The sequence below is a fragment of the Periplaneta americana genome, chromosome 1 (genome assembly GCF_040183065.1).
Source record: "Periplaneta americana isolate PAMFEO1 chromosome 1, P.americana_PAMFEO1_priV1, whole genome shotgun sequence".
Lineage (NCBI taxonomy): Eukaryota > Metazoa > Arthropoda > Insecta > Blattodea > Blattidae > Periplaneta > Periplaneta americana.
In genome coordinates this window covers 165302310-165416102 of record NC_091117.1, presented here as the reverse complement: position 1 = coordinate 165416102, position 113793 = coordinate 165302310, and the positions used below count along the sequence as shown (strand labels likewise).

The 113793-nt window shown below is 35.7% G+C and overlaps 3 protein-coding genes across 3 annotated transcripts; 1 reads left to right on the top strand and 2 right to left on the bottom strand.

The window, feature by feature from the left end:
• Positions 1-409: 409 nt before the first annotated feature.
• LOC138703293 (pupal cuticle protein-like) lies at positions 410-32023 on the top strand. The gene is made up of 2 exons (XM_069831066.1): positions 410-505; positions 29769-32023. The coding sequence occupies exons 1-2, from the start codon at positions 494-496 to the stop codon at positions 30480-30482; spliced, it is 726 nt and encodes a 241-aa protein (XP_069687167.1). The 5' UTR covers positions 410-493; the 3' UTR covers positions 30483-32023.
• A 2820-nt stretch (positions 32024-34843) lies between these two features.
• On the bottom strand, positions 34844-63913 carry LOC138703289 (uncharacterized). Its single transcript, XM_069831053.1, has 9 exons — positions 63601-63913; positions 61369-63372; positions 58201-58422; positions 53707-53939; positions 48954-49145; positions 45089-45265; positions 41855-42067; positions 38136-38267; positions 34844-35324 (listed from the first exon to the last, which is right to left on the bottom strand). The coding sequence occupies exons 1-9, from the start codon at positions 63635-63637 to the stop codon at positions 35235-35237; spliced, it is 3300 nt and encodes a 1099-aa protein (XP_069687154.1). The 5' UTR covers positions 63638-63913; the 3' UTR covers positions 34844-35234.
• Positions 63914-67748: 3835 nt separating this feature from the next.
• Positions 67749-90985, bottom strand: LOC138694390 (keratin, type II cytoskeletal 1-like). Its single transcript, XM_069818116.1, has 6 exons — positions 90765-90985; positions 77196-77441; positions 76166-76554; positions 74459-74625; positions 72598-72860; positions 67749-69745 (listed from the first exon to the last, which is right to left on the bottom strand). Exons 1-6 carry the CDS (start codon positions 90983-90985, stop codon positions 69532-69534), a joined length of 1500 nt encoding a protein of 499 aa, XP_069674217.1. The 3' UTR covers positions 67749-69531.
• Between the last annotated feature and the right edge of the window lie 22808 nt (positions 90986-113793).

The window sequence follows — 113793 nt, the reverse complement described above, 5'->3', positions numbered from 1 at the left end:
TGAGAAAAAAGTTGAAAAGAAAGAAAGAAAGAAAACAACTTTCCAATTATTTCCCCGTTCTTGTTGGAAACCGAATCGAGAACCAGAGGAAATTCTATCCACCGGACCACGAATACTGTCTTACTTAATTACTCATATTATTTGGTGTTTCTTTCCATGTTTTATGTAGTTTTTTGAGCAACATTTAACATATTTTGCGTGCCAGTTTCTGTACATATTTTCAGGTTCCGCTGCGCATGACATTCTCGGCTGGAATGTGAGAGACCCACATGAGCGAACACATTCTCCCCACTCGATGGCAAAACGTATCGCGGAACCGATAGAAATATGAAACAATAGAGCGGTTTTTATGCTTTTCCTTACCCCCACCTGCTTTCACTCCTATGTCCTTAGTGCCCAGGGGCGTCGTCGGAAAGCCAGGAGCCGAAGGAGATATAAAGCTAGCAGACTAACAGCTACCATTATTGCTTTCTTCACATCCAAGCAAGCAGACATGGAGATCCACGTGAGTAGCTACAGTAGCTCTGTTATACTACAGACAGCTCTAAGGCATAGCTTTTTATTGGAATGAATTCCTATTTTTGGCGCTACGATATCAGAAAAAATGTATTTTTCACTTCATAGTACTGTAGGTTCATAATATTTACGAATATAACATTATTTATAATATAGATTACTCAGTATTAGAATATGCAATTTTTACTTCTCTACAAAAACCCATTTACTACTTTAATTAACCCGTCATAGCAAACAACACATTTACTTTCATGTTATTTATAGGCTTATTTCTCTGTTGCCATCTCTTGCTGAACTAATAAAAAGATGTATTAAAAAAAAACGTTAGTAAACTATGTAGAAAAAAAAACAACATTTTGAGCGAATTTCAATTTGGATTTGGTACATCTAAAGGTATAAATGATGCTATTTTAGCTGTTACATGGAATATTATGAGAAAATTAGATATGGGAAATAAATGTTTAGGATTATTTCTTGATTTGAAAAAAGCGTTTGTTACAATTAATCATGATAGCCCAGCCTTCCTCCAAAATCAGAAAACATTGGTATTAGAGGAGTTGTACTCAAACTTTTCGTTCATATTTAGAAAATAGATATCAAAAAGTCAAAATTGACAATTTTAATAGTAATTATAAATTGATCGATATTGGAATTCCACAAGGTACAGTATTAGGACCAATCTTATTTATAATATATATTAATAATTTGTTGAAAATTGAGTTAAAGAAATATGGTGGTAATATATTTTCTTGGCAGATACTGTACTAACATTTAATGGGGAAAATTGGGACAACACTTATTTAAGTGCTTGCAATGGAATTAAAGTAGTGAAAAATTGGCTTGACTCTAATCACCTATCCTTAAATACTAATAAAACTACCTATATTCCATTTTCTTTAACATTGCAAGGTTTACCTCCACCTATGAATAATTATCACTTAGTAATACATAATATTTCATGTAATGAATTAACAAATAATTATTGTAATTGCCCACATCTAACACCTTCCACACAAGTTAAATATTTAGGAATTATTATAGACCAGCATTTACGCTGGGATAAACAAATTGATTTCATGTGTACAAGTATAAGAAAGACAATTTATAAATTCATAATACTTCGAAATTTTATCATTAAGGAGGCATTGAGAATAATATTTTTAGCTTTGATACAATCATTAATACAATATGGTATAATAAATTTGGGTGGAGTAGCATCATCTGTAGTTAATCCATTAATTTTATTACACAGAAGATTAATAAAAATTTGTCTGACCAAAAATATAGATTACCCAACAAATTTAATTTATGCAGATTTTAAAGTATTACCTAGGCTATTGAAGAAATTTATAAATATAGTTTACTAACTTACTATCACAGAAATCAAATAAAGCATAAATCTAATCGACATGAATATCGTATACTCGAAGACACTTTGTTGGTTTGTTTCTTCTTTTTTGCCCAGGAAGCCAGTTTTAGTTTGAACCTCGCCAGTTTACGCTAATTGGCACATAATAAATAATGATGTTTTGTTACGTATTATGTTGAAGGTATGTTTCATAGATCTTTATACTTGGCCTTGGCCTATTTAAAATTATATTTTAAAAAATTTATAACAATAATTTAGGATAACAGTAAGTATTGTTATGGTGACTTTTTTGCTCTTAGTGTGTTATTTATTGGTTTGAATTAAGTTATTTACTGTATTTAGTAAACTGTCATAAATTATTCAACACGTTTCTTAAGTCACCACAGATGGGCACTAATTGCTTCAAAGAACTCAGTGTAGCACTGTAGCCTATTGGGCCGGTGTCCACCCAGCACCGCGATTATTATGGAGAATTAGTGAATACAGTAGCGAAATCCGGTTTCGCGAGCCAGCTATAATGGAGGGGGGAGGAAATCATTGTGCTAACCACGCATTACACCCGCACTTTTGCTGAGGTATGAGGTCGTGATCAGTCAGCTCGCAGATCCTAGCCCTCATTGAGTTGTCGCGTACAGCAGGATGATAATGACTATTATTATTATTATTATTATTATTATTATTATTATTATTATTATTATTATTATTATTATTGGTGATTCTGTATGAGACGGGCACATGGTGTTTCTGGATAAAAAGTGCCTAAAATTATGATTTTTTATTAACATGTTTAAAATGTGAGGATTTATACAGTATAAAGATATTGTTTTATAAACACTACATTAGGTCAAAAATAGGAAAAGTGACGAAGCTATAAACCTATACAGAGCGTAAGGGGTATAAGTGCCATTATTTTAACTGATTATTCATGTCATAAGGAAGAAAAAATGTCCTTATAATTTTTTTCTAATTGCAATATTTAACTGATTATTAAAGTTTACAATATTAGACGTTTTGCAACGTTGCTGGAGAGGGAGGAGGGAGTTCAGAAGTACACAGAACAGCTCAAGCGAGGAGGAGAGGGTTTGGAAGTAAACAGTACAGCTCAAGCGGGGAGGAGAGGGTTTATAAGTACACATTACAGCTCAAGCGGGTACAGACATACCGGTACAAAACAGATACTCTGTTCTAATGCAGGAGCGACAATGGCAATGCTGTTGTTTACCTAAAACGAGCAGAAAATACAAACTTTCAATCTCATTAATAGAACATTATGGTAAATTTACATTTTATGTAACAATATTCCTCTATTTTTAATTGTACGTCTAAAAAACAAAACAATAATGGTTTTCTACACAAAATCACACGAACTTTTTTCCTAATGCAACATTTTAATCTCTCCCGCTTCCGTAAAGCAGGAGGCTATCATTTTTAAACAAATTTCTGGTTGTGTGATTGTCGAAACGGGGTAAGAGACTTCTAGTTTCTAATAATCGTTGAGAAACTGCTACTAAAGTTCGCCGATTAGGTAACCTTCTTTGATGAAAACGTTGACGGTACATCCTTCTTGCCTCACTTGAATTACGACGACTTTCTCCACAAATTAATAATATATGATATTCCTAAACTGTGAATGACATTGTCGAATACCCTGTGCTGTATTGCCATCCGCTCGGCAGTATACCTATGGACAGGGAGCTTGAACTCAGCTGACATGTACGTACGTCTGTGCAGAGTACTGCCTGCTGAACACGTTGCTACGTCTCTCACGCCAGAATATTAACAAATATAAGCATGCATTTTGATTTAATTTCACGAAAACGTAATAGAACAGACAAATATTTATTTAAATTATTATTAACTCTTTGTTAGATATATCTACTGATGTAATTGTTTTCGTAATTTTACTAACGATATAAGCAGTACTTATAACGCAAATAGAATGAGAAAAGAATTTTTTTTTCTGGAAAAACTATCAAGTTTTGACCTTATGTTCTATGGACATTTTTTGATCCTGTAGACCGTCCTCGACGACTGTGAAAAGGACTGCACTTATACCCCTTACTCTCTGTATATGTACGGGCGAGATGTACAGTATACATACGATTATGGGTATGCATGCAAAGCGAACATGCGACGCGGAAAATATGTGCATCAAAAACTCTGTGACGTCATCATATCGTAACATAAACGGACACCTGTTTGACTGCAGAGCCCTGACCTACAAGACTAAGTCAGAAATTCGCCTTACGGGGTAGTATGTAGGCCTACAGTATGTAGTTTTTGTTTGCTTGGTTATTTAACGACGCTGTATCAATTACTACGTTATTTAGCGTCGGTGGGATGGTGATAGTGAAATGATATTTGGCGAGATGAGGCCGAGGATTCGCCGTAGATTACCTGACATTTGCCTTATGTGGGGAAAACCTCGGAAAAAACAACCAGATAACCAGCCCAAGCGGGAATCGAACCCGCATCAGAGCGCAACTCCGGTTCGGCAGGCAATACAGTATGTAAGCATGTACAGTTTATGCAGCGTGAACCATAAGTAATATAATTAATTTTCAGGGGATTATTCTTTGAGATATTTCAAACAAAAAAATGTTAATACAATTTTGCTCGTTTTTGCTTCCTTTTCGATGTAACTTTGTTGCATATGAAATATTTCATAGTGTTTCGGGAAAACCATCGATTGAATTCCCAATATTCTCAGTCAATTTAAGAGAGCAGTGAATTATAATAAATGTTTGAAACAATTTTAGTTTTGTCCTTAAAGGTCGATTCACATTATACATTACGTAACCTTTCCGTTTGCGTTACATCAGTTATCCGTAAATAATATTTACTAGTGTTTAAATGAACATATTTACACTTCACGTTGCCAATGTTTACGGAACGTGTATGGTCATGTTTTGACAGTATGCACTAAAAAAACGTTTCCGATCCGTCTCAATTGCAGCTAGAAGTTCTGTGTTGCTCTGTTTAAAACAACGTGCTATAATAAATATATCGTTTGTTTTGCACTTATAGCTTCTCTAAATGTTGTTTTGACGCTGAATTTATTCTTCGATATTGGAAAATAAATCATAAATTTGATATTTTGATATTCGAAAATACTGGAAAAATGTTGTATCATCATCTGTTAGCTCTTTGAATAAAGTAAAATATTCTCCTTCTGCATTTCGTTCTTTTAAGATATCACGAACCCATTTTGTTCTTTTCCTCTTTCGTTTAGTCCTACGTTCTTCCTCGTCTAAAATAATAGCACATGTAATTAAATTTTTTGTTGACTACATATTTTTATCTTGAGAAATGTATAGGTTCACCGTTTGAAATGTACTGAAATAGAATGTAAGTGTGAATACAGCACATTTTAATGGAAAGAATACGGAATGTAAACGGAAAGATTACGTAATGTATATTGTGAATTCACCTTTAAATGTACAGAAAATACGATCCAAACAAATGTAACTTTTCGTTCTGCAAAGGAATTTTACAATGTTACATATTTTGTATACTGTAGCCTATATGTACATGATCAAATGTTTTTAATTTCAAGTAACTACGTACAAGTAGGCCTACAGCTACATACAAATAGGCCTACAGCTGCTAATAGTATACGCATGATTATGGAACAGGAGTACAATAAATACGCAAATGAAACAGAATTAATAAAAATATTATGTCCCATAGCCTATCTAATATATTATTTCTGTGCAAGCAAAATCTCACAGAATTAAATTGGTTCGAATCCTAAGAAAGTTAACGGGAAGTGGTCGCTATATAATAGGTGGAATACGTACAATAGAGTGTGTTAGTAAGATGCTTCATGTGTCCATTATTTTGAACTATAGTTACTACTATAACCCGTCTGAAAAATCATTGCAGACGGCAGGTAGAGTAAGCTTGAACATAAACATGCGATCGATACTGCATTACGTCACCCTGTTCTGACGTACTATGCACAGTACTGCAGTAAAGAAATGCCTCAGTTCAGTTCGTTCAGTCTGCTAGTCGGTATCGGAAGTGTGTGTGTACACAAGAGCGAATGGAAACTCCGCCGAGACACTCGTCACGCGAAGTCTTACACTCGCAAAGCAGAAAGATTACATACAATGTGCTAAAATTTTGTAAAGAAGAGAAAAAGAAAGATCTTATCATTCCATTAACGAACGCTGTGAAAAGAACAGCAACGGCGGTGGGGAAGAGTGAAAAAACAAAACATACTATAGCTAAGGAGGTGAAGAAGCAAGGAGCATTGGAGGACAATTTTCAACTCCTGGTGAAAGCCGCTCACATCCAAAGAAAATTGTACTTGATGATTTTGAAAAACTGTGTCATCCGCAGAACTTTTTTGGAGTTTTATGAGAAGAGTAAAGAAATTCCGACTCTACGCAAGCTTCTGAATGCTGTTAAGAAAAAGATACAGTTTAATGATGGAAAAGATACATTCTGGAGGCTGTCAGTTTTGAAACAAATGACCGCACAATCAATAAGCGAAATCAGCAAATAAGTCTGGACAAAATGCTGCCAACCTGTTAAACATATCGAAGACGAATATTGGCGTCGTGACGCGTTAATGGAAGAGGAAGTAGAAAGGGTAGTAATAAATATAGGCATTGTGATTAGTGATGAAGAGTGTAAAGAAGATGAGATGGATTATGATAGGCCAGGTAGGAGCACATACACAGCAGACGAAGGCAGTTCAACTGATAGTGCAGATGAAATTGAGACCTCTGCCACGGGCATACATGTAATTCTGGAATAAAGTATGTTTATATACCGTACATGACAGAAAAAGTAAATTCAACTATGGTATTGGCAATTGTATTTATGTTCATAACAGCTGTTGATGTTTTTATTGTCAGACTGTCCAAACATTTCTCCAGCTGACTCGCCACGCATCGAGACTGAGCGGATCGCATTCGCGACACACGAGCGCCCTCATCTGAAAACTGCAATGTTTCATCAGACGGGTTATAACACAGCAAATGATTAAGTAAATATAACAACATGTGAAATTAAATTAACGTGGCTACACATCGTTTTCTCCTACTGAAGTCTTACGGATTGTATTCTATTTCATTCTCTAAAAGTCACGGACAGTTAGCTGAGTTACGGTTGGAACATCAGTTAATTTGCTTACTGATCCGAGGCTGCGCTTAATCAGGCGTGGGTTCGAATCCCGCTTGGGCTCATTGTTTTTTTTCGACGTTTTTCCCAACTGCAAGATGAATATGAGGTGATACCCTGACGAATACTGTGACTAATGTCGACAAATACCATCACGCTATCAGCGCTTCCATCGGCTTCATAATCTCGCAGTTGACACAGCGTCATTACATAATTGGGTACCGGTTATTATTAACGTTAGCTGACAAGATGTATACAGAACTTCTTGATTTGTCTTGTGGAATACGTACAAACTACTAAAATTGAGCGACAATAATAATAATAATAATAATAATAATAATAATAATAATAATAATAATAATAATATATACTAATAATAAATCTGTAGCCGAAATTTTTCTGGTAATTTTCGATTTTCCAAAAATAATTGGTCCTAACATATATAATTAACCACCCTGAAACCGAAAATCGCTTTTTTGAAATTTTTGTTTGTATGTCTGTCTGGATGTTTGTTACCTTTTCACGCGATAATGGCTGAACCGATTTATATGAAAATTGGAATATAAACTAAGTTCGTTGTAACTTAGATTTTAGGCTATATGGCATTCAAAATACTTTACTTAAAAGGGGGGTTATAAGGGGGCCTGAATTAAATAAATCGAAATATCTCGCTTATTATTGATTTTTGTAAAAAAATATTACATAACAAAAGTTTCTTTAAAAATGATTTCCGATAAGTTTTATTCTTTGCAAAACTTTTATAGGACTGATATTTAATGAGATAAATCAGTTTTAAGATTAAAATAACGCCATCTGAGATGGTGAAATGAAATAAGAACAAATGACTTCGTCTATAAGGAGCCTTGGACAACAACAATCGAAAGCTATTAAACATAGCCTACAGAGGATCTTTCTGTGTTTGTAGGATGTAATATCGGAAGCTAAATTAACCCATTTGTATAATTAATTATTATTTCACCATTGGAAAGTGTAGTTTCTCTAGATGGACATAATTCTATAATGTTATTACAGTAAATTCTGAGTAAATCGAGGACAGGTAAGATTAAAATAGCTTCTTATCCAGAGAAAATTTCATAGGCTATTTTGTACATTCGTTTTCTGTATTTCTTAAAATAATATTTATGTACACACTCATTTTAATCTCAGGGAATTAACAAACAACGAGAGTGTATTGATTTAGTATGCAGTAATAGTACGTTAGCTTAGCAATCCATTATTTTATAATTCAAATTTTAACTACTGTATGCTCAACTGAATCGTGTTAAAATACACACGATTTATCCTTCTAACAAACACGAATGTTCCCTGGATCAAACGTCCTATTTTAATTATGTAATTTATATTTATTTCTAACAGGTGCAGCGGAGCGCACGGGTACGGCTAGTAGTAATAATAATAATAGTAATAATAATAATAATAATAATAATAATAATAATAATAATGATAATAATAATAATAATAACAAATTTAATATCATCAGATTTCATCGAATTAAATTAAAAATCACAAAATATAGAAAAATTAGTTGAGTTAGACGTAAATAATCATACTCCCTGAGTTTGTCAGTTTTTGTAAAGGTTTCACTTTCATTATGGTTAATAAAGTTGTCGAATAACACAAATGGCAGTGTGATAAAATAAACTGAATGATAGGCTTAATTTGAAATAGTAATTTTCTGTACAAATGAATTGACATGACCCTAAACAGCATTATGTCCATGCTGTCAAAGCATATTCTTGCAAAAATAGCGGTTACTATATGACTGCACATTTCATATTGTAACGCCTTTATAAGATACCCGTTTGATGCGCTCAAAGCCCGCATAATATTTTCGATGTCATTTTCAGCAATGTACTGTAACAGCAATGAAACATTTTGGCCATTGAATGGAAATGTTTGCTGGTCAGTTTGTTGTCTTTTAGAGTAGGATAAAGTTGCCTATTTCCGTGATACCCCTAATCCCGTGATACTTTTTTAAAATTGAATGTCAGTCAAAGCTTTGCTGTTCGACCATAGCGCCATACATCTTTCTCGAAAGAGTGCATCTTTCGCCTTCTTTTGAGACATCGGTGAACTTCATAACAAGGTACCCAATTCGTGACATTCAGTGAAAGAAATGTATCACGGAATTAGGAGTATCACGGAATTGGGCAATTTTACCCTATTGAAGTGTCTGAGAGTGATTACAATGAGTGTTATACGAAAAGCGCTTTCTGTGTTGGAAAAATTGGATCTTACGAAAGTACGATGGAAACAGTACTCTTAATCAGAAACAACTCTCTGGTTCATTAGGAATCAAATCATCGACATTAAGGACGATAATAAAAAAAAATTACGACTCAATCACTGCAGCTGCGATGTCGGGAGGATGTAAGCGTAGGAAAGTGAAGTGTGGTAAATGAGGACTTCGAGAACATGCACACGACAAACAACTATAAATGACTTTTGTGCGAGATCGTGCGTATTTGCTTGGTTTCCGCACAAAACCAACCCACGGTAAGTCTAAAATTCCACATTCAGTATTCCCAACCTAACACACATAACAATTTCCCTCTTCTTACCGCTTAGGTGACATATTGATTTTACTGCTTTAGGCTTTTAACATATTATTTTTAGAGACGTTCAATATAGCAATAATTATAAATTGGAAACTTACCACTGCAATTTCACCTAAATTGCACTGTTAATTATTGTTTTTAAATATTTGCAAAAATTAAGTAAACTCTACAACTCCACTAAAGTTACTGCATTTCGTGATGCATGTAACATTAAGGAAGCCGTTTGTTTTAAGTTCGCATTTATAGACTGGGGGAAAAAAAAAAGACAGACGTATATCACGGCCTGCTGGAGTATAGTAAACACAGAAAACATTTTAAAGCAACAATATTGAAGATAGATATTTTTGTTTTCCAAAATTGCCGTCATTGAACAGAAACCAAGATGGAGATTTCATTGCAACTAATTAGAAATTCCTCTTTCAGGTGTGTAATAAACGATCTTCGCACAAAATAATGTACGATACACGTACAACTACGTTTCGCTTTTTCAAACTTTTCCTCGAACATGAAAACTTCAACATACCGCTCTTTTAACGCATATTACTATTTTAGAAAGAAGTACAGTACATATTGTAAATGTCTTTGACGTATAGTGCAGTAATTACATAATGGAGTAATAGGCTACTGTATTACTTTTGAATTATGTATTTCACCTAAAGAAAAATGCTAATAGACACTGTATATGTCAAAATCAGTATACCCGTTAATACGCAGTCCCAGTTAATTCGCGGTTTACACGCGGTCCCTTGAACAGCGTCTTATCGGAGTTTTACTGTATTAACCCATAAAATTTGAACCACGGGGAGTATAAATGTGATTTTTGTTTCTGTGTGTTCGAAAGCATTAAACATTCATCATATATACATGCAGAGTCTCTACAACGTACCAATTTTCCGAGCGCACTTGTTATTCGCTTTTGAGCCTTTCTAAGCGGCGAGTCTGCGTGCCCATATGCTGCAACGCAGCACTGCCGCTATTGGCTATCGCGATAGGCGGACACACCTGCAAACGTCAGGAGGTTTGAGCGCGACAGCTATCTCCTCATCTAACCCAACGTAAGTTTTAACTCGTAATATTTACGGAAATATACGCCGGCGGAGGGTAAAACATAGTGTAACACGATCAGATACTAACACTAATATAGGTACCTATATATATATATATATCTCTATGATAGTAAGACAAAATGACAGACCAATTAGTCGCTCCCTGAAAAATATACCGTACACCGAAGTCTACCCAAGAATATAGGCTACACCTTGCAAGTCGTTAATACTAACTAGGTAAAATGCAATTTATTTTTTCTTTCCGTTCACTTTTAGTAGTTTCTACGTACTGGAGTAAGACAAATCAAAGAGTTCTGAATAAATTAATTATCATTTAATGTATATGTCATTTATTTGGGGACATAATAAGAAAACTGCTTTGAGACCTTTACAAATTATTCAAAATAGAGCTTTAAGAAATTTATTGGGATTTCATTATTAGACTCCAGTTAAATATCTATATCAATTTTCTTTCGTTCTACCAGTTGAATCAATTATCAAATTAGGTGCTGCTATTTTCATGTACAAAGTTATTAACAATTTAATACATAGTAATATTACATTTCAGTTTAATAAAGATATACATACTTATTTAACAAGACAAAAAGACAATATATATTTTTCTCAATATAGCCCTGTAACTTATGGAACCAAAGGACTTAACCATTTTTAACAACTTTTAACCAACTTCCTTTAGAACAAAGACTTTTACCAAATTGCCGGTGTTTTAAGAATTGTTAAAAAATACGTTTTAGGGAAGATTATTTATTTTAATTCTCAGTTGATTTATTTATTTCATGGTTTCAAACTTTTCCTTCTTTCTAAAAAAAAACTTCATGTTATCTTACTATTTGTTCTTATTTTGCTTTCTTTCTTTCATAAATTCTTGTGTTATTGTTTGTTTTTCACAGACTGTAGTTTCATGACTTTTCAATTACATTGTACAACATATGCATGTGTTCTTGTATAGCTTCTACATATGAGTTATACTCCTTGGGGCATACTCAATAAATTAAAAAAAAAAAAAAATAAAATAAAAATTGTCAAGAAAGCGCGCTGTTAGCTAGAGTAAATAATTATAAACAACGGATTAAAAACACCCATCAAAAGCCACCTAGAATGTTAGGGGTGAGTTGTGACAATGTCAACTTTGTTAACTTCTATTATGATCTATGATGTATTATGCACAGTATACTTCATAATACATATTTATTCAAATCAACTATTACATGCAGGCGTTCATCCTTCAATTCCTTGAATCTCATATTGTAACTGTTGCATTAATTCTCCACATGTTACTCGCGAAGTATAGAACGTATGTAAACTTTAACATTTAGCTACAAACACTAAAAGGAAAAGAAAGCGTTAATTCAACCCTACAATGCTGAATTTTAAGAAATTTGATTCTCTGATAAGATTACAATTAATTTTACGCAACGTTGTTGAGGTTATTTAGCGTCGATGGGATTGGTGATAGCGAGATGATATTTGGAGAGATGAAGCCGAGGATTCGCCATAGATTACCTGACATTTTCCTTATGGTTGGGGAAAACCTCGGAAAAACCCAACCAGGTAATGAGCCCAAGCGAGAATGGAACTCGCGCCCGAACGCAACTTCAGACGCTCAGTCGGCTAAGGCAAGCGCCGGTGGCTGTTTCTCTCTTAACCCTGGACTGCTCACCCTTTTTGGATTCATTACGGCTCACCTGGGGTATGTTGTCACCCCACGACTTTTCTCTCCCCCCTCCACTACAGGTAATTGAAACTTTTATTGTCTTTGAATAGCACAAGTTATTATTAGATTATTAGACAAAAACTACAGAAGAAAATGGAGTCATTTGAGATGAAGCGTAGGGTTAAAAGTGAATGTAAGACATTCGGTAAATTGGTATTGAAACTAACATGTCCACAAATTTTATACCCATTAGTAAAGCTATAGCTCTTGAAAATATTTTCTTTATATAATAATATGTTTTCAGTCTTTTCATTCTTACTGCATTTACGCCAATTGATACTGTGAAAAAGTAACATGTAGAAATAATTAGTAATAGGCCTAATTATGTGTACATAACGTGTAAAAACTAGCAACGAACTAAGTCAAAAACGTTAGAATAAGTATTGCATTGCTTAGTTACAGCTTTACATAACAATGTTACGAAAAGATACAGCAAATGTTTTAGTAACGCAAGTTCGCAGAAAGAGATTAGCAATATAAAAAAGACAATCTACTTACCAACCAATGCTGGAACGCGTCTCCCCCTATACCGGTACACACATTTCGACTGCCTGACGCATACTGTTTTGTATTTTGATAGCTCAATCAACCGTTACCAACTTCTGAATACTGTTTATCGAGGGCATATACCAGAAGGGCGTATCAACAAATTTACCGTTATTGAAATGAATTAATAGAACTTATTTATGTTAGGAAACAAACGTTTAAGAATTAAAATGGACATGAGGAAGAATCAAAGAAAGTACAGTGTGATGTAGACAAGAATAGGAAACATTAGGGCCTATTCTATAATTAAATAGCTCTAATATAAAGTGGCTGTTTTGTTGATGCGCCCTTCTGGCATATGCTTCCAATTACAATACTATTCATGCAAATAAAAGTTTTCAGATTGTATTGAACATTTTCATATAAGTAAACTCATGGAATATGCAGTAAATATCACTTATTTGCTTGATATTTTCTGGTTATACCACAGTCCAGTATATACAGTCACGAAACTTGAGTTTTGAGGGTACTAAGAACAATAGACTGTGCTGGTACTATTTCGCATTGTCTGTAATGGGGCGATAGTAGCGATCCTAGTGATTAGCAACTATCTATTAATGCATATTTTCTACATATTGAGCTTCGTGACTGTATATACCAGACTGTGGTTATACATCGACTGCTTTGTTGTTTATTGAATATATTTCATTGAACCAAAAGAACCGTAAAAGTGGCCTGAAAAATATGGAACATTGTATATACCGTACTTTCGTCTCATCGGGGTCTACGTCAACCTTCTGGGTTGAAGTGGTCAGATCTGGCACAACCCATCTCCAAATCAATTCTAATTCTGATTGTCATACTAATGATTTTGCTGATATTACAGTATATACTGTACCTAGCCTATACACATAATCACCTCAGAATTTAATGAAAAATAATATGTAAATACTCAGAATTTCAATAAGTATATCAGTCATATCAGACGCGATCGAAATGTATAGTAGTATAATCATAGTCTAGTATATACAGTCACGAAGCTCAATACGTAGTAAATATGCATCCATAGATAGTTGCTAACCACTAGGATCGCTAATATCGCCTCATTACAGACAATGCGAAATAGTACCGCACAGTCAATTGTTCCTAGCACCCTCACAATTCAAGCTTCGTGAGTGTATATACTGGACTGTGGTATAATCTTATTAATCAACGGAGGTGGAAAAGGAAGGTGGAAGATAGGAAAGAATGGAGGCTCATTACAGGGTCGGTCGAGCCTGTTAACAGTCTGTAATACGGTGCATTCAACTAATCCCTCCGCAGGTCAAGTGTAGTTCTTAAGGTAAGCGCTCACTTACCGGAACGGATCCGTACGGCGCGCTCGGATTTTTATTCTTTGCATTATTTTAAATGGAGCATCGTCCACTTGGCCGTATCGCCTCTGTCCACATGACCGGATTCCGTCCAGAATTCTGGCCAGAGAATTCTAAACGGATTTCCGTACGGTCCAAGATCGAAATAGAGAATATCATGGCAAATAATATATCGATTGCAAAGCCTTCAATCGGAATAATATTGAAAGTATAATGAAATGGATGACGCGAAGCTTATTTTATTAAGTCCAACAGTATGAAGAGCTTTGTAATTCATGCAATTATAATTACAGCAATGTAATATGGAGAAAAAACATATGGAATGAGATTGGAAAAATACTAAATTAACCAAATATGTCCTTCATAGTTTATTTAAGTTACAGAGTTAGTCATTTTATTTCCAGGTTCAGTTCAGAACACTACAATGAAATAATGCACTCTAGCGGTAAATTACAACACTATTTGATGATTAGTTCGGAAATGCGGACAAGTGAGCGATAGTTATAATATAAATCTTAATGCAAAGATCGAATTTTTTTCCGGTTGGCCTAAGTGAGCGACTACCATTAAAGTTCATTTTCGCGTGTCCGCGCTGAGTCAAGTCTAGTCCTACAAGGATAAGGGTGGAAGAAAGAGAAATGTGTACCGTTCTTACAAGCAGGCAGTGCATTGCGGAGGGAATAGTTTAACGTACAAACAATGATTATGAATGATAATCTTATTAAAGAGGCAGTAAATTAAAATTTTAATATTTAATATCAGGAAAGTCTTTGATACGATACGATACAATACAATATATTCATCTATCATATTATATTTGTAAGACAGATCTGTTACAATTCTATATTACCCCAGATCTGCCTTACTTTACAATTTTAATCACCTATGCCAAATCTCACAACTAAAAACAATAAACAAAAACAAAACAAAAAACACACACACATACATACTACAAGATCAATTTAATACACCATTACTTTTAACTTTCTCTTCCCACTTAACCTTCACTCTCATTAAAAATTTGCCCAATTTATTTATATAGTTATATTACATGTTTTCTTGCATGCTACATATCTATTCATATTCAAAAATTTATTATTTATCCACTTTTCCTTGTATTGTCTGTTTCTTGACATTCTAATAATATATGGAACGCGTCTTCTCCCATCCCGCAAAGGGGGCAGATATCCTTCTCTATGGTACCCCTCCTGTTTTTCAATTTCCATATTCCTAGTCTCCATAGGGAAGTCTTTGAATATAACATTTTAATTGAATTTAGTAATGGCCACGCCCCTTCAACGTATTTTATTATTAAAAAAACAATGAATATAACGAGGGGGACCAAGAATCCGAGATTACGCTTGGGCGTGCGTTCGAATTACGCTTCAGCTAATTACTTGTTTTTTTTTTTCGAGACTTTCCAGACTATAAAGAGAAATTTAAGTAATTTTACTGCAAAAGCTCGGACTCATCTGGCTAAATACTATTTAGTTATCATCAATTCCACCGACGCTAGAAACCTCATAGTTGATACAGCGTTGTTAAATAATATACTTACTTACAAATGGCTTTTAAGGAACCCGAAGGTTCATTGCCGCCCTCACATAAGCCCGCCAGCGGTCCCTATCCTGTGCAAGATTAATCCAGTCTCTATCATCATACCCCACCTCCCTCAAATCCATTTTAATATTATCCTCCCATCTACGTCTCGGCCTCCCTAAAGGTCTTTTTCCCTCCGGTCTCCCAACTAACACTCTATATGCATTTCTGGATTTATTTTAAAAATAACAAATTGTAGCATGAAGTCCTTACAATAAACAGCGGACTTGCAAGTAGATAAAATAAATATTTCACGGAAAAGAAAATGTGTTTTTTTATTAACTTCATTCCTTTTATTGAGAAATAAATATTTAAAAGGCTTGCGAACAAGGAACATACAATCTCAAAGCCGATTTCTCATTTCAGTATACTCAGAAACACACGCTCCAAAATAGTAATGCTTGGAGCATAAAATGTGTATTTTTATTAACCTGGAATTTATAGCCTACTGTATGTACCAATTACTTTCTATTGAATATTAGATGATATTCAAATAAAACCTGTAAATACAGAGCCTGTTAAAATTATACTATGAGTAATATAAAAGTATGATTTTCTTCAATATACTTGTATAGTAGCTTGGTCTTTCTTTTCCATACCATTACACACGTTTGAAAATCTGTAGTTGAAGCCATAACTTTGGTTACTTTGGGTACAAGTTAGGTGTACATGGATCATACTAGCTTCGCTCTGCAAGTTAGAGTATGTTTGTGTGCGATTAACTACACAGTCCAACGACATACATTAGCGTTCGCAAATAAACTAATCAATTATATTAATTCAATACATTGCATGGTATTTGAGGAGACAGAGAAATAATTAAAATCACATCAGAAGGCCTATAGGCTACTGAGTACTGAATATCAAGTCCAGGACCAGTCTAACGTTAAACCAGCAATCTGTCCACGCTGTCCACTTCAAAAGTTTGACGCAAGTTACAGCAGTTAACGAAGTATACAATCGATAATTGTGCAACATTCACCGCGAAAGAAACCTTGAAATTCTATATAAATAAAAACGTTCCAGTTTCAGAATGGCACACGCCACACTGGAAATAAAAATGGTAATATGATTATATAACGCGGTGGCAGTGGTTGTCAGAAAAATAAAAGTGAAATCAGTGTATCATAAAGGCTGCAGGTGAGTTGTTTTTACGGTAAGTTGATTCGGTTGACTGGAGTTCACTGGAGGGTGTCGCCACGAATCACGCGGTGCTGGTCATGTTGGTATTTCTGAACGCTACCGATCGCAACATTGAGCTCAATCTACGGTTTCCAAATCCTATTGAATTTATCTGGTCATTCTTTTTAACATTCTTTTTCATTTACAGAGACTATGGTATGACAATACGGCGATAGTGCAACAACGGTAGAATGAGCCCAAATACTTGAAGAAAATCTTTCCCACGGTCCCTTTGTCCAACAATTCTTTATATTTTTCCTTTTGTTATTTATATTTGTATTTCCTCCTACTCTTTCTTTTTCGTTTTCGCCTAAAATTTTCCTATTAGTTTGGTCCATACAGACCCCTACAGTGGCTGTGTGGTCAGACCTCCGGTCTGTGACGCAGACGGACTGAGTTCGAGTTCCGGTCAGGTCTGGGATTTTTCATTGAAAAATCCATAGTGATATGATACTTATTATACTATAGTTCACAGAAAAAGTACATGCATATAATCATTTAAAACCTTACATTACACACTTTATAATTTTACACATACTTACCATACAGGGACATCATTTTATTTTTACTAACATTTTTAATATTAACCTGTCTATACCTTTAGAGAACCGGAAACACCGCTTGCTCCCCCCTCCAAGACTGGAGTTCGATGATACTGGCGTCAAACACGAATCACTCTACTAGGTATAGGAAGGAAGAAAAGTAGTTCATCCATTTACGTAAACTAGGAAATATCGCGATTTTGAGTTTGATAATTTTCATTAGGTTTTTCTTTAATCAAAGTACAGTACTGTATTAAGAATAAGTGTTTTTACTCACGAAGTGAGTTATCCATGCGAACGTATTCATTATGCAGTGTATATTATACTGTCTACAGCACATTAGCGTACAATATAGAGAAAGAAGTTAAATTGAAAAATAATCATAATATGAATATTTAAACACAATTTTGAAAATGGTGGCAGTTCATTTCGATACAGGCTTCAGTTCTTTTGTGCATATTATCGCACTATAGACTATTGCATCTAATTCCAATTGCCAGTTTCGTCCTTCATACTAGTAACTCATGTTGAAATAATTCTGTACCTACTCTACGTACTGTAAATTCAATCTTCACTTCTGCCCGACCCGAAAATATAAAATTACTCAGACATGCTATCTACTGTCCGTCCAAGTGGTTATGCCGCAGGATTGTAGAAAGGGAGGAAATCACGTGACAGTTAATTACTTAACGAGGCCCTTTTATTTAAGTTAAATTAAACAGCAGTATAATATTACGTAAACTTCCAATTCCTAAGAGAAATTAATGTTTTCAGAAAAGAGCTAAGACAGCCCAGCTTTTACAGAGGGGCGAGCAGAAGCAGGTGGGGGAAATCGGGATGCGACGTAGGCAAACGGACAGTACCTGTGCGAAAATATGATTCAATATTGAAAGCTCTTTCGTCACTGGAAAACGCGAACATATTTCTGGAACGTACTATACTCAGTAACTCAGTACTGCTTACTATCTGCGGTCTTGGTTCTGTGTGGAGTTGGAACTTCCTTAGTAGAAGGGGTGGGAGTGAAGTACATTCAAAAACTCAGGTACAATAAAAATTGAAGTAAAAATAAAATGATGTCCCTGTATAATTTCTACAATTTAAATATTTAATATAAGATGTTTTTGTTTTATCTTACACTTGCGTCCAGCATTGAAAAATCCATAGTGATACTTGTGGTGGACAAGGTCGCAGTTGGGGTTTTTCTCGAGATTATCCCGTTTTCCCCATAGGCCTATTAGGCATCTAGATCATTCCATCAACCTTTCTCCATTTCGTCATCATTCCATAGCATTCCCCGATCGCCGGCTGGCGACACACGGAGGGGGCTGGCCTAAGGACGAAGGAAGTTGCCTGCTCGAAAGCTGGGTACGCAGCGAACCTTAGTGTAGTCAGCCGATGTAGGTTTGGGAATGCGCCTAGCTTGAGGGTTAGCGCAAAAGATCGTAACAGGTCGCAGTGCTGGGCCATAGTGCCCTCCTCCCTAAATTCCATTCCATTGACCCATACAGGGATATAACAGACAACTCAGAAGGAAGTACAAACTGGCATAGATTGACTAGTTTAATTCCATTGTAATCCGCTAGAGCATGAGTGTCCAAACGCCTGTAGAACCAAGGGATATTGCACGTCAAGCATGCTTTGCTAAGGTAAATAACTTTCCATATAAAATAGGAAAAACTACCTTCAAGAATATGCGCTGCGGGTTGCTTACGCCAGGGGTTACCTAGTACGAGTTACAATTATTGGACATCATGTGCTAGAGCAAACGAGCTGCTCCCAAGGTATTTCTCGAAGTTCAGAATACTACGAGTAATCTAATAGGACGTCCGGAGAATGTCTCTCTTCCTTCCCGTACCATTATATACATACGATTTGGATACTACCAATCTCTTCAGACGACAGTGGCCTATGAGCATATTTATACGCTTTTCTTTTAATGATGAAGAGATTGATTGAATTCAAGCCACAGTGAGGAATGCAGCATATCTCACAGAAGATACTTTATACCAAACTCTTCGTAATTTCTTAAGAAGTTCTTTTATTTACCTGAATCCAGTAGGTCTACTTATAGAAGGTTAACAATAAAGAAATCCGGTTAAACAATGACGGTTTAAGTCCTAATTTTACTAAAGAATTAGCTCATTCGTTACTTGTGACATAAATGTGTTCAATAGGAAACGAAGTTTGGACATCAAAACATTACCAAGACGTGGCTACAGGTTTAAGGAGCACTGGCTATGGAGTAACGTCAGTTATTTACTTCACCGATGTACCTTACGGTTCGTATGCACAATGAAAGACGTCGCGTGAAGGCAAATCTGTTCATTCGACGTTTAATGGGTGCGGATTTTATATTCTTTACTGCATTATATTAGGTTGATTTACGACATCATGGTTATTTTATGTTCACAAAGTAAACCTTACATCTGATGTTCAGTTGTGATCTAAAGAAGATACTGTAAAGGTATATTAAAATGCCTCCAATAAAATCTTAGGGCCGTATTCATAGACATTCTTAGCGCGGGCTTTCGGTGGATGATCAGCGAACTAACGTTTTTCGTATTCATAAACCAGTGTCAGCGATATGATATGATATGAATCCTGTTTAGCACGCTCGTAGCCCGGGCTAGCGAAATGTCTATGAATAGCACCCTACAACTTTGCTTGTGCTTGTTAAAGAGTTTGGAGATGACTATTTTTCAGTCAAGGACAAAGATATATTATCGTGTAAAGTGTGCAAGACATAAAAGTAAAAATCTCGTGATTTACAAAAATATTGTGACATTAAAAGACGCATCGAACATCTAAAATTGTTTAGTGATTCGATTTCGGATCAGTCCACTTTTTATTATGACTTGTGTTTGATGCTGATATGTTCAAATATTCCGTTCTATAAACTTGAGAATTCACATTTCGAACATTTAATTCAAAAGTATTACTTACTTACAAATGGCTTTTAAGGAACCCGCAGGTTCATTGCCGCCCTCACATAAGCCCTCCATAGGTCCCATCCTGAACAAGATTAATCCAGTCTCTACCATCATATCCCACCTCCCTCAAATCCATTTTAAATTTATCCTCCCATCTACGTCTCGGCCTCCCCAAAAGATATTTTTCCCTCCGGTCTCCCAACTAACACTCTATATGCATTTCTGGATTCGCCCATACGTGCTACATGCCCGGCCCATCTCAAACGTCTGGATTTAATGTTCCTAATTATGTCAGGTGAAGAATACAATGCGTGCAGTTCCGCGTTGTGTAACTTTCTCCATTCTCCTGTAACTTCATCCCTCTTAGCCCCAAATATTTTCCTAAGCACCTTATTCTCAAACGTCCTTAATCTCTGTTCCTCTCTCAAAATGAGAGTCCAAGCTTCACAACCATAAAGAACAACCGGTAATGTAAATGTTTTATAAATTCTAACTTTCAGATTTTTTGACAGCAGACTAGATGACAAAAGCTTCTCAACCGAATAATAACAGGCATTTCTCATATTTATTCTGAGTTTAATTTCCTCCCGAGTGTCATTTATATTTGTTACTGTTGCTCCATAATATTTTTTAATTTTTCCACTTCTTCGAAAGATAAATCTCCAATTTTTATGTTTCCATTTCGTACAATATTCTGGTTACGAGACATAATCATATACCTTGTCTTTCGGGATTTACTTCCAAACGTATTGCTTTACTTGCTTCAAGTAAAATTTCCGTGTTTTCCCTAATCGTTTGTGAATTTTCTCCTAACATATTCACGTCATCCGCATAGACAAGAAGCTGATCTAATCCGTTGAATTCCAAATCTTGTCTGTTATCCTGAACTTTCCTACTGACATATTCTAGAGCGAAAAATTGAAAAGTATACGTCTAGAAAATTCCCGACTCCAACAACCATGCGTACACAATACTTACCCTCGTGTTGTGAAATAACTTTAAATTCTATACGATCAGCTGTTGCTAACAATAAAAACATTAAATATTGTCATAAGATTTTGTAAACCAACTCATGTTACAAGATGATATTTTAGCAACATGTTAATCTTAACTTAATCTTAATTTTTATTCAACTTTTAATTTTTTAACTTTAAATATAAGCATAAGGTTCCATCATGACTTTGTGTAAAAAATTAGACGTGTTGAGTCAAATTGTACAGATTCGGAATTAACGCCTGAAGCTTTAAAAAGATTAATTAGTATTGTTTTATGTAGTAAAAGATTTTTTGTTAATAATATTTTGTACTGCAATTTAAAAGACAAATATTTATAGCCCAAGTCCATCCCAAATTAATCGGAAATTAGGTCCTTAGTATTTATGTGTTTCTCTCATAAGTTCCATGCGTATGTGAAGATTATCTTTCGACCATCAAGTGTAAAGAGGAAACCTGTCCAAGTAACAGTGCTTTCATAAGTGTAATTAGCATGAGGGTTGTATAACTATTGCAAATTTCTCTTCTTTATTGGGATGTCGGAGTATTCCACATTGTGGTACATAGACGTTATCTAATGTTCCCATTCTAGTAAAACAGAAAGCTGTCCAACAGATATCCGCTATCTGGGCGAATATATCATTATAAAAGGAAAGAGCGCGGTTCTACGACATGAGAATGGTCACGGTTCAGGCAGTTACGTGCTAACATGGTTTTATGACCAAGTATTTACTCGTTACACTACAATGATTACAGTTCACTTTCTCCCAAAATTCACCAAGTACGCTAGTGTTATGCTATGCAGTGACCGTCAATTGTTAATGAAAGCATATCACTTTTTTTGTTGCGTCATAGCCGTAACGGGAAGGTCTCTGTACTTTTTTTTTTTTGTGGAGGATTCAACTAGTAGCTGTATGCCGTTTTCCGCTCTGTAAGCCATAATTAATGGAATTATAGGCCTAGACAACTTCTTCGATATGCAGCCGGTTAATTCATGCATATATATACCAACCTCAGACAGGTTTCTTCTTCCTTTCTTAATCGCCTTCTTCCTTTTCTATTTTTCTTGATCTCCTTTAGCTCCTATTTAAACTCCTACTGCAACTTGTTTTGCTTCTTCTTTCACTTCATCTTCTGCTCCTTTTGTTTCTACTACTTCCTTTATGTCTTTCTTTGGTGTTTATTTCTCTTACTTCTGTTTTACTGCTGTGTAGGTATATATTAACTCTGCTTCTTATTTCTTTTCTTCTTCTTTCTTTCTAATACACTTCATAGCCACCGGCGTAGCCCAATCGGCTTACACACTTGCCTGCGGATTCAGAGTTGCACTCGGGCATGAGTTCGATTCTCGATTGGGCTGATTATCTGGTTGTTTTTCAGAGGTTTTCCCTAATCGTTAGACCATAGATGTCCAATTGTAACTCATACGAGGTGGCCCCTGGCATACGCAACCCGCAGCGCATATTCTTTAAGGTCGTTTTTCTTATTTTATATGGAAAGTTATTGACCTTAGCAGAGCATGCTTGATGTGCAATATCTCCTGGTTCTATAGGCGTTTGGACACTCATGAGTTAGGCGAATGTCAGGTAATCTATGGCGAATCCTCAGCCTCATCTCGCCAAATACCATCTCGCTATCACCAATCCAATCGACGTTAATAACCCAGAGCTGATACAGCGTCGTTAAATAACCAACTAAATATATAATACTTCATATTTAAGTTCTTTTTTTATACTTTTACTTCTACTCCTGCATGCTCTTCTTCTGTTTCATTTTTGTTCAACCTTTTCCTCCTAACGTTCCTATATCTACTTATTCTTCTCCTTGCGTCTACTTATCTTAGCTCTATAAGTATTTCTATTTTTCCTCTTACTTCTTTTTCGCTTCCATTTCGTCTTATACTTCCAATTTTCACCTTTCTATTTTTTTTTTAGTTCCTGTCTTTTCTCACTCTTCTACTTTTATTCTACGCCTTTCTCCTTTTCTTTTCAAGCATGTAGATACTGCAAGAATTTATTCCATATTCAATAATTGCATGGGTAATTTTATCAGAGATAGGCCTATTGGTACTCAGACGAAAGGTTATAATTTCTAATAACCTTCTTCTTCTTCTTCTTGAGGTAGCTCAGTGGTAACGCACTAGACTCGCATTCGAGAGGTCTCTAGTTCAAACCCCTTGACCGGCCAATCTTACCGAGGTTCACATGGTTTTCTTCAGTTACAAAGACAAATGCAGGATTGGGAATTTACATACCGTGATTAATCACTGCCTTAATAACCACTGTTATAATCATTAATAAAAAAATTGAAACCAATTAAATCAATGACTGCCTCCGTGGTCTGTTGGTCAGCATACTGGCTTCCAGATCTGGAGGTCCCGGGTTCGATTCCCGGGCTTGGCTCTCGCTGAATTTTTCTTGAAGAAGCGAGTGTGACTGTGAGTGTGCCGGATTAATATTAATTAACCAATTTTCAAATATATAAAATACAATATATCAGGACTGTCGTTGGGCAGTAACCGAACACAAGTTTCAGCGTCACATTGTTCACAAGTAACTCTATCAGTCAACACAACCATAAGGCACTAATAGTTGCTATAGAGTTAACAACGGAAAAAAATAAATCAATACACTCCATAATGTGTAAAATACGACAATAATAATAGATTCTAAACAATAGTCAACGGCCTACTGATATGCCCAAAGATCCTACACATGCGATATGATCTAAATGTTTAGGCTGTATAAACTTGTAACAAAAATAAATATAGAATAAAATTGCAATTTACTTGAACTTCGTCTTCTTTTTTTTTTTTAAGAGGGTACAATGCCTATTAAAATAAGCAACAGATTCGAGTAATTTATAAAAAGGGAGCAACAGTTATTAAAAAACAAAAATATTTCTAAAATAGCAAACGCAGCACAAAATTTGTAAGACATAATAAGATTTCCATAAATTCCTTAGCATAATTATTGTACATTTATCCTTTTGAGATATAAATCATGAATGACGTAAGTGCTATTCATTTTCGTTAGTAAAGTTGTACACGCACTATCTTACTTTTTTTTTTTTAATTCATACGATATAGTAGCAGATGATAGATCCCTAACTATCCAGTGTCTAGTAATAGAGGCAGTTTGTTGTTAGTATTAACTCTAGTCTATTAGATGTCCTTCTCAGCAAGCTTCACTTAGCCCTATAATTTGAATATTAGTGAAAGTCAAGACATACGTACAGATACGGAAATAAAATGTGGGCCGAGTCTTGGTAGCAGTCCTCTTGAATGTAGGCAACACGCCTCGCAAGACTATCCACAAATAGCATACATTTAGGAGCTCTTGTTTACTGCACATGCGCACTGCGTTGTATCTGGAACTTAGTAAAATTAGGCGGCCCATTTCTTTCTGGGACCGGTCTTTTTTTTTGGGGGGGGGGGGTCTGTACAGTACATACGTGAGATGCATTCTGATTGGAGTCCGAAACTTTTAGCTGCTTAGTGCACATACAATCTATTGCTGTTAATGTGAATAATGGTATAAAATAAAATTATTATCTCATTGCTCAAATCTTGACTCAGGTCATGGTGCCTTTTCCTTTAAGAAAAAAAAAAACTGAATGTCAAAATTTCTGTCACCATAGTCACATCTCGACTTTTACTAGTAATAATGCATGTATATATAGGGACTAGAACTTTACAGCATTCTACTGAAGAAAACTTACCTGCAATAACTGTTTAATTATTAGTGCGTAAACGTGCAATGAGAAGGTATGCGAGATTTACATGGCATTGATAATTTCAAACTGAGTAACTAATTTTATGTAAACAGAAGTACTTATAAAAATTGCGTCACCCCATCTTCTTAGCCATTAATGAACTAATCCGTTAAACCTCAAGACTGATGAAGCTGAAAAAATGTAGTTAACCGCATTCTTTAGCTAACGTGAGAGAAACAGAGTCTCGTAAGTGAAGCAAATTGAGAAGAAACCACACTGTTTGACTACATAAGTACCGTAAATTGGTGACTAAACTTTCTATTAGAAACACCTACTGGCGCTGAATTTTCACAGTAAGTGAATTAACCAACCACTATATTCGTACCATACCTTTGACACCATTTTACTCTAATATCGTACACACTTACAATAAAGTTACCATGTACAGTACAAGAAAATACATTGAGATGTAGTTTAATTTTGTTTATGTTTATTTCTACTTTACTACATTTTTTATATTTTCAGAATATTTATTTATTTTTGAAGGTAGATAGATTAATTGAGGCGTTGAATGTAAGAAGAGCATGAAAGAGCAAACCCAGGTGATCAAAGGTTTATTATAATCATAATTTCTAATACGAATTATATATTATATTAATAAATTAATTTTAACGTTAAAATTTAGTATGTTTTCTTAAGAATATCAATCACAAAAATAAAAATATGTCCCCATTATATGTTGAATAATGGCGTGAAATGAAAACCCTTATTCACTTTTCATCTTTCAGGAAAGCCATGTTATTGTTTATACAGACCTTGGTTCATTGTACTTTAGTAAAAATTATTGCTTGAAAAGAATTAAGGTACGTCAGTATTAGGTCACGCTATATTTCAGTCAATTGAAGCATTTTCACAAAATCTAACACGATATAATCTGCAGCGTATTTATCAGATCTTAAATAGATAAAGGGAATATGGAGTAGGGCTTCGTCGAATATTTTTAATTCTATTAATTTTCCATAATTGCTCTAACATCCCCATTTAATGCACTATATAATCTATGGAATTTTACTCTCAACCAGTTTTAAATTGTTAAAAACCACTTTTTGTAACAAATATTGTCGCCACCAATGTCCATCAAACAGCTGCCCATTTATAGTTTAATACGTCAGGTGACTGATTCTTATAAAAGGGATCGGTTTTGATCTGGTAAGATTCTGAGTGATTTTTACTGGAAAAAATTAATACGAGACCTATTTTCTCCAACTACTTTAGCTTGCTCTCTTATTCTCAGTTCCTATTGTCACAATTTATTCAATTTTTACTCATGTCACGCTATATGTATTTTGAATACATAACTTCATTTATAAATCGACTTGTTAATGAAACTATCTTGATACGCAGGTTTATCACGAAAAGGCACAGCCAAAGCCAAAGCAATTTGGCGACGGTCTCCTCACCATGCAAACAATGATTTGATATCTAGGTGATTCTATGAGATTTGTAGTGGTAAAAGCGAATACAATAAAGGATTTCTCAATGAAGTTAGGCTTCCTCTGTAATTATCATTTCACTATTTCTTAATTATTGTTTTGCAATAGGTTTTCTACGGACACTATGATTTCCTTTGCCATTCTCATCATGATTGCTACATCAACAGTATAGGATACTTTTCTACTAGTACTTCAATTTCCCTTGCCATTCCCATTTCTCAATTACACTACTGTCGGGACGTATTATCTTTGAACAATTCGATTTTCGATACAATTCTCATTTCACCATTCCTCCATTATCGGTGTGGGATGTATTGTCTTCAAACAATTTGATTTCCATTACAATTCTCATTTCACCATTGCTCCATTATTGGTGTGGGACGTATTGTCTTCAAACAATTCGATTTCCAATACAATGCTCATTTCACCATTGCTCCATTACCGGTATGCGACGTATTGTCTTGGAACAATTCGATTTTCCATACAATTCTCATTTCACTATTGCTCCATTACTGGCGTGAGACACTGTTTTGGAACAATTCGATTTTCCATAGAATTCTCATTTCACCATTGCTCCATAAGCGGTGTCGTACTTATTATCTTCTAACAGTTCGATTTTCTTCAATTTTCATTTCACCATTGCTCCATTATCTATATGGGACGAATTTTCTTGGAACAATAATTCGATTTTCCATAGAATTCTCATTTCACTATTGCTCCATTACGGGCGTGAGGCGTATTGTTTTGGAACAATTCGATTTTCCATAGAATTCTCATTTCACTATTGCTCCATTACCGGCGTGAGACGTATTGTTTTGGAACAATTCGATTTTCCATAGAATTCTCATTTCACTATTGCTCCATTACCGGCGTGAGACGTATTGTTTTGGAACAATTAGATTTTCCATAGAATTCTCATTTCACTATTGCTCCATTACCGGCGTGAGACGTATTGTTTTGGAATAATTCAATTTTTCATAGAATTCTCATTTCACCATTGCTCATAATCGGAGTGGGACTTATTATCCTCGAACAGTTCGATTTCCTTTCAATTTTTATTTCACCATTGCTCCAGTATGGATACGGGACGAATTTTCTTGGAACAATAATTCGATTTTTTATACAATTCTCATTTCACCATTGCTCCATTATTGGTGTGGGACGTATTGTCTTGGAACAATTCGATTTTCCATAGAATTCTCATTTCACCATTGCTCCCCAATCGGCGTGGGACTTATAATCTTCGAATAGTTCGATTTTTCTTCAATTTTCATTTCACCATTGCTCCAGTATCGATATGGGACGGCTTTTCTTGGAACAATAATTCGATTTTTCATACAATTCTCATTTCACCATTGTTTTGTTATCGGTGTGGGACGTGTTGTCTTCAAACAATTCGATTTCCATTACAATTCTCATATCACCATTGCTCCATTATCGGTGTCGGACGTATTATCTTGGAACAATTCGATTTTCCATAGAATTCTCATTTCACATTGCTCCATAATCAGTGTGGGACTTATTATATCGAACAATTCGATTTTCCTTCAATTTTTATTTCACCATTGCTCCAGTATCGATACGGAACGAATTTTCTTGGAACAATAATTCGATTTTTCATACAATTCTCATTTCACCATTGCTTCATTATCGGTGTAGGACGCATTGTCTTCACCATTGCTCCATTATCAGTATGAGACGTATTGTCTTGGAACAATTCGATTTTCCATAGAAATCTCATTTCACCATTGCTCCATAATCTGTGTAGGACTTATTATCTTCGAACAGTTCGATATTCCTTCAATTTACATTTTACCACTGCTCCAGCATCGATATGGGACGAATTTTCTTGGAACAATAATTTGATTATTCATACAATTTTCATTTCACCATTGCTTCATTATCGGTGTCGGACATATTGTCTTGGAACAACTTGATTTTCCATAGAATTCTCATTTCACTATTGCTCCATTACCGGCGTGAGACGTATTCTTTTGGAACAATCCGATTTTCCATAGAATTCCCATTTCACCATTGCTCCATAATCAGTGTAGGACTTATTATCTTCGAAGTTAGATTTTCTTTCAATTTTCATTTCACCATTGCTCCAGTATCGATATGGTACGAAGTTTTTGGAACAATAATTCGATTTTTCATACAATTCTTATTTCACCATTGCTTCATTATAGATGTGGGACGTATTGTCTTCAAACAATTCGAATTCCCTTACAATTCTTATTTCATCATTGCTCCATTACTGGTATGGGACGTATTGTCTTGGAAGATTTTGATATTTCATACAATTCTTATTTCACCTTTGCTGCATTATCGGTGTGGGACGTATTGTCTTCAAACAATTCGAATTCCCTTACAATTCTTATTTCATCATTGCTCCATTACTGGTATGGGACGTATTGTCTTGGAAGATTTTGATATTTCATACAATTCTTATTTCACCTTTGCTGCATTATCGGTGTGGGACGTATTGTCTTCAAACAATTCGATTTCCCTTACAATTCTTATTTCATCATTGCTCCATTACTGGTATGGGACGTATTGTCTTGGAAGATTTTGATATTTCATACAATTCTTATTTCACCTTTGCTGCATTATCGGTGTGGGACGTATTGTCTTCAAACAATTCGATTTCCCTTACAATTCTTATTTCATCATTGCTCCATTACTGGTATGGGACGTATTGTCTTGGAAGAATTTGATATTTCATACAATTCTTATTTCACCATTGCTTCATTATCGGTGTGGGACGTATTGTCTTCAAATAATTCGATTTCCCTTACAATTCTTATTTCATCATTGCTCCATTACTGGTATGGGACGTATTGTCTTGGAAGAATTCGATATTTCATACAATTCTCATTTAACTATTATTTCATCATCACTTTGGAAAAAAACATATACAAATTCTTCGGTTTATTCTGCCACATTTATTTCCTTATCGATATACCGTCACCTTATTATCTGTTAATAGTTTGTGATTTTGAAAATAAGTTAAATGCAGAATGTCCTCTACTTTATTGTAGTCAATAAAGAGTGATGTCACACTATTATTTGTGTTTCACAGAGGTTTGCAGCAGTATCAGCCCTGCTCCTAGCTTTCACGGTGGCGGCGACCGCACAGCACCAACAATCCTACGAACCTCAGCCGTACGCCCAGCCTCAGCGCCCTCTCCCCGCCATCATCATGCACAAGCAGGCTCTTTCTCAAGACGGTGCATTCAACTACGCCTTCGCTGCCGACAACGGCCTGCAGCAGGGCGAATCCATCAGCCCAGATGGCACAAGAAGGGGCTCCTACTCCTACGTCGACCCTAACGGCAAGAAGATCAGCGTCAAGTACACAGCTGGCAAAGACGGCTTCAGGATCTTGGAAGGCGACCACCTTCCCAGGGCCCCCGCCCCTGTAGCTGCTGCCCCAGCACCCGTGCACTCAGCTGCACCTCAGAATGGCTTCATCCCCAGGGCATCGCCTTATGTAGCCGGCTCACCATATACGAGCAGCTACCAGTCAGCAAACACCAATGCCATTTACAGAGGTCAAGCAAGCCCCTACTACAAGGTTCAGGATGATTATGAGAAGGGTGCCGGCAGCCAGCAGGCTTACAAGAGTGTGTACCAGTCGACGGCACCTGCTACCTTCCCAGGGGGTGAGCAGAGGCGCCCTCGCCCCATCATCGCCCAGCCTTCTGCCCAGTACAGCAACGGCCAGCCAGACGCTGAGGGCAGGCAAGAACCCCACAGCTTTGGCAGCGGATACGCTTTCGAATTTGCAGGATAGATTGCACCAACCTTGTCATATACTCGTAAAAGCGTCTGGTAATACAGAGGCAAGGATATACCGATACGGGTGTCCAAGAGTTGAATTCCTTCATTCACGTCGTTATACTGTCATGAATTTAAGATGTTATACACAGAGTATTACAAAAGTCATAATGCTACTTCTAACACTTGCAGCTGAAGTTCTAAAAGGCGTGAACACAAAACTGTATTCATTGAATTTTAGTTAGATAATATTCTTCTCCTACCACATATGAGTATGGTTGAAGTTGTTTTTCGCTCCTTGTTAGAGTTTCCACTTCCTGTTTTTCAGCGACGTAAGTTTATCCTTCCATCATACCGATATTTCTCCAATTTTAATAAAAATTCAGATATACCGGTACCGGTATTCATGTTCTTTCGCAACAAACTATATAAAACATTTTTAATGTTCATAATATTTAAAATCAGAACATTTTCGCTCACAAATTTCATCACAGTTTCTCATTATTCACAAAAATGTGCATTAATATTAACGAAGTTACGTGGACAACACAAAAAATTATATCTATATCCTTGATATATTACAGGGTAGAAGAGTGGCAGATAATTATTCTATCTACAGCTTCGATTTAAATGTATTTCCATATATTGATTTGCCTGAATTTTTATGTAGTATGAAAATAATAGTTTCTGAAGTTCCTACACACTTGACAGCAAGATCTCAGTTTTATAATTATTTTATTGTAACACATTTTGCTACAATTTTTGGCTTCAAATAGAAATCCTCAAAATCATCTACAAAAGAAGTAGGCTATAGGTAATCACATGAATAATGTCACTAACATTAGTTGTTACATAAAATATGTTAATAGCTCATACTTTTGCATTATTTCAAAGTAGACCTATTTCGCATTTTAAAAAAAAATAAAAAAAATGTGTTTTAACATTGTAGTACATGAAGTAATATAAAGTATGTTTCTGTACTGTAGACCATGTAGTAAAAATGACGCAAATATCTGACAGGTATATAACGTTACTTTACTTTTTAAAAAATGCTTATTAATTGGAAAGTAAACATTTCTCATTACAGTTTAATAATTTTCCTTTACTTCAAATTTGTCATAAAATTATATTCATGACAAGTCAGACATTTTTGTTTGAAATATAAATTTCAGTAATAATAGCAATTAAATTAGTCGAAACTCCTGATACAATATGAAGAGAATATTTGAAATAAAAAAATAGAGATTTCAATTATATTCACAATATTTTAAATTCTCATGGAATATTGCTAAAAAAAATTTAGAACATTACAATCACAATCCAATAATTAATTGTAATTGTGACTTAATATGGCTAAAGCTACACACTTTTACAAAAACATATACATTGTCCAAACATACACACTAAAATGCAAATTTTTCCCAGTTTCTTCCTTCTTCATTACAGAACTTTAGCATTACAACATATAAGCCAGACGTTTATAACAAACTTCATCCTCGTTATAATTGTATAATTTATAAGTTGTTTTCAAAATAAAATATATTATTCTTACTATAATTTAATTATTTTAATTCTAACATACCCCTTGATTCTTTAAATATCCATATTTCCTAGACGAAAGAAGATAATCTGCATTTTAATTGTAATATTTGCTGGTGAAAGAACTGGCACGAATCTTCCTTAATTCCTTATTTGTATATATCCATATTTCCTACATAAACAGGAGAAGCCTTGGATTTTAAGTAGACTAGTACTTGTGAAATAATTGGCACGACTCATAATTATGTCTTATAAAGTGAGAATCGAAATATTTCAAATTGAAACAAGTAAAAATTATATTTTATTATAGATGCAATCAGAAATACGATGAAAACAGCTAGACACATCAAAGAGCAATTTTAGATGACAAATGTTGGCAGAAACAAATTCGCAGAAAATGAATTTCACAGCAAACTCCTCAAATCCACCAACAATTCCACAATTTAAATATAATTACAGAAAAAAAGATTATAGCATAGCGATACCAATATCTAAGAAAATAGATAAATTTTATTGTAGGCTACAGGAACAGTTTTATTAAATACATGTTGCAAAATTTATAGAAAATTCCTAATTGAAAGATGAACATTCTTTACAAAAGGTCTTCTTCATGAATCAATCAATCTTCTTAATGTATCCAGCTGTTTGCTGACAACATAAAGTCTACTATAGTCCACTGTAGTCTATTCAGTTTTTGTTTTTCATGAGAAATGAGTGGAATTTTGATCGGTGTTCACTATAGATGCCAGAGTTGGGGTGTAGTCAATATATATACTGCAGGACTGTTTCTTCTGCAACTGGTACTATGATTTTAATTTACTTCTTCTCTGGTTTATGGATGGACCGTATAGAAGAATGTGTTCCAGATCTTCATCATGATTATTACACCACAGACAAGTAGGATTATCAGAAAGGTGAAATCAGTGTATGTACAATTGTGTGACAATGTTACCTGTTCTCGCTCTTGTTAAAAATGTTTGAACATGTCTGGGAAAGTTTTTGTACATTTGATCTCTTTTGTACGGACTGTAAATTTTTTCCTTTGTCAGAAGAGAGCCAATCGTTGATCCATAAGTTTATAAAATGAGACTTTATTGAAGCAAAGGCACTGGATAGAGATATCACTTGAAGAGGTCTTGGCTGCAAATATGTTGCCTGTTTTGCAATATTATCGACTTTCTCGTTTCCAGGTGTACCACAATGACTAGTTATCAATTGAAATGTTATTTCCTTTTGGAGTTTTTTTAGTTTATTTAGTTGTTTCTGAATTGGAATAATTCTATGTGCGTATAGGTTTGGTACATATTTGATTATATTAAATATAGCCCCCTTGGAGACGGTAAGTATGCAAATAGATTTTTCAGAAATTTGAGTAACACACTGAAGAGCAGCAACAATAGCTAGCAATTCAGTGTCAAAACTGGAGGAGGATGAACATGGTATGAAGTATCTTTCTTGATATTTTGGAATATAATACCCTGCTCCTGATATCCCATTATTATGATTTAGATATCCATCTGTATAAATTTCAAGATGATTCTTATATGTGCTGCAGAGTAGTTCCATGGCATCTAACTTAAGAATGTAGGGAGGAGTGATTTCCTGGAATTTGTATGCTATGTTCTGGAATCACTTATTTCCATGGAGGAATTTCGTTAAAAATTTGAGTTTTTAGCAATGAGTGTGTCTGTGATATAGACTGATATTTCTTCTTTGTTTATTTTATAGAAATTACACAGGATATTATCTAACAGTTTTAAGAATATCTGAGATCTGGATGAGGCTTTTAATTTTAAGTGTATTTTTAGATCCTTTTGTAATACATAGTGTCTGATTGGTTGAATATTACATTCAATTTCTAGGGCAACAGTTGATTTGGTTTTTGGAACTCCTAGGCAGAATCTTAAGGCTGAGTTTTGAAGAACAGAAATTTTTTGTAGAGGAGTTGCTGATGCTCCTCCCCATATTTCACATCCATAGGTCAATTTTGATCGTATATAAACATTATAAAACAGACACACTGTCGTGATATCTGAACTGTATTTCAACTTTATCACGTTGGACTTGACATTTAGTAATACGATGGATTCTTAATGTTTTACAAATATGACATCAATAGTAAAAATTTAGGGCAGTTTTAAATAATCTCGCTCCCATTATGGCAGCATTTAATGATTAACAAATTTTAATTAATCATTGTCCATTGACAATTGAATGCAATGTTATCACACATAGGCAAGTCATTCTTAAAATATAATTAAGGATATGATGGCAACAACCCACTCTTAAGTTTATCTTCGAATTCGAAATTATATAACACACATTTTCTTATGCACAATATTGTTAATATTTTATATTTGATATTGTTACGTATTGCCTGATGTTGTCCCAGGAGGGCGAAAACGTTGGCATCTCTAAATAAATGTAGAGCAAATGTTATAAAATATAATTTGTTTTTTTATGTTTATTGTATGGTAAGTCATAAAGATTGATATTTTAAAACTTGATACAAATGCTTATGAAGTTAAATTTTACAGCAAATTTTATTGTAATATATAGGTTTAAACATTTCATTCAGGGCAGTACCTGTGTTAACAGTTGTATCGTGTTTTTCAAGTTAAAATTTTACAACAATGATTATCGTAATGTAGGCTTAAACATTGCATTAAAAACGGCACCTATGAAACAACAACATTTTATGTTAAAATTTTACGTCAAAGATTATTGCAATATAGAGTTAAACATGTTAATAGTAGTGCTTCTGATACAGTAACATTTTAAGTTAAAATTTTGCATCAAAGATTGTTGTAATTGGCTTAAACATTTCATTAAGAGTAGTGCCTATGAAACAGTAACATTTTAAGTTAAAGGTTTACAGCAAAGGCTATGTTTATTATTTTGTAATACACAACACAGCCCCAACTTTGATGCGGGAGTAGTCTGTTTACATCGTACATCACCACGCGCCACTACCCTTCGTCAACTCATTTGGTTCATTGCACAACTCTGTACTCACTCGACTTCAAAGAGTAGTGGCTAAGATCCCGGTCTCTACTTATGAAAGATACTACATTTATTACTTCTGTTTATGTACTAAGTATGAACAAATTCGCACATCGTAACACAAATACGAGTATATTTATTTATTGCAAATATTTTTAAAATGTTACAATTTAAACACAGTACAAAATTAACCGCAAACATTCGTCTATAAAAGAATATACTGGATTCATGATACAACTAATAACTCTCTGTTCCTGTATCGCCTTTCATCTTTGTAGTACATGTACAGAAGTAGTGCTACAACAGAAGACGAACACTGAAATCGAACAAATTACAGAAAATGATAAATAATAGATACTTTTAAATAAATTCAAGTAATACACTAGCGATATTACAGTGCAAAACATTATGTACCTACCACCAAACACAGCAATATTGATAATTTTAAAGTTTAACAGGGTTGCTGAATGTTTATTTTAAGTAACAGTATTTCTGCAGTATATATATATATATATATATATATATATATATATATATATATATATATATATTGCATTTTATCGTGCATTCTTTACGCAACTCCTAAACTGCAAGGAACTTTCAGAAGTCGTGACGTGGTAACAGGACGATAATAAAATAAAGTATGAGAAATAGGGCGTTGTACTACAAGTCGGAAGGTCACGGATTCGATTCTCGTGTATTTTTCCCATTGGTCTAATCCAATGCTGGACATCGGCAGCGAATCCAGACTCTAAACGGGGACGCTTAATATTCATCCGTCATGGCATCAACGCTGCGCGGTGTTCAGCGGAGAAGAAAGGGGGTTGATGAGAAGTCATATGGCTCCCCGTAAGAGAGCAGAATTCGCTCTTGGTGCCCAGCCCTGGTCTAATCCTTACAGCCGTGTTATGGTTCTGGGGTTCAATTAGCCTCAAACAGGAAGGAGTATCAGGGTGTTTTCTTGAAGCAAACGCGGCCAGCCCGTAGAACTGACATTCCTACTGCTACTCAATGCCGATTTTTTATGAGATGGGATTCTTAACTTCCTGCCACCCTAAGAGCCTTTCGAGGCTTGTAGTGTTAGAGCTTTGTTTTATAGTTAAATGACATGGAAAACAAAAATATCCAATCAAAATCATGCATCGCTTTAGCTCATACGATTTTACCGATTTCGAAATTCAGTTTTCTTTCATTTTACATGAATAAATGTCTAATAAATGTTAAGAAGTAATGTGATATGACGTTTTCATTTTCATATTTCTTTGCTATGAAGAAACATAAATTTAGTAATGTGATATCTTACAAAACAGGACCGAAAACGTTTCAAATGCTAGGTCCTATTTTTAAGAGAATTACGATGTTGTTATAAGTTTTAAGGAGATAGTGATTTTGTATTCGGTGGAGGTCCCGAAGAAATTCTTGTTCGACCTTTCTTCTATATCATTGGGATCGAACAATTTTATTGTTGTTCTTCCAAACATGTAGTCGATATTTCTTCATCATATTTTTTTATTATGTAATAAGTAACACGTAACAAAATACTTACACACTTCAAAATCTCGAAATAGGTTTTTGCAGGACGATGATATTTTCTCTCTCTTCGAACGAGATTTATTGCTTAGTTGTTCAAAGATTACATGGATAAACTAAACTGATTTGCATAATTCTCGCTCTGGCTCCTGGATATTGTCCATCTATGTAGGTTTACCGCAATTTTACAGATGGTTCTTATCTAATGCTGCTTCTGTTTCTTTCCGAAACATAAACTTATTCCTATGCAGACAGTTCAATAGGTGTTCCTCTAAACCAGAGCTGGGCACAGAGAGCAAATTCTACTCTCTCACGGGGAGTCATATGACTACTCTTCAATCCCTTTCTTTCCCGCTTAACACCGCGCAGCGTTGATGCCGTGACGGATGAATACTAAATGTCCCCGTTCAGAGTTTGTATTCGCTTCCGGTGCCCAGCCCTGTTCTAGACAATCATGGCCCTTCTTCATTTGGAGTAGGGTAGCTATTGCTTTTGTTGACACGGTCAGGCTTGTAAATTATCTTCTCATTAATATATTATTTATGAAAAAGACATTTGAATTCACCTCGTTCACTAAATTACAAAGGTGACAAAAATTATAACATCATCGACGTAATGAAAAGTATAATGAACATAGGTATCCAGAGAACGGTGGATGGAAATGTTCCAATATGAATCCATGAAAAGATTACAAAAATCGAACACATGTTGGCGTTTATTGTAAGGAGTTTTCAGATGAAGCCTAGACCTGAACAAATAGTATAATTACTATGTGAAAACAAAAACAGCTTCCTCCTCCTCTTCTTCTTCGTCTTCCTCAAATATTGGTTTGTAGATCCTTCAGGCTCCTAATTCTGAACTTTCCATCGCTTTCTGATTGTCCCAAACTTCTTTTACCTTGTAGTTGAGACTGCAAAACGTACTTTGAAATTATGATTTTCACCAATTCTCTTGACGCTTTAACTGGTCAACAGATTTAAACGTTTTCAAACAAGCTTTTTATTCTTAGGCTACGTCTTATGGTTTTTTTTCTTGCCATTTCAGTTATGCTTCACAGAATCTCGTCTCAGCTTCTTGCATTCTAATTAGAACATTCTTTCAAGATATATTTCATTCAAGATATAAATAAAACTTTAATTCCCATGAATTCAAAATTAACAATATATCGCAATATCACGATACAAAGAAATAAGAAAATAATACAATTGAAAGAAATATTAACACTAAAGAATAAACGAATTGTATTACGAAAATCATATACATAAATGGGAATAAGGAAAAATTTAATAAATAAATCTGCTGGAATAAAAAGAGCACTATAATAGAATTAAGAGTACCAACAAAGAACTACGCAAATAAATTAATACATCGCATACTGAGAAACTAAAAACAGAAGAGCATAAAACCAAATCACATTCTCCGGTCACAAATAAAATAAGTATAATTTAATTATAGATTCCATAAGGATACGGAAATATGTGATAAATGATTTTGTAAACAAAAAATATGTGTATATTATATACCGGTACTACTTAGACAAACACTTCAAATGTTTTAAAGTCTAGAAGAGAACATGTGATCTACTGTTAATATTTACCGCTATAATTGCACCTCCTATGCAGGTCCAATTATATATAACACCTGCGTAGCTTAAAACAATAGTGACTGGCTTCCTGCATCCCATTGTGTAGACATTATATGGCGTTGGATGTCGAGTGCATTCGGTTACCTGACAACATAAAGTTTTGGATAAGTTGTCTAATTCAATTATTTAAAACGGTGACTGTTTATTCCGTCACTTGGTGTTTTCACTGGTTTGGTATGCTTTCCCGCTAGATGACGCTTTCCATATTGCTTCGTATGCATACCCGCTAGGTGGCGGGTTAGGTATATTCAATGGAGGCACCACCGCAATGCACTTTTCTGTCTGAAAGCGTGGCTGTAGACGCCATGTTGGAGAGGGTATTGCTCTCTCTCTCTCTAACTAATGTGTTTCAATGAGTCTTTCGTGAGGTTCATGTTGCATATGCGTAGTAAGCAATAAAAATACAGTTATTGTATACAATAGCATTCACTGTTGAGAGTCCTCGCTGACTAAGAGCAGAGGTGGAGACCAGGGGCGGATGCAGGGGGGGGGGGAGATTAAGGGGATATATCCCCTCCCGAAATTTTGAGAAAAATACGAAACAAGAAACAAAATAATATTAATTTTAATTTGTGAATGTACATAGGAATTAGAGAGTTTTCGCGTAAATTCTCTTTGCTAAAATGTTAAATTCCAAGAACTGCAGGAAGATAAACACAGCGTTCTTATTTCAAGACAGAGAGTCATGAAGAGTATTTTAGGCTTTTAATTTTCCTTCTCTTAGGCTATTTCATTAGTCAGCTCAAGGACAGGTTTTTAAATCATAAGGGAATCCTAAAGTCCATACAAACTTTGCTGCCTAAAAACATAGTGCGAGCATCAGATGAAGATTTAGAAACTGCTGTTGAGGCTATAGTAAATCAGTGGCCCAGTGATGTTGATGCATCACCAGAGTCTTTCTTCAATGAATTAAAGATGTGGAGAAGAAATTTCCTTGATCAGAAAAATCTTCACCTAATACCTACTGATTTTATATCATCTTTGAACAGGTGCAATGAAATTATTTTTCCCTGCACTCGCAAGGCGCTGAAACTTTTCTGCACGTTGTCTGTAACTACAGCAACACCAGAATGATCGTTCTCAACATTGTGGTATTTGAAGACTTACTTGAGGAGCACAATGGGAGCAGACAGATTAAATGGACTGCCCTTGATGTATATATATAAAAATGTAGAAGTAAAAGCTCATGAAGTACTGGATGAAATGTCTAAGAAGCCTCGTCGCCTTCTTCTGTAAATGCCATTGTGTCATTGTTTTTGCATTGCAGTCATTGTAAATGTTAAAATAAAAAAAATTATGGTTTATTTAACAAAGCTCGCAATTGCCGAGGTTATATCAGCGTCGCCGGTGTGCCGGAATTTTTTCCCTCAGGACTTCTTTTACATGCCAGTAAATCGACTGATATGAGGCCTGTCGCATTTAAACACACTTAAGTCTACACCTGTGGAGTAACGGTTAGCACGTCTAGCCGCGAAACCAGGTGGCCCGGGTTCGATTCCCGGTCAGGGCAAGTTACCTGGTTAAGGTTTTTTCCGGGGTTTTCCCTCAACCCAATATGAGCAAATGCTGGGTAACTTTCGGTGTTGGACCCCAGACTCATTTCACCGGCATTATCACCGTCATCTCATTCAGACGCTAAATAACCTAAGCTGTTGATAAAGCGTCGTAAAATAACCTACTAAAATAAAAATAAACACACTTAAATGTCATCGAGCTGGGTTGGGATAGAATCCGCAACTTCGAGCACAGAAGGCTATACCGACTACGCTACTCAGGGCAACTTGTAAACGTTTGTGACTCGGAAACAAATTGTGAGTATATAAACTTATTTCTCATTACTCCATTTTTACTATCTCCTCAAATCCCTCCCCGAAAAAAAATCCTGCGTCCGCCCCTGGTGGAGACATCCCTAACTGAATTCTACCTAGAGCAGGTGTTTAAAATGCTGTCCATGCATCTGAACACAACGTTGTGGTCTTCTTCTCTGTAGTGAGCTGCGAATCCTCTCGGACAGTTTCGGAATACTCCTTATTTGCTGTAAGACACGTTCAATTCAAAACCGCGATTTATGTGGTGTTAACTAAGCTCTTTACGTGTCCCCAAACACAGAAATCTCGTATTTAAATCCGGTGACCTAGGAGACCACGGTACAGGTCTTCCTCTGCCTAAGGCAATGGTTCATAAACTTTTTGAAGGTGCGGACCCACGTTTGGGTGGGACATTTGTTTGCGACCCCCCCCCTTCATTACCATACCAGTAAGACTCCATTCAAGAAATACAAATACTTGTAAGATCGTGAACAACGGTAAATTTACTCAAAACCAGTAGATACCACCTAACTTCTAATGTGTACCTCCAATAATACCTGCAAGACGAGAAACTGCAATATGCTACATTTACAGCTATTGTTGTTAGGCCTTGAAAGTTGGAATTCTCACACAGAAACTTGTTGCTAGGGAAACCATTCTTCATAACATAAAACTATACTGAAATAGACCCATTACAGTGCACTTATTATTACTTAGTTACCATTACAGTGCAGTTTTGCAATGATTTTGGAATAATATTGCTCTAAATTTTCAATGCAATTTTAAAAATATGAACGTGCAAAAAATGTTGTACAATACACGAATACACGTTTGTGAAGTGCATTACAGAATCTTGGACATTGAAAAACTCGATCTGCTCATTTTTCAAACTTTTCCTCGATTTTGTAAAAAGTACTTCGCAATCTTGTATCGTAATATACTATTTCAATTCTTTTTTTCTTCTTACACTGGTCTTCTTTTCTCATATATTTTTTCAAACACTTAAAGAACTTGAAATAGTACATTAGTTTGCGAAGCCAAGATGTTAAAAAAATAAGGAAAAGATTTATTAAAATATGTGCTTACTGATGGAAGGTTGAAAGTATAATTTTTTCACAACAGATTAGTTTTAGATCAAAAGAATGTAAGAATACCTCGAGTTTGCACAAGAAACTCTTACAGTTTTGATAGCATTTGCAAACCCGTATTTATGCAAAATACGTTTCCGGTCTATGATTTCCATCAAAACAAAAGCGAGAAATCTCCTTGAAATTGTAAATGATACAATTTGTGCATACCGAATATAGAGCGAAGATTTCAGAAGCTACTTTGTCAAAAACAGACACATTTATAGCATTAATTATTTTTTTATTTTAGCTGTAACTACTGAAACTATTTATTTTATTTTTATGTTCATTTTTTTATGTTTCTGAATACAAAATAAATGTGTTAATAAAGCATTTTTGTTTTATTATTTTTTTTTGTAAATCATCTCGCGACCCCCTCAGCTTTTTACACGACACCCCAGGGGGTCACGACCCACACTCTGGGGAATGCTGGCCTAAGGGAATACCACATGACCAGTTAGTTTGTGGACCAATGTTTATTGGAGCTTTTTTGCTTCTTTCAGTTTGTAATTTTCATCTATAAATTATTATACTTTTGAAACATCCTGTATAGAAAATAATACGAATTAAAAATATATGCAGTTCTTTAAAACTGTAACATTTGTCCTCAGGGTTAAATTCTATAATAATAATAAGTACTGGTTAATCTATAGTTAGCCCTCTACATTTCTTTTCATTCTTACCCCTACGCTCTTAAATGTAGCTACTGTATATACTTATTGCATAATTGCGTTACCTTCATTATGTCCTCGTTGTCTAAGCAACAACCTGGTAGTATATGACAATCTGTGTAGTTGAAAGAGTTATCATAATCTGCCACAAATTCTTCAAAAATTCTGGATTTGACTGTGCCGTTTGCTGACGTATTGTCTAATCTCTCCGTTGTCACAAATGTGTCTTTATCTTCAGTGCACCAATCCAAGTAACCATGGATACCACAGCAATGAAGCTGAATATAAAATATAAGCAATTTAAGTTTCATTATAATTATATATTACATATAAACATGGTTTCCTTTAGAGTTGTACAGTAAATATTTTTTTAAAGAGGTTTAAATTTTACATTTAGTATTAATCACAGATGATGAGACGATAACATGGTGGTAATAAGAAACTACATATACAGGGCTTTCATTTCAAAACTTCCCAGTCTAAATAACTAATTATTTAAACTGAATTCAATTTAAACAAAAAACACGTCAATTTAGATATTGAGAGGAAAGTCTGAAACTAGGCTTAATTATATTTTAGATTTCATCCCCCATTCCGCAGCCACCCCTTTTAGAAATTTCAAACGGCACCCCTATAGTTTTATACTTAGATAAGGCTCCCTTCAGACGAGGCCAATTTTAGTGGCGCGTTAGTGGCGCTGTTAAATTTTTGTAGAAAATGTTTCAGTCTTCCAGTGAACATGGACGTAGAAGGAGATATACTAGTACTTTTGGAAAATTTGCTCATACGAAGAAAGAATAGACGTAAAAATAGAAGAAGAGTTTGAGTCCATCCATTAGTTTTGGAAAGACAGGATCGAGGACTATTCCATAACTTGTTTGATGATTTACATCAGGCCAATAAAAATATTAATTTAAAATTACGCAAATGAGGAACGATATGACATAGGCTAAAACATATTTTTGTTCACTTTTTAAGAATTCAAAATTGAATATAATAGGCACCAAACATGAAACCAATCATAGCACGTACGAGTAATTCAACCAATAGGTGTCTGTAGGGTAATGGCAAAGTCAAAGGTCGTGGTGTCTAATTTTATTGAACCCAGATTCGAACCTGAGATCAGCTAGCTAATTTTTCATCTCTTTGTTAATAACGCGCTATTAAAAATAGCCTCGTCTGAAGGGACACCAGCGAATAGGGATTATAAAGAATGGACACTTCGCGTCGGTACCTTTGATGTAGCCGGACTGATTTCAATGACCTTCAAGCCAGCTAGAGCGTGAGATTCTGCTTTCTCCCTAGAGTTGGCGCTGACATCACACCAGCTAGCAGTCGACACAGCGGAAATATAACACATATAATTAATACATCTAGGTACATTATGTACTCAAATAAAATAAATTGGATCCATAAAATAATAAATCTGTCATTGACTGTAATGTCTAGACTCTATAGAGTTCCTTTATAATGAGAATTGAAACGTTGACCCCAACAACAATTAAAATATGTGATGATTTGATAGCACTGAAAATGGAAAAACAAAACTCTTATGAGAAGTAAAACCATATACCTATGTTATATTATATACAAATACTCGTATTAAACGAATTTGATACATAATTTTATAATGTATTATATTATTTTATAATATAATTTATTATATCTGAAATATAAACAATCATTATTACAACTAGATCATCACTGAGAAATACACGTAAGGAAAAGCTGTTAACTTGAATTTATTTGAAGCAAAGCTTTACTGGATTATGCAATAAGGTAGGCGATGTTTGAATCCTGTGTCTCAACTCTATTCTCAATTATTATCTTAGCCTATGCTCGATTACACTAACCTCTAGCGCTTGAAAGTAGAACTAAACGCTGGCGCACAGAGAAACAAAACACAGGAAAATTCGCTCAGTGTCCATTTCTTTATAATCCCTATTCGCTGGGGACATTAAATATGAAAGAGCATTAAATTGTTTATACACCTCATTCATTTATTTCACATCTTATGTTTTATATCGTTGCCTGGCAACCTCAATTGTTGTTACTGTAGATTAGAGCTGAAGCACAGTCTAGTACAGTCACGAAGCTCGAGTTTATGAGGGTACTAGGATCAATAGACTGTGCAAGTACTATTACGCATTGTCTGTAGTGAGGCGATAGTAGCGATCCTAGTGGTTAGCAACTAGCTATGGATGCATATTTACTACGTATTGAGCTTCGTGACTGTATATACTAGACTGTGGCTGAAGCTACAAATACCATAGAACATTTCTTGTAATACTCGTAGTTGTAATAATTTCTAACGATTGATAATCAAATACGAAGTTCTGATTCCCATCGCATACAAATCTTTGACCACTGCACTCCAATGCGAACCCCTGATGATTATTATCAAATATGAGTCTATGACGACTATGAACATAGACTAAACTCTCACAATTCTCACAAAAAGCCACCGAATTAGTTTAGAATAACAAGCGTGATTTAGTTGAGTACTTGGTTGAGGTTTTTCCTATTTTCTTTCCAACTGTAAGGCGAATGTCACATAATCTTAGGATGAAACTAAAGACTTATCTCGCCAAATATTATTTCGCTATCACCAATTCCACTGAACCTAGATAACCATGTAAATGATACACAGTCGTTGCATAATCGATTAAAAAGATTTTATTAAAAAACATAATTCTGACAACTGTCATACAGCTCGACCAAGTTAAGTCTGCGAGCCGAGAGGGGAAGTTGGAGGCAGTTCTGTAGTGAAAGAGGCGGTAACGAAACGAGACCAGTACAGTCTCATATGACAGCAAAGTTTTCCTACTGCGCTTCAGTTCATAGAGCGGTAACAATTTAAGACGCTTTGAAATAGACTGTACTTCTATTTCTGCTTGACAGTGAGGTTTGGCGTTCTGATTGGCAAGCGTGGAGAAAGTTGCATGAGGGGGGGAGGCTGGGAGACAGCGTAATTGTTGCCTTTATCTGAAGACAAGGACAACAAATGCGTGGCTCCGTAGTGTATTTTAAACGATGTGCACACGTTGAAATCTGAGCGTCAAGTGATCTATGTGGCAACTGTGTTTTGCCTCTACATTCCTCTACATTCCATCCCGATATCCCCACTCGCAGACTTGACTTGGGCAAGCTGTAAAATGATATCCGAAACTGTCACGATTCTCATGAAATACAAAACTTCGATTATTCTCATGACATACAAAGTAAATTAAACAAGAATCTTTGATTATTTTACATCAAATATGAAACTGTGATTATTCTTACTAAGTATACACACGAACCGATCTCTGCAGCACGTCCCAGGCGACGGTGACAGTAGTGTCATGGTTCTGGGTGACGCTGGGCATGGACTTCTGCATGCGGTATTCAGCTCTGCTCTCTGTTGTCACCTGGTAACCCGCTTGCAGAAACGCATTGGCTAGCAACACTATCGCCATGATCGCAGCCATCACCATATGCTGAAACACCGAAATTCATTTATCACCTTACAAATGTCACGCGTTTTAAAGTAAATTATTATTATTACTAGCCGTACCCGTGCGCTCCGCTGCACCCGTTAGAAATAAATATAAAGTAATTACATAATTAAAACAGGACATTTGATCCAGGGAACATTCGTGTTTGATATAAGGATAAATCGTTTATTATGTTACTTAATTTAAATTGTATTTGCATAATTAAAATGCGATCATTTTGATCCAGAGACCACTCATTTGGTCATAAAAATTATTTTAGGAAATACAGGAAACGAATGTACAGAATAGCCTATCAAGTTTTTTGTACATAAGAAGCTATTTTAATCTTACCCGTCCTCAATTCACTCACAAGTTATTGTAATAACATTATAGCATTATGTCCATCTAGAGAAACTACACTTTCCAATGGTGAATTAATAATTAATTATACAAATCGGTTAATTTAGCTTCTGATATTACTTCATACAAACACAGAAACATTATCTGTAGGCTATCTTTCATAGCTTTCGATTGTTGCTGTCCAAGGCCCCTTATAGACGAAGTCATTTGTTTTTTAATTCATTACACGGCCTTAGATGGCAGTCATTTTAATTTTAAAACTCATTTATCTCATTAAATATCAGTCCTATCAAACTTTTTCAAGGAATAAAACTTATCGGAAATTATTTTTAAAGAAACTTTTGTTATGTAACATTTTTCACAAAAATCAATAATAAGCAAGATATTTCGATTTAATTCAGGCCCCCTTATAACCCCCCTTTTAAATAATGTATTTTGAATGCCATATAGCCTAAAATCTAAGTTACAACGAACTTAATTTATATTCCAATTTTCATCGAAATCCGTTCAGCCATTATCGCGTGAAAAGGTAAACATACAGACAGACAGACAGACAGACAAACAAAAATTTCAAAAAAGCTATTTTCGGTTTCAAGGTGGTTAATTGCATATGTTAGGACCAATTATTCTTGGAAAATCGAAAATTACCAGAAAAATTTCGGCTACAGATTTATTATTAGTATAGATTATTATTATTATTATTATTATTATTATTATTATTATTATCATTATTATTATTATATTATTACAGTGAAACCTCTCATTAACGGACATCGAAGGGACGTAACAATCTGTCCGCATCTGGGAGGTGTCCTTTATTGGGAGGGAGGCTCCCCAATCTAACAGTAAATTTATAATATGCATTATGTATCCCTTCACGCTTTAAATGAAATGTATTACTGTAGTTTAATTCTAAATACAGTAGGCTATACTATAGTAAATTCTTTGCAACTTTGAACTACAGTAGATAAGACCGAAAAAGGACACTACAGTACTGTGCCATGCAATTTTATTCTAGGGCTACAGTTATGCAGTACTGTAAACCTTTCTCAACTTAATCTTTACGTTCAGGTGCCATGTCTCTCGAAACAGAACAACTGATTGAAGTGAAGAGAATAATCCTACTAACCCTATCATGTGTCGAATAGAATTTCACGATCGCGAAAATCTTGGACCCGTCAGACAGGTTAAATTTTATGACTTTGTTTATCCACCCGCTTCCAGCTAACAAAGGATAGCCGTCTGGGTTAGTGGTAGCCTACAAGACCCTTAGGGTGCTATTCATAGACATTTCGCTAGCCCGCACTACGAGCGTACTAAACAGGATTCATATCATATCACATCGCTAACACTGGTTTACGAATACGAAAAACGTTAGTTCGCTGATCATTCACCGAAAGCCCGCGCTAAGAATGTCTATGAATACGGCCCTTATTGTCTTCTTTCATGTTAAGAAATTTCTGTAGAGTTCTAAAAACTAAATTCTCCATTATTGTAACACATTAGGTCTTGAAATCAAAGTTCTGTCCGCAGTCAGCTGTCCGTGTCCGTGTCTGAGAGTGTCCGTAAACGAGAGTTAAATTTATTATTATTTCTACATTATTTCAGTTGTGACATAAAAATCTGTCCGTATATGAGGAGTGTCCGTATCTTGGGGGTGTCCGTAAGGAGATGTTTCACTCTATTATTATTATTATTATTATTACTGATATAGACCTCTTATGGAGACATCTGTTATTCACCTGTAGGTATAGGTACCACAGCCTGTTAGCTTACGTAATTCATTGTCATATTTTCTGCATGCATTTCCTGTTATGTACAGAAGAGGTCTTTACAGGTTGAACGGACGGATAGGTATAGGCCCACTAACTTCTTATTACCGATTGGAGATGAGGTCGCTGCTATCTCTACAAATAGGAAATATGCAACGAGCTCAGTAGTTCGGACTCCTGCCGTCGGTAATCGGAACTTGGCTGGCCTATACCCGGTGATAATGTTGGTACAATACAAAAGGGAATAGATACAAAAAGAGAACAAATACAAAATAATACATGAATACAAAACAAATCAAACACCACAATAGTTATTTTTTTTATAATAACTGCCTCCCATTGGAGGTAGCCCAGAAGGACTCAGTATACTCTCCTACATGAATTTTACAATATTAAATGTTTACATAAATTTTGTAGAAAGAAAATTAAAATAAACATATGAATTATAAAGTGTAGAAAAGAAAAAAAAATTAAACAGAGTGAATATGATGACTCAGAATTTCGCAAGAGCGTTTCAAAACTGAAGTTACGATGTCAGCAGTAAGTGTCTGTGGTAGTTCAAAAGTCTTCCTGAAGCTTTCAAACAACTTGGGAATCACACCACGAGCTCCAATAAGAAGACCAATCACCTCAATGTCTTCAAGCTGGTATTTTGCTTCGAAGTAATCAACTGTTGGCAGATAAATATTGATCTTTTCTTTATTGACATCCTCCGGCTGGCGACTCCCCGTTTCAATCCTTACGGTAGGATCAATTATATATCCTTTCTTGGTAGTCTGGGAATACGCTATGATGTCAATACGTCTAGAGGAGCCATTAGTAGCAAAGCAAAAAACTTCCTCTTATACTATCCAAGACTTTTTTTCTTAAAGCAGTTGCAATTAAGGATCGAACATGATGGTGTCTGGCATTTCGGAGGAGTAAACCTCTGTTACACTGACCTTGGACGTGGGCAAGGGTTTCAGTCTCCGGGCAGCCATGTCTGCACCGGGATCCGTCCAAAGAGCGACCAGGTACTCCTCTAACTGCTGCTAAATTGGCATTCATTTTGAGTATAATTAGGCCTATTAGGCCTACAAAACAATAACACAAATATTACTCGACCTAGGCCAGTGGAGTCCTGCAGCCCGGAGCGCCATTTGTACTGCTCCTGCGTTCGTATAGCGTCATCGCGATAGTTCACATCATGCCCGCAGCTCCACTCGCCTCGGTCGAGTAATACTAAATAACGATACAAATACAAAATCATAATATAAACATGACTCTCAACACAAATAAAGACTTTGAAACACACTAAATCATCCTTAGCACTAAGCTGAAGAAAGTAGGCTACTAAACGCTTAAGCGATAGCTACCTATTACACCGACACAAATCTTACCCAAATTTAACACTTACAAAACACTTAAACACTTCGAATACTTACACTTCGCTTCAAAACCTTCCGCAGCACACATTCTACTCGCTGTCCGTCAGCAACACGTTCTATGTAAATATAAGCAGCAAAGTGAAGCTATGCAGCTTTTTAAAGCTTTAGTAATAAGCGAGGGTTTGTACTTACAATGATGAGAAAGAAATTCCTGGATTCCAGAAGGCCGCAGAAACCGCATATTGAGGCTATGATGAGAAGTGTTCCATTGCTGATGAAAACAACTATAGAGATGAGAAAAGTGAACGGGACCAATACGAGGAGGAGCGTTGCCTTGTGGATGAGGAACGACAAGCCAACTGCCATCAGGATAAGTCCCATTATCTGCAAAGGTGCACAACTTCCGTATACATGTTTACATTAAGGCAATCTATGAACTATAAAACATTGGATCAAAATATATGTAATCTACATTATTTATTTATTCATTTATTTATTCGTTCGTTCGTTCGTTCGTTCATTCATTCATTCATTCATACATTCATTCATTCATTTATTTACTTATTTATTTACTTATTTATTTGTTTATTTACTTATTTAGTTACTTATTTATTTAGTTATTTATTTATTTACTTGTTTATTTAGTTATTTATTTAGTTACGTTTTATTTATTTAGTAACTTTTTATTTATTTAGTTATTTATTTATTTACTTATTTATTTAGTTATTTATTTATTTATTTAGTTACTTATATATTTATTTAGTTATTTATTTATTTAGTTACTTATATATTTATTTAGTTATTTATTTATTTATTTAGTTACTTATATATTTATTTAGTTATTTATTTATTTAGTTACTTATTTGTTATTTATTTATATATTTATTTATTTATATACAGGGTGTTTCAAAAATACGGGGCATAATTTCAGGTATGTATTTCCCACATGTAGACAATCAAAATAGTTCATTACAACATGTGTCCGGAAATGCTTTATTTCCGAGTTATGGCCTTCACAACATTGAAATTCACCGGAACGTTTTTCTTTCCGCAGGTCGTTGCCGTCAAAGGAGACATTAAGAGGGCACTCTGACAGTTCATTCCGAGGCGAAGGTTACATTCAGTGTTGTGTAGGCGTTAGACTGTGCGACATGTATTCAAATCAAGAGCTGGCAGAGATACACTTCATGTACGGTAAAGCGGACGGCAATGCTGCGCTGGCTCGTCGTTTGTACCAAGAGAAGTACCCACAGCGACAATGTCCAGATCGGAAGACATTTGTACGTCTCCATTACCGTCTGTGCGAGTATGGAAAATTTAACTCTCCTGGTTTGGGAAGGGGACGACCAAGATCTACAACTCCAGAAGTACAGGAGGAGATTCTGGAGGCTGTGAACATGACTCCTTCTATCAGCACACGAAGGGTAGCGTTGCAAGTCAATGTTCCTCATACGACTGTCTGGAGACTGTTGAAAGAGTATCAATATTGTATCCTCATCATTTGCAATGTGTACAGGCCCTGTCACCAGCAGATTACCGTGCACGAGTTAGGTTCTGTCAGTGGTTCTTGCAGCAGTGTGGTGTAAATCCGAACTTTCCTGCCTTAGTATTATTTACAGATGAAGCACAGTTCACACGAGATGGCATAACAAATTTCCACAATCAGCATGTATGGACGTATGAAAACCCACGTGCAACTGTTCCATCTCATCACCAGGTGCGGTTCTCCCTCAACATGTGGGCCGGTATCATTGGTGATCGATTAGTTGGACCCCATGTACTTGTAAACAGATTTACGGGGCAGGCGTACACAAACTTCCTGGAAAACACCATACCTCATGTTTTAGAAGACACTTCACTGATCAATCGTCAACACATTCACTTCTTACATGATGCCGCTCCTGCACACTTCAGTCGTACGGCTCGCCGGTACTTGGATCGAAGGTTTCCTGATCGATGGATAGGTAAAGGTGGCCCAATTGCTTGGCCTCCACGCTCACCTGATCTGAACCCTCTCGATTTCTACTTGTGGGGCCATTTAAAATCATTGGTTTATTCGTCTCCGGTGCCTGATTTGGAATCCCTTCGGAATCGAATTGTGGCATGTTCTGAGGACATACGCAATACTCCTGGAATTTGGGATCGTGTTCGCAGGCCAATGAGACATCGATGTGAGGTCTGCATTCAAGCAGGAGGTGGACATTTTGAACGTCTTCTGTAATGACAACGATCTGCGGAAAGAAAAACGTTCCGGTGAATTTCAATGTTGTGAAGGCCATAACTCGGAAATGAAGCATTTCCCGACACATGTTGTAATGAACTATTTTGATTGTCTACATGTGGGAAATACATACCTGAAATTATGCCCCGTATTTTTGAAACACCCTGTATATATATATATATATATATATATATATATATGTATGTATGTATGTATGTATGTATGTATGTATGTATGTATGTATGTATTTAATCTGGCGGAGTTAAGGCCATCAGGCTTTCTCTACCACACCAACAGAATACAAATATACATAGGTCCTATACAAGAAACAAATGCAGAGAGAAGAAGCAAATAAGAAATATAAATAAAATTACAGATACAAATACAAAAAAGCACAAATGCAGAAAGAATGAGAGAAATAATATACAGAGTGAATCAAAAGTCTGGAACCATATAATTATCTTCCATATGCTTGATTTCTGATTACTATAGGTGTTACCAGTATTTGTAAGACCAAATGCTCTACCAGTGACACATTCGATGTTAGCTCTCAGCTATCACGAAAGCCACCATTTTGGATGCAACTTTGAAATTTTAAATGGAAAGAGGATCATGTAGGTACTCAAAACCATGTGAAACTTTCTGAAAAAAAAAAACAATGGTGCAATCTATTTTGAGATATCTCTAATCGTTTTCAAGTTTTTTAAAGATAAATATCATAATGACACAAACATTAGTGACTGCAGCTATAGATACTTTGTAACATGGTAAAGTACTAAGAATGCTTTGGAAAAGGTATTTTTATGTAATTCTGGTAATTAACTTTTCCATAATTGCTTGAAGGCTACAACTATGGTCGCTGCATTAGGCACTAACAGGGAAGTACAAGAACTTCAAGTTATTACGTCATTAATTTCATTTATCTTTATTATTATCAGAGTTCATATTTAGGAAAACTTAAGAAGGTAGTCAATGATGACCGTTATGAACAAGTAATGACCGACTAGAATTCAGAGGATGACGAAAAAACTATGTCGAAATTAGACAGTCAAGTAACTTACTGTCAGAATTTATATTAACACAGTGAAGTAGTCATTACTTGTTCATAATGTTCATCAGTGATTATACAAGTGTTAAAAGAGAGTATCCAAGAATGAAGAAAGTGGTCAAATTACTCAGGATTTTCTGCTTCCACAGAAGTTGAATTTTCGGCTTTCTTAGCCCCTGCATGGTTGTATAACTTATATTTTAATTAACTTTAAATATTGGTAAGTATTGGAACTTTCTATAGACCTGCATATGGTTACAGTTCACAGCCACCGTTTATCTCAATACAGGAAAAACACAGGATACAACCCAATCTATATTGGATATACAGGATGTTTCCGAGGTGGTGTTACAAATTTCCAGGGATGATGGGGAAGAGCACATGTATTAATTTGAGATATGGAACCCTGGTCGGAAATGACCGAGTCGAAAGTTACAAGCAAAAATAGTTCTGTGGAAATGAAATAATTTTATTCCTCTGCACATCTTATTTATGTGTATTTATCGGACGTTGTTTACGTTGTCTAGGAAATGAATTTAATTCATATATTATTATTATTATATTTCTATCTTTTTAGTTATTATTTTATTAATGTTAATGTTATGGGGGATAAGCTCTTTAACATAATTTTATAATTTTTGGTTACAGTATTCCATTCAGTGCGCTGTCTGAGGGCTGGTGACAGGAAACTACACTAAAGCAATGCAGATAGCGTAATATGTAACGGACATGGTCGGTCCTGACATGCACGTCTGTAGACAGCAGTGTATGTGTACAAGATGCAGTGTCCAGTCGATCAGTCCTAGTGAAATGGAGGAGTACACGAGAGCGGAATAAGCATACCTGATTTTCGAATACGAATGAGCCAATGGGAACAGCAGACAAGCTGACAGATTGTATCGGTTCAAGTACCCACTTAGGAGACATCCGACCCATACCATTTTTCCACGACTGTTCCAAAAGTTAAGGGAAGGAGGGCACGTGGTGCCAAATTACAATTCCATTTCCACACAACTATTTTTGTTTATAACTTTCGACACAGTCATTTCCGGACCATGGTTCCTTATCTCAAATTGATACATGTGACTTCGCCATCACCCCTGAAAGTTTGTAACACCATCTCGGAAACACTCTGTATATACATTTACCAGTCGGAAACTGGACATGGATCCGTTTCATTTTTAGCTCAACGTGGTTCCACTTCAGTCAGACCAGGGAATATCTTATTTGTAATTAATTAAAAACTATATAGCACATAAAATATAATTATATTGCCTTACGAAGCTTCGGGTCCACACCTGTGGAGTACCAGTCAGTGCGTCTGGCCCCCAAACCAGGTGGCCCGGGTTCGAATCCCGGTCGGGGCAAGTTATCTGGTTGAGGTTTTTTCCGGGGTTTTCCCTCAACCCAATACAAGCAAATACTGGGTAACTTACGGTGTTGGACCCCGGACTCATTTCACCGGCTTTATAACCTTCATATCATTCAGACGCTAAATAACCTGGATGCTGATACAGCGTCGTAAAATAACCCAATAAAATAAATAAAAACGAAGCTTCGGTTGCCTCCTGATTTTACAATGCACAGAACGATTGGTCTGCTAGGTACCATAATAATAGTGGATTACTCTGAAAATGGATACTTGGAAGACATAGCAAACCTGCTGTAGGTCGTACCAGTTCCAGGCTGAAGAGGACTACTCCAAAATAAACGAGGTATCTCCCGCAGGGGGCACAGAAGCCCTTCCTGCGAACCACTGACTGATCCTTGATCCCGTCCTTTTCCTTCTGGTCTATCATATCTTCGTAGAATAATCCGCTGCCTATGGCTTTGTCGATAAGATTCTTCTGGGGTGTATTCGTTGAAGAGCTCATGTACATTACAGGCTTATAGTCCTCAGATCGAAGCACTATACAGAGAAAATATTAATTATTTATCGTCGTAAATATGGAGTATTTATGAGGATATTATTATTATTATTATTATTATTATTATTATTATTATTATTATTATTATCATTATCATTATCATTATTATCATTATCATTATTATCATTATCATTATTATAACTACGTTATGGTATATTTATTAATATTATGTTTTTGAAATGCAATTTTTTCATAGCCATCCAATTTTTAACAAACAGGAAGTTTCATATTGTGTCGGCTTCATTTTATTACAAGGTCGGTACTATTCGGTAAGTCTCTCTATAATAAAGATAGCATTGTTACAATTCGAACGTGCCGCAGCACCAAGCATAGGGATTATATTGAAGAAGTGGCAGGATGACTATGCCTTATGTCGATATACAGCTCGTCCAAGTCAAGTCTGCGAGTGAGGATATCGGGATGGAATGTAGAGGCAAAACACAGTTGCCACATAGGTCACTTGACGCTCAGATTTCAACGTGTGCACATCGTTTAAAATACACTACGGAGCGCACGCATTTGTGTCCTTGTCTTCAGATAAAGGCAACAGTTACGCTCCCTCCCCCCCTCATGCAACTTTCTCTCCTACGCCCACGCTTGCCAATCAGAACGCCAAACCTCACTGTCAAGCAGAAGTAGAAGTACAGTCTATTTCAAAGCGTCTTAAATTGTTACCGCTCTGTAAACTGAAGCGCAGTAGGAAAACTTTGCTGTCATGTGAGACTGTACTGGTCCCCTCTCGATACCGCCTCCTTTCCCTACAGAACTGCCTCCAACCTCCCCTCTCGGCTCGCAGGCTTAACTTGGTCGAGCTGTAGATTTTGTTACTCTGACAGTGAAAAACTGAAGAAGGAAAAACGATTATGGATTTAAAAATACTCAGATCTAAATATGTAATTTTTTTTAGTTCAAAGGGGGGGGGGGAGGATTCATACGTCTCAACTTCGTGGCCACAATATTTTCTCTGGGCACATGTAATAAAAGCTGTAGCTTACCATACTACTAACAGCGACTGAGGCTTAACGTTACAACTAGGCATCATTGCTTAAGCGCGAATGGCTCGCGTTGTTCTGAGCTGCGAGTAACCACCTCTTGCGTACGCCCTTGTGTATAATATACAGGATGTCCCATTTATCTTGTGCACCTATTATAACTTTTTTGTTTGGATAGGTATTGGAATATTTGTTTTTGAGCGTTGTGTTAGAACGAGGGGCTAACGTGAGTGTAGAGATTTGGTGCATATAACTACATTATGATTAGACTTCGTGGAATTGCCACGAGAATCGTAAGGTTTACTGCGCACGCGGTATAGATTGTATGAGAAGGGGCCGTGCAACGTATGGAGTATGCCTCTAATGTAAACACTGAACAGTATACTGCGGTTACAATAAAACATGTATCCTGCATTCAAGAAATATAATGAATGATCATTGAAGTAGGAAATGTCTAAACATGTAAATACACAATTATTTTGTATTTTGAATATGTGCATGACAGTAAAGAGTTACGTACATTTTGAGCGACTGCAAAGTGAACCTCCTCCGATGGTCACTTAAACAGTTTTTATATTGGGAAAATGTACATTTGACATCACACGATGTAATAGGTGCATATTTGAAGAACAGGAAGTCACTACTTTTTAGTACACCAACTTCAGACCTCTTGTTGTGACCTGATAGTACATCATTTATAATACGAAGTTGTGAATAGCAGAATTTTTAGCAATAATATTTCTCAACATACATTCAACTTTTTCTGAAATTAGTGAATTGTTATTTTGGATAACGGTTTGTGATATTTTATCCACTATATTAAGGGCTTCTGAGAGTTGTAGTTTATATGATTCTAATTGGGTGATGCTTTTGGACACGATTTTAAAATCAGAATCAATGAACAGAATATTTTCCAATAGCTGTTCAGAAGGCAACGATTTTACAGCTGCAACAGCGGAACTGTCTGTGCTGTCCAATGCATCAATTACCTCCATTATTTGCCGTAATGTTCCGCATAATAATTAACAGCATCCAACCACTTTTCCCAACGGCTCAAGACTGGCTGCGGGGGTAAGGGTATTACAGGGGCAATTATTTGGAACAGCAACACTCTCATTGTAGCATGCTTGATTGAATTCTTGTCTGCACTGAACAAATGTTAAGCTTTGACTATTCCAAGCACAGTAATGCAAAAACAAGTGCTTACATAGATATACATTAGTTGTAGCTGCTCTATCTATTTGGACCGGTCACAACTCTTAACATGAACTGCTTATACTACGAGACCGGGAGGTCGCCCATCTCCTCTATACTACCGTACACCGGCAACCTGATTGCATGCTGCGTGTGGCAATTCAACGAAGTCTAATTATGATACAAGATACACGTGACGTCATCAATTTTTCAAATAGCACTACATACTTTAATCATGTTACATTGATTACACACATTAAGACGAGTTCAAAAATGTATCACAATGTCATCTTTCTGAACAATAACAGCAACAAAACGAAACAAAAACGTACTTCCAACATGATAATGTAATGCTTTGAAAGTCACAGATGATGATCCAAATAGTGACTATTCACATTAATGCACATTCGAAGGTGTTCCCCGAAAGACTGTATGACTGCCCGGCATGTTGCTGGCTGAATGGACACACAAGCCTGTCGAATGCGTTGCTGCATGTCGTCTGGTGTTGTCAGAATGTTCTGGTATACACTGTCCTTTACAGTTCCCCACAGGAAGAAGTCGAGTGGCGACAGGTCCGGAGAACGTGCAGACCACTGTTCGTGGATTGTGGCGTTGACAGTTGTTGTGTTTGTTTACATGTTAAGACAGCAAACACACAACACACGACGTGTACGGACGTCAGTCGTCTTTCGTTTTGTGTAAGTTAATGCACAAGATGAATAGGGCACCACAATAAACGGCACATTCTGATGGCATTCATTTTGCATTTTTTATTGTTATTGATTGGGAAGGTAACATTGTGACAGGCCTACATTTTTAACTCGTCCTAATATGTGTAATCAATGTAACATGAATAAAGTATGTAGTGCTATTTGAAAAATTGATGACGTCACGTGTATCTTGTACCATAATGTAGTTACATGAACCAAATTTCTACACTCATGTTAGCCCCTCGGTCTAACATAACTCTCAAAAACAAAAATTCCTGTACCTATCCAAACAAAAAAGTTATAATAGGTGTACAAGATAAATGGGACATCCTGTATATGTGTACAATACCTATACATATACAGTGGAGTCCCTTCATTGTTCATAAAAGGGGGTAAAAACGATTAGCCAATTAATGGTCATTATTACGTTTGTACGTACTGTGTACTACGTTATTGGTCTTCTGTGACTGCTCCTACTCGACGATGCAACCACTGCCCGAGCAATGAACTCAGTGACTCATAAAAAGAAGAGCCGGGTGAGTACAAACATTATTTTACTGTTTTAATACTACGTATTACTGAGGATGATGTACAGTGGAGTCCCTTCGTTGTTTATAAATGCGGATAAAATTATTAGCCAATCAAAGGTCAGTCATTTTAAACGTTTGTGTGTACCGTCTATTACTTTATTGGTCTTCTGTGCCCGTCCCTACCTAGACGATGTAACCACTGCCTAGTGGTGAATTCAGTGACTGGTAGACAGAGAACATGGTTGTAAGCAGTCGGGTGAGTACAAACACTGTACATACTTGTCTCTAAGCGTTGGAGGGATCACGCAGCAGATTCCCCACAAGTTTCAAGTTAATTTTTTGCCTGAGTAAATGTATTATGAAAGGATATCACTCTAAATGACTTAAAAATATCTTTGTCGTTAATGTTAAAATAATTATTTTATTTAGAGGAGTTACCACTGTAATTATTTACTCATATATTTGTATGTGTACACATTTAGATGCTAAATTAATTCCCATTTAAGTTTGTATTTTCATGTATAACTGAAAATAGATTTCTTTCTTCTTCTTTATGTATCTTTTGATATCAACGTCGAGGATGAGTCGTCTATTAGTAACGTATTGAGTGGTGTTTCTGTAGTGGGCGGAGTCAGCTAGCTTTCCAAATTAGAAGTTTCCAAAACAGAAGATTCCAACGGAAAGACTCCACTGTATTAATTTATAAGAATCGGACTGTCGGCTCAGTGACTACTAGTAGGAGAAAGAAACAAATTTTTAAAAATATTTTGTCCATCAAGTTTCTATTAATACATTTACCTGATTCCATTTTTTTACCTTCCTCTCGTTTGACTCGGATTTCCTCGATTAAATGTTTGTCTGCGTATGGCTTGATTGCCTTTGCCGATGCTAGTTCAAGTTTCAGTTGTTCTAAAAATTCAGGTTCGGATTGATACAAATTCTTCACTACTTCTGCATGGATCTGGGGTTCATACGCTGATGCTCTCATTTCCATGGGAGGGTCTTCAACCTCGACAAGCTTGAAACACTTCTCAAAACCTGTTAAGAGACGGAATGTTTAGCCTATTTATGTATTGCACATGGTATTATATTTCAGTCACTGAGATGATTCACCTATGAAAAATCTATGGTAATATAACAGGGACTAGAAGTTGAAATACATGTAGAATATAGTGTTTTTCAGCCCCTTTCTGCCACAAATTCGTCACACATCACGATATTTTTTAATCATATTCAATTAAAAGAAAATACGAGTTGAAGTTGTTCATGATTTATTCACATAAGGTTCAATTTTTTTTTCTAATGCTACCAGTCTGTCTTTCAACATTTCTGGTCTTTCCTCCTGGCAGTGGCTTAGGTGTAACCCACTTCTGACGTTGGGGCGCCTGAAAGGCGGAGTTACATTACCCCGATGATATGATAGGATGATCATGATTATATTACGCCAGGAGAGGTCTTAAACCTAAACTTAACCTAAATTCCAGACCATTGACGAACACAGGTATAATTCCTTTTAAGGAAAAATGCCTATGGTCTAACCGGGAATCGAACCTAGGACCTCATGAACCGTAGTCAGAAAAAATTGTTACCCATAATACAACAAGAAGTAAATAACAAATATGTTACACATACTTAGAAATAATTTTTAATCTAACACAAGATGATGGTGAACTGTAAAAAAGATTTTGGCGTTTTTAACTACAGTACTGTGTGTGCAGCCAGGCCTCAGTCACTTGGCTTAACTGAAATCAAATTTTGTGTTTTTAAATAATATATTAGTTATTTGAATGAAGCATAATATATCGCTGTAGAAGTATTTGAAACTTTGTGATGTATACAGACTTGTTTTGCAGTAAAATTTGTTCATGGGGCCAGGATCGCTCGTGCCGGGTCTGGCTTGTGACGTATATAGACCTGTTTCGCAGTGAAATGTGTTCCTGAGGCCAGGATCGCTCGTGCCGAGTCTGGCTTGTGATGTATATAGACCTGTTTTGCAGTAAAATTTGTTCCTGAGGCCAGGATTGCTCGTGCCGGGTCTGGTTTCTGGATTTCGTATGTTTTCGCGGGCTTTGGGATTGCGCTTGAAACGTAGCTGAGGCACAATTCGTCTGGCCTCGTGGCCTGGTCAGCTTTCACTCCTCCCATCCACGGGCCGGCCTCAAGGGTAGAATGGGGTAGGTATAGCAGTGGTGGCTTGTCTTCCTAAATAGGCCATAAATAACATAAAAATTCCCGCTCTTTGACAGGCAGAGACCCACACTGTTCTCTCCCCTTATGTCTCAGTTTATGACTTAAGCGAGGGTGTTGTGCAGTAGTACAGTAGTGAGTCTGGTCCAATATTGTTATATGCTTCGGGAAAATATATATAGAAATGGATGCGAGAAATAATGATTATGTAGTTAATTTATTGTTAGAGAGTCCTTTCTCGAGAAGAAATGATATTGAAAGAAAGGAAGTTTTAAATAAAGAGATAGCCTATCGAGATACTTATGCCATCGCTGATAATTTTTTCTGACAGATAATCTTAAAACGTGAGTTTCTATTGCATCCTGATATGGGCAACATAAATGGTTAAGTGGTAGGCCTAATGTGGTGCAAAATAAACTAAAAAAATAAACCTTGTTTGTTGCTGTCAAAAGAAAGAAAGAAAGAAAGAAAGAAAGAAAGAAAGAAAGAAAGAAAGAAAGAAAGGTGTGTCTACGGAAAGCTTCAGCGATGTGAAAAATATTTTCAGGGGAATTTCAACAAATACTTCTTTAGCTGAGCATAATATGGATTGCTTCATCACACTAACAATCACTGAAACAAACTTATAGCATAACAACTTATTTGGTGAATGACATTATTATTTGTCATTAATAATAATAATAATAATAATAATAATAATAATAATAATAATAATAATAATAATAATACAGTAATAATGGCATTAATAATATAACAGTACTAAAATGTATGTCATGAATAAACATTTCCTATCGGAGGCACTTAAATTAGTTGCAACTGGCCTCACCGAGGATTTCGGTCACCGGCTGCTACTGCATTCTTCTCAAGATATGAATGGGTTACTCACTCTGATTTATATAATATGCTTCGTTAGCCCTAAAAAAAACTGAACTGAATCATCATGTAAGTCTGAAACATCGTTCTACTTACAATTATTCCAGATTCAATTAAAATTTTATAAAAAAAAATATATGTGAAAAATGTTGTCAATAATACTCGTATTACGTTTGTCCAAGCAATATAAGCTTAAATAGAAAATAAACTAATACACTAGAATAAAGCAAATAACCATATGATTTCTTCTAATATATGTATAATAATAATTATATTATACCACACTATGCCATATTGTCGGTAATATTGTACAACAGGGATGTACTTAAAGCAACTAATTTGCGCGAAATGCATTGTCGTTAACTTGCATTGATATATAACAGTCGTTCACGTGAAGTTCTTTTAATTTTATTTTATTGAGTGAAAGCGCCAATGTGTAGCTATTCGTACGCTTATAATGGAAGAGATCACAGATATGAATTTGGACAAAGTTTCTTTAGGGGATAAAGAAAAATTAAAGTAGTAACAATGGTAGTTTTAGGCCTACCATAATAATCATATTACGTAGTATATATCTATTATTATTACAGTTATTATTTTTTGGCTGTTATTTATACTTGCTTTAACATCTCTGGTCATATCACGAATTAATTTTTTGGGTGAAATCCGAAGACCTGTGTACTATTGTTGAGACTGGTTCTATTGTTGTAAACTAGATTGTGTCTGTAGATATACTAGCAATTTGTTATTAATATGATTTTGGTGATATTCAGGGATGTTGTGACCCGAATTTCCTGGCATTTGCTTTACGGTTGAGGAAAAAGTCTGAAAAACTTCAATCAGGAAATTCAACCCGACCGAGAATCGAACCCGAGCCCTCTACACCACAGAGGTGGTCTATTATTATTATTATTATTTACTCACAAGGTATGCTCTCCTGGGTTGGTTTTGCGATCCAGTCATCATAACCGCCTTGCATCCCAAGGCCACAGAAATCTTGCGTAAGCTTCGCAAAACTCTTTCGTCTTCTCTGCTTCACGCTCTCTCTTACAGCTCTGGAGTCCTTCGGACTGAAGCGAGGACGTATCGAAATCCGTCGAAATGGCCTATACTCGGGTTCATTATCGTCTGAATATTGTTTTGTATCCACACTTTCTATAACATTTCGAGCAACTCCCATGCTGCCACGTGTCGGAGCTGCTTCCATTCTTATAGCCTCGAAGCAGACAATGTCTTTGTGCACAAACGGAATTTCACTAGAACCAGTTGGATTAGCCTCCTTGGGACAAGTGTCTTCTGTTGAAAGTCTGTAAACACGGTTCGTTTCATTTTCACTTGGAACAGCAGCTTGGATTTCAGGAGATGATTTTTTCATTCCGAGTTTTATCTTTAGACCAGCGTCGTCGTTCTGAGCTAGCAGAGATGATGTTTCATTTAATGACGCTTTCCGTTTATTCACATCAGGAACAATGATTTCCTTTGACTTTCTAGATAAATATGTTTTCGTCGTATTTGCTTTAGTTTCATTGTGTTTAGCTGCTTCCTTAAATGAAATATCCGTTTCTTTCTCTTCTTTTGGAATGATCGCATAGCTTTTAGAAGAAGTAGAGGGCGTATTCTTCGAGACGGTGTTTGTTTCATTTTCATAACGTAGTGGAATTTCGGAAATTTTATGAAGCTGAGGTGATGTCGTTGAAGTAACTTTTGTTTTATTTACATTATCTGGAAGTACTTCGGGACTTGGATGAAGTGAAGACGTTTCTTTAAGTCTTACTTGTGTTTCATTGTCCTCGCTTGAGAGATCTTTGGCTCTCTTTAGTGAAGGAGGGGATCTTTTCTTCTTTGTGTTTTTCGTTTCTTTGGTATTATCTGGAACATTTCTGGGGGTCTCTTGAAGAGGAAGAGATGTTTTCGTCATGCACATCGCTTTATGATCACTACTCGATGTGGTTAGTGGGTTTGTAGGACATAAAATAGATTCCTTTTTCAAGCTATCTTCGTTTATTTCCTTGGAAGTTATGTCATTTTTATGAGAATTTAGATTATTTCTTTTGGAAGTAACCGTAGTTTCACCGATACTGTTTAGACCGACACTGTGGCTGTCAGAAGGTAAAGAGGACACTTGTTTTGGTTTTACCTTTATTTCATTAGTGCCGTCTGCATTTCCATGACCTGTGCGAGAGGATGAAGTGGACGGTTCCTTATAATTTGACTTGGCTAATGTATACTTCTCAATCTCAACATTCCACGTGCGTGATGTTGCTCCGATATCATCTGTGAAGGAAACGGAATGATCGGTTTGTGAGGACTTATATTTCTTCCTGTGACCATGATGGTCAATGAGAACACTTTTTATAGATTTGTTTTTACTACTCTTCCTCCTCCTTTTGGGAGTATCCGTCTCTAAATAAGAATTCTCACCTGCTCTCTTTGAAGTATTTGTTCCATCACTGTCTTTATCTTTGCTTGCACATTGTGCTGAAGAATTATTTCCTTCTGAAGTTTTTTCTTCAATACATGAAATGACTTCCGTCTCCTTCGATTTGGGAATGGTTGCCGTAGGATAAACAAAATATCTATTAAATGGCACATTTTGCGGATCATCCTTATTTATTATTGTGTCTGGACAAGGGGCTTCAGGATTCAGACTTGCTGGAATACTATACTGTAGACAAGGGTTTATTGGTTTCTTACTATCTGTAGAGATAGCATTACTTCTGACTATCTCCTGAACATTCCACTGAGAATTTGGTACGTGAGTTTCAACATCGAAGTAAATGAATTCTTGTTGATTAGACGACGAAGCAATATTTGTTGGCTGAGAATCAGTGTTGGCTTGTTGTGAGCTGCTAGTTTGGTGAATTTCTTGTGTAACTTGTGGTTCCTTCGAAGTCGGTCTCCGCTGATCTCTATTTTGCTTGCAATCGTCTGAAATTAATTATTGCATTTTTAAAGTCTACGAATGAAAATTATGCAGAATAGTCGAAACAGTTAATATTGAATAAATATTACATTGTATAGTTATTTATAATTTACAAGAATTAATAGAATAAATTGAGATATATTCCTTTTGTCAAACTGAATATTGTAAAGACTGGAAAAATTAACTATGCGACATGAAATTAAAAAGTATAATTCATAGTAAGTAGAACTTACCTCTTTCTTTCTTCCTTTCTCGACTACCCTCGTTCATTACTAAGTACGCAGACAATCTTCATAATATGGATTTTGCAATATTCACCAATAATTCAGGTAGGCTACATTTTACAGTGTGGTGACAGTATTAATAAAAGTCACCAGAATTCAATCCGAAGGTGTAAACGAATGCATTTATGACTTTAATAATTACACAAAAAAGAAATGTGCGATTTCTTAACCAACAATAAATCATCTGTAGTAAATAGATAGACATACGCATAGAATGAGAAGTCAGAAAACATTACAGAATATTTGTAGATTGAATATTCGAAAAATTACTGTTTTCGTGTTAATTAATTAAAATACCATTTAATTTCTTTCATAAATAAATGTATAAAACACTGAATAAATATGTCACAAATTTCTTTTTTAGTTGATTCGGTTCTACATATCAGTGGCTATTGTTGTAGAAAATCTCTCAAAGGGAAAAAAATACTATCGTAACATACAATGAATGTATTTTTCTATACCACATTTCAAACTTCGCCTAATTTAGGTTTTTAATGATTCGTAATATTATTATTATTATTATTATTATTATTATTATTATTATTATTATTGCTACACCTTTTAATTGTGTACCCATTGCCATTTTATGGCAGTGACAGCTAGTGACAGTGTTCAAGAAGCCAATTCCAATAAGTGTTACGAAATGGAGAAAAAAGTAGTCTATATAAATTCCTTCCTTTTTCATACATGATTAGATATGCAATACTTACTGTTCAGTCTTCTAGTACTGGTAACAGATGTATATTTCAAAAATATTAGGGATCTTTAGGAACTTAAATTTAACATAAAGATTAGGTATATGTTTTTAAAGTCAGATAGGCCTATTTATACCACGTCCTGGAAACTTTTGTTTTACAGCTTCTGAGAATATTTTCTTATTCTTCAACATCAATTGGATCAATGTCAGGATTTTTTCTGGCTCCATTTCCATCTCTTCGTGTACATTTCTCAGTTTCTTATCTCATATATTTTTCTCCATTATATTTTTAATATCTGATATGGCTTCTCTCGCTCCGTTTTCATTTCTTAGTTTCTTATCTTATATATTTTTCTGTGTTATATTTTTAATATCCGATATGACTTCTCTCACTCTGTTTAAATAGTCCATTACTTTGTACATTATATTGTCTATTATGAACGTCATATTCTAGACCTATGTATGTAACGCGAATATTTTGTATCTATCAATCAATCTTCTCACTTCAGTTTTTCCCCACAGTAAATTTTATTTTGTATTGCAACTTATTATTTTTTTTATTTTCCTAAACTTTATTTCGCTACTTCTTTTCTTTCATCCTCAAGATATTTCATTGTTACAGAACATAATTGCTTGTTTTTTTTTTTTTTTTTTTTTTTTGTAAAAAAATTTTAGAATTTTTCAAGATTCTCGCACGTTTCTTTTTTCACATCCAAATCTTTCATGTCCAAATTCATTTTAATAATTTGTTCGTCTTTATCTTTTCTCAATTTCACAATCTGTGTTAATATAGCTAATTTTAATTTCTTTAAACTGTAGTTTTGAGATACTACTTACAGTAAAATTTTGTTGTTTTTTAAGAGGTTATTTACATCTTCTAGGATACAGCTGTAAGTGAAGCACGTCATATATGGTATAAACATCACTAGTGACATGGAAAGACTACACACAGTATAACTCTACTCATTATTACACTTTATTCTTATTGTTAGTAAAATATTATTTACCGCATGTAACACCTTCACCATGCCTGTAAATTAAGCTTATTACCCATTTCCATTTACAATCAATGAACCAAGACAACAGATCTACACCATGAAGATTTTAACAAAGATTTCGGCCAACATATGGAATGGCGACTGACTTTGAACTTTACTTTCTTTTTATCAGCAGTAATAACTTTCTAGCATGCTACACTATTTAGAGTCATCACGATTCCAAATGCTGACACCATTATATACCCCTATTTATATTCCGTTCCAAACAGTAAGACATAGTGTATGATTTTATTAGTAATGTTATCTGAAAAAAGAGTAGACATAATGACAGATTTAGGGACTGAGTTTTATAAAACATGGCCAAAAATCAATTTTCAGTTTTTATACGAAAATATTCCTTGCGTATCTAGTAAGTTGACAGCGAAAGAATTTATGTCTCTACTTCTTCTTTGAGGCACAGAAGCGATTTTTATATAGGTCTGCTCCGTATGTCAATATTGTATCTCTTTTCATAAATTTACTCTTTCCTAGAAACTACATTTTTGATGTTCAAAATGCTCCATGCGCACGCAGTTTTACAGAAATTCAATGAAAATATCCGTAACTATCCATATACAGGGTTTTAAAAAAAGTATCCAATATTTTAGGAGGTGATAGTATGCATCAAAACAAGAAAATAATGTCTAATAAACGTGGGTCCTACAACACATACTTTTTGAGATCTGAACACTTGTTCATAGGAGGTGCTAAATGTCACGTCCATTCATGACAATGCATTTTCCTGCCCTACAATACAGCAGACTACCAGATAATTATACCGTAGTTGATAGTATCTCTGGCATGGAATACTGATACGTCGCAAGGAATACTGAAAAAAAGTCTGGTTGCGGATATGAGCGGGGTTCAGCAGAGATGATGTTGTGAATTTTTGTAATCAGCATGTGTGGGCTGATGAAAATCCCCATGCAGTTGAAGAAACAAGGCATTAGCACCGATTCTCAATCAACTTATGGGCAGGCGTTCTTGGTGATAGATTAAAAGGGCCATACGTGCTAACACAGAGATTAACTGGGGATCGTTATCAGGACTTTCTTATTAACACATTAAAACAAATTTCAAAGAGTGCGTGATTCCTTACGCCGAATGGGAGAGGAATGCATTGCCATGAATGGACATCACATTGAGCACCTCCTATGAATAAGTGTTCAGATCTCAGAAAGTATGTGTTGTAAGACCCATGTTTATTAGACATTATTTTCTTGTTTTGATGCATACTAGCATCTCCTAAAATAGTGGCTACTTTTTTTTAACACACTGTATATTATCTGAGATCTAACGTTGAGAAATGTTAAGGGTATCTTGAAAATTAGAAGCTAAAAATTATTATATAAATAAATGTCTAATATTAAAAAATGTATTCTGCCTAAACTAGCCTAGATATAATGAATTTCTCAACTTAAAAATATTGCCCATGAATCAGGGTCCGTATTAAAAAAATATGAACTTACTTTATTTAAATGTAATGCGCATGTAACATTTTGATTATATCACTAATTTGGACAATTAAAATAGAATTAACTTCGAAGCTAGCTGTCCGATAGAGTTCAAAATTTGCACATGCCTTACTCTTAATGCATCTAACAAACAGTTAAAAATGAAATAAATCGGATTAAAGTGGTAAAAATTAAAAAACTCAGCCATAGTTTCCCTTAAGTACAGTTTCAACTATTTTGAGTTTCAGAGATCTTTCAATAGTGATAAAGAGTTAGAAAATTAATGTGTTTTTATCATGATCGTAAACATTTTCTTCCTCTTTTTCTTCCCAGAATATAGAAAGCTCTTTCAGTCAGCTGAGTTATCATTTAATTGTTTCACCTCTTATTAGAACTTCTTAACGACCATTTTCATTATGGTCATAAATAAATAAATAAATAAATACCTAAAAAAAAAAAAAAAAAAAAAAAAAAAAAAAAAAAAAAAAAAAATTTGCAATTTCATACATAATTCTATAATAGTTTGTTTAATTACATATTATATATATATATATATTTGGCCAATAACACGGCTCCTCAATCTAAATTGGTTGTAGCTGAAATGGATTTTCGACGTTGAGGAGTCCGGAAAGTACAAAATTAGAGATAATGTAATCAGAGAAATAGTGGGAGATAAATATACAATTTTGGTCGATAAAACAGTCAAATAGTTAAAATCATATGGTGATGTGAAAAGAATGCAAGAGGACAAGATACCAATTAGTGTGTTAGAATGCATAGAGCGTAAGAGCATAGAGAGGAGTAAAAGAGCATAGAATAAAAAAAAAACAAACTCTTGCAATAAAAAGCGACCTCTGAGAACTCCGTGGCGTCTACATTTGAATTCCCTTCTACAATCCACCTGCAACCAGTAGAAACGGTATCGTCACTCGTCTTTCCAACGTCAAGTGAAGACGGGATTGCCACACAAACCGTTAACACAGTTGTCATGATATTGTAAACCAACCGTGGGGAAAATGTGACTCGCAGCACATTGTGGCTCGCAATGATAGCTATGCATTTCTCTTACTTCCTACCTCCCCCAACCCCTACTCTCTCACTCACTGGAGTCAAACTCTGTTCCATTTGTATTTGTCTCTGACCTGCGAGTAGGGTATCGTCGCAATGTCTCTCTCGAAACCATGTACCTCTACAAAAACGAAAGTTTCAAGTAGGATGGGAGGACGCATTTTTTGTGACAATATGATGAGAATATTAAATGTGTGATTTGTTCACAAGTATTACGAGGAAAACGGTTGTATAACATAAAACGGCATTATACTACAAGTCACTCATGAAATATTAAAAGGTTAAGTATTATTATTATTATTATTATTATTATTATTATTATTATTATTATCATTATCATCATCATCATCATATCATCTCTGTACGTCGATCCTTTTTCAGCAGAGTGTAGGAAGAATGTGGTTAGATCTTCAATTTAATCTCACAGATTTACAATGTGATGTTAAATGGAAGCTAGATGTAAGGACTTGACAAATGTTGAACTTCTCAAATATTAGCCAGAAAAATAAATATCCGAAGCTTCGCTCTTTCGCTTGCTCTGTTGGAGCCATGTTCGCTACAACTTACTTTTGTGAAAAATTATTTTCAACACTGAAAATAGTAAAAACCAAATTTAGATCACGACTGAAAGACAAATACCTTCGTGATCAACTACGACATAATTCCTGATTTTGAAACTCTGTCGCAGAAAAATTTTGAAGACAGTTAATTTTAGGTTGTGATAATGTGTCCTATGTTTTCTTATTCATTTCTTTGTTTCGTTACACGTACTAAACATTAGTTTGCAACCTTGTACTGTATAAAATTATATTTAAGTGCTTGACGTAAGGAAAATGAAAATCCGTTAATAAGTCAGACAGTGGCTTCACTTCCCCTTCGGGTGTCCGCCTCCCTCCATAAGTGCTATGCACGTTGCAGGTTACACAGTGACTCGGCGCACGATCACATTTTCGCCACGGCTGTTGTAAACAGTTCTTTCCGCGCTGATCAGTAATGAACACAAAATCTTTGCCAAGAGGGCTATGATCTTTGCTTACCCGCCTGCTGTCTACCACCAGGATGAAGGAAAAAGGGAATGCTGCTACTCTGGTGCTGTATATTCCATGTGCTTTGCTAGAGACGTTAGAATTTTATCCTTTCTTTGCTGTAGCAGTAGGCGAGGAGGTCAAAGATGGTAATAAAAACGAGAAAATAAGAAAATACAGAGAAGAAGGAAAGATAAGAAGAAGAAGAAGAAGAAGAAGAAGAAAAAGAAGAAGAAGAAAATTGAGAATGATAAAGTCAAAGATATGAAAGGAAGAAGTTAAAAAGAAAAACGAAGGGGAGGAAACAATTTGTTTGAAAATAGAAAACACTTCACAGTTACAGCACAGTCTAGTACATACAGTCACGAAGCTTGAGTTGATGGGGTTGCTAGGAACAATAGATTCTGCAGGTACTATTTCGCATTGTCTGTAATGATGCGATAGTAGCGATCCAAGTGGTTAGCAACTATCTGTGGATGCATATTTATTACATATTGAGCTTCGTGACTGTATGTACTAGACTGTGGTTACAGTATGTAAGGTAGCAAAAACCGTACGATGGCTCAGAATGCCGTCTTAAGACCAGCGCTTCCTTCTAGTTATAACTCTCCAAGATCTCCGTGCCTCTTCCTCCTGCGTCGCTTTCTCCTGTTGTTTCTGAACTTATGGACTTCCGCGGGCTCACATCTGGAAAACACTACTTCACATTCCGAGTTGCCGAGACCCAGAATGGACGCTCGGAGGTACTCCAGCATGGCGGCCGAGGCGTATTGACTTGGTGAGAACCGACCAGCTATCCAACTCATACCCAAGCTGCAGAACAAAACATACATCCAAATAATGCGAATGTCAAGACACAGAAAAAGAGTCGCATTGTCTAAGCACCAATACGATTCGGGGAAAATAGCTTAAATCAACAGTTGCATAGGATACAGACTTCCTGTTTAAAGAAACTCCTATTTTTTATATTTTTATATCTGCATGGTAAAACCTAGTAATGGTTTTTTGGGGACATGTGAGATATCCCTTAATTAATAAAACACATACATTAAAATAAATAATGAAAATAATTTACAAGAAAAAAATATTCATTTCAAATTATCAACTTCTACTATAAGTAAACAAAATATTACATATCAACAGCGATTTAAGGGAACATTGTGGTGAAATAATGGTGAAATTGTAAGAAACGCCCATTTTTGTTTTTATGTTCGTAATTATATTTGAATCTTATAGTTTCATAATATGTTTTCATTTCCTATTTCAGAGCCCTTTATAAAATGTGGCCAAACATACGGTGTGTGAGTGAGTCGAGAGAGATGCTTTTTTAATGCTTTTTTTCTCAATTTTGAAAATTTATACAGTTGCTTTAATAAAAACAAAAGCTGTTTTCAAACCAGGTATTGTCAGTTTGATCTGAAACTTCTCAGGAAAGCCAATTGAATGATAATAAATAAAATTTAATTACATTTGTATGAAATATTAATATTAAGTTATTTCAGGACATATTCATATTGCATTTAAAATAAATATACTGTAATGATAATTTCGTGAAATTGAGAAATTTATTTTGACCCTCTATTTAGACTCAGCTCAAAAGCTAATTAAACTTTATTTCCTAGACTATTTACAAACTTTTGAGCATATTTAACTAAAAATTTTGAAAACCTTGTTGCAAGGAGGTTTTTTTATTGACCTTTATATAATATATATTTAAAAAATTTAATTTTAAGACTATTAGTACTAAAGACACGAAATTTTCTACAGATCATTCTGATGAAAATTGTAGAAGTTTTAAAAATCACAGAAGCAGGTTATCCCCCTAAATATGAAGGAAGAAATCATGTCTCTTTTTGTTCTGAACAATCCTTTTCACATTCAGTTCAATTTTCCATCTTGATTCTGAATATTCGAGATAGGCCAATTTCTATCACAGTTCAAGAAGAAATTCTGGTAGCAATTTTTCGTTAGTCAAAACTAAGAATATTTCCAGCATTGGAATATGAGTGAAGCTACAACCCTCAACCGGGCTTGTACATAATCGTTATTAGGGTATCTTCAAAAACAAAAATATTCTGTTCAACTGTCCCCCATATAAATTTTACATCTCAAAGAGAAAATCGCACTCTCACTTCAGGGCATGTTACATGATTTGATTTAGCTTTGCCATTTCAATTCTAATTCAAGACAACAAATTATAAACGGTAATAAAAAATCATTGTTTATTTAACGACGCTCGCTACTGCGTCGCCGGTGTGCCGGAATTTTGTCCCGCAGGAGTTCTTTTACATGCCAGTAATTCTACTAACATAAGCCTGTCACATTTAAGCACACTTAAATGCCATCGACCTGGACCGGAATCGAACCCGCAATCTCGAGCACAGAAGGCCAGCGCTATATGGACTGCGTTATCAAGGACGACTGAACTATAATAACATGAGTGACAATGAATTTCTGTAATGTTGCCAAGACCACTTGGGAATATGAAAGAATGAAAAAAATATATCTAGGCCTATTGATTATCATCTGTCTTGAGTAATGGTAATTATTAGAGCCCGGTTGTTAGGCAAAATGCATTTTTTTTAATTGAGTGTATGTATGAAAGACCTATTGTCGATAAACACGTTTCCACACTTTGGGGACGATAGGCCCAATTTTTATTTTGTTTCTTTTGCCTATTTTAGCTCCCGTTGCCTATTTTAAGGTTAAATGCCTTTTTAGCCTTTTTACGTCGTTATAGCACATTTTCTATATTTGTAATGCATTTAAAATAAACCACACATAAATTATATAAAAAAAAACAAAAAAGAACGGTTGTACAAATTAAAAATAGGATATATTCACCTCACACAAATATTTTCTGAGAACCTTATTCTCCAGCATACATATGTTTCCAAGAAGTCGTAAACTTTTCTCCCCTACCGATTCCATCTTTTATGTGACATAACAAAGATGTTTGAACAGTATAACCCTCAGTGCTCAGGTCACTTCGGGATTTACCAGCGAAAGAAAGGAGTTAAGATATGTGTTAAAAGCAAGTCTCCAGGTCCCGTTACTGTTGTCGCTTGCACGCACAAGTTACGCGTACTTTGAAGTCTCTAATCCCTTCTCACACCCTTCTTTTTGAAACAATACACAGTCGGTTTTTCCCGATCTCTGAAAGAAAGTAGAGACAGTCCTTCTGAAATAAGTTGTTTTAAGTTTGCTCCAATCACTTCAGTAGAAGTAGAAAGATCTTCTACCACCATGAAAAACGTTCTCTACGACAAGCGGCTGACTATGACAGTTGACAACTTAAAAAAGCATCTTGCTGTGATATGTAACCAAGGAAAGTGAGTACCGTATGGGATAATTTATTAAGTATTTGTCTATTTTTTGTCTGTTTCCATGAATAATAAATGCCTATTTTTACTATTTTAGTGCCTATATTCCTGCCCATTTTAACCAAAATAAATGCCTAAACGTCCGGGTTCTAGTAATTATGTCCCGAGGAAATTATTTGATTACGATATTTTGATAAAAGTTCTAACTTTGGAAAAGAAATATATATCCGGCAAATATCTCACAAAAAATATCAAGAATCCCTAAACACTTAAGTTATACGCCGTTATCTGGATTATTTTATTCAGAGAATATGATACAAGGTGAACAGGGAGGGACTTCACCTCCACACAGGCAGCCAGACCCGGTCGGTACCCTGCAAACTCCTGGAAAATCGATTGTTGTCGCAGAGGGTCTGCTTGAGACACTCCCCATCGTCGACCTGCATGGCAAGGAACACTTCTATGGACTTCAGCACGCGGTGAGACATGGCATTCAACATCTCCACCGAGTTCATGGGCCGTTCCGAACGCCGGCGTCGCCCTGAGGGTGTCGTCATCATCATCATCACCTGCTCCGTGTCCCCATCCGTCGCCGGAGTGGACGACTGTGTTCAAAACAAACGAGTTATTTCGAGACCCAGAAAACCAAAAGGAACTGTGTTCCTTCTGGGACAACAAAATTTAAAAATAAATTATGTATAATAGATAAAAAAAAAAAATAGTTAAACTGTATGGAATTCCAATCATGGTCAAATCTACAAAATGAAATACGTGTGAATCATTGGCGGCTCGTGATAAAATGTTCGTGTGTTCAAAATTTTGTGTTCAAAAACCGAAGAGAATTTGAAATCGTACGTTTAGAATAATATGAAATGTCACGATTCCAATGTTTCACTATCGAAAACTGTATATAAATTCAAAACCAATAATAATAACAATAATAATAACAATAACAATAATAATAATAATAATAATAATAATAATAATAAAAACAATAATTTATTTAATCTGGCAGAGCTAAAGCCAGTAGGTCTTCTCTTCCGCCCAGCCAGACTCTAATTCTAATTGAATACAATTGCTTACATAGTTATTACATTAATATCTAGATCATAAAACAACATGAAAGTAAATAATGAAAGTTGGATAAGTAATGTTAGTGTGACAATAATAAACATTGGTAAGAAATAGTTATAATAATAATAGTTATAATAATAATAGTTATAATAATAATAGTTATAATAATAGTTATAATAATAATAATAATAATAATAATAATAATAATAATAATAATAATAATAATAATAATAAAACCCAGTCATTTTATTTCCAATTTTTCCTGGTAAGTCAGTTTACCCAGTACTTTACTGTTCAAAATTGCTTGAACAGAGTTTATTGTTTACGTTTATTAAAAATTAATACATACCAGAGTGCAGTTATTTACAAAAGCGTGTGTTCAGTAATACATTTTGGTTCACAACACACTGATACACTATAGCCTATACCAGTATTGTAATCCCATTCGCATAGATTGATGACTATAAATACATGCCAGTAAATATTATTCTTAAATAATATACACCACCATACAGATACTTTAATTCATACCACTATCATAGTCAGCCAGCACGTGTTTGAAAGCCTAATTATGCTATTATGCTAATGCTAAAGTACCTATAGTAATTCACAAACTACACTCTCGTAGCAGCACTGTACACACATCCATACAAAATAAACGTTCCGACAGTGAGAAATGCTGACACCTACAGGCTAAAATACAGACTATTAAATTTCCTCCTAGAGATATCTCTGCTCGAGATATAGCATGTGAACGATAGGCATCGATGCACCTGACATCTGTAAGATTGATTCGCCGTTCACTTAACGCTTTGTGCTCTTGACGAGTCATAAGCGACCAGCGAAAGACAATTTTCTTCCGTGCATGCGTGAAATTTCTTTAGCTTTCTTGAAAAAAGCACAGCTTTACGTGAACGCATGTTGCCAAGTTTACATAAGAAGACTATGCAAGATGCGGGAAGTTTAAAATACTCGATTCTGATATTATATATCCCCACTGCGTCAATACTATATTAAATAATAAAACTAGTCGTGCATTAATGGAAACAAGGTGTTCACGTGCTCTTATTGACGCACCCCCACACTAGTGTGAATGGAAAACAGAGAATCCTGTGAAGTTGTTACTTACCATTCCAAAGATGCACATTATTACGTTTAAAATGAACATGCCGAAAGATTTGAAAGCCAGAGCCGTCAGAGCCAATTCGAAGAGATCCTTGAGCGCCATGCCTTTATCTGATTTCTCACTGGGGCCGTGACTGTAACCGGGAGCTGAACCTCCAGAGCTGCTATGGCCTGAAACGTAAATGTGTTTGACAGTTTTAATGGATGAAAGAGAGAGACCATGTTCTTGCTTAAGAAGTAGGCTATACAAAATATTTATCCCATCCGACAGCTCAGTGCTAGAATGCGGCCTTGTTATTTCGCAAAATCACATTCTTCCCAAGCGCTGATTGGTGGATGTGATTGGGAATAAGGGTTCTATCCGAAGTTCATTCGTATACATTTCATTCTACGTAACACTCTTCATTAAATCTCATTCTTCTCTTTATTTCATACTAGCTAAAAGCACCCGGGTTTTACTGTTTGCTTCTATTTTTAATTAAACTGTCTGTTAGACTTTTCGGAAGTCTCAGAAACTAAATTATAGACAGCCAAGACGAATCGTCTGTACTAAACTTTCCTCGTCCATAAAGATAAATCTTTACATAGAATCACTTACATGAATTAATGAACTACTTAGTCAAAAATCTGCCAGAGTTAACTTAATTTAAAACAGCTGTAGATCAGGCATTTCATCACATTCCTTACGCTCAACTTTTTAACATATATACATACTTATTCTGGTATAGTTATCAGGCCATCTTTCACACCACCAGAAATACAAATAAAATAATAGAAAATCAAACTATAAACAAAGTAAAACCAGACAAAAAATATATATATACAAGCTGCAGTCATTCAAACTTTAAATGAGTTAGCATTGTCTTGAAGCTCAGTAAAACAGAAACACACCTCTCGGTCCCTATACGCCCACTTAGCGTTAACTCAATGTTGTTCAGATCTTACAGTTTACCTTAGCCAGTCAATGACCGTTAAATTTTAATTGGCTTTCTTAGTCGTGGGATCTACCGTATTAAAAAGCATTACAACCTTTATATCGTTCAAGCTTCGATGATAATAATTTGAGATGATCAGCCAGACTACTGTTTTTCTGTAAAGTGCTTACGATCATACACCCTTTCGAGACGGAGATGTTCAATGGGTGATATCCGCCGACATACGGGAATGTTTCCGGTGCTAGACGAAGTACACCTTACGGCGAGACTTACTAGCATCACATGGATGAGCATATTGCCAGTTGGAAGACGCCTGAGTGGATTTCTTTGGTATTATGGGATGGTCTGTGATATCCGTTGGTTGTTGAGGACCTGGCTGCGTCTTCTCTATCAACGTGTCCCTACAGTCTAAAGTGAAATTTGATTTAGGTATCTCTATTGGTTATCTCATACAAGAGCTTCTAATCTCGTCTAATTCCGTGACACACTCGAGTGAATTTGGCTCCCTGTAGCCTACGCAGAACAAATACATTTTCTACGTCAAAAATAAGTTTAAAACTAGTCGGTATATGTAAAAAAAAATGTTAAAATATTCACATATCCAATACATTAGCGTCCTTGACAGCCAACACTGCAACATAATCAGCAATATATTTTAGTCAGAGCTTCATGTCTCATCCAGCAATGAGTTGAAAGAAATGTCAAAGAGGTGAATGTACGAAAAAAAATATATTAATTTTTTTGAATATCTATTACATAATCTCGATGAAACCAACCTGGGCTAGTGCTGTAACTTGTGAAAATATGACCACCGTCGGATCCGCCTCCGCTTCCATAACTATGACCTCCACCTCCGCCGCCACCTCCTCCTCCGTAGCCGTGACCTCCTCCACCTCCGCCGCCACCTCCTCCTCCGTAAGTATATCCGCCGCCGCCACCACCGCCACCGAAGCCGTGACCTCCGCCTCCGCCGCCGCCGCCGCCACCTCCTCCATAAGTGTAACCTCCTCCGCCACCTCCCGTCTTTCCTGGTGCCATGGGAACGGCGTAGCCCGTTACTTCCCCATCATATTCTGTGGATGTGGCGTGTAAACCATCATGGGAACCGTCATCCTCGGCTGTCAAGTCTTCGTAGTGGCGGTAGATATCCTCAAGAGTTGTCGTCCTAAAGCAAGATTATGCAGAGATACAAAAAATAGTCAAAAAACGTACAAAATATGTTGTTACCTTAGAGCCTTGCGTGTGGAGAACTTCTTATATTGCATAAAGTCAAAAAGGTGTTATTGCTACCATTGTTTTTAATAATGAAAATTATCATCATCGTCATCTTCCTGAACTGTGAAGGGTTAGGCTTGTTGCCTGTTCTTTAATTCTCAAATTGAAGTTTGCCTTTCCATCACTTTTCCGATCTTTCTATGTTGCGTTTTCTAGTTGGTTGATAATAAAATGCTTGTTTAGGAATCCTGATGTTAGATATTCTATTTGGATAATTTAGCCACGGTTTGATGGAAAACTGAATGGACCTTGGGGCTGTTCTCGATGTTTTGGCAACGAGAAAAATTCCGCCACCACCCGGGATTGAATCCGAAACCTTTCAGTTCGTAGCCAGTTACTCTACCAACTGAGCAATTCGGCTGTCATGTAACCTAATCAACATGATTAAGTAAAAAATAGTGATATTATGACAAAGCAAACCTAATCTGAATAAACGACATTTTCGTCCAATGAGTTCGCCTTCCAGATTTATCAAAATTAGATTGGCTTGTCTCTAATGTGCAATGACTATTGTGAAAGCCCTCTATTCACCTGGCCAGCCAGTTCTTGTACTGAGAGGAGCCTTGATCAGCCAACATGTTCTCCTTTATGGCCCTCAAGTCTATCTTCTTGGGCCTCGCACCATGGCCATCGTGTTTGTTCGCGTTCTCGACATCTTTCAGGCCGCTGGCAGGATTGCCCAGCCTGTCGTTAGCTCTGCCAGAAGCCAATGTGTCCACTTCCGACAGAATCTGCTCCGCTACGTAGCTCCGGCACAGATACTCGTTCATCATCTTCCTGTGGGATACAAGAGATAATTTGTTAGACTACTGCCAAATACCTTACTATAATAATACCGGACAGCTAGCAGTTTTACGTGCGAACGACGATGGTGCTGCTACCTACCTGCCGGGATGGAGATACTCGCGAAACAAGCTGTAATCAACTGCAATGTGTATTGTTGCTGGGCTAGTTAATTTGTTAATAGTTTTATGAATTAGTACTAGTGTTAAAATGTCAGGGTGTATGTGTGCTGTCTATAATTATGACAATAGCAGCATTACAAATTGATCCAAATCGTACTTTGGATTTCCGACAGTTCATAAAACATAAGTCAACAACATTCTTTTGTAGGCCTAATTCCTTCGTCTTTGTGTTGATAGAAAAATACAAATTAGCTTTTTTATTTAGACCTAATAAGTAAATAGAAGTTAAAATGTATTGGATTCTAAGGTTTTATCAAATTAAGTTTTATTGTTGTCCACATGCCTTTTACTAATTATTACAAACATCAGATTACTATCAATTTTATCTTTGCAGTTGTCAGCAATGCGTATATAAAACATTACTGTAAATTCATTCCTAATATCAGATTGATTTTGTCTCTGTAAACTAAAGAAAAAATAAGTAACAATTAATTACGGAAAGTAATATGAAGTATGCAATATTTCTCATAATATGCAGCTTTGATATAAGATAATAATTTTACATTAAATATTATTCAACATTTCTTAAGTGTTTCATATATAATTCCACATTAGTAACTCACGTTTTAAACAATAGTCCCAATCTCGCTATGTTAATATTTGTATATGTGGACGTAATTCCATCCCTCTCCGCTAGATGTCAGATCCGCGATATTTCGCACTCACTCCAATGCTGCTAGTATACAACTGTCCGGTATTATTATAGTAAGGTATTTGCTACTACTTCGTCAAAAGTTCATTTTATATCGTGGAGTGAATTTTCCGACAAATCTTAATCCTTAAACTGGCAAAAACTTCATTTCTCACATTAGTTTATTGAACCTTGTCGGACTGTAAAGAAAACAACTATCGCAATGTACATATGTCATATGTTGTACAATATTATAGTATTCTGAAATTTTAATTTTCCTTACTTACTTACTTATTGGCTTTTAAGGAACCCGGAGGTTCATTGCCGCCCTCACATAAGCCCGTCACTGGTCCCTATCCTGAGCAAAATTAATCCATTCTCTATCATCATATCCCACCTCCCTCAAATCCATTCTAATATTACCTCCCCATCTATGTCTCGGCCTCCCTAAAGGTCTTTTTCCCTCCGGCCTCCCAACTAACACTCTATATCCATTTCTAGATTCGCCCATACGTGCTACATGCCCTGCCCTTCTCAAACGTCTGGATTTAATGTTCCTAATTATGTCAGGTGAAGAATACAATGCATACAGTTCTGTGTTGTGTAACTTTCTCCATTCTCCTGTAACTTCATCCCTCTTAGCCCCAAATATTTTCCTAAGCACCTTATTCTCAAACACCCTCAATCAATAAGAATATCATATAAAACTTCTCTCTTAACCGAGTCACATGCCTTTTTGAAATCTATGAATAACTGATGCACTGTACCCTTATACTCCCATTCTGTCTCCATTATCTGTCGAATACAAAATATCTGGTCAATAGTTGATCTATTATGCCTAAAACCACATTGATGATTCCCAATAATTTCATCTACATATGGAGTTAATCTTCTCAAAAGAATATTGGACAAAATTTTGTACGACGTCAACAAAAGTGATATTCCTCGAAAGTTACTACAGTTAGTCTTGTCCCCCTTCTTAAAGATAGGTACGATAATGGACTCCTTCCATTGTTCTGGTACAATTTCCTTTTCCCAAATAGCAAGTACAAGCTTATAAATTTCGTTAGATAATGCGCTTCCACCCTCTTGTATTAATTCTGCTGGAACTTGATAATACCTGGATACTTGTACTTTTTCAGATTTTCTATCGAAATTTCGACTTCAGAAAGTGTGGGTTCGGGTATAAATGGCTCAGCAGTTTGTATTTCAATTTCGTCCCGATCATTTCTATTTGACCTATGTATATTTAGTAGTTGTCCAAAATAGTTTTTCCATCTGTTCAGGATTGAATGAGCGTCTGCAAGCAAGTCACCATTCTCATCCTTGATCACGTTTACCCTTGCCTGATATCCATTCTTGAATTCCTTTATGCCCTTATATAAATCTCTAATGTTTTTATTTTTACTATTTGTTTCTACCTCATTCAGTTTTTCCTTCAAGTATTCTCTCTTTTTATTCCTAAGCGTACGATTTGCTTCCTGTCTTATATTGAAATAATTATTTCTATTCACCTCAACTGGATCCTGTAAGAATTTCAATTTTGCCTGTTTCCTTCTTTCTACTACCATGCAACAATCTTCATCAAACCACGGTTTCTTTTTCTTAGTTTCATAATAACCTATGCTCTGTTCAGCTGCAATTTTGATATTATCTCGTATATTTTCCCACATGCTATTCACATCTAACTCTTCCTCAACATCGTCGGAACTTGCTAATACGGCAAACCTATTTCAAATTTCGACCTGATAATGTTGCTTAGTTTCCTCATCCTTTAATTCCGGAATATTGAATCTTCTAATATTAACTTGTTCTTGTAACATTCCAAGTACCAAATCTCAAAACCTTATTCCTTTGCTGTGGTTGTGCCAGAGAATCAGTCCCATTCCGAGGCTTATTTGAAGGATTCGTAACAAGCTGTTTTTTACGGTGAAGGGTTGTTAGCTGGAGGACCACCCCTCATCGGCTGTCCGCGACTGCTTATTCAATATATTCACAGCTACCCTCCATATCTGGAGGCCGTCTTAATTTTCCTACCAATTTTTTTTCTATTGTTCTATTATAATTATAGCATATAGCCTATTAACCTGTTGTATTCTATAGGATACTTTGTCAATTTAAGGGTTAAACTGTCCCCTACTAATTATTGGTTATCATAAATAAATGTCTTCCTTACTGTGACGAAAATCTTGTCTTTGCCTGTTAGTAACCAATCAGAACTCTAGTTTAGAAAAATTGGCAGGCTCTCTTTATATCCACGCGGAGGGACTGTTGCCACATCTTTTCCGAATTCCAACAATTCCATTAGTTAGCACTAAAATATCATTGAATATGGCAACTCTGAGCATGGAGATGGAGGGACGGGATGGGATGGTCAGAGATGTTTGTGTAGCAAGTCGTAAATCTCTTAAGTGGGCGTTCAAAGGAGTCACCGAACTGCACACTGTGATAGTAAATAAAGTATAACCGAATTAGGCCATGCCACGACAGCTCAATGTATGAATGAACTCAGTGATTCTTTGAGACAGAATAATTAGTGTTGACAACATAAACACTACTCTTCTATATCGTCGTTGTTCCTGCAATAACTCCTATGTGCAAAATATACAATTATTTTTCAGTAGAAAGAAAAAACACATTTATTCATCCTATAGCAGCCGTACATAGGAGACTGTGAATTCTTACATTTTCGAAACAAAGAAATATAATTACATGTAGGAGATATTATTTGCTGTATCACTATTTAAGTTATTTAATAGAGCAAAAATCTTAAAATCGATAAATATGTCACATAGGAGTTATTGCAGGAACAACGACGATATGCTCTTCAACATCTTCTACATGACCTTACCGTTATCTTATGCCATGTTCACAATATCGTCAAGAGGTCTCCTCCTTACGTTAAAGTAAGCTCAATATCGTCCCAAGAGTAGACTACAGTGATTTTGACGGTAGTAGTCTACTTACAATGCTAAATATTAGAGTCGGATGTTATGTAATATGAAAATGAAAAGTATGTACATAAATAGTATGTAAGAACTTAAGCAAAATTGGCAAAATATGTAGAGTAATAAATTAAAAATATGTGACTTAAGAAATCTAAGCTTTATTAAATAGATTTACTTTACACTGATTCTGAAGTGAAAAAGAAGAGCTTAAAACATTTATGTGAGACCTGTTAATTGTCGTATTTTATCAAACTGTAATATTGTGTTGTTTCTATCTGTCCTTATATTTGTGACAGATCGTGCAAGAAAAAGGAAACAAAACTCTATGCCCACAAAAGGATCAAAACTAAAATGACAAGGACAAGAATGAACAATTCACAGCAAATCATATTTTATGTTACATCAATTGTCGTTGATTCTTTGAAGTCATAATTAATAATTAAATGCATTTACTGCAAGGAGTAGTACAGTAACTACACACTGGAAGCCATCGTTCACATTTGGATTTGTTTTTCACAAAAACATTATTTTCTAAGGACTATACAAACTCTCAGCGTGGCAAAAGAAAGTCCATTCTTTAATTGTCAGAATCTGAATCTACTCTAGAGAAAAATATTATGTTTGAATGGTGCATGCACGAGAGATAGAAGCATATTAATTGAGATCGCAATGAAAGTGGTAAAAATATAAATAAATTTTGTTTCGGAATATGTATGACAAGAACTTTCTTGTGTTAAACAAACAAATTGAAAACAACAAATCCATAAATTTTCTAGACATCACAATAACAAAAGTAGACAACAAACACACATTCAAAATATACAGAAAACCCACAACAACAACAACAACACACATACACAACACATCCAACCACCCCACACAACACAAACAAGCTGCATTCCGAACACTTGTGCACAGACTACTCAACATACCAATGAACCAACAGGATTACAACGAAGAACTAAAAATACATAGCACAAGAAAACGGATACAACACCAACATAATACGTAAGGCAAAACAAAACCACAAAAAACAGAAGAATACAACACAAACACAAGAACACAAAAAATACATCACACTAATATACGAAAATAAAAACACATGAAATTACAACCTCATTCAAGAAATTAAATTACAACATCGCATACAGAACAAATAACACTCTACAAAAACATCTCAACACACAAACAACACAAACAAATACAACCACAAAGGAGTATACAAACTCAAATGTAACACTTGCAACAACTTCTACATAGGACAGACAGGCAGATAATTTCAAACACGTTACAAAGAACACATCACAGCCATAACAAAATTACAAAACACCTCCACATATGCAGAGCACATCACAAATTCCAACCACACCCACAGAGACATCAACACAGACATGGAAATACTGCACATCCAACCAAAAAGCCAGAAACTCAACACACTAGAACAATATGAAATATACAGACACACGAAAACACACCCCAACGATATTCTCAACAAACAACTCAATTTCAAAACATACACACTCTTTGACTCTACACTACGAACGCACCCTCACAGGAAACAAGAGGCGCCAAGACCAACAACGACCAGTTCTGAAGATAACTCAAAATCGGTAGAAACATGTTAACAAGGTACGTGAAAATTTAACACAAGAAAGTTCTTATCATACATATTGCGAAGTGATACAGTGTTAAAAGTTGTGTAATCAAGATGTATAATAAATTTGTGTTTTTAATAGGCAATATAGGCCTACTTTAAAATAAATAAATAATGTAATATACATCAAAATACCGGTATGTAAAAACATCTAACATAAAACTTCGGAATAAGGACCTTTATAGTATGCTTCGCCGACATTTCTCTTAGTTACGTCCATATATATAAGAAAAAAAAAGTGATATTATTAAGGTTCGGATAAGTAGCTGTATCAGGATGGGCATCCTCGGTCCGTGGGTTTGATTTACAAACATTAACTAGTTGTCGCGTGTCCCCAACCGACAGTAATGACGACTTTCCTATCGGCTGTACTATCCATTCACTAATGTTTTAGCTAGTGGGTGGGGAACGCTCTTCCCACAGTGGCGGCTCCTGCATATTTCTTAAGAGCAGGAAATAAGTTAACAGTACAAAATGACATTTTCCTGAAATAAACATGCTATAAATTAGCCTACGTGCAAACAGGTGGTGTTGAGGTTGGCCTTCTCTTTTGTATAGAAAAAATCTCTTCTTGTAAACTGAGTTTCCTAAATTGTCCAAAATATAATGTTTTCACTTACATTCATTGTTGAATAATTGCACAAATTAACAATTACAAGGAAATTCACAACCTCGCAGCATTTTTCGCGCACACTACAGCATCACACGTGTTGGAAGAGACTAGCTACTAACACGTAACCGGAACCGTTTTACTGAAGTGGGAATGGGAAATAATCTGTTAGGAAAGCGAGAACACTGCACTCACCCACGTGGTCTGTGTTGCCACATGTACATTTTACAAGTTCAGTATCACATGCTTTTGAAGAATGTCAGTTCTTGTAAAGTCATACTACCATTATTGTTAAAATATAGTTTGAGCATTGGTGCTATTCATAGACATTTCGCTAGCCTGCGCTACGAGCGTGCTAAACTAGCCCCGACTATCGACTGGTTACTTGTACGGGATTCATATCATATCATATCGTTAACACTGGTTTATGAATACGAAAAACGTTAGTTCGCTGATCATCCACCGGAAGCCCGCGCTAAGAATGTCTATGCATACGGCCAAGGTTTAAGTGAGCTGCCGGTGGCCGATTAATTTTTTTATGTTAAAAATAATGTAGTTTGGAGTACTTTCAATTTCAAATATATATGTACAAGACTGACAACTTGGCTGTCGCCCTGTCTAGTAGATAATGAATGGAAGTGAATTTCAGGAGCCAAAAGATCTTCAATATTAATATATAACTACTTCCTCTTTGTTTTATATAAACCCGACTTTAACTTTCAAATATTCTCGAAAGTTTCAAACCATGAATAGTAGCCTATGTAAAGTGCTGTAAAGTTGTCGTACCTCATGTGCATTTGTTTAATATATTGACGCATCTAACGTTCAGATATTAAATTCGATACATAATATTTTCATTGCTTCCTAAACAATACAGTAGGTCGTGATATTGAATGATCGTTGTTCTAGCAAATGTAAGAATTAAATACTTGTTTGTTAATATATTCGCGAAATAGTCTTATTTAAAGATCTCAAGATTTCTCATCTTGGTAATTCACCAAACGAAAGTACCTAATTAAAAATAAAAAGTTACAATCTTAAATGTTTCTTTAATTTTCATTAATAATATATTTTATACACTGCCTGATGGATCGCATCCTATAATTGCGTAAACAGCCATTGGGTGTGATCCAGCAGGCAGTGATTTTATAGAACTATTGCCAAATGTTTACTCATAAAATTCATATTTCTGGAGGCCAAGGCCAAGCCGGCTAATGAAATATATTAAATTACCAACCAAAATACCTTATTAAAAGAAATATATATGATCTCCTTTTTACTAACGATTTATTTATTATTATTCGAGAAATAGTAATTCAAGTATCACACGAGATCTCATTTCTTTCGAAAATACAACCTATAGGCCCTAAATATAATCCGCACCACGGCTGACTTGATGTCCCTTCGCTTTTTTTGTATACGGCCTTGACAATAGTAATGTTTTCTTGAAATTGGATAATTTCTCAATTCCACCACGAGGCGCTGTCTGCCAAGCTCTGGTGTCCACAGATGAAATACTCAATATGAATTAAAATAAATGATTAAAGAGTAATAATAACACTTATAAATAATAAATAAGAAAATAATAACTGTTATTATGTTTAGTTCTGTTAATTATGGTAAAGGCGTGAGTTTAAAAGCAGGGAAGATAACACATAGTAACCTTTTCAGTTTAAGTAACATGATGACAGAGGCGTAATTTTGTAGTTCATTCGCTGAGTAGCACCCCTAGCCTAAACTGCGATGTTTCTAAATAATCACTTAGGGTAAATATTTACCATAACTTGTACTAAGTTTTATAATTTCACTCACTGCACTGGTACATTCCACTTGATATTGCAGATTCAAGAATCATAGTTTCAAGATTTTGTAACTCAGTGGATTATAAGCCACATTCTTCGAAGGAACAAGCTTTTCAGTTAAAGCTGCTGCAATGTTATCTAGAAGTGGCCTAATAAATTTCACATTAATGATATTAGCAAGTCGTTTTTGGCCGTCTTCGTCACAAATTGGGCATTGCAAGAGAGGGCATCTACACAGTAACGGCTCAATTTCCGAACACAAATTTTCTAATATATTCTTGTTTGGTATGAATGGTAAGTACTGCCCGTTCAACAAAACGATGAATGACTGATAACCAGGGAAAGGATTTATATGTAAATACATATTTACTTATAAAGCTAATATAATTTATATTTTGCATTATCTTTATGTTTCACAATGTGTAGGGTTGAAAAATCCTACTTTTATTTTCCATATTTTTCCATATTTTAGAGTTTAGTACATATTTTCGTTAATTTCCATATATTTTCCATATTTCATATAAAACAGTCCATATTATATTAGGTTTAACAATAAAACAAAACAAAATTCCATTAACTTTTAAAAATACATTTCAACAATAGAGATTTAAACACATGTTCAGTAATCCCTTTAACATCAGAGTTATTTGAAAATTAGCAGTCCTATCAACAATGGGAAAGTAAGTTACAAAACTGTATTAATTTAATTTAAAATTTTTAACAGACTTCAGTTGTGCAGCTCAACAGTTAAATGCCAGTCAGAGTACACATAGGTTCAGTTTTGTAAATCATACTATAAAGACGGTAAATATGCCAAAAGTACGTCATTCAGTCAATTTAAAATCAAAACTAACAAGTTACATTTCAGAATTTAAAGAAGATGGTTTATCAACTGACAATAAAATATTATTTTGTAATTTGTGTCAGTGTGCAGTATCATCTACACAAAAGTTCCTGGTGCAACAACACATTACAACTAGTAAACATCAGGCCAACAAACAACTAAATTCCAAGCAGAGACAATTGTTTTTAACACAACCAACAACATCGAATGTAAGATCTGAGTTTAACATCGACCTGTGCCGTTCTCTCATCTCTGCTGATATTCCTCTCTACAAACTAAAGAATAAGGTCTTCAGGGAATTCCTTGAAAAATATACTCAACATACAATCCCGGATGAGTCAACACTTAGGAAGACGTATGCTCCATCCATCTACGATGAGACAATACATTTCCATTGATGAGACTCCCGACAAAGAAGGTAGACTTGTTGGTAATGTAGTTATCGGTTTGTTAAGTGAACAATATTCTGAACGAATTCTTTTACATTGTGATGTTCTAGAAAAGTGCAATAACAAAACTATAGTTAAACTGTTCAACGAAGCTATGGGTATCCTGTGGCCAAAGGGTATTATGTACGATAATGTGTTATTCTTTATTAGCGATGCTGCCCCTTATATGGTCAAAGCTGGACAAGCATTATCTGTTGTATATCCTAAATTGACTCATTTTACTTGTGTGGCGCATGCATTTCATCGTGTGGCAGAAGTGGTCAGAGACAATTTCCCTAAAGTAGATTTGTTGATTTCATCAGTGAAAAAAGTATTTCTCAAAGCTCCCAGTAGAGTTAACGTGTTGAAAGAAATGTACCCTGAAATTCCATTGCCACCAAAGCCAATTTTAACTAGATGGGGTACATGGCTAGAAGCAGTTGAATATTATGCCGAACATATAGACTCTATTAACAATGTTCTCCTTGCATTGGACTCTGAAGATGCAGTCTCAATTGATACTGCGAAAACAGTTACCTGTGACATAAGTGTGAAGAATGACTTAGCTCACATTCAGCATACATTTTCATGCATCATAAAAACGCTCAAAAGTCTCCAAAATAGGCACCTTTCACTATCTGAAAGTTTTGAAATTATAAATAGTACTGTGGAACAACTGAATCGTGGTAGAGGTAAAGTTGCAGATGCAGTAAGAGCTAAGGTGGACACTGTACTTTCAAAAAACCCTGGATATGAAGAACTACAAAAGGTTGTTGCTGTGATGAGTGGTGAATCAACAGTGAAGATTAACTTGGACTTATCCCCAGCAGACATTGTGAAATTGAATTATGTACCAGTTACTTCTTGTGACGTCGAACGCTCTTTTAGTCAGTATAAATCTATCCTCAGAGACAATAGAAGAAGATTCATTTTTCAGCACTTGAAAGAAATGTTTGTAACCTATTGTTATGGTAACAGACAATAAAAATTGTGTTTTGTTGAAACTACATTGGAAGATAAGGTACGTCCATTATATTTTTTGTTTAGTTTGATTAAAATGTACCAATATTTAACGTACATAGTCATTTTTTTATAATTTTAAGTCCATATTTAATTCCATATTTTGGTAAAAATCCATATTTAATTCCATATTTTGGTAAAAATAACTACATATATATTTACATATTTCATATATTTTTAGTCCATATAAATCCGTTCCCTGCTGATAACACTGAGACAAAGATAGGTTTCGGATATCGCAGATCTCCTAAATCTTGATTTGCAATAAGACTCATCAATGGAGAGCTATTAGTGTTTTCAGCTATACAATCTAAGCATCCCATGCAGGAGACCCTTTCTTCCACTATTCGTACTATATAGCCACCAATGTATGTCAAACTTGCTGTTTTCATTGTTGATAATGGTATGTCTGTAAAAAAAAAAAATCCATTCCTGGTTTACAAAAAAAATTGCAATAATAAATAATAAAAACCACAGAAAATTTTAATGAAACACTGTAACAATTACTAGTAAATCAAATGACTAATTGTCATTGAAAATGCCTATAGCTTACCTGATTGGTTTAGTAGCTGTTGCAGGATGTCTAAAACTGACCAGGAATACTATATGGTGCAGCAGCGGTATCTGGCATATCTAGTTCTTGAATAGGTCGTCCATCTGTGATGTCAGATGAATGGTTCTCTACATTGCTAAAGTTTGACATGCACAAAATATCTGTTTTCAATATCTTTTGTAAACTGAAGTTCACTGCTCTTGCATCCAACATGTCATTTGATCCGGACATACGGCGCAATGTACTAAAGAGCGACTCAACAGGATCACTTGAAAATGCTCTAGTAAGAACATAATGGTACCCATTTTCTAAAAGATATTTAATGCAGAGAACAGTTGATTTTGTTGTCAACGTGATAGCTTCATATGTCTCGTTAGTTAGGAAATATTTTTGGCGTGTGCTACTTGCACACTTCGTTGTATGGAGGTAAGAAAGGAAATAATTTTCTAGCCAGTCTAGACGATAATCATCCAAAGAGAAGGACTGTTGCTTATCATGATTTCTACTTTCCACATGATAATGTGTATTGATAATATCATGCATTGCGAACCACTTGTTGATATTTTCCATAAAAGTCAATGTCGCATCAGAATCTTTGAATTTGTGGGCTTCAGGATGTGAGCTTCCATTTTCTTTCAATGTTCTGATAGCAGCAATTACACATGGACATCTTGTTCAAATAGTGAAAAACCAATATTACTAAAAGATTTGCGTTTCTTTGGTGGAGGGAGATCAGTTTTAGTAATCATTCGTCTTGGTCTTTTGATATTTGTCACTTTATACCTAGGATAACGATGGAATATTGTTGGCACAGCATTTGGTTTTAATCGTCTAAATTTTCCATTATTAGAATAATCTTCTTCCTTGAAATGTAAATTACGAACGACTGAAGATGGGGAGTTGCTGTTTGGAACGAAGTCTTGGCGTGAAATCACTTTAAGCCATTTTTCGCATCTTTCTCTATCACTCGGAAATTCGTGGAATGATATTGTTCCTCCACTCTTTTTTCTATTCGAAGTACACAATGGTACACAACAATTCGTCATTTTGAATCATATCACAATAAACTCACTTACGAGTAGGAAGAAGCACAATATTTTAGTATAATCGCACAAGAAACCATACACACATTCCTCAGCGAACCTTGGCAGCTAATGCCATCTGGCGGAAATTTCACATTTTCTCGATTACAGCTTTAACACAGGGATCAACATGAATTGTCAAGGCCGGTAAGGAAGAAGCAAAGCGAGCATCAAGTCGGCCGTGTCCGCACATACCATGACATATCTTAGAAAATAATTAATGTAAAATCTACAAGGAATTCTTCACTACAGTAGGTATAATAAATTACAGCATTCAATTATTTCGAATATTTATAATGTACTTATGAAATTAATTTTATAGAGTAGGGCTTAATTTCATACTCTATGTAAAATTTATTGTAGTAAAGTTTTTCCTGAAAATCTCAATGATATGAAGTAAATAAACTACAATAATGATGATGATGATGATGATGATAATAATAAAGTAATAATAATAATAATAATAATAATAATAACATAATTTTCATATATCTATTTGAGGGGTTAGATACAGCTTACAGCATTAAAATCTTGGAAATATTCAACATTTTTTCCTCCATTACTGTATCTTGTACAGTAATGAAAATTTGTATGTATAAAACACTTTCTTTCTGCTATATGAAAAAAATATTTTTACGATTTAAAAGAAAAAGTTTATATATACAGTAATATATATATTTCAAAATTCAAAATAGTGACAGTTCACTGTGCAGTGATAAAGCGTTTCCCTCATAACTCACAAACCTTTTAACTTTTTCATATTCTCTCTCTAGGAACTGGACTAAAGAAAATCAGACTCAAAGACATGCAATAACCCGCTTCGCGATACATGGTTTTCACCATAAGTTGTGCAAGACAAAAAGTTACCACGAACCGTGTGAAAGTTGTGTGTGTGAATTGTGCAATTTAAAATGTGAAAGATACCATCTAACAAAGTGCAAGAATAACAAAAAGTCTCTAAATGAACACGCAAAGAATTGATCTAAACAAGATCTCAAATGCCTTATCAGGCGCACCTTTATTATTATTATTATTATTATTATTATTATTATATTCTCTCTCTTTTATTTTATTGCTGAAACTCATGTTTACAATATCATGTTCTTTCAACTACATTCCTTAATAAATATATATTTTTTTATATCGTGTTACAAGAAAGTACTGATATCTGACCAGTTTTAAAATGAATTTATTTTTATCAGACAATTTATCAAAGGTAGAGAAGTGATTTTGCATTACATTATAGATATGACATGCATAAATACACACAAAAAATTTCATCACAGAATGTTGGATAGTTCTTGAGTTATAAGGGAAACTTTTCATCACTGCACAATGAACCGCCACTATTTTGAATTTTGAAAAATATATATAAATAATTTTTAAATCATAAAAATATTTTTTTCATATAGCAGAAGGACAGTATTTTACATATACTAATTTTCATAATTGTACAAGATACAGTAATGAAGGAAAAAAATTTTTGAATATTTCCAAAATTTTACTGCTGTAAGCTGTACCTAACCCCTTAAGTAGCTATCTTTTGGAATAGAATTGGCTTACCTATGGAACTCCATTGTAGTGAAGGCATTGTTCCAATTTCCACCAGTATCATTCTGTGTCGAACTTTTATTTATATTGGTTTGTGCGTCAGTCATTGCATTATCCAGTAACAATGTTCCAGGCAGGTAATTTACATTCAAAATATCATTCACACTGATTCCATACAATACTTGTTCTAAAATAGTCAGTGACACCACAAATGTTAGCACTTTCACAGTCATTTTGTACAAACACTTTATAAGTTGCTTGGAAGTATATTTTTATTTATTTCTGAAGACAATTGTTATTCTTTGAAAACCAGTATTTCATTTTCTTTCAATACATAGGAGAACATCTTCAGTAAATTATTTCCAATAATTGCTAAACCTTTATCGATAATTTTATCCTGCAACGAAATCTAAATTCGTATAAAATTTAGCGTCAGAAACAACAGAAAACTCCCAACTTGATAAACGACGATATTCGAACGTTAGTAACACAGACGCACATTCACTGCAACCGCCAAGAAGAAAATAAACTCGTTTATACTTTGTCACTTGTTTTAAACCGTTACAAATATGTGTTCCTTTTACCTTCTTTTAATAATCTCTGTTTCATACTCCGTAGCATTCAAGTACAGACAGAACGAAAAAGAGCTCACTCCCCGGTTAGATATTTACTGCACGTCCTGATGCGCTGTACCGCTTTCAAGAGACAGCGTTTAAATTCCAGCTTCAAAGTATTCTTCTGAAAAATGGAGCTTTGCGTTGATGTACAGTATTGCCGGTCCTGTGCAAAATGACAGAATTCTTTGACTCCCGGGTGATGTTATGTGAATTGCTGCGTGGAGTGTATCGCTATGTATGCGATGACTGCATGCGACATTAAAAACAGGCTCATCATGGACCGTGGAAATAATGAGGCGCAAGTACCGAAATTAAACCCGTAATGCAGGGTCGACCAAAGGTTACCACTCGTCCCTCTTAATGACGTAAAAAGGAATTTTATCAGCTGAGTGACAAATATGGTGTTTCGGGCTACTATGCAGCAAATTTCAATAAAATAAACAATCTTGATGATCAAACACTTTTTTTTACACATTTCCTCAAAATGTACTTCAATTTACTTTTTCGGAGTTTAATGATTTTACTCTGATTAAAAACAGCGACGAAAGTAGCGCTATTTTCTCACAAGAAAACTGGTGTATTCCTTGCAATGACTCCCGTACATTGTGCTCTATATTTTTATTTCATCCTTTTTAACTGATTTCTCACATACGATTTTAATATTTGTATCACACATCCGACCAGAACTCCTTACTTACTACTTACTTTTTCTTTTCTCTATGAAGACAGGAGGTGAACATCCCTATGCAATGCAACCTGAGGTCTATTGTGCGACCCTGGGATGAGTTGCAAGCCCACAGACCCTACCTACGCCGAACCGACCTTACCGCTAACATCCTAACGACCAGTCCCGCCATCTTTCCAAATCCGTGTGTGCGTGCGTGCGCGTGTGTGTGTATGTGTGTGTATGTATGTATGTATGTATGTATGTATGTATGTATGTATGTATGTATGTATGTATGTATGTATGTATGTATGTATGCACATTCTGGTTTTTCGGATCACTCTACAGGCGGTCTCCCGAAGCTGCTGGCTCTCTCGACCGGCCTCCGTGGACTGTAGTTAAACGACGTTGGATGGCTTCTGCAACGAGCACTCGAGGCGGACCTACTCGGTGGAGGAGTTTCGCCTCGGACCGACAGGGGGCCTTGGGGGAAGTTGCCGAAGCAGGAATGGCAGGTTATATGGATTTCTGTCGACTGTAGGGATCGGTCCTTAAGGGAGTCATGTGGTTAGGGTTGGTGCGCGTAGGGGATCTATGGCACGCAACTCATTCCATATCCAGGGTTAGCGCAATAGATCTCAACAGGTCGCAGTGCTGAGCCATCCGTGCCCCCTTCAGTTAAATTCCATTCCATTCCGGGTATTAGTGAAGCACATTTGATATAAAAGAAACACGTCACCTACCTTATCATAAATTCATAAATCAATCAACCTCCTATAAAAGCCAAATTGGCTAGTCTCTTATATTGAGACAACTCATCCTGCTTAAAGTATTTCCGTGGTTTTCCTAAGGCGTTAAGACAAATGTCGGGACGAGCCCTAAGAGAAATGGGCCACGGACCTATATGCCCTTCCCCATAAGTTCCCCTTTTTTCTAAACAACTTAATGCCCTAGATCAGAGTCTATAAAATTATGAAATACATGTGCAACGTCACTCATGTAGGCGCAATGCGAAAGGACAGGGAACCTTTCAATTTGCAGATTCAGAATTCACGGCGTCTCTCCTGGCGGTCTTCACCTGCCTTGTCATCGAATAACAGACGAGAGAGTCTTCTCGACTCCTCCTGCACTGCGAAATGACACAGTTCATTTCAATGTGCAGATTTACACCAGCCATCTCCTCCTCGTCCCGTCCCGTGGTCACTTTGATTACATTTCCGTCCCCCTCGCGTATGTGGTACCTAACAAGGGAAGGGTTTCGGCTCGAACAGGAATTTTTGGTTAAAAATTTGTACAGAAGCTTACCTCACAATGGTGATGAAGACCGTAAAAGCATTCATTTGTGTAACTCTCTGTTTGCTTGGTATTGGTCAATACACTTCTTCAAAAATGTACATGAGGATTCTCTATAAAATGCATGAAACAGCATGGAGCAAAGCAATAAGCACAACATGCAAAAGCCACACCTGAACAATCTTCTGAACCACACTGCATTGCTGAATTACATTTGCCACCTGAATTACATATTGAAGTCTGAGACTTGTTCAGGATTCACGTAACCAGCTGACTGTCAGGAATACCGAAGCAGAGCAGACAACTGGTTATAAATAACACAGTGCATTTTCATTATAAACACTCGATTTCGCAAGTTAAGTTCTCGATTCTCAGCAAGAGTCCTTATGTAATCTGGTATCCTCCGAGCATATATTTTGCATTGTCTAAGGAAATAGATATCCAGAGGCTGGATATATTTAGTTTTATTTAGGTGGAATGATCATACATTATATGTATCCTATAGATTCAAAATCCCCTATATCCACTTTCACAAATTAAAAGATTTTGACAGTAACTGGTAGAAAATAGAGGGAATTTTCAGCCTAAGAGTGAATTTTAACAAACGTTTTGCTTCACATTTGGTGTTTTTTTTTTAATTAAAACTACAAAAATCATTAGAATTCATTCTTAGCAGGCAATATGTGGGCATAACTCAATTCTGAACAAAATACTCTTTAGGGGGTTTTGAATCTAGAGGATTCATATGTCCTAGCCTTGAAAAGATTCATTTATTAAGTTTGTGTCCTTGTGCGCATTCAATGAATCACACAACAGTGTACACTTTTGATTAGCTGCAATATTTTCAGACAGAACGTTGGAGAAAAATGTTCTTAAATGGGCTTTAGACATTTTACCACTCGCACTAGTTTCTAGGCTAAGGTAGGGTAAGGTGTCCCATCCCCTTAACTTGTGCAGTGCTCTCCCCACCCTCAACTTGTACAGTGCTCTGACAGGCAAACCGCACATTACACAAACGAATGCTTTTGGGAGCTTTGCAGAGATGTAAAGATGGGCCTGTATACAAATTTTGGATACAAATTCCTGTTCGAGCCGAAACCCTTCCCTTGTAAGAGGTTACGTCCATTTTCGGTTTTCCCCTTCAAAATTTTCAAGAGCTCCTTCAGGGGAGCAGCGTAATCCGGAGTGAGACTAGTGGCCAACAGGCTTGGAGCTCACATATTTAGTTTATTGCAGCCCCGAACCCCTTGCAAGGACGCGTTTTGCGTACCTTTTAAATTTGTCCTCCCAATTTTCCTCTTTCAATTCAATTAAATTCAAACCTGTCTTGGTCACCCCTAGCAGTGGAAGGACAGATGACAAAAAAGACGGAAATCGCGGCATATGACACGACGCGCACCGCCACTTAATTGAAGCGCGAGGCGTTGCCCGTGTCACTCCGGTGCACGCAGACTCAAGTGTGAAGTTCATTGTCTCTTCGTACTTGTAATGTAAACTCTGCCCACAGACTTGTCACCTTGTGTTTTCTGTTACTTTTTATGTTTCATAACGAATAACATGCTAAAGTGTGTCACCGACAATCATGTCGAACAAATTGAAGCCTTAGCAAGCCATCATTCTTTACCGATTGGATTTGTATTCCTTAATTTTGTCTCTACTAATATGGCGCAGTAGATTTTCTTCCTCGTAATGACCATGTTACCAGGCAGTCCCACGAATTGAATATTTCCCCAGAGAAAGGCTATACAGTAAAATCCCTCGTATCCGACACCCAAATAACCGGCAATACCAAAACAACCGCACTTTTGGCTAGGTCAAAAAAAATTCATTCATGCGAAAGGGAAGAGTCGGACGAAGATGTGAGTGGTTTTCGTGAATCGCACATGCCACATGCCGTTTACTTTTTACATTGTTCACGGGCGAAAGCATAGACAGAAAACCCCGTTATGTAGATCGGGTAGCATCGGTAAGCTGTCACTTGGGCCTTGCAAACAATGTGCAGAGATGATATCTTTAAATTTACCACTTGAACTCGCCCGTTTCGAAGGGGTGTTGGACGAGTCTAAATAGGAAAGTGTGAAATTGGCTGTTCCTAGAGCGCGTAAAAGTTTCATTCAAGTGACAGATAGTATATTTATAAACAAGAAGACATTAGATATATGTTAAAGAGCTTCAAATCATCGAGCGCTATTTCATCTTCATAGTTGCGACGTTGGCTACACTGTTCTTCACGTCACATGGCCCTATTTAAAATTGTCATAAGGCTACGAAAACGTTTAGTATTTTTACGCTATTACGTATTACAATAATTATGAACTAATGAATGTAAATTACCGTGTTCAGTACTAAAAATAAACATTGTGCGTATTTCAAAACTTTATTTTTTAAATATCTATATGAAAATTACTACATTTCAAGATTGAAAAAAATGTTTGTGCAGTACAGTGTGTCTGTACATAACCTATAAACGTATTTTCCAATCATCCGGCAAAATCAGTTATCCGGCGCTAGCTTTGTCCCACAGTTGCCGGATACGAGGAATTCTACTGTAATATGAAATGAATGAAATATATGATTTAGGTGGAAAAATTAATTTTGAAGCATTCATTTAAAACAATGAATTATTGCATTCAATATCTGAATAAACTTGTATTGTTGATTAGTTGAATGGTTCTGCTAGTAAATATAGGCGTAACGAAATACGCCCTTGAAATTATTTTCCTTTCTCCTGAAACGTGTGCTATACATTTCTGGTTATATATTATGTACTTATTTCGCCGAGGTCTTCAATTACCAATAAAGTGTAAGCCTATTGAACAGCACAATATAATTGGCCTATTAGTGTATTCATTAAGTAACAAGAAAGATATATTAGCAAAATTTAAGACTTTATTTTTAAAATCTTTATTATTATTATTATTATTATTATTATTATTATTATTATTATTATTATTATTATTATCATTATTATCATTATTATTATTATTATTAAAGAATTGAGAATTGTAAGGGTACTAACCATCAGTTTTACATTTTACACGACAAAGAAAACAATCTGTAAATTTTGTATCATAATCAATTTGTTTATACATATGTATGATATTCTCTCGAAGTAAGGTCTTAGAAGTACTCTAACTGAAAAACAAATGCGCGGATCATATTATAGGCACAAAAATATATCAGAAAACACGCTTATCTCAATTTCGACAAAATAACAGTTAGTACCCTTCATAACTACAACTTCATTCAGTTGTTCCGGTAAATTTAGCCTACGTATCTCCAGCAAATATTTATTAAACTTAAAAATTTCTATAAAAACATTGGGGATTATATAGGTCTGAATTAATTCCGTTCGATTCTGGAATATTTCGGGTACTAACTGTCATTCTTACGTAGTCGTTGTGACGTAAATTAGAAACATAAAAAAGTTAACTTGAGAACTCAGATTCCTCTGTTATTTTTATTGTGGCTGCAGGGTCATACAATGTCTCCATTATTATTATTATTATATTATTATTATTATTATTATTATTATTATTATTATTAATTTATTATTATTGTACTTTTATTAATTGTATTTATTATTAATTTGCATTATTGAGTGTAATTAGTTACCACTGCCACCGGGTATATACCCATTTGCAGTGTTTGTACACACATACATTTTATTATTATTATCCTAAAGGGAGAGGGCGATCCCTAGCCCTACGTTCAACTGCGAGAATTATTATATTGACATGCTAGGCGCATTCGCAACCCACACAGTGGTCTATGATAAGGTTCGATAAGCATCCAGGTTTCGAATCAGGCAACCGAGCTCGGCCTTAAACTAGCTCCCTCCGCGCCTGGAAATCGGGGTATGCCACGATATGTCGATGGAGTGGACATCGGACGAAATTATGGTGCCCCCAACTTCGACCTTGTCCGCCCAAGTGTCACTATGGACTTTGTTAATTAAAAATTACAGGCCTGACAGGAACTCGAGCCCAGATCACCGGAGTGACAGAAACTATAGTAACAGTAACATTTTGCTTATGTAGCTTATTTCTTTTTTTGAGTAGTTGTAAATGGAGAATTTTGAAACGATGGAAAAAGAACGGGAGTTCTTCGAGAAAATTTGTTTCAACTTGATCTTGAAAAGCCTAGTACCCTTCTACTCGTCGGAATTTGAAACTTGTCAGTTCTTCTAATCGTTTGGCTAGAGGTATTCCCAACTACCTACATATCACCGTACGATTTGAAGCGTACTTAGTAGAGATGAACAACGATCGAGAAAGCAAGACTAACAGCGCCCGCAAAGCCGAAAACCCGCACGACAGTGTCGTATACGTCGCGTCGTTGACGTAAAGACTGCTTGTGAGTGTTTCGAGACGTCGAGATTGATCATTCGCGAAGTCCCGAACGTCAAGCAGCCTTGAATCACCACAGTTATTTATACCTGACTGAACTTTCATCTACTTTGGCAACTGTTATATATGTATAAACAATGAAGTAGCCTATTTGAAACATCTCTCTACCTTTCAGTGTATAATAATCCGTTCCCCAGTCTTTATTTAATTACTAGGCTCTTATTAAAAGGCTAGGAATTTTCTTTTCATATGTTTGAGATCAAGTGTGGAAACTCAAGTAAAAAGATATTAGGCCTAATGTTATGTTTTATGTTTCTTAGAAATGCTAATTTATTTGAGAATTTGTTTTTTTTTTCTATTTATATAACCGTAGGTAATATCATATAATAGAACCAGAACATTTTGATAACTAAGATACTGTTCTGTTTTGTCTTTTTGTCTCATTTAAACATTTATAACGTCATTTATTTCAATGATGTATGTTATTCAAAGTTACGAAATCTTTCCACGCCGACCAAATGCTATTTCGAGAATGATGAGCGAGACTCCAAGCGCACGAGAATGACGAGACGTGACTCGAAAGAAAAATACAGCGAATACAGCGAGCGAGAGCGGCAGTTAGTTTTGTTCATCTCTAGTACTTACAAAAGAGAATTTTATTTTCAACGTTGAAACATAAAATATGTATCAAATTGTTCATTAGTTGCTAGTGGAGTGTGGCATACACAATCGTGTCGGTACGGAAAGACCATTCCATAAACCTTTTGTTTCCCTGGAAACCGATCCAACAATAGAACATGAAGGAGAAGGGGACGGTGAATTTCTAACACCTCGTCTTTGAATCTGGAAACAGCGCTGAAATCCATAAAGCCCGAACGATCTCTGCAGCAACCAGCACGTAATAACATTTTAGAGGATGTGTGAGGGATGAGGAGCACCCCGGCCCATCTTTCATCCCCTGCCACGCCGCCGTTATATAACATTTTAGCCAGGTGCATCACTTCCCAGGCTTTCATGTTTTCCTTCACCATATTAGTTTTCATTGTCCGGGGGCTGCAGAGGGTGGCGGCCCCCTCTGCTAATGGGCCGCACCGCAGTGATTCTATTCCAGCGTTCATTAGCACGAGAGGTTAACACAGACGGGTTAGTAATCCGTATTCTTCAGCCTAATTTTCAATTAACTCAGTTACGTGTTGAAACGTAATTCTTTGTTTAATGTCGCTTTTAAACTACAGGAGCCATTCAGAGATGATAACATGGTGATAATGAAACAACAGTACAGTTATTCGTCGGAGACTTGCACGACGGTGTCTGTGTATTCTGAAATATCACGATCTGATGAATATCTAAATAATTGCTATCGCGATTAAGCATAGATAAATATTTAATTTTTAGTCGGTTATTTAACGACACAGTATCAACTGCTGGGTTATTTTACAACGTTGAAATTGGCGATTGGTTTTTGGCGAGAAAGACCGAGGATTTACCATGACTCAGCCCTTACAGAGACAGGTTCCATCTCCAAACGATTAGGGTAAAGTTGCCTATTTCCGTGATACACCTAATCCCGTGATACGTTTTTTAAATTTAATATCAGTCAAATCTTTGCCGTTCGACCATAGCGCCAGATATCTTTCTCGAAAGAGTGCATCTTTCGCCTACTTTTGAGACATCGGTGAACTTCTTAGCAAGATACCCAACCCCGTGACATTCAGCGAAAAAAACGTATCACGGAATTAGGCAACTTTACCCTACTTGTTAAGTCCCAGAGCCTGCAGCCCCTATCCCTTAAAACCTGTATCAGAACGGATGACCGTCCTACCTCTAATACTTTTTTTTTTTTTTACCTTGGGGATTTAGTGAAGTGAATTTTTAATGGCAGGCAGAGTAACTATCTCATGCCCCCATGTTTTAATTGCTACCAGTGCACTTCATTAGAACCAGGTACCCAGCTTCGAAGCCGTTAGCCCTGTGAACTTACAATATATTTATGTTCCCCTATTATCATAATTAAGGGTTGTTATCTAAGAAATTAGCAAGTTCTTTGTGATAGTTGAAGAGAAAGAGTGGGGGAAGGGAAGTGGTCCGTGGCCCATTTCTTTTAGGGCTCATCCCGACATTTGTCTATTGCTCAAGGGAAACCACGGAAAAACCTAGAGCAGGATGAGATGTCGTGCTGACGACAAGCCAATTGGCTATAGTGTGGTCGGAATATGTTCAGGTGGGAGGTTGTCATTTAATCATAATTTAAAGTACAAGTACATTAAAATACATATTAATTTGTTACAAAGAATTCAAGGCATCTATGCAGCCAATAACGTGATGACCCTGGAACAGAGAAATAACATTATTAGTGCATTAATTGACATGTATGTCTGAGGAATCAAATGGTTGTTTAGAGTTCAAGTTGGTATTCGTCTTGTACGTTGTCGTTCCAAGCTAGGGGGTGGAGTACACTCTTAGGTCGTTTATGTTTATCTAATGCAGGATTGTAATTTCCTAGTGAAGAAATTAGTGGGTTTGTGCTGCTGTACGACTTGGTGTACGTGCAGAAGGCTTGATTTGAAATATATTCTTGAATCATCTCCTCTTTAGTTCATATATTTTCAGCAATGGTTAAAAATAGACTGAGATAAAGTACTACCTCTAATACATTATCTCAGTCTATTTTTAACCATTGCTGAAAATATATGAACTAAAGAGGAGATGGAAAGTTTCGATAAAATGAGAGAGGGAAACGGGTGTACACCGAGAAAATAACCCTGTAACGTCTTCGTCCACCACAAACTCCATTATGACAGAAAAGCTTAATTTGCATGTGAACCAGTCAGTTATTAATGTGGAACGTCATTACCGAACAAAGTTTGGTGCAGATCCACCCAGTGGTCCTAGCCGTAAATGGTACACTGATTTTAAGGCAAGATTCTTCGCAAGCAGTTGCAATTACAACAACTGCAGGCCTACAACCAGAGGACAAAGTGCTACGAAGAAATTTCTGCATAAGTATGCAGACTTTAATTGAAAACGATGACGAATTTATTCGTTCCTGGCGTTTTCTGAAGAAACCACTTTTCATCTTTCCGGTAAGGTGAACAGACATAACCTCAGAATTTGGGGGTCGGAAAATCCGCGTACCTACGTGGAACATGACTATAAGCTTGATGTGTGCCGTGTTATGAAGGAGAGATGCATTGAACATATTTAAGGTAAGAACTAAACTTTTTGAGTTTCTCTTTCCTTTGGTACTATTTTCATGCACCTCAGATTCATAGAACGTAAATTACAGGTGTTCGAAACCGGAAAGATGTTTTGTAGGAGCCCTATATATAAAGATTAAAAGAAATAAAGTACTCTAATACAATCAAATATTAATTGACTCACTAAAATACTAAACTGTCTTCGAAACGTATTATTGTACCATCTCATCATTACAAATATTCCGCCAGATGGCAGTAATGCGTTATGATGAGCTGTTCTCTTGTTACCAGTTGTGCCAACTATACAATCGTCATTGAACTCTATGGACGATTACTAGTCAAGAAGACTGTTGATTCAGTTTCATTTTTATTAAAACAGTTGTATTCCACTTTAATTATCAATATACTATATTAAACAATCTCTGATACGTGACCATCCATAATTTCATACAGCAGAATCTATAGTCTAAGATAACGTAAATAATATAAATAAGGTAAATGATAGAAAATGTTTAATTAAGGATGATGAAATAAACATGAATCATTTTCAAAGGTACAATAATTGAAAGTACAATGTTGGCAAACGAAGAAACAAATGCTAGGGAGGTGATAAAAACAAATATTAGGGAAGTGATAAAAATTGTAGGATAAGCAGCCATGCTTGGTTGAAACACGTCGCGTCGTTCCGTACCGTTTTTGTTCGTCAAAAGTAGTATGACGTAGTAAAAGTGTAGGCCTAATAGTCATTTTGATTGGTTTTACGACGTTTTATCAATTGCTGTGGTATATAGCGTCTAAGTGAAATGGAGGTAATAATGCGAGCGAAATGTGTCCAGGATCCAGCACCGAAAGTTAATGGGTTGAGGGAAAACCCCCCAAAAAACCTCAACCAGACAACCCGTCCCAACCAGGATTTGAACTCGAGCCCTCTCGCTTTACGATCAGACATGCTAACCGCTACTTCGTCAATGGCATACAGAGAGCACGACGTTTCGGAGATTGGATCTACTTCTGTTCTCAGGTGAGAAAAAGGGGGGAAAGAGTTTTCTAGCTCTACTCGTCTCATAAACCGAAACCATTCTTGATTTAGCTACCAATGTGTCCCCTATTTGAAACAGTTGTGTGCACTCTTGAGTAAAATTTTAGTAGGTTCATATGTTATTCGATATTCTGAAGTAGGCCTACGTAATGGCTGCGGATAACATTCCTGTCCGTCTGCTATAAAACAGTTGTACCCGTTATCAAAGCGTTAAGGAGCAGGGTTGCCATGGCCACCAGGTATTCGCAGTAATTTATCACGTGATGTAAAAAGTTGGCAAAGGGGAGGATGATAGTTCACAATACTTCGTGAAAAGATGCGGGGAGAAGTTCCAGAATGGTCCATTATGTAATAGCCGCAATCTCCGGCGCGTCATAAAGCACTATTGTTGCGCTAAATGGATTGCCGAGGACTGCACATAATGGAGGTTTGACAAAGGGGCAAGTGGCCAGGGCTCACGCCACTTTGCCGGATCTCCTAGTATCATCACACGTGGAGAATTCCCCAGGAGTTTTCTCAGTAAAGCTGTTACCTCACCACCACCGCTACAACCATCAAAATAATTATATGAATCATCATAATCATGATAATAAGAATAATAAAATTATCATTTCTTTCTTCTTTCGCATCTCATTCAATTTCTCGTATTTCGTTTCATTTTCTGCCACTTTTTGTCACTCTTATTGCTTCCTATTTCTGTTTTCTTCTCTTCCTCTTACCCAACAGTTCAGTTCTACTCAAAGTTTCAGTTCTTTTTTCTCTCTGCCCTTTTTTCTCTTTCTCCGATTTCTATTCAACTTCTAATCCTTTCGTTTCTTTGTTCTTCTCTTCTTCCTGCTCATTGTCCCGCTTTTTTATCGATTTTCTTTCTCTTTTTGTTATTTTTCTTCTTTCTCTCATTTTATCTTCTCCTTTTTCTATTTCCCTTTTCCTTCTGCTCTATTTGTTTCTTCTTTTCCTTACCTCTCTTCAAACTCATATCTTTCTCTTATTCCTTCCTTTCTTCTGTTATTCTTATTTTTTAAATTTTGAGTCATTTCGCATGTTCGTTCCCATTACTATAATAAGACTTTAGGCTTATTAAGTTTTTATTAGACAATAGAAAAACCGCATTGTCTCTGTAGCCTACAGGCTACTAATATGATTATATAATAGTAGTAATAATGAAAATAGTAATATTAATATTAATAATAATAATAATAATAATAATAATAATAATAATAATAGGCCTAATAATAATAATAATAGGCCTAATAATAATAGGCCTAATAATAATAATAATAATAATAATAATAATACTTGCTTACTTACAAATGGCTTTTAAGGAACCCGCAGGTTCATTGTCGCCCTCATATAAGCCCACTATCGGTCCCTATCCTGTGCAAGATTAATCTAGTCCCTACCATCATATCCCACCTCCCTCAAATCCATTTTAATATTATCCTCCCATCTAGTCTCGGCCTCCCCAAAGGTCTTTTTCCCTTCAGTCTCCCAACTAACACTCTATATGCATTTCTGGATTCGCCCATTCGTGCTACATGCCCTGCCCATCTCAAACGTCTGGATATAATGTTCCTAATTATGTCAGTTGAAGAATACAATGCGTGCAGTTCTGCGTTGTGTAACTTTCTCCATTCTGCTGTAAAACTTCATTCCTTTCAGCCCCAAATATTTTCCAAGAAACTTATTCTCAAACATTCTTAATCTCTGTTACTCTCTCAAAGTGAGAGTCCAAGTTTCACAACCATACAGAACAACCGGTAATATAACGGTTTTATCAATTTTAACTTTCAGATTTTTTGACAACAGATTAGATGACAAAAGCTTCTCAACCGAATTATAACAGGCATTTCCCATATTTATTCTGCGTTTAATTTCCTTCCGTGTGTCATTTATATTTGTTACTGTTGCTCCAAGATATTTGAATTTTTCCACCTCTTCGAAGGATGAATCTCCAATTTTTATATTTCCATTTCGTACAATATTCTGATCACGAGACAATCATATACTTCGTCTTTTCGGGATTTATTTTCAAACTTATAGCTTTACTTGCTTCAATTAAAATTTCCGTGTTTTCCGGTTATATAATAGTAATAATAATAAAAATAGTAATAATAGTATAATAAAATAATAATAATAATAATAATAATCTTAGTCGCGACAACCCGCCCACCAACCGAATACTGGTCTCACGTCCACGTACCTCAGCAGAGAATGGGAGTATCGTGTAGTTGACTCGATCTCTCCAGCCGTTATAGCTCATAGTGAAGGCTAAACGCAGACAGATTCACTCGACGTTTTGTTCATGTAAACAGCACGAAGTCAATGAGCGGCCACACGAGTTATAAGTTATGTACAGTCGCAGTCTGCGTTAGTGGCGGATGGAATTGACTATCTTTTTATATTTGCGGACACTGTACGTAGATTCTGTACCATACAATTTATGGATTATAACTGTAATGCCAAGGAATAACACTTGAAAGTTTGTAGGCCTATTTAATTACTTAATAGGCTATCAGAACTCAATTCCACTATCCTTCCAGCGACTGTGTGAGGTGACAGGCTGATGTACTTAAATTTTTCGACTATGTTGGAGCAAAAATCTTCTGAAGCTAAAGCTAAACAGTCTTTAACGTTCCCTCTCCCCCCCTCCAATGAGAATGGCTTAATTTTTCCCGCATTATATTTTAAAATGCGGTAGTTTGTACGAAACAATTTTTATGCTATGGCTTGTTCAATACTTTTTTTTTAACTGCTTTCTCTCGTCCCCTATAATAGATAACAAATTTTGATGTTGGTACATAGTTGTGTTTAATTACCAGGCAGCGCATTTCTGTTCCCAAACGTACAGCGGATCGAGTACTTTCTTCTGGTACATCTATTACGTCACTGGATCCATAAGCAGGGTAGAATTGCAAGCAGGTACGCATGGGATATTAAATAAAAATTATATAATGTATTATATTATAAATATACCCCTGTAATGTCATATGGCGTAGGAAGAACATTCTCTTAGTTTAAACAAATTTTATGTGATGTTCGTAAAAGATTTGCATTGCAGAATATATGTTTTCGTTCACTGCAAGTGGATAGGTTTTGATAAATAAATTATTTGTATATTGTGTAAAATGTAAATATTGATAATTTGTGTATTGCTTTTTTTGTTATTATTATTTTGTTCCTGTAACGTCATGTGACGTAGTAACAAAATTTCTTAGTTTAAATTTTTACTGGCAGTTATGGTAAAAGATATGAGTTTCATAATCTCAGAATATATCTTTTTGTTCGCCGTAACGGAGTTGATTCGTTAAATGAATTAATTGTATATATTAGGATATAAAGTATTTACAGTTAATTTGTATCATGTTTACTATTATGTCCTATAATATATATTGTAGGTATACTATACTAGTTCAGTAGGCTATTATTATCGATCTAATCATATTTTATGTCATATGTAGCACTAATATTTTGTACAGAGCTAGTTTCGCAGTGTTAGTGCGTTTAGCCTATATGGTCAAAAAGTAGCTGGACAGACCATTTCAATTTAGTTAGTAGCAATGCTACTTACAGCTACTGTCATGCTCCATTAGTATTATGTACTGAACTAGGTTATACCTTTCGTAGCATCCTCCAGGATATACTAACCGATAACTTTCTTAACTTGTTTGGGAACGAAAATGTGTTGCCTGATAATTAGGCCTACATTACGGTAATCACTAGATGCATTAATAAATAATCACTTGATGCAACTGAACACTAACTGATAAGTTACTTAAATAATTAAAAATTTATTAAAGTTACACTAAATCTACAAAAATGACATTTTAAAAACAACACCTGAAATATTAGATCTACTCTTTCTATAGGTCTACTTCTTGGAACGCTTCCCGCCGTCTGATATTAAAATGTGCAATAAAGTCAAAATTGGTACAGAACATAACAAACAAAGCTCTCTTTTATTTTCTTCAATAAAAAAAAATAATAATCTCATCCCCATTCCTTACGGAAAGTATTTTCTTTCTGACTGAGGCATAATCGTTAAGTAACTTACTTACATTCACCACTGATTGTTTCAAAGCCCTGTAATGTCATGCAAAGAGTATACACGTAGAGAGATGAGTTTGAGAGGACGGTAGAAGGAATAATGAGTGGCAAAGAAAGTCTGTAGACTCTCCAAGAAGTGCAACCTCGCGGTAGCTGATTTAGACCAAAAGGATAACATTTTCCTTGCCATTTTAAACAGGCTTAGGACTGTCCATGGCATAGTTAAAATTGTTGTCCTTAAACTTTCAAGTTTTTTTAAAATTTGTCAGAAATAAAATAAAATCTCAAGATTACACTTATTCAGTCATGTCAACACATGTAGCCTAGCATAGGCCTACTACAGTTGAATTGTAGGTCTCTTTCCTCCTGCATATTTCAGCCAATAGGAATACATGGATTTGAGGGACGTGGGATATGATGATAGAGACTGGATTAATCTTGCTCAGGATAGGGACCGATGGAGGGCTTATGTGAGGAGTCCGCGACATTTGCGACAGAGCCATAATTTATCTTTATACTGTACTTCTCTTTCTGTGTTTTGTTATTGTCACACAATTTAGGTTATCTTTATCTTATAGAAAATATGATTCAGACAGATAATATGTCAAAGACTTTCTGAAAACAGTTGCACAATTTAAATTAAAAAATTTAAATTGTTAACTGCCTCTCATTGGAGGTAGCCCAGAAGGACTCAGTATACTCTCCTACATGAATTTTACAATATTAAATGTTTACATAAATTTATTGACAGAAAATTAAAATAAACATATATGAATTATAAAGTGAAGAAAAAGAAATTAAACAGAGTGAATATGATGACTCAGAATTTCGCAAGAGCGTTTCAAAACTGAAGTTATGATGTCAGAAGTAAGTGTCTGTGGTAGTTCAAAAGTCTTCCTGAAGCTTTCAAAGAACTTGGGAATCACACCACGAGCTCCAATAAGAAGACCAATCACCTCAATGTCTTCAAGCTGGTATTTTGCTTCGAAGTAATCAACTGTTGGCAGATAAATATTGATCTTTTCTTTATTGACATCCTCCGGCTGGCTACACCCCGTTTCAATCTTTATGGTAGGACCTTTCTTGGTAGTCTGGGAATACGCTATGATGTCAATACGTCTAGAGGAGCCATTAGTAGCAAGGCAAAAGACTTCCTTTTCTACTGTCCAAGACCTTTTTTTCAAAGCAGTTGCAATTAAGGATCGAACATGATGATGTCTGGCATTTCGGAGGAGTAAACCTCTGTTACACTGACCTTGGAAGTGGGCAAGGGTTTCAGTCTCCGGGCATCCATGTCTGCACCGGGATCCGTCAAAAAGCGACCAGGTACTCCTCTAACTGCTGCTAAATTGGCATTCATTTTAAGGCAGGTTAACCATTCAGATGTAGATAGTCCAGACTTATTAAAAATTCAGGCATTGGCTTTAGGTACTTGTCTGTACAATTCTACACCTCTGCCTCTTCCAGGCATTACTTTCCAGGATTCGAATTCTGTATTTCTTAATTCCTCTCTTAATTTCCTAGTCACAGATTTACGAAGTTCAACTGGGCAAGGGAGACTTAGATGTTGACAGGAAGAATTAAGTTCAGACATCAAAGGTCGCATACTATTTACATAAGGATTTTCATTTAATATTAAAGTGAAGCAGATGCTGCAGTGTTGCAAGAACGCTTCCCATGATGCTCTGACTAGTCCCAAACCTCTGTACAAGTACCATGAGAACATTGTTTTCAGTATCATTTTACAATATGCAACATTTTAAACCGCCAACCTCGCCTATTTCAAGAAGGGTAGCTAGTCCCAAGCCTAGAAAAAGTGTGAGAGAAATGTTGCGAGCTCTTAAGAATCTTCTACTATCGTAAATGACGCGGATAAGAATTGTTTTATTAGAAAAACCACCTGCAGTTACATGAGACTGTCGGAAATGTCACACATAATGACCACTGTTGGAGATGACACTATCGTAAATGACGCGGATAACAATTGTTTTATTGGAAAAACCAACTGCAGTTACATGAAACTGTCGGAAATGTCACACATAATGACCACTGTTGGAGATGACACTATCGTAAATGACGCGGATAAGAATTGTTTTATTGGAAAACCCACCTGCAGTTACATGAAACTGTCGGAAATGTCACACATAATGACCACTGTTGGAGATGACACTGTCGTAAATGACGCGGATAAGAATTGTTTTATTGGAAAAACCACCTGCAGTTACATGAAACTGTCGGAAATGTCACACATAATGACCACTGTTGGAGATGACACTATCGTAAATAACGCGGATAAGAATTGTTTTATTGGAAAAACCAACTGCAGTTACATGAAACTGTCGGAAATGTCACACATAATGACCACTGTTGGAGATGACACTATCGTAAATGACGCGGATAACAATTGTTTTATTGGAAAAACCAACTGCAGTTACATGAAACTGTCGGAAATGTCACACATAATGACCACTGTTGGAGATGACACTGTCGTAAATGACGCGGATAAGAATTGTTTTATTGGAAAAACCACCTGCAGTTACATGAAACTGTCTGAAATGTCACACATAATGACCACTGTTGGAGATGACACTGTCGTAAATGACGCGGATAACAATTGTTTTATTGGAAAAACCACCTGCAGTTACATGAAATGTCGGAAATGTCACACATAATGACCACTGTTGGAGATGACACTATCGTAAATGACGCGGATAAGAATTGTTTTACTGGAAAAACCACCTGCAGTTACATGAGACTGTCGGAAATGTCACACATAATGACCACTGTTGGAGATGACACTGTCGTAAATGACGCGGATAAGAATTGTTTTATTAGAAAAACCACCTGCAGTTACATGAGACTGTCGGAAATGTCACACATAATGACCACTGTCGGAAATGACACTGTCGTAAATGACGCGGATAAGAATTGTTTTATTGGAAAAACCATCTGCAGTTACATGAGACTGTCGGAAATGTCACACATAATGACCACTGTTGGAGATGACACTGTCGTAAATGACGCGGATAAGAATTGTTTTATTAGAAAAACCACCTGCAGTTACATGAGACTGTCGGAAATGTCACACATAATGACCACTGTCGGAGATGACACTGTCGTAAATGAGCGCTACTAAGTGAAGGCTGTAATGAACGTCCGGGTTCTCTAAAAGCCATTTGTAAGTAGCCTAAGTATGTAAGTAAGAAGTAGAGATGAACAAAACTAACTGCCGCTCTCGCTCGCTGTGTTCGTTGCATTTGTCTTTCGAGTCTTGTCTTGTCATTCTCGTGCGCTTCGAGTCTCGCTCATCATTCTCGAACTAGCATTTGGTCGGCGTGGAAAGATTTCGTAACTTTGAATAACATACAGCATTGAAATAAATAACATTATAAATGTTTAAATGAGACAAAAAGACAAAACAGAACAGTATCTAAGTTATCAAAATGTTCTGATTTCCTATTATATGATAAATTATTACCCATGGTTATATATGTGGCGATTCAAGGCTGCTTGACGTTCGGGACTTCCTGAGTGATCAATCTCGGCGTCTCGAAACACTCAAAGCAGTCTTTACGTCAACGACGCGACGTATACAACATTGTCGTGCGGGTTTTCGGCTTTGCTGGCGCTGTTAGTCTTGCGTTCTCGATCGTTGTTCATCTCTAGTAAGGAGTAAATTGATGATGATTTCTTTCTTACGATAGGCCAGGATTGCCAGAATCTCTCATCAGGAATCCAGAACAAGTGATGATATCGTGTACGTTAACGTGACTAAACATTTGAATTTACTGATTTTTCAATAAGCCTACAACTGATATTATGTAATATTTCAACTAATTGTACAGGGCCTAAACTTTTAATTTTTTTACATTTTTGCTAGATTATGAAATTTCGTTTGAATTATTGTTAAAGTCTGGAAAAATAATGTCATATTACAACCTGATCTACACAGAAAAATGCACGATAATACAATGTTTAAATCCTTACTTACTTACAAATGACTTTTAAGGAACCGGCAGGTTCATTGCCGCCCTCACATAAGTCCGCCATCGGTCCCTATCCTGTGCAAGATTAATCCAGTCTCTATCATCATAACCCACCTCCCCAAATCCATTTTAATATTATCCTCTCATCTACGTCTCGGCCTCCCCTAAGATCTTATTCCCTCCGACCTCCCAACTAACACTCTATAAGCATTTCTGGATTCGTCCATACGTGCTACATGCCCTGCCCATCTCAAACGTCTGGATTTAATGTTCCTAATTATGTCAAGTGAAGAATATAATGCATGCAGTTACGTTCCGAGTACCTAATCTCATAACCTTAGGCCTATTCCTTTGCTGTGGTCGTGCCAGAGAATCAGTCCCATTTCGAAGCTAATTGTATGGTTTCGTAACAAGCTGTTTCTTTACGGTGATGAGTTGTTAGCCCTCCGCCCAACCCTCAAGCTGGAGGACCACTCCTTATCGGCTGTCCGCGACTGCCTATTCAATATATTCGCAGCTACCCTCCATATCTGGAGACCGTCTCCTCTATCCGCAGCTTGAGGACGCGCCATGCCGTGGTAATAGGGACCCACAATACATGGATGTTTTTTCAATTCTATCAATTAGCCTATAAATAAACTTCCAAAGAGAGTAAAGAATAAAGCTAAGCTTAATGTATAGTAATAACTAATACATGCTATGGACTATAGTATTATGTTTTTTTAATAGAGTCCTACAGGAAGCGTCATTGACAGGAGACGACATTGAACATAGGTTGAACAGTCTTGAAAAAATAATTAAGGAATTTTGAAAATAATTTTATAGAAATAATAAAAAAATTGCATTTTACTTATTTTTTTCTTTTACATTCCGGGACAAATATATAACTCAATCTAGGACAGACGATACCATTAACCCTCTCTGTCCTGATTTTTTTTTTTTTTTTTTGTGAATGAAATATTTTTTTCTTTATATATATCTTGTATTTTGATCTAAGACTATGGAGAAACAAAAAGAGCAAAGCAATCCTCTTCCTAATAACAGCTGGCCTAGGAACTGGTGGATGCTGCACTCTATCGGCAAAGAACGAAACTACTTCTGAGGATACCAAATGGAATCATCAGGCAAATCATACGAGTCAGAAATTACAGAAATGTTGGTGATTCCAAATAGACTCATTCGAGCGGAAAGGGTTAAAATCCAGAACAATCCTGGGAAATCCAGGACGTGCGGTAACCCTGCGATAGACTATTTCGTGTACTGAGGTTGAGGCCGTCATGGCGGGCTACAGTTTTATCACCCAAAACAGAACTACATATCAATTCACAACTACGATTTGACACGTTGGTTAGGGGCGTAGCGTCAATATGAAATACCTACCAGGACTCGATTACATGGAATCGGGATATAAGACCGGCTCAAAGGGAAGATAAGAAGGGTTGAGGAAGAGTGAAATAAGAGGTGGGGGGAGGAGAAATCCCTCGTAAAATACGATTTTCCATTTAGGGCGCTGCAGGAACTCCGACGTAAGTGGCATTTATATTACTACAATCAAGCACAATGGCGAATAAGGAGCCTCACAGCTCCGCCAGCGCTGCCGGTGGCTGGGCGGGGCGCATGCGTGCGGGCCGGCCAATGAGAGGCTCCGCGATGATGTATGATGTGCGGCCATGCCCTCCCTCATCACCGCGTACCGCCGAGTTTAGCCTGGTTCCCGCACAACCATGCGAATTGCAGATGCACATTTTACTGACTCGAAAATAAAAATGAAATTAGAAATACAAACATTGTCCAGAAAGCTTAGGTTGTTCTGCAGAATAGCGTTCCAGAGCAGAGTTTTGCTTCAAGATGACGATCACCATTGTATTCATGGGCGCCGGCACGGGGGTGCAAGGGAGTGCAGATGCAGACCCTAGGAATTAGTAGGCTATGCATGAAACTGCCGAAATGGGAAATCATAAATGTTTTAAAATATAAAAAAATATATTAATTTTAAAATGTTAAATTTGCAAAAATTACTTACCACCGTATATTTTAATACATATAAATACAGAATATCATTTTGCAAAATCCACTATAAGAAAAGAAAATCAATTATTAGATGAGAATCTTGATTTAATTTTAATTATTAATTAAATATTCTTCAAAATAGACTATTATAGCAGTGTTTCTGTGAATAATTGGGATGGAAAATAGCTTTTTTAATTTGATTATCAAAATTGACTCTAAATTAAAATTCATAATTTGGATAAAATATTTCAAAATCTTACTTCAATATCACAATAATAGTCCACTTCTAAGGTACGGTACTTGAATTGTATTGTATTGTACTTATTAACATTCCATGGTATTCATACTTTGCTCTACCGCTAGAATATGGAACAAATAAAAAAACTTATAATGTAAGATCTTAATTTTTAGTCACAGTCAGTTGAAATATATACAGAAGAGGTTTACAATATAGTCTACTATTATCAATTTCATGAAGCGTTGTTGAATGCCATGAATTCACCTAATAAATAGAAGGCGTGAGAAATTAGGTAGACTACTTCTTTAATTTGGCCCTAAATAATCTTATGTTTTGAGTTTTATTTTTTATATCCATAGGGAGGCCATTAAAAAATTTTACTGCCATATAAGTAATAGCACGATAGACTTGCCGATGGAGTATGAAAGTAATATTTTTACGCGTATTTATCTATGAACTGTTGAATTAGTTACAAAGTTTTCAGGATTATATACAAGGAAGATTATTAATGAAAAAAATATACTGACAAGCCAAGGGCATTATTTGTAGTTTTTTTAAACAGTCCTACACGATTCCCTAGATTTGGCACCTACTATAATTCTAATTAACTTACTCTTTCTCGTAGTAGGAATATATTGTTACTATCTGTGGAATTTCTCCAGAATATTATTCCAAAACTCAAAGTGTATTGGTTTTAAGGTATTGATATCTACTATCTTTTGCATAGATCTAAAGCAAAACATGCTGAATTTAGTTTGGGGGTAATTTCTTTAATATGATTTTTCCGATTTAACACATCGATTTTTAAGCCAAGAAATTTGGTTGTCGTGTCGAAGCTGAAATTCTCTGCAGTTCAAAAGAAATTACTATTAGCTACTACTGTCACTACTTTACTACTATTATGTAATTAATAATAACATATCATCAACACCCTCAGAATCATCTAAATTAAAATCATCACATAACCAACAACATATCAACATCTCACTGTCACACCAACATCACCATCAACACCACCAAGATCAACATGTAATCAAGATCAACTTCACTTCATAAATTAAAGAAATTTCTGGTTTTGGTCTCAATATAGCTCAATTAATTTAGTAATTCCGTATTTTTTTTATCTATTTAATCAGTCCGTTCATATAAATAGACAAAAACATACTGAACAGTCCATCGCTGTGAAGTAACAGTTAGCCTGTCTGACAGAGTAACGAGCGGGCCTGGGTTCGGTTCGAATCCTGGTTGGAGCAAGTTAACTAGTTAAGGTTTTTTCCCGGGGTTTTTCCTCAATACATTATGAGCAAATGCTGGGTAACTTTCGGCGCTGGACCCTGGACTGATTTCGCTGGCATTATCACCTTCATCTCACTCAGACGCTAAATAACCATAGAAGTTGATAAGATGTCGTAAAACAATCCACTAAAAAAATACTGAACCATGCATATGCACTTCAAGTAGATCTATTCAAAGACTATTAATGTCACTATAATACCAGAAATCATGCCAATGAATTTTTATATTCTCTGATGTTACGAGCAATCCTGCGGTATGTGAAGAATGTCATACCGAGACTTTCATCGGTAAAATTTTGACGTTGT

Excerpts from the sequence above, each read along its gene's own strand:
- LOC138703289 (XM_069831053.1), bottom strand. The coding sequence starts at position 63,637 with ATGAACGAGGGTAGTCGAGAAAGGAAGAAAGAAAGAG. Across the intron at positions 53,940-58,200 it reads CCGAGTCAAACGAGAGGAAG|TGCTTCGATCTGAGGACTAT; the intron begins GTAAAAAAATGG and ends TTCTCTGTATAG. Across the intron at positions 45,266-48,953 it reads GGAATTTCTTTCTCATCATT|CATATGGTGATGGCTGCGAT; the intron begins GTAAGTACAAAC and ends TCGGTGTTTCAG.
- LOC138694390 (XM_069818116.1), bottom strand. The coding sequence starts at position 90,985 with ATGACTGTGAAAGTGCTAACATTTGTGGTGTCACTGACTATTTTAGAA. Across the intron at positions 77,442-90,764 it reads ACTACAATGGAGTTCCATAG|GAAGATGATGAACGAGTATC; the intron begins GTAAGCCAATTC and ends TGTATCCCACAG. Across the intron at positions 74,626-76,165 it reads AAGTTACAGCACTAGCCCAG|GCCATAGCAGCTCTGGAGGT; the intron begins GTTGGTTTCATC and ends TTTACGTTTCAG.